General features: G+C 37.8%; 1 protein-coding gene and 1 pseudogene across 1 annotated transcript; one reads left to right on the forward strand and one right to left on the reverse strand.

The window, feature by feature from the left end:
- Positions 1 to 9,636: 9,636 nt before the first annotated feature.
- On the reverse strand, positions 9,637 to 78,135 carry LOC136884163 (histone lysine acetyltransferase CREBBP-like; annotated as a pseudogene).
- A 60,734-nt stretch (positions 78,136 to 138,869) lies between these two features.
- Positions 138,870 to 139,889, forward strand: LOC137502810 (putative nuclease HARBI1). The gene is made up of 2 exons (XM_068229822.1): positions 138,870 to 138,881; positions 139,149 to 139,889. The coding sequence occupies exons 1-2, from the start codon at positions 138,870 to 138,872 to the stop codon at positions 139,887 to 139,889; spliced, it is 753 nt and encodes a 250-aa protein (XP_068085923.1).
- Positions 139,890 to 144,179: the final 4,290 nt, after the last annotated feature.

A 144,179-nucleotide genomic window follows, 5' to 3' on the forward strand; every position in this document is an offset into this window, starting at 1 on the left:
CTTAATTTTTCATCTATATGGACACCTAAAAACGTTGTGGTCAACGTATTTTGAATTTCATTTGCATTTAATATAAGGTTGTGTTTTTTTTTTTGCAGTTTTGTCATGGTAGTTAGATGCCTTGAATTCCATGTATTGGGTCTTTTTTAAGTTAAATATTACTTTGTTTTTCCTGAGCCATGATTCTAACCTAGACAGAACTGTATTTGCTGTAGTTTCTATAGACATAGGGTCAGAATTATTAATAATTATGTTTGTATCATCAGCATACAGAACTGCTGTTTCTACTTGATTATTGTGAGGAAGATCATTCACATATATCAAGAAAAGAACAGGCCCCAAAATACTACCCTGCGGAATACCTAAGTCTATGCTTTTTACCTGAGAGTGATATGTCTCATTATGCCCTTTACTGTTACAATGTGTAATTTCCAGGTATGATCTAAACCAGTCATTAACAATTCCATGATATAATTTGTGCAACAATACTTCATGATCAACAGTACCAAATGCCTTTGAAAGGTCAAGAAATAGTCCTATCACAGTTTCATCATTATCAAGAGCATTTACGACCAACAGTGTAAAATGTGATAAAGCAGACAAAGTACTTCTGCCAGCTCTGAACCCGTGTTGTGCATTATTTAACAAGTTATATTTGATTAAAAATTTAGTAAGCCGATCTTTCATAGCACATTCAAATATTTTTGAAATAACAGTAAATATTGATATTGGTCTGTAGTTATGTAAATCATGTAAGTTTCCACTTTTAAAGACTAGGATAACTTTAGCTATTTTTAGGAGATTAGGAAACTGACCACTAGGAAATGATTCACTGATGAGATAAGTTAAAGGCTGTACCAGATAAGGATCACATTTTTTAATGAATTTTGTGCGAACTTCATCTACACCTGTGGAAGTTTTGTTCTTCAAAGACTGTATGATTTTAAGAACTTCCAGTTCTGTTACTGGAGTTAACTGCATAGAGTTTTGCACAAAGGTTGGTAATACATCTGATTTATTTGCATTTTCAAGTTTGTATAGTAGGGATAGAAAGAAATCATTTATATAATTAGCCAAATGATGAGGGTCATTCATTTGTATTCCCTCATCATTTTTTATGGCAGCAACTTTATTTCCAACTACGTGTCTGTTGGTTTCTCCCTTGATTACTTTCCATATGGCTCGTGATTTATTGCACGACTCTTTAACTTTCTTGTTATTGTGCACTATCTTAGCTGCCCTAAGAACTCTTCGATAGACTGATTTGTACTTTTTAACATATTTACAAAAAACCCGGTCACAACTCTGCTGTGCTAATCTACTTAGTATTTTACATTTTTGACTTGAAATCCGTATCCCTTTGTGATCCATAGCTTTTTTGAAGATTCATTAATTACTGCAAGCTTTTTTGGAAAATGTAATTCAAATTGCATTAAAAAATGTTAATAAATGTTCTATACTTTTGGTCAATGCTATGACCAAATGTTATTGGAGTCCAGGTCTGAAGTTTAAGGCTTTCAATGAAACTGCCACATGCAGCTGCAGAGAAAAAATAAGTTAATTGTGCTTGCTTCATTTTGGTTGAATGCTTGCTAGCATTCTCAAATTCTAGTTGTAAAGTTTGAGCATGATGATCTGATAATCCAACATTTATATTGGACGCTTGCATTTTAGAACAATGGAAATTAATACAAATGTTGTCTATCGTTGTAGCTGAGGTGGCAGTTACCCGGGTGGGTGTAAAATTGAAGTGTTTTAGATTACAGCTTTGAAGAACATGCAGTAGTTGTGATGTTGACAGAAGGTTTTCTTCAGCAAAATCTATGTAAAAATCACCACAAAGTAATACTTCTGTCCTGCTATTCCTACCGAAAATGTTATGAAGGACTTGATTTAATTTTCCTAAGAAAATCTCCACATCAGCGTCCGGTGAACGGTACACGGATAACAGAATTACCCTTTTAACATAGGGAAGCTTAAATTCCACTGAAGTTAGTTCAAATTCTAATTCAGAATTATGCACTTCAAGATCCTTCCTTTACATTCAATTCCTGACTTAGCAAAAATACAAACTCTCCCATGCTCTTTATTAACCCGACTGTAATTACTTGCCAGATAATAACCTTCAATATTAATGAGTTCAAGTTCATCATTATTACACCAATGTTCATCCAAAAAGATAAACATAACATCCTGTATTAAATTTAAAATAACTTGTAATTCTAAAATTTTATTTTTAAGACACTGAATGTTCTGTTGAAATATTTTGAAACGCCTATTCCCACCTTCCAAGTCATTACCGGTATTTAATTCTGGACCCACATTTTCGATTGAAATGTTATTGGGTCCAGAATCTAACACATGTTTCCCAGACTAGGTAGTTCTAGGACAGTCTTTTCCTCATCTTTACTTGTAATGATGTTACTTACCTATTAACTTGCTTACATATTGCTTCCCAAGTCTATTCAAGTGCATGCCATGCCTCGTATGAGAAGTTCGGTTTCATTTACTAATGTCTAACAGTGTAACATTTATGAAATGACTACATATTTGCCTGAATTTTTCATTTGTGTCCTTGACAGCTTTATTCACGATTGACCAGTCAGTTAAATCATGTCTATGGGGTACGTTTTTCACTATCAAATTTGTATGGGTCAGCTTACCTAGAGTCCTTTTCAGAATACTTGCAGCCTGATGGCCTTCATTTCTCGCTACGTCGTTGGTTCCGCCGACATTAACTATGACGTCGTTTGACAAGAGTTTATCAGCATTTCTCAAGAGGGGTTTCACTACTTCTGAAAAGGGGGCACCTGGTTGAATAACACCTGTCACTTCACTGTCGGCTCGCAACTCTGCTATATTTGCTGAAAGGCCTCGACCGTGACTACCACCAAACAGTTTCACTTTCTTTTCCTTCCTTACTTACTAGCAATGGACATAACAGAAGCAAAAACACAGATATCAGAACTTCAAAACATTGCAAATAAAATTGGCCTCAAAATATCATTTGGAAAAGCAGAAACTATGCCCAAAAACCAACACAACTAAAAGAAGTTACCATAAATGGTAATAAAATCAAAATAGTAACTCAATTTAAATATCTTGAAGAAGTAAACACATAACCTAAATGAAAAAATCTCAATCCAAACAAGAAAAAATAGATTAGCTGAAGCACAAAAATTAACATGGGATATCTAAAAAAACAAATGTCTATCAATAAATGCAAAAATAAAACACTACAACAAAGTTATAAAACTGGAAGCTACATATGCAGCAGAAACACTTTTTCACCTGAATAAACAATCAGACTGACAGACTTCAGAAAACTGAAAGGAGGATTGGAAGAACCTGCAACAACAAAAAATACCAGAAAGATGGACAGTGGCGGATAATACCTAACAAGGTCGTGTACAAAGAGCTAGAACCCATTACAGACACTATGCATAAGAGGAGACTGGGATTCTTGGACATATCATGAGGATGGAGGATTCGAGACTTCTGAAACAACTAGTACAACACAATCTCATCTCAAAAATACCACAACAGGATGTAAATGGATCAGAGAAGAAAGAGAGGATCTGAAGGAAATAGGCCTTACAACAGAAGACACCACAAATAAGATAAAATTGAATACAAACCTCCGCTTTACCCTTACACCAAACAAACCAACAACATGCATATTTTCAACTGAGGAAAGGGCACGAAGTTCGGACCGTCTGAAGATGTACTGGGAGGACCGCAAATCCCGAACAATCCCTTCAAAGAGACCTGAACGATGGACTGACCAAAGTGATCCTATGTGGTCATAAAAGAAGAACGAGAAGAAGAAAATCCCTGAATCTTACACACCACTTTGTGACGTCATACAAAATGTAATTTCTCTAAAGTAATGATTTAAAAAAAGGCCATCTGTACATAAAAGTGGTAGCAGCAACTAGACTGCTAAAATTTTCACTTGTTACTCAAGATGGAAATACATCCCTGAGTTGGTTCTATCTCTGTACAATTTTACTGTGACCTCCAAGTAGCGAGAATGTAGGAAATTTTGTGTAATACTTGCCAAGTTCTTTGCAACAGGTGTCCAGACAGATGGCATGTAAAACAAAATGGGAGAGAGGTCTTTAGGTGTTTGTTCTGGATCTTGTATGTTGACAAATCCTACAGAAATTGAAGCTACAAGAATAAAATTAAAACGTTAAATGGCAATAATCTCTCTGTTGTTGTTGTTGTTGTTGTTGTTTGAGTTGTCAGTCCATAGACTGGTTTGATGCAGCTCACCATGCCATCATATTCCTATGAAACCATATTCACTAGTCAAAAGAAACAATGTTGAATATCAGGGAAAGAAAAGTATGGTAATTTTACTTTAGAGATTTTACTTGTGTTAGGTATAACTGACATATTTTATTTTAAAAGTAGTATCAAACAAAAATAACAATAGCAATTCTACTGAAATAGGAGACATGCTGAGCATCCACAAAGTGGCAACATCGTCAAAGTCCATTTACATGTCTTATCGGGGCAGGGGGAGGGCATTAAGGAACTTTTGTTTTAAGTTTTACAAGTAATGCAAGGTATAATAGTTGGATAAATTAAGCAACACTTTTTTGAACACTGCGTACAGGACTGCTCCAGGTTTTACTTTTATATCTATCTGCAAACTTCGGTCACACTCAGCGCACAGAAATACGACCCTTCCTTTTGATCTATGTCTAGGCTACTAGTGTCAAAGTATAACATTCAAAATGTATTCAATTTGAGATCTTTTCATTGCTTTAATCTTAGAATAATTTTATAAATTTGTCCATACCTTCCATTCTTTTAAAGTGAGAAATAAAATCAACAAATGAAGAAACTAGGAGAGAGAGAGAGAGAGAGAGAGAAACAGGAACGCAGAAGAAATAGTTGCACCTTCTGTAACAATGACTTGAAACTAGCACCAGCAACACAACCCAAGTTCATTCATTCAGTCAGACACTTTTAAACAACAATAAAATAAGCGGCAGTATCAAACAGCAGCAATCAGGAATGCTGGTGTTGATTTCAAGTATTCTATCATTGGCTTTTCTGCTGTTTTCTTATTTGTACAAGAGCCTGCTACTGAATTAGTAGAACAAAAAGAATAAATCAAATGCAGTCTGTACTCAGTAAGGACCACATTGTCTTCTGTTCAGCCACTTGTCCAAACTTTTAAAAATATTGCTCTTCACCTCCCACTTGTTTTAAAAACTCAACCAGCAAACACTAAATAAAAAAGTTTTGATCATTAACAAAACTTGCAGCTAATGATGAGAAATGTACTTCATTTATATTTATATATAACCAATGAGTATGGTATTTTAGAGAGCCATAACAAATTAAATTATAATTAGCTAGATTTAATATCTTGGACAAAGTAGGGAAGAAGAGAGCTCGAGGAAAGGGGAAGAGGGAGGGCTCTAGTCTACAATACAATTTCATATCTCCTCAACCATTAACCTAACTATACAAATTGTTTCTTAATCAGTAAACAATATCAATGCAGAATACTTCACGCAACGCTGTTATGATTACAACAAGTACTTACCTGTAAATGTACTTGGAATACCCTTTTAATGCTTAGAAAGTTTTTCTTCTTTATTTTCTTCATTCTTCATATTTGACAGTTCTTGTATTTTTTATGTAGTTTCTTCATTTTGTAAAATAATATTAACAAACAGCTAGTCACATTATGCACCACTAAGTATTGCTTTTCCTTACAATTACAGTTGTTTCATTGATCTGTGAGAGTGAAATGTACGGGTGTAATAATTCATTCATATAATCCACTGGTGGTCCATAACCTGTTAGAGGAGAGATCCTCACTTGGACTATGTGTAAGTAGGGTAGCATCCTGCTTCATGAATTTACCAAGCTCAGAACATTTTAAGAAAGCCTCGGACATATGGGAGTAACGGAGTCCCACTCCCATTTGACAGGCGAGGGACTCCTTGGAAACAACTTGTCGAACAAAATGGAATTCGATGGGGAGCTATTAATATTAACGGGGATTATGGAAGAAAGAAAGTAGAACTGCCTGAGTCACCAAAGAGGATGAATTTGGATGTGCTAGGAGTAAGTGACATTCGGGTAAGGGGAGATAATGAGGAATATGTAGGAGATTATAAAGTGTACTTGACGGGTGTTAGAAAGGGCAGGGCAGAATATGGGATAGGGCTGTTTATCAGGAATACCATTGCACACAACATAGTTTCTGTTAGGCACGTAAGTGAGCGAATGATGTTGGTAGATTTGGCAGTTGGAGGAATTAGGACGAGAATTGTCTCAGTGTATTCACCACGTGAGGGTGCAGATGAGGGTGAAGTTGACAAGTTTTATGAAGCATTGAGTGACATTGTGGTCAGGGTCAACAGCAAGGATAGAATTGTGCTAATGGGCGATTTTAATGCGAGAGTTGGAAATAGAACTGAAGGATATGATAGGGTGATTGGTAAATGTGGGGAAGATATGGAAGCTAATAGGAATGGGAAGCATTTGCTGGACTTCTGTGCTAGTATGGGTTTAGCAGTTACGAATACATTCTTCAAGCATAAGGCTATTCACTGCTATACATGGGAGGCTAGGGGTACCAGCTCCATAATAGACTATATCTTAACCAACTTTGAATTCAGGAAATCTGTTAGGAATGTATGAGTTTTCCAGGGATTTTTCGTTGATACAGACCACTATCTGATCTGTAGTGAACTAAGTATCTCAAGGCGTAGGGTAGAGAAAGTGAAATCTGTCTGCAAACTAATAAGAGTAGAAAATCTTCAGGACGAGGAAATTAGACATAAGTACATGGATATGATTAGTGAAAAGTTTCGAACAGTAGACAGTAAACAGGTTCTGGATATAGAAAGAGAATGGGTGGCATACAGGGATGCTTGGTAGAAACAGCAAGGGAATGCTTGGGAACAACTGTGTGTAAAGATGGCAAAAGGCAAACATCTTGGTGGAATGATGAAGTGAGAACAGCTTGTAAACGTAAAAAGAAGGCTTATCAGAAATGGCTCCAAACAAGGGCCGAGGCAGACAGAGATTTGTACGTAGATGAAAAAAACAGAGCGAAACAAATAGTTGTTGAATCCAAAAAGAAGTCTTGGGAAGATTTTGGTAATAACCTGGAAAGGCTAGGTCAAGCAGCAGGAAAACCTTTTTGGACAGTAATAAAGAATCTTAGGAAAGGAGGAAAAAAGGAAATGAACAGTGTTTTGAGTAATTCAGGTGAACTCATGATAGATCCCAGGGAATCATTGGAGAGGTGGAGGGAATATTTTGAACATCTTCTCAACGTAAAAGGAAATCTTCCTTGTGGTGTTGCGAACAGCCAAGCTCATGGGGAGGAGGAAAATGATGTTGGTGAAATTACGCTTGAGGAAGTGGAAAGGATGGTAAATAAACTCCATTGTCATAAAGCAGCAGGAATAGACGAAATTAGACATGAAATGGTGAAGTATAGTGGGAAGGCAGAGATGAAATGGCTTCACAGAGTAGTAAGATTAGCATGGAGTATTGGTAAGGTACCTTCAGATTGGACAAAAGCAGTAATTGCACCTATCTATAAGCAAGGGAACAGGAAGGATAGCAAAAACTATCGAGGTAACTCATTGATTAGTATACCTGGCAAAGTATTCACTGGCATCTTGAAAGGGAGGGTGCGATCAATAGTTGAGAGGAAGTTGGATGAAAACCAGTGTGGTTACAGACCACAGAGGGGCTGTCAGAATCAGATTTTCAGTATGCGCCAGGTAATTGAACAATGCTCTGAGAGGAATAGGCAGTTGTGTTTATGTTTCTTAGATCTAGAGAAAGCATACGACAGGATACCAAGGGAAAAGATGTTCGCCATACTGGGGGACTATGGAATTAAAGGTAGATTATTAAATCAATCAAAGGCATTTATATTGACAATTGGGCTGCAGTGAGAATTGATGGTAGAGTGAGTTCTTGGTTCAGGGTACTTAATAGGGTTAGACAAGGCTGTAATCTTTCACCTTTGCTGTTCGTAGTATACATGGATCATCTGCTGAAAGGTATAAAATGGCAGGGAGGGATTTAGTTAGGTAGAAATGTAGTAAGCAGTCTGGGCTATGCTGACGACTTGGTCTTAATGGCAGATTGTGCCCAAAGCCTGCAGTCTAATATCTTGGAACTTGAAAATAGGTGCAATGAGTATCGTATGAAAATTAGCCATTCAAAGACTAAATTGATGTCAGTAGGTAAGAAATTCACCAGAATTGAATGTCAGATTGGAGGTACAAAGCTGGAACTGGTGGATAATTTCAAGTATTTAGGGTATGTGTTCTCCCAGGATGGTAATATAGCAAGTGAGATTGAATCAAGGTGTAGTAAAACTAATGCAGTGAGCTCGCAGTTGCAATCAACAGTATTCTGTAAGAAGGAAGGCAGCTCCCAGACGAAACTATCTTTACATCGGTCTGTTTTCAGGCAAACTTTGCTTTACGGGAGTAAAAGCTGGGTGGACTCAGGATATCTTATTCATAAGTTAGAAGTAACAGACATGAAAGTAGCGAGAATTATTGCTGGTACAAACAGGTGGGAACAATGGCAGGAGGGTACTCGGAATAAGGAGATAAAGGCTAATTTAGGAATGAGCTCGATGGATGAAGCTGTACGCATAAACCGGCTTCAGTGGTGGGGTCATATGAGGCGAATGGAGGAGGATAGGTTACCTAGGAGAATAATGGACTCTGTTATGGAGGGTAAGAGAAGTAGAGGGAGACCAAGATGACGATGGTTAGACTCGATTTCTAACGATTTAAAGATAAGAGGTATAGAAATAAATGAGGCCACAGCACTAGTTGCAAGTAGAGGATTGTGGCGACATTTGGTAAATTCACAGAGGCTAGCAGACTGAACGCTGAAAGGCATAACAGTCTATAATGATAATGTTTGTATATATGTATGTATGTATTAATTAATTGCTCGTTGTGCAACGTTAAGTTTGCATCTATAGAATGTCCTGTTAACACAGACTTTTCTAGCCCCCCATTCCCCTACTCCTACTTCACTATTGCATTCACAGAGAAAGAAATCTCATTATGTATAACCATTAGTCACGGCACAAAACACAGTGTCCGCAAGAAGAAGAGACTCAGAAACATAAGAGTGAATTCGGCAGTGTATTTTATTTTCACACAGTTACGGATTCTTAACCTATCCAAAGAGATACCCTCAGGGGACGAAACTGGTGGCGGCATAGGCTTCAGGCCCGGCTGCTGCTGCAGGACCTGTGTGCCGTGTTGTCCTCCAACTACGTACTGCGTCTGGTCGGGGAGGATGCCACCTCCAGTATAGCTAACCAGGTGCTGCAGGCGGCCGGCTCCTGGAAGCCTCTGGGGCTGTCCGTACGGAGGAGCTGGGGGAGGCTGATGGAATGCGGCCTGCTGTTGTTTCTGGTGTTGCTGCATGGCCATTATTTGTTGTTGTTTGTACCACTGTTGTTGTTGCTCCTGAGGAGACATACCCAGCCCAGCATTGCCTGCTGGTTAAATACTCCCTGCATTTTCATCCTTCCTTGCTGCTGCTGAGACATGATGTGCTACAGCTGTTGATCCTGAAGCATTCCCCCGCCTCCTTGATTCTGAGCTTGAGCCACCTGCGCCTCTTTGTACACTTGCGGCTGATGTGTAATATTTGTTGTTGCTGTTCGGGAGTGTTGGGGGACTTGAGAGTTACTGGTTACTGCCAGCAGCTCCTACTAAACCTGGTGATGCCCATTCCAATGTGAGAAGGCACGATGCCTAACGGTTGCTGCACCTGCTGTGGAGGGACTTGGAGGGGTTGCAGTTGTTGAATCATGTTTGGTGATGGTTGCCGTAAGCCTGGATTCGTTTGTAGAGCGGGATTCGATGGATACCTGCAACCAAACAATGAGTCTTTTTTAACCTATCATTCTCCATAGTTGGTCCCATCTGAATTTATCTTAAAAGTCATTACTGATATTTTTGTGCACAAATTCAGACAAGTAAGTTTTGAAATGTTTTCGGCCATTTATTGGGTGACAAGGCATTGCTGTCAAGTAGGACGTTATGGTTGATTTAACTCTAAAACATGTCTATACTCCGCACTGCTTTACTTCTAAATTGATTTTTGGCCGATTTTGGCTCTGTCTGGTGGTTATGCGCTGAAACATAGACATACAACGAACCCCAAGCCGCCATTCATATCGACTGATATCGGCAGACTGCGATCTCAAAACCTAGTTGCCAACTCTAATATTTACATTCACCACGTGGTTAACCTATCTCGCTCAATGTGTATGGTATTCGGCACGGTTCACAATATTTTGCATTTTTCATCAATAATTAGTGTTTTCATTATTAGTGTCTCTAGTAGCTTGGTGGAAAGCAGTGCAGGTACTCGTTGAACTGTGTGCATTATGCCATCATTTACAGTTTAGCATAAGTTAGTACAATACTGGTTTAGTAGTTCAGTGCACAAAAATAGCTGTAGTTTTATTTACATCCATGTATTTTTGTAGTGTACTCAGTTGTGCATGTTTAGCATGTCTCAGTGTAGTTCGGGACAGACAAGTGGCAAGAAAGTGACTCTGAAATCAGTGAAGTGTTCCCTTTGTAGGCCATAACCTTCTTTCTGTGCCAGCCATTAGTGGCAAATGATGTGTTATTTCCTCATTCTTTTTAATTCTTAATGATATATTCTCTTTTTGTGTCTGATGTTGTTAGTAAGTATAGTGTTTGGGAATTTATTTTCAATCCCGATTCATTAGCTATTCTGAGTGCGGTATTACATTTTACGAGGGCTGATTACCTCAGTCGTATTGCATCAGCTGTTCTCGCATAAGTAGCGTGCTGGCAACAGAGGTAAGACGATGCTCATTTGTTTTGCAAAATGTCAATTTAGAAGTAAAGCCGTGCAGAGTATAATTTCTATTCATCAGTTCTACACCTTCCACGTGATTCTTCATCTTTGCTCTTTGATTTTATATCAACTGTTCAGTAAAAATTCTAAATTATTTCTGTATTAATTGAGAGGATATTAGATACTTCCTCAGTTGGTATCACAAGGGTAAGTGAATCCCGTTCCAGCCTCGGACTGGACAGGAATCGAACACGGGGCCTGGCGGTAAGAGGCTAGCATGTTACCCCTAACCCATTAACGCCAGAAAGTCCTAAAAATACACGTACTAACGGTTGGAGATTTATTTCTCTAAACGTTCACATTCCAATAGCACAATATATACCTTGGAGTCCACTGGTTCATGGGAATAAGATGTGGTCCCTCTGCACTAGGCCCCATCTGGATGGTTCTTTGCTTCACCTGCGGCTGGCCAACAACAATCCCAGGAGGATTTACTTTGCCATAGCCTCCTTGACCATGTGGAGCCTGTTGTCGTGCTGCCTCTTCCTGCACCTGTCACGTACAACATAAAACAATTCATACACTACAGTATTTCAATAAACAATGTGTCTGTAAGAAGATATGAAACATTTAAACAAAATTATCAATATCCCTTGATTTACTTCACGGTGATTTTCACTCCTTAGCAATAAGCTATTTTTCAGATGCATTGTTGCATTTAACATGGTTTGTTTCATTTTGTAATAACTTAGTTCCCTACTTTTTTCCATATGTTTGACCTAGGTCATTATCATAGGCTTTTTTAAAGTGACAAAATCCCTAGCGCATACTTCCCATGGTGCCAAATCTTTTGTGATTGCAGTGCTTCTCGTGAAATGTTACAACTAAATAATGGGAAATTGCATAATCCCATGATATTCTGGGTTACGTATTCAAGGCAAGTCAGGGGTGAGCTGCTCTGTTTATGCGGCATAATAACCTGTCAATAATCTATTAAAGAAACTAGGCATTTAAAATAGTTTATGTTGGGTCCCTTCAACAGTATATGAAAGAATAAATAATTTTCAGTCATTAAAAGTGTATTGACAAGGTGGACCCAACATAAACTATTTTAAATAGTTTTTTTAATAGATTTAGACAAGTCAATACAGGATCAAATAAAATAAGTTTATCAACATTAACCTGTCATAACGACTGCTCCGATAATGTTTCACAGGTTAAAGCAGCCCTAAAGCTTATTATCATGTCTACAATTACGGGCCGTGAAAGCATCAGTTTTTGATTATGTCAAAGACAATTTTATTAAAGGACAACTTAGTAGATAAGGCAGGTAGCAAACCACTTTTTCTTCCTCATAATTGGAATGTCTTCAAAACCTTCACAGACCACTAACACATGTGAGGTGTGGCATAGAAGATTGAATACATTAGTATGAAATAACCCGGGAGATAAGGTAAACACCAGAAACACGTGATAAATGCGGTGGTACTGTCTATCTTGGGTAAGGCATAAAAAATACTCTACATGTGTTAAGTAATGTTATTTCAAAGTAAAAGTTATGTACGTCATCTAAATCCATTTATCTTCATTTTTCACTTTTAAAAAGCTGTTTAGTTACGATTTATAATTGATACTCGTGCATTAAAGTGCCTTTTGAGAGGGGAACAGCCATTGCAGTACTGAGTAGCGGTTCATTTAGCTAACGTACAACCCATGTGCTTTCTGTTTACTGCTGTGTTCCGAGTGTTATTGGCACGCTAGTGACTTCGCATATTATTAAGTGTTTCTTTCGTGCTATTATTTAGTAATATATAATTATTAATTAAGTTGGTAGTCAGTCTTTGTCTTGGTGTTTAGGATTTAGTTAATAGTTTTAATTTATGTTTACATAACCTTTTGGTAAAGTTCCGTGCGCAGTGAAGATGGGTGAACCCAGCTATTCTAACATAAAACATAAGAAGGGAAGTCGAGAAAAACAGTGTGTTCTCAACGTTTTTAAGAAGTTTAGTGACGCAAATGCTGGTAGTCCCCTCCAAAATGTGACGAGGTTCTTAATGTCATCCCACAGCATGTTAAGGACTCGTGTGGCGAGTATCGCGTAGATGATATCACATTGCAATCGGGAGGTTACCTAATTACCAAATTCTTCTTTAAATCCAATTGAAAATATGTGGAGTCAAGTTAAAGGCCATGTTGCATGGGACAACAAAACTTTCACTCTTGCGGAAGTAAGAAAAACTGCTGCTGGAAGGGATTGAACTAGCGACCCCTCAACAGTGGGAAATGTGTGTAAAACACGTCATCGAGGGGGAACAAAAACGAATGTGGGATATAGAACAGTTAGTAGATGATGCGATTGAACAGATAGTGATAAATGTGAACGACTCTGGCAGTGATGACGACCACGACATGGAGGGAGTTGAGTAACCTTCCTTTCTTCTGCAGGAGACATTAGTGAGTAAATTAACCTTCAGAATTGTATTGAATATCATCTTGATTCATTCTGGTGATTGTATAAATCTTGTATTCTTCTTATAACATGTTATTACAGATTATTTGAACTAGTTATCGGAATCACGATTTCTTGACTGATGTCTTTTTGCGACTAGTACTACAGTGCACATGTGGCCAGACTTGTAATTCTTATCTCCCAGGTAATTTGAGATAGAGTATAGTAGGAACATCCCACCCCTCTTTTTACCATCTCCTAGAATACAAACACACTCGGCACAATAAAATTAGTATAACAATGGGTTAACCAGCCTACAAATTAAAATAATGTGCCACATTTTGGTTTTCCTGATGCAATTAAGCCATTGCTCTACAACATACAATGTCACTTACATTCCTCAATTTCCTAGACAGCTAATGTGGTGCCGAATACTTCTTCCACTGAAACCAAGTTATAATTAGGGCGCAAACTTTTATATACAGTCAAGGTGCGAAATATTTATATAAAATGTAGTAAATATCAGTGAAATATGTAGCAGTACTAATGTTCATATTATGATATGGATAATAATACTGTTTTAAATAACTCCATATTTTATGATCGTTGTTGCTTTAGTTTATTTTCATAGTTTACTGCTTTTTAACTTTTGACAGGGAATATAGTTACTTATTGAACTATCAAATTAAAGATCTGTTCAAAATACTTCAAGTATTTAAAAAAATTTATGCAGTGTAAACTGCAGAGTGTATTACACAATTTATGGTTACAGCTAATTTCCTGCTGCCCTTGTGCCCTGAAAATAAATAATAAACGTTACAAAATAAAGTTTATATAGAATCTGTCTTTAAACCACACTGTTAAGTAACAAATAGTATAGTAACTTTTATATCATGATGCGCAGTGTGTCACCGAGTACCTCTCCATGTTTTGGTGCTAATCCAATAAATCTTCTTGTAGGCTGAGAAGGACCATTCAACAATGCAGGAAGTAGTAGCCTGCTTTCAGTTTGTTAAAAGGTTAAATGATCAATGCAACGCACCTGGCCATCCCACATTCATAGATAGGATTAGTGCTATTATACAGAGTTGAGGCACTCTGACCTACTGTATTTCACAGAGTAGGAAATTCTGATAGTAATTGTAATATTTTCTTTACAAACGGAAATTCACCAATAATTTAATTATTCTGAAAAATAAAAAAATAAACTCCTGCCTGGGAGACTGATTACCTCAGATCGAGTAGAGGTATTTTAGTCTCCTTTACAAAGAATACTGCAATGTATTTGAAACGTCGGCAAACTGTATTGCACGTAATGTGCAGAAAACAACACGGTTCAACCCGTAAAAAGAACTAACTAATTCTACACACCGTGGAAGCTTCACTTCTAAGATAGAACTGAAACAATCTTTTAATTACTAGTAATATGTAAAATTAAACCCAACTATAACAATTTGAGAACCACAATTTACTGACATTTTTTGTTAAAGGAGTGGATTATGTAATTACATAAGAATCCGGGCCCTAGTTATAATCAGAGAATGGATTTTTTAACCCTTTCAGACCGAGTACGCACAATTGTGCGGGTTCGTATTTTGTTTATCCCTGACCGTATTTGATGTTTTTTCGGCGCTAGACTGGACTGCAGTGATTGTGCGGGACACGTGGCGTCTATTTCAATTGTTTTTAGTATGCGCTTGACCGCCAGGGCGAAGGAAGAAGAGTTTGAAAAGCACAGTTGATCGGCGAGATGGCGAGAAGCAGTAGTGCCAAAAGTAAGTATTTATTTATTGCGTTTATATTAATCTAGAAGCTTTACTGAATACCGGAATATATTCAATGAAGTGTGTACATTGGTTAGTGAACGTAAATTTTGAAGATACATCATGTATGTGATACAACGAGGTTTTGAATTTTGATACGCACAATTGTGTGGGTCATTTTTTTTCGGATGTTAGTTTTTATTTTGTAAAATAAACTATCAATATGTGTATTGAGGAGCATTTTAGTCAGTTTTTGACATACAAACAAATATTCACGCCTCCAGTTTTTTTTAGGTCTGAAAGGGTTAAGGTGCAACACCCTTCCGAAAATACAGTGCTTACAAATTAATTATTGAAACGTGTATGAAATGAAGCAAAATTAACACATATTTTCATGCATCTTTTCGTGAGATTAGCACATTTATCCCCTCTCTCCCTACCTCCTTGATACTTCTGCACCTTTTCCGTACCACTTATTTCATGGTTTGTTCAAGAATTGGACAGCTACATAATGTCCATGACGTTGAGCACAATTTGACCACCTGTGACTCATATTCAGAGTGATGAAAGAGTCCGTTTAATGGGTGTTTAGAATACGTATGAGTGAGGGAAGAAGATGTGTAAATGGATGGCTTCTGTGTGTGTAAATGGTGGTTGCCAAGTTTTACTTTCTCTTAAACAACAATCACCAGCACCTTTATTTTATAAATACTGGTTACTTAAAGATATTTCATATTTTCAATAGTGTTGATTAAAAGAATGTCAATGAAACTTTCTTAACCTGAATAAAGGTATTTTACCAGTATTTCTCTTTTTGGCACCTTTTAGCACAACTTTTGAAAATATTTCTTTCCCTTTTCCATTCACAATTTTGCACCTTACAATCCATTTTCACTTAACATAAAAGCTTCTGCAAATTTGACAGACCACAGCTCACACAAGCCACCCATCTGCACATTAGCTTCCATTTTCAATTCCTCACTCTTACGTATTCTCACTATTCCATCGCAGCCCTTAGCAATACACCCTACACTGGACTCCTCCATTGATTTGATTAACATTTTTTGCATTTTTGGAATACCCCCCTTCCCCCCCACCAATCTACCAGTTGTAAGGTTCTCGTGAAAGTGAGCTAGGTGAATAGATTATGGTATTTTTTGTCATTCAAATTTAATTGACCCGTTAACTGGGAAGCGCGCAATATGGTAACACCGTTCTGGTGGGGAATAATTTTCATAACTCAAAAATTAATCAAATAAATTCAAGAAACCTTCCAAATTTTGAAATCCTTGATAATAAAATGCTACGTATATCCTAATTCTGATACAGAAAATGATTTTTCGCCTATTTGTTAATATTTGCGGGTGTTTTAGTTTTGGAGCAAACACAATCTTAACTTCCGTATTGTACCAGAAAGGCCTAAGTCCTGGCACATATCAATTGAAAACAAACTTTATTCCAGCATAAAATTTCATCTGACGTACGAACAGCTGAGCGAATGAATGTTCCAGCATGTGCCAGACTCCACGAGTGGACTAGGTGAGGTCAAGTGACGTCACCTGCCGCTTGAAGCTCACCTACCCTAGAGATATTTCTCGAAAAGATTTTTCTTTTCGCTAGCTTTTTAATGCCTTAACTAATTTCAACGGGACAAACGCTGAATTGTAGCGGACGTCATAAAAGTTAATTCCTGTGAATTTCGAATTAATCTATCCCATGGTTGTTGAGTTATAATAATTTAAAGTCTAAGAAGACTGTGCACTCATGGTCACATGACCAAGAGAGCCACCCCTCCCAGCGCCGATATATATGTCAAGGCTAACAAGCAGCACAGAACAGTACAAAGACGAGTACACAGATGTGTGTGAGTGAGAGAGAAGGAAGACCGACCCGCGTACAGTATGTCCGCGCAGTCACGGTGAAAGTACGTGCCGTCGTGTTTCCGGAAGACGAAGTTGTATCGCCGATAAGATTATAAAAGATGTCTATCGTGTCGCGATTACGGTCTAATTCTAAAGTCATTTCAGAACATAATACGAGTGAACTTATTGAAGAGCAAATACCAAATATTTGATGTTCACAGATTATAACATTACGTGTGAACTTAACTTATTTCACATAATATTGAACTACCACAATGAACTGAAACTAACATGTAGAATTACCAGGACTCATTTCTTTTAGAGTATTGAACTGTGTATTTTTATTCACGTAATGTTCATGCCATATTAGTACACGACTTACAGTAGTAAACGGGGTGAATACTAGGAACTCTTTTCGAGGTAAAGTGATATTATAATAATCAGAAAATCATCCTTAGTGGCTCAAAACCCGTGTTCAAAGACTGTGATTAGAGACTGTGATTTGCCTTTCCAAGTGTTTGAACTGTGTAGTTTTGGACGTTCTAAGTGACGACTTTAAATAGTATTTCATACAGCCAGGACTGTGATTATTCATTTAATGTCTTTAAATTAAATTTCGCCATAAACTGTGTTCGACAGTAAATGACAATGTCAGTGATAACTACTCGCACTAAGTGAATTTTCCGTGTGCGAAAAATCACCTCAACAAGCTGTAATTCTACGAGATCCAGTTCCAGCAATCATCACCTCATCGATGGTACCCATCGCAGGACAGCAACGTGGTGTGTTAATGGAACATCGCTCAACCTGATTCTCCACGGAACATTCCAGAATTCCATTCTTCAACATTTGTAAGCAACATTTTCTTACATTAAGTGACTAGTAACAAACTGACTGAATTTTTTTTCTCATTACTTTTGAACAGTGGAAACCTCAGTGCTGCATGTGAACAAATATTTCAGAGTTCTCATAATTTCTCAGAAGTTCATTTTTTTGTGGTTAATTCATTTTTCAAATTTAATTTCAAATTTCATAGAAGAACTTTAGGCTTTTCAAGTGTTCTATACATCAAGGTTTACAAACTGAAAAACTCTCAACAGAAATTTAAATTCTTATGTCAATTTACAATTATCAGTATGTGCTCATTTCATAAAATGATTTAGAAAGACTGTAGGTGGAAATCCAATACCTAGTAATTTCGTATATGAAAGACTTTGATATCAGTGATATTTATTTAATTTTCATGAACTACATTCAAGAAGATTACGTTCAAACGTTTAATTTCAATGCAAGATTTGAATCCAATAATCATATTGCAGGGTGAAAAATCAATAAATTGTTTTTAAAAATATATAACCATCTATTATTTGCTCTGCGAGTCTATCCTACTCTGTACTGGCTCCAAAACCAAGTTCCACTCCCTGAGGTCCTACTCATGCCAATTACCCACGAACTTTTCCTGGTACAGTATATTGCAAATATAAATTTCTTTTCGGAATATCTATATTTTCATATTAATTTGAGGAAAATTAAAAACACATACACTGCAAATACACTTGATCATTAACTAATCTACAATATCTGAAATAAATACCGCAGTTGAGAAAAATACATTTCATGCAGGGTTTGCAATCGCAGTAATAAGTTGAGAGTAAGTACTTACAATGGTAGCGTGGTTCTAATCATCTTCACACAAATATTACTTTTTTATTGCAATGAATTTAGACATCAGGACTGATTTCACTAATTATATTATTTACACTATTCACACAGTTTACATCTCACGCACTGTTTTTACACATCTTGCATGTGATAAGCACAGAAACATGGAGCTGCACAGAGAGCGACATCGCAGTCCCTGCACCTGTAGATTGTTTCACGTATCTCCCTTTTCGCCAGACACACCACGCACCTCTTCACACCATGGTGAATTCACATCAGGAAAATGCCTACCGTTGAATCTTTCTGTGGGAGCAGCTGGAGGTGGTCTAACTGAAAGGACAGGCATTGCTTCAGCGGGGGTTGAACCTGTGTACTTTTTGAGGATTTTATCAATGAGGTGAATTCTGAACTGCAGATAAGTGAATTTTCCTCCATGTTGTCAGAAAATGATGAATGAATTGAATACCACGAGGTCCAGAAGATGCCGAAAAATTTTCTGGTAATATTTCTTCATTCGCTTCCTTGCTGTGGAGTACGTAATGACGTACTGATCAGAAAGATCAACTCCGCCCATTGAATCATTTTAGTCAATGCAAACTGCAGGTTTCTCTTTGGTTTAGTCCTTTCCTCTGATAGGAACATACTACTGAGCATGCAAACGTCTCTCTTGTCCTTCCACGAGTTTCTTTCGATAAGCAGCTGTTACCTCTCCTTTCTTCAGCTTTTTACTCATAAGTTCCTTAGGGAGATTTTACTGGTTGGTTCTAACTGTACCCACTACGTCAGTATTAAGGTCATTTAGCAGGTCGTATAATTCAGGGTTACAGGTAATAAATCTCATTGTGGACCGTATTGGACATCAGAACATGAACATTAAAATAGAATAATAGTTAACACCACCTTTCCAATACTTTCCTTATCTTTCCTTATATTTAGGAAATAAACATTACAACAGGCGTTTTAAGATGGGACATGTTTCGCTTAACAGTCGTAAGCATCATCAGCCGAGAATAAATCTTAGCCTAAAGTTAGGTCAGAGCCTCGAACCTAGTGTCCTTAACATATATGGCACCCTAAGTATCAACATTTATTTTTAGAAGATCAAAATATGCTTAAAACTAGTGAGACAAAAACATAGAATGTTAGAACATGGCTAAGAGAAAAAAAAAACCACAATCGAGTTGAGTCAGAGGATGGAATAGAAAGTACAATACAGAGCTGGTAGTGAAATAATTAAAATCATTGGATATCATTGCTACCAGTCAGTCAATTAGAATGTTCAAACATAAAACAAGTGTGAAAATATATAGTGTTCATCATGGCTGAGTGAGAAAAAATATACGTAATCGTGTTGCCAGAGATTAAAAATAAATAAAAAACAAGAAGTTTTAGACAAAAAATTGACTTTTCTTAAGGAATCAAAAACTAAATTCGTCAAATCTTTCAAAACCACAGGAACACCCTTTCCCCAAATCAAAGTTGTTCCAAACACTGTAAATTTGTCCAACACTAACTTTTCAAACAGTGAAATGGATCTTTTGAACAAAGGTTTCAAATTCAATTGGCCCAACCCCAATAAAATTGACGATCTGGTGACCAATATTGCCGAAATCGAATCAAATATTTCAAAACTTCCTATTGAACACCGTAATGATGTTAAATACGAAATTAAAAAGAAGCTCCCGTTACTAACCAGTGAAATAAATTCCAAGCCTTCTTAAAATCTTAACAAGCAAATGATTGAAGTAAAGAACAAAATCAGAAATAATAATATAACAGTCACAAAAGCTGACAAAGGCTCTACAACTGTATTATTGAACAAAAATGAATATATTAGTAGAACTGAAGATTTCTTTTCTGCCAATAACTACAAACTAATTGACAAGGATCCTACTTTAAAGATCCAGCGTGGTTTAAAGAACTTGCTGAAAAATTCATCTTTTCTCTTTCAAGAGCATGAACAACAAAAACTCACCATTATGAACCCCAGGTTACCTACTGCTAAAGCCTTACCAAAAATACATAAGAAAGATGTGCCAATGCGCCCTATTATAAACTGTCGAAATAGTCCCACCTACAAGGTTTCTAAATTTTTACACCATTTTTAAATAGCCATTTTAAGTTCAATAATGAAGCCTATATCAAAAATCCAGTTGATTTTTGAAATAAACTTTCTAAATTCAAGTTACATGACAATCACATCATGGTTTCGTATGATGTCACCAATATGTATACTAGTATACTAGTAAATGAGACCATTAGTTTAATAGAAACTAACCTTTTGAAACATAACACTATAAGCAAATGTGAAATAGATGAACTGATCAACTTGCTAAAATTTGTAGTAAACAATAACTTCTTTACATTCAATAACAAAATTTACCAACAGGAGGGACTAGCGATGGGCGACCCGATATCTGGAATCCTTGCTAACATTTTTATGGACCACCTCTAGGCTACCAAGATAATCAATAAAATCAATGGTCTACAGCTTTGGCTAAGATACATCGATGACACATTTGCCATCATCGACACACATCACAATAATAGTGATAACATTTTAAAGACCCTTAATGACCTTGACCACAATATAAGGTTTACTAAGGAAGACGAAATCAACAGATCATTAAATTTCCTGGACTTAACCTTGACCAGAGCCAGTGATAATTTCATTTTCCAAATTTACAGAAAGCCCTCCGCTGCTCCTTTGACAATAAAGAATGAGTCTTTACACCCTCAATCTCATAAACAAGCAACTTTCTACAGTTTAGTTCATCGAGCATTAAATATTCCACTATCCCCTTCTAACCGAAAAAAAGAGTTTGACTATATAAAAGAACTTGCAAAACTTAACGGCTATAAACCTAACCTGATCGATAAGATTATCGGTAAAATAAAATCAAAAAATACTACAAATTTAATTCCAGATAAGCCCAAAAGAATAAACACACCTTCACTAACCCCGCCATATACAGCATTACTAACCAATTTAAGATGCATAACATCAGAACTGCCTACCGAACTCGCAACACTGATCGGAATATATTCTTTAATTCCAACTTGGTAAATACTTCTCAGGACAAATTTTCAAACTCTGATATTTACAGACTCAAATGCCCCCAGTGTGAACTTTCTTACATCGGACAAACTGGCCGCAGTTTCAGAACTAGATACTTGGAACATTATAATGCCTTAAAGCATAAAAAGTACTCTGCCATGAGCAACCACATGAGGGATTCTGGCCACAATTATTCTACAATTGATCAGGACATCCACATTATAAAATATGTGAATAAAAGCAGCTTAATGACTGGATTGGAAAACACATACATTTTCTTGGATCAACATTTTAATAATAATAATAATTTGAATGATGTCCCTGAGAACAACAGCCCAATAATTGAACAAGTCCCCAAGTTACTCACTAATTTTAATATAAATCATAACAATTTCACAAAAATCTTCAATTATAAACCTTTAAATACCCCTCCGGTCGCCATAACAGATTCCACCTTACCCCCTCCCCATAATACAACTCTGCCGCCAGCTTCCAGCACTCTCATTGTTGCACCTACCCCTCCCGTCCCAACTTACTCTCCGCCTAGGCAAGCACACAGATACAACACACGCAGCAACGGACATACGTTTAACAGACCCCTTCGAACGGCTAATGTCTCCGGTCAACGCTCATCCAACATAAGAAGTAAGCGATATTAGACTCCCATTTTGAACACCCTATTTTCAAGGCACAAGTACATCTTTTTCTTTTTTCCATTTTTCTGATTTCAGTTCACGCACTTGGCTTCCTATTTTTTCCATTTTGAACTTGAACTCCCAGCAAAAATGAAGCGGCTTCAGGCGTGATCCTTCCTGTTTGAAGTGTTACTACTCCATGTCTGCTACAATATATGATTTCTCTTGCCCGTCTCATGTATCTACACAAGAGTGGGATTTAATTATTTTTTCTTCATTCAAAAGAATATAATCACCATGTTTTGTTATGTATGAACATTCTTATTAACTGACTGGCAGCCATGAGTTTGATTATTATACTGCCAGCACTGTGTTGCACTCTTAATCTCTTAATCTTTGGCAACACGATTACGTATATTTTTTCTCACTCAGCCATGATGAACACTATATATTGTCACACTTGTTTTATGTTTGAACATTCTAATTGACTGACTGGTAGCAATGATATCCAATGATTTTAATTATTTCACTACCAGCTCTGTATTGTACTTTCTATTCCATCCTCTGACTCAACTCGATTGTGTTCTCTTTTTTCTCTTAGCCATGTTGTAACATTCTATGTTTTTGTCACACTAGTTTCAAGCTTATTTTGATCTTCTAAAAATAAATGTTGATACTTAGGGTGCCATATATGTTAAGGACACTAGGTTCGGGGCCCTGACCTAACTTTAGGCTAAGATTTATTCTCGGCTGATGATGCTTACGACTGTTAAGCGAAACATGTCCCATCTTACAACGCCTGTTGTAATGTTTATTTCCTAAATATAAGGAAAGATAAGTATTGGAAAGGTGGTGTTAACTATTATTCTATTTTAATGTTCATAATTCAGGGTTCCCAAAATAGTTGTCCGTTCCTATCAGGTATCCTTGTTTCAGTAGATTATCTGCCGGAGTACACACAATTCTCGTCAGCTTGGAAGACTGTGATAGATCAATGCCATGGACTTCATTGTTGAGTTCTGTTGATTTTCCAGTGTACCACAACATATTCCACATGTAACCCGTTTTTGCTTTGCAAATTTTGTAAGATTCCATTCCGAACTGGGACCTTTTCTGTGGAATGTATACCTTCCAGCCAAGGCGAACTTTCCATAGAAGAAGGCTTTCGTCTGTGGATAGCTGGTCATCCGGAATGTAAGCCTGTTGAAACATTTTCTCAAAGTGATCGAAGACTGGCTTTACATTGTATAGTTGATGATACATCTGCCCATCGTATGCCTCACTGTCAGAAAAATGGAGAAATTTCAAGAGAAGGAAAAACATCTTTTCCGTCATGATCTCATAAAATATGGGCGTGGCCAGTTACTTGTTATGAGAGTAATAATGCCCCATTGTAGATTTGTGGATAATCTCTTGAAGAACCAAAAGTCCGAATAAAAGTTTTATTTCATCCTTATTTGTAGGAATCCGGTCTTTTTCCCTACTCCTCCGTTTCATCTTGTTTGCCAGTGTTTTCCCACAAATTTTCTGTTGAGCATAAATATAAGTTTGCTCAGCAATATACTGACAGATAGTATTGTCCACAAACAGTTCGTAAATATCCTCTGGAGTCTTTACATCCAAGAACCGTCCTTTTACTCCAAGAATGAATTTTGCTGGAAATCTACTCTTTTTCTGTCCATCTTCTACCCACATAATAGGCCCTGACATATCACTGCAGTTTGAGTCTGCCTGTATCTCTCCATCATCACTGTCATCACCCGAGGTGTCACTTTCGAATCTGCGACCATTCACTATGATAGCACCAGAATGCTCTCCTGTACCACTTGTGCCTCCTTCTCCAGAGAACGAATTATCTTCACTATCTGAATGGAATCACTGAAGTCATGGTCCTCGTCGCTAAACTCCAACATTTCATATACAAGTGAACGCAAGCTGTCATCACGTAATTCTTCAACTCGATGACCTTTAGAAGACATAATTATGACTGAAAAGTACTTTCATGAAACAACAAAAGTGCAACGCATCTATAAGTTCAAATTCACTCCTCCCCGTAATTACTCCTTTTCACACTGATATACTATACACTTCCCAGTCTCATAAAACACTAAAGCATTTGAGTAAGCACATAGCAAGAACGCAGCTGATTAGCCTAGTTCCCGCACGAGGCGAACACATAGCGCGCTTTTGCACGGAAGCAAATTTTGTTGGATGATATACAGCTCTGTCTGCTCTGTTTCTTTAAACGTAAGGAACTTCATCTTTTTGTCCGTATTGAACTGAGATCACAATTAAATTAGAATCTAGTGGGTTCCAACTTTTCAATACAAAATACAATGTTGTTGGATGATATTTACAACATTATTTATTACAGAACATGTTTCGGTGTTCAATTTTTGACACCATCATCAGCTGCTTAGAAAGTGTGAAAAAACTTGGCGATCTAAACATTAAACAACATATTGTCATAATTAACTCATTAATATACATATATACAGACAATAGAATATTGCACTAGTTAAATCCTAAACATCTATATTATGCTATATTAAAAACTCTAATATGTAACAAGAGGATTCTTGTAAGTCATAAATATAAAATTTCTCATCTGGTTGATGAGTTGTCTTCACATTCCTTAATCTCTGTGATTCTATACTCTCATAGTTGAATTCAAATGTGAACTTAAGATTGAGGAATTAAAGTTGCATGCAGTCCATTTGATGTTAAAATGTTCATTTCATGTATATTAGCCACTTTGTTGGATTAAAAGTTCGTTATATACAATATGATTGTTAAAACTGAGCTGTCTTCTTAAATTTATTAAGTACAAAAACTTCATATTTTTAATGCTGTATGCGTAGTTGGAACTGTAATTTAATTTGTCCTACAGTTGTTAGGCGGACATATCTTCTCAGTTCAATGGAACCCTGTAATGATGAAACCCAATGTTAAAAGAAAAGCGAGAATATTGATAAAGAAAACTGATTGAATCTAACTGTTGATACGGCTGACTCACCTCTACAGCTGTGTACTTCACGTGACGGCTGCAGCGTGACGAGTGTGTCTGCTAGTATCTTGTGCTGTGTGATGAAGTGTTAGGGAAGGGGAAGTAGAGGTGGCAAAGGGGATGTTTCTAGAACATTGAACTTTTAGGAGAGGATCGGGGGGGCGTTGTGGAAAAAGACAGTAGTACGCAAAGTTGTAACGTAGAGTTCGGAATATGTTCGAATTTTCTGTAATTTTTAGCTTGTTAAGTAATAGAATCAAACAATCAAATAATACCTTGGGTTTTGCCGAGATTTCGTTCATATTAAGGTTAGCGTTACAGTATAGGTCTAGATGTATTAGACATGCTTCCGTAATGTCAAGCTTCTGTCCCTTAGACAGTGTTTCCATGATTTCGAGGTCTTTATCTATGTCTGTGAATTTATGTTTGTACTCATGGATATGCTGGCCTACCGCTGAGAATCTGTGATGTTTTACAGCGTTAAGGTGTTCCTGATACCTGATATTAAAGCTACGCCCAGTTTGTCCTATGTATCTGCTTCCACAGTCTCTACATTCAAATCTATATACCCCTGATTTAGAATATGGATTTACTTTGTTGACAACAGAAGCATTATGTAAAGTTGTTGTACTTCTATTATCTGTCTTGAATGCGATCCTTGAAAATATTTGTAATTCTGTACACATCTTTATTAAACGTGAAGGTTGCGATTTCCTTTGCTTCTGTTTTATTTTTCATCAGACTCGTGTGAGGGTGATATTTGAATTTGCTTATTATTCGTTCTATAAAATTCTCTTTAAAACCGTTAGCTTTAGCCATAGCTCGAATGATGCTCAGTTCCTTGTCCAAGTTTCGTTTGGACATTGGTATGCTAAAAGCACGATTCACCAAGCTGTTATAGGTCGTGCATTTGTGAGCTAAGGGGTGTACCGAATCATTTCGTATTGTAACTACAGTTTGTGTGGGTTTTCTGTAAATACTAAAAGAAAATGAAGAGGCGTGCCTATTGACCTTTAGGTCCAGATAATTAATGGATTTTTCTATTTTGGATTCTAAAGTAAATTTTATATCCATATCTATTGTGTTAAGATTATTAAGAGTCGTAGAGGCGTTGGTTATGCGTTCATCCAGGATAACGAACGCATCATCTACATACCTAGACCAAAAGAGAACATTCTTTAATTTTTCATTATTAATTATTTGTGTGTCCTCTAAAAAATCTAAATAAATTTCTGCCAAAATTCCTGAGGCCGGAGACCCCATTGCAAGGCTATTCTGTTTATAAATGATCTGGTCGAAAGTAAAATAGTTGTTATTGATCAGCAATTTTAAAACCGCCATGAATTCATCAATTTCAAGCTTGCTTAAGCGACTCTATTTTTTCAAATTCTTGGCAATAATGGGAAGCAATTTATTAGTTTTAATATTAGGAAACATATTTACTATATCAAAAGAATGTATTGTGTGGTGATCCTGTAGTCGAAATTTAATTAATTCTTTAGTGAATTCTACGGAATTCTTTATGGATTCATTTGCAGTGAATCTGTAATGTTGTTTTAAGAATTTTTTAATATACTGAGCTAATTTCTAAAGGGGGCTAGGTCTGTAATTGATAATTGGCCTAATGGGGACTCCGGCCTTGTGGATTTTGGGCAGCGCTTTAGCGGTAGGAAGGCCGGGGTCCTTGCTAGTTAATTTCTGCTTCTCTTATTCGTTAAAGAGGAAAGAAGATGTCTTCATTGTTTGTTTCAATTGCTACTGCAAAGACTGAGTCGGGTCCTTCTTAATAATAGAAAAAAGTCATCGTTAAAAAAGCTTTTTGTTTTTTGGATGTAATCAGCTTTATGCATAATAACGGTCATGTTGCCTTTATCAGCTTTAGTGACTATAAGCTTTTCATTTTTTATTTTAAGTTCAAGTATTTGTTTCCTATTCTTGAAGGAATCTTTAGGGATGACAAACTTATTTTTTTTTTAATTTTTTTTTATACATCGAGTTGAGCCTCTATGGACTGCGTGGTAACAACCAACTTCATTTCAGTGTCTAGGTCTTGTTCTTGTTCCAGCTTTGACTTCCTGCCAGTATCTTCTGAGCCCAGCGACGAGTGCCTGTTTATGCTCATTAGACAAAGGTCCTTTCCGTCTTCTGGAAGTTGATGCCATTTGGAAACCTTGATAGTTGTTCACCAATCTTCTAAATGTGCTCCTGTCATGAATTTCTTGGTCTGAAATAGCAATCTGCATCAGATCTTTTTCACATTCCTGGAACCATCTCGGCCTTGTTGCCTTAGATTGAATAAAATTACATATTCTTTTTGTTAGCCGACCATCAGTCATCCTCAAGAGATGACCGTAAAATAATAGCCGTCTCTTCTTAATTGACGCTGTGAGAGGTTCTGTCTTGCTGTACAAATCCTCATTTGGTCTCATTCGCCACTGTCCATCAACCCACCTATTACCTAGGATTTTTCTTAGTATCCTGCGCTCTCTCTTTTCCAGCCGATCAGCTTGACCTTTACTAATTAAGGTCAAAGTGTCAGACGCATATAATCCCTCAGGTTTTACAACTGTGTTATAGTGTCGGAACTTGGCCCCTATACTCATAGACTTTTATTATAGATATTTTTTGTCATTTGGTATGCCTGGTCTAACTTCCTCATCCTGACATTGATTGCTTCCTCTTCTAATCCATTCTGATGGATGACTTCACCAAGATATCTGAAATTCTTGACTCGACCGATTTTTCCAAGATTAGTGATCATCCATTCTGGTCCATCACAGATGTTTGTCATATATTTTGTCTTTGGAATAGAAATCTGGAGTCCTACCTTTTCAGCAACTTCTGACAGCCTATTGATCTTGTTGACTGCTGAATCTATGTTGTTAGCAAAAATGGCCAGATCATCCGCAAAGGCCAGGCAGTCAACGTACACCCCTTTGTGCTTAGGACCAAGTCTGAACTGATCTTCCTTTGTTTCTTCTTGGTCTAACAACTTCCTCCACTCTCGAATGACTTTTTCCAAAACACAGTTGAAGAGGAGTGGGGATAGTCCATCTGCCTGTCTGACACCTGTTCTGATTGTAAACGGTTCTGAGATCTCACCCATAAATTTTACTTTCGACACTGTGTTGGTTAGAGTTTGTTTGATCAAATTTCTTGACGTATCGTCCACTCCAAACTCTTCCAAAATATTCATTAATGACTCGCGGTCAATGGAGTCATATGCTTACTGAAAGTCAACAAACACAACCACTTAACTGTGTCCTCCTGTCTTCTTGTACCTTATGATGCTTTTCAGGTTAAATATCTGTTCTGGGCACGAACGGCTTTTTCTGAAGCCAACCTGATATTCCCCAATCTGTTGGTCAATGTGAGCTTCAATTCGGTTCTGAACTGCTTTGGAGAAAATCTTATAGGGAACAGATACTAATGAGATGCCCCTATAGTTGTTGACATTCTTTTTATCACCTTTCTTGTGCAAAGGGTGGATTAGTGCTGACAGCCATTCAGTTGGTATCACCCCAGTTCTCCAGATATCTTCAAAAAGCTTGACTAGTACATCTAGAGTTTCATCATTTGCCAGCTTCAGTAGTTCTGCCACTATCGAATCTTCACCAGTTGCCTTATTATTCTTTAAGCTGTTTATAATCTGTTTGATCTCCTCTTTACAAGGAGGGGTTGAGTTGGGTAATTTGTGGATCGGGTCGCACACAGGGAATCTTTCTTTTGGTTCATCACAATTAAGAAGGTTTTCAAAGTACCGAGATATGATCGTACAGTTTTCTTTGTTGGTCAAGCCTAGCTTTCCATTTTCATCTCTAAAACAAAGGCTGGGGGCTTGGTACCCTCTCAAATTAGTCTTGAAACTTATTATCATTATTATTATTATTATTATTATTATTATTATTAACCGTTTTGTTCATCTGTTTCTTTACTTCTATTCTGACTTCATCCTGCAAGTCGAGTGGCAATTTTCCGAGCGCGATTTCTGTTTCTATGATCAGATCTTTAGTTACTTTAGCTTGATTGAAGGTCGGCCAATTATGTTTAGGGCCTTTCTCAAGGATAAGTCTTTCCTCTTTGTTCAAGTTGACATTGGAAAGGTTAATGACTGGAGCATGAAACTGTTTCAATGGATCTTCGTAAGGTGTAAAATTGGACCTTTGAATCGGGGATGAAGTTTGGGTTCGACCTTTTTCTGCTTCCTTCCTTAGCATTTCTAGCTTTTTCTCCAATGTTAATTGTTTACTTGCAAGTACTTTAGATAATTTGAATTGAACTTTATTTTGAAAAAGGTTCCATTGTGATGTCTTCGTCCACAATGCCCCCCGGACCCTCTCCTAAAAGTTCAATGTTCTAGAAACATCCCCTTTGCCGCCCCTACTTCCCCTTCCCTAAAACTTCATCACATAGCACAATATACTAGCAGACACACTCGTCATGCTGCAGCCGTCACGCGAAGTACACAGCTGTGGAGAGGTGAGTCAGCCGTATCAACAGTTAGATTCAATCAGTTTTCTTTATCAATATTCTCGCTTTTCTTTTAACATTGGGTTTCATCATTACAGGGTTCCATTGAACTGAGAAGATATGTCCGCCTAACAACTGTAGGACAAATTAAATTACAGTTCCAACTACGCATACAGCATTAAAAATATGAAGTTTTTGTACTTAATAAATTTAAGAAGACAGCTCAGTTTTAACAATCATATTGTATATAACGAACTTTTAATCCAACAAAGTGGCTAATATATACATGAAATGAACATTTTAACATCAAATGGACTGCATGCATCTTTAATTCCTCAATCTTAAGTTCACATTTGAATTCGACAGTACAAGAGTATAGAATCACAGACATTAAGGAATGTGAAGACAACTCATCAACCAGATGAGAAATTTTATATTTATGACTTACAAGAATCCTCTTGTTACATATTAGAGTTTTTAATATAGCATTATATAGATGTTTAGGATTTAACTAGTGCAATATTCTATTGTCTGTATATATGTATATTAATGAGTTAAGTATGACAATATGTTGTTTAATGTTTAGATCGCCAAGTTTTTTCACACTTTCTAAGCAGCTGATGATGGTGTCAAAAACTGAACACCGAAACATGTTCTGTAATAAATAATGTTGTAAATATCATCCAACAACATTGTATTTTGTATTGAAAAGGTGGAACCCGCTAGATTCTGATTTAATTGTGCTCTGTTTCTGTCAAGCGGAAGTACTTACTAAAAATACCACTTGATGACAGGGGCATGCAGATAACGAGGACTGAATTCCATAACTCTGGCTAGGCTGAGAGTCGAGGAAAAAATAAAACAGCAGCGTATGACTGAAGTCGCTCTCCCCACCTGGCTGGTTATTTCCTCGACCGACTTAAGTCGCACTCCCCAGTATACGGGTTTTAACATGATGTCAGTGTTATAAACAATACAGTTTCAACAATATATCAGACTACTTACTTTCAATTTACATCAGTTGGTAACTGTATTTAAGGGGTAAAATTATGAAATAACTTACCTGACAATGTTTTGCATGGTAACAGCACAAGGCAATGGGACAGCCGCCATTGGTTTTCCGTTTGCAGAGCTTTGTGTGCTGAACCACTCTCTTCATCTTTTGACAGCTGGGCAGACGACACTTTGCATCTCGGCACTGACAAGTGTGCACCAAGGACTGGATACACCTCTGGATCGACAGTTTTCTTGCTTCCTGAAGTGTACAATATCATCATTTGATACGACTCATTTACAAACAACATAATATCAACTTGCTTGTGAAGGGCTACTGCTCAAATGACTGGCAATAAGTTTTTCTTTGGTCTTTTGTATTAATAACCTGTTATACAATAAATGCAGCCAACTGATTATACAGATAGGCCTAAAAGTCATATAATCACATTTTATAGCTCTTTTTTTAAATTTAGAAACACTGCCTCCTAACAAATGTAACTGTTTGTATATACAAATACTCATAAATAAAATTACTCAAAAACTGAATAAAATACTTGAAATAAATGAAATTAATAAAAATAATTAATCAAAATGTCCATAGTATGAGTGCCTGAGTTCACCAGAATGGATCCCTCAAATTTAGATAGAGCGTGATAATTTTTTATCTCCCAGGGCGTGTACATAATGCTGCGTATTGGTACATCTGCTTCAGGCCTTACCTAACCTTCTGAAAATGACTAAATAGGTAGGAACTGCAACAACTCCACTGATTCTAAAATATCTAACTATATTCTCAATAAAATCCAATCATGAGCACCTCATCAACACACCAAAATATAATACACTCACAAAAGATTGCTGGAAAACTCCATATTTACAACAACAACAACAACAACAATGGAAACAGTGTGAAAACAAAAGCGAGAACTAATCCACCATTTGTAGTTAGTCCGTTGAACAATGCACATATATGTTCAACGACTCTAACACTTGTTTAAAGATATATTCAATTGAGCAACACACACTTGTCGTTCCTGAACATAAATTATGGAAAGTCTGAGATATAGCACCTCCCAGCTTTCAGCAACATGTAATACCAGACCACCACAAGTGCTACAATACTTCGTGCCTAAGCACTCCACAATTGTAGGTCAGCCATGTTCCACAAACATTTGAAGTCCAGTCCAGTATAGTGCAGCAGTGCCACTCCAGTACCGTATATCCAGTTTCACTCTCGTATCGTGTGTCAGCACTACTTCATTCCTGTACAGTGTGTGTTAGCACTACTTCCTTTCCGTACAGTATGTGTTTCACTTGCCGTATCGTCTGCATATATCTCTCAGCCTTCCCCTTCCTCTCATATGATCTGTCTGGATTCATCCTGACCAGCCAATCATGAGTAGATCCTCTAGTCAAGACCATGTCCTGAACTTCTTCTTGATCCCAAGACAATAACAAATTCTGGAGTGTTTTACATGAGCCATAGAACTTTCCGATTACAACAATAAGTCCATCCCATCACACACTGGGATATACACATTATTCATGCAAATTTTCCAAGTTCAATATAGCAATGTTTTCCCAGCCATTGTACAAAACAAATTACTCATACCACATATGGAGACCTCCCAGCTTACAAATATTAATGACAAAATATACCACTGAAATACAGATAATAATAATAATAATAATAATAATAATAATAATAATAATAATAATAATAATAATCTATATAAATAAAAATGAATTGCTAAATGTGTTGCTAAGCGCAAAACTCAGGAACGGCTGGACCAATTCGACTAATTCTTTTTTCAAATATTCGTCGAAGTCCGAGTAAGGTTTTTATGAAGAGAGAAATTGGAAAAAGTGCCAGGAAAAACCGTAAAAGCCCCATTTATCTTTTTCCATTCAAACTGTTCGTCTCTCTTTCCTTCTCCCACGTTTGCGCTTAGCGCTGTCCTCCTCTAATCCAGCGCGTTTACCAAATGTCCGTAAATCTCAGTGTTATCGGTTAAAATGGGTGAATATCGAATTATGTACAAAATTTCAAGCCGCATTTGATGCCGTTAACAAAAAAAAAGTTTACAAAATAATTGAGTGTGAAAATGTTAATATAATGGAATGTTACCTCAAATGCAAAATCTTCTTTGCATAGAACTTATCATGTCGTAACTCCTATTTTATATTCACTATATTAGTAATTTTTTCACTGCTGGTAAAGGAACATTTCAGCTCGACATATATAAGTTTGTTTTTAAATTTAAATGATAAGAACATACACTATGTGTAGGCACGAAAAATTCAGTCGCTGGCCAACTTCTTTGCCATTGAATTTACATTGGGGGTCAAAGTGAGACAAATGGTCTTCAGATATGGAAGTTATTTTTAAAACAAACCCCAAGTTCTTATCTCACTTAGTTCTTAGTTTGTGACAGGAAGAATGTCTCCTTGGGTTTTGGTTTTGAGCGTACGCTCTCCAGACAGTCGCACCCAGTGTCGTAGTTAGAGACCTTTGTCTACCCTGATTGTTTTTAAATCTTTGCTTCTCAACAAACAAGTTCATCGATTTCTTTGGTTGATTGATTTATTTTGTGTATGCTTCCATATACAGTATACTCATTTCAAGACTCATGCCGCCTATATGACGTGGGCGGAACAACTTCGGTCGAAGAACTGGAAATGCTGCAAGCCAAGCCAATTTTCAGTCTAATCGGACTGCACAAATTTACAAATCAGTGAAGAAATGTACAATGAGGCGTTGATATCAATTGAGAACATGTGCTTGATGATGTCAAACAAAGTATTATCTCAATTAGGCATGGCCGCGCCCAATTGTCCGATGCACAACGCTTTTAAACAAGAGTTGCAACGTGAAAAACTGTACGATCTCGGTGCTTTAAGAGAATCAGTTCGAATAAATCTTCCGCTGTTGAACCAACAACAAAAGTATGTATTTGATACTCTAATGAAAGTTGTAAATGATGGAACTGGAGGGATTTGCTTCTTGGACGCTGCCGGGGGCACAGGAAAAACTTTCTTAATTTCATTGATTTTAGCAACAATTTGCTCACACAATTAAATTGCACTCGCACTTGCTTCATCAGGCATTGCAGCTACATTGTTGGAAGGTGGTCGAACAGCCCATTCAGCGCTAAAATTGCCGTTGAATATGCAAAGCAACGAAACTCCGACCTGCAACATATCGAAGAACTCTGCAATAGCAAAGGTTTTTCAGCAATATAAATTGAGAGTGTGGGATGAATGCACCATGGCACACAAAACGTCATTGGAGGCATTAGACCGAACCATGCAAGATCTGCGGAACAATCAAAACCAATTTGGTGGAGCGATGATTTTGTTAGCAGGAGATTTTCGTCAAACCTTGTCAGTGATTCCACGGTCAACGCCAGCTGATGAACTTAATGCATGTTTAAAGTCATCAGTTTTGTGGCAAAACATCAAGATACTAAATTTAAGCCAGAATATGCGTGTCGAGTTGCAAAATGATCCATCTGGAGAGATATTTTCAAAACAACTAATTGACATTGGTGTCCGGCTCCATGGCTAAGTGGTTAGCGTGCTGGCCTTTGGTCACAGGGGTTCGATAATCGGCAGGGTCGGGAATTTTAACCATCATTGGTTAATTTCGCAGACACAGGGACTGGGTGTATATGCTGTCTTCATCATAACTTCATCCTCATCACGATGCGCAGGTTGCCTACGGGGGTCAAATCTAAAAACCTGCACCTGGCGAGCCAAACATGTCCTCGGACACTCTCGGCACTAAAAGCCATACGCCATTTCATTTTTTTTTCTTTGACATTGGTAATGGTAAATTCCCTTCAGACGTTCTGACTGGCTGCGTTACTTTTCCTGACAATTTTTGTCAGTTTACTGAATCCAAAACTGAACTCACTCAAGTGGTGTTCCCAAACATTGCCCAAAATTACACAGATCAAATTTGGTTGAGCGAACGAGCTATATTGGCTGCCAAAAACATGGATGTAAATTAAATTTCAAAATTCAAAATGAAATTGCCGGTGAATTGAGGATATACAAATCAGTTGATTCCGCTGCTAACCAAGATGATGTCGTCAACTATCCACCCGAATGTTTGAACTCGCTGGATTTGCCAGGATTGCCACCTTGCATTCTTCAATTAAATGTTGCGAAATATCAACCAACCGCATCTTTTTAATGGCACACGGCTAGCGGTAAAAACATTACTGAACAACGTTATCGAAGAATAAAGGAGAAGACGTTTTGATACCAAGCATCCCTATGATTCTGACTAACATACCATTTGAATTTAAACGACTGCAGTTTCCAGTGCGGCTCACTTTTGCTATGAACATAAATAAATCCCAGGCGCAGCCATTGAGTGTTTGCAGCATTAATCTTGAAAACCCATATTTCTCGCATGGCCAATTGTATGTTGCCTGTTCCCGTGTTGGAAAACCATCAACTTTGTTTGTTTACGCGTCAGGCAATCAAACAAAACATATCGTGTACCTTAAAGCTTTACAATGAAAAATATCTTCATAGTGTTGATTGGAATCAGTGTTTTCTATGATAGTTATTTCCTATGAAGAAAGAGGAGTAAGCCACATTATCTTCACGCCATCAACTTATCAAATTACTTGATTTGCAACGGGGCGCTGTGAGGCTGAACAGTTCCCATCTACGTTACAGTCAATCATTGTTATTTCTGGGTAGTGATATGCTGTGACCCATTTGAGCATTTCCTTATTCACTATCAAGATATTAATATTGCAGGTAATGAAAACACATTTTTCCAGAAGTTTGTTACTAACTTTTGGTAGCAGTAGAAAATTAACTCATTTCATGTTGATGATTCATCATTTGCATTATTCAGATTTTTGCGTGCAGTACAGATTGAATTTGAGTTCGTTCCATTGTCATTTATTTTTGACAGAACGACGTTTGTCGGGTCAGCTAGTAGTAATAATAATAATAATAATAATAATAATAATAATAATAATAATAATAATAATAATAAATCGAATACTGACAATATCTCTCACTTCTACATATAGTGTGAGGGTGTGATATACAGTAGAACCTCGATAATTCGAAATCGGTTAATTCAAAATCCCACGTAATTCGAAGAAGCTCTCGTTCCCGGAAACATGAGATACAGTTTTGCATGTTATTTAAATTGTTTAATTCGAAATACGGATAATTCGTAATTCGAACTACAATGTCGGCCCCATTACCGAAATTCAAACTTTTAATTCGAAACTGCCTTTACATTTTAAAACAACAGTATGTTACAGAGTAATTTCAACTCGAAATTTATCCGCGTCATAATAGAACGCGTGTTCCGGAACTGGAGGGGTAGCCTTCCGCACTTACACTCACTTCGGTGGGTCTACAGTGCGCTTCATGATTGCGAAGTTAAATGAAATCGGAATTATTTTGTATTCAACCTTTGCAGGAACGCCGTAATATCACGCAACAGGCAGTGTGCGGGAAAACAGAATGCGCGAACACTGGCGATGCCGACAGTTGACGAAAAAGCGTGGCTCATATAATAAATTCGTAGGCACCGAACAATACTCTCATTGCCGATGAAACTGTATTGCTTTATTTTAATGCGAGCCCAAACGGACTTATGGTTTTAAAGGAGATAGTGCCAGCCGGGGAATCGTACAAGGGTCGGGGATGGGGGTCATTGTAGTGCGTCGCAATTGCATTGCACATGGAAGCGAGAAACTTCATCCTCTCGTCATAGAAAAGTTCGATAAGCTACGTTTTAAGGGCGTCGGGCACTTTCCATGCCAGTACAAAGCATCTAAAAATGCAAACAGTACAGGTATCCAAAAAATAATGCATTTCTACAGGGGAACCAGCATAATTTATCCTCGTCTATGAATTGTGTGATTTTTTTTCTTTCGTTGCGTGAGGTTATGTTCGTCAGTGATTTATCCAAGTGCATTATTTGAACATTGTAAATGCACCTTGTTGGATACATTTCGGAAATAGTTTTTCTATGGCATTGGAAAGGTTTAAACTGTGAATCGAGTTGATTGCATGTATTAATGGGTCTTAGAATACTTTGTGACGCGGCAAGTGTTTACATTTCTGAAGTACGAGAAAAGTGCCATGGCGGGAAATCATACAAGGATAGAGTCATAGTAAAGTTTGATTTTAAGGGCATCGGGTACTTTCTGTGTAAATACAAGGCATCTAAAATGCATACAGTATAGTACTCCAATGAATAAAGCACTTGCACATGGGAGCCAGCATAGATTTCTACTCGTCTTTGAATCGTGCTTTTTTTTCTTTCTTTCGTTGCGTGAGGTTATATTTGCCAGTGAGATATGGAAGTGCATTATATGAATACTGTAAATGCACCTTTTTGGATACATTTTGGAAATAGTTCTTTTTTCATGGCATTTGAAAGGTATAAACTGTGAATCAAGGTTAACTGCATGCAGTAACGGGCTTAGAATATTTCGTAACGCAGCAAAAATGCGAATTGGCGGTTAATTCGAAATCACGTAATTCGAAGTCCGATTTTTGAGTCCCAACGATTTCGAATTAACGAGGTTTTACTGTATGTACTATCACACAAAGATAGACAGTAAGACTCAGAATACACTTGTTAAGTTTGTTAAAGAATAGTGTAGAATATGTACATGTACAATTTATAGCTCTTTATAGCCTAGAAGTCATGCATTCACTGCTAGAAGTGGGAGGTCACAACAAACTGAACACCCCTTACTAGGTGAGAAAGAGATCTAATATACTGTAATTAGGTGTGGAGAATGAGTGAGAGATGTTAAAGTTATTCGTAGTGAATATCTATAGAAACCATAAGCTTCTGGTGGCCAAAGTGCAGGAGGTAATGACCATGAAGAGCATACCAAGAATTAAAGGGTGGAACTAAAGGAAGACGACTGTACACAGAAGTTCCAAGAAATGATCAAAAGCAAGTTACCAATGTCAGAGTCCAGCTGTAGTGGTGTGGAATGGCATAATTTTAAAACTTGTTTCATCAGTAGTGCAGAAGAAATGTGCAGAAGAACAAGCAGGAAAGTAATGAATAAAAGAACGTCCTGGTCGTCCTGGTGGAAAGACAGATTGAAAGAGGTGATAGAAAATCTAAATAAGGCCAAGAAACTGAGGGATGTTGAAAGATCCACAAACAGTGGCAACAATCAACTGAGAGACGGAAAAATACAAAAGCTAGACCAAGAATACTGAAATAGGAATTAGAGGATTGTGGGAGTAGAGAAGTACTGGGGTGAATTTACACAAAAACTACAGGAAGATAGTAAAGGAAACATGAAGATGATGTACAGTATGGTTAAGAGCAAGAGATATGACAAAAAGGATATCAAAGCACTCTAAACAGTAAATTGAACTATAGTCAGCAGCAAACAAGAGATTAGAAACAAAATGTAGACCTATTTTGATACACTCCTGAATGAGGGAGAAACTAATGAAGAGGTGGAAAATGCACTAAAAGAGGCAAAAAGTAGTAAATCAACTGGGAATGACAAAGTTACTGCCGCCATGTTCAAAGCAGCAATGTAGTGTGAAAATAGGGTTCCAGAGGACAGGGCAAAAAGCATTATTATCCCTTTATTTAAGAAAGTGTGCTTATTATAGAGGTATCAAACGTCTCTCCCATGGTCTGAAAATAATGGAAAAAAATTATAGAAACCAGACTGTGAGCAGTCCTGGAAGACAACAAGAGCAGACCTGATCTTCACCCTCAGGATATTAATGGAACAGCAATGGGAGAGAGGGAAAGACCTAACTTTAGTGTTCTTACCGTCTTACTAATAAATGGTGTATAACTTTTATACAAGGTTTATACACCGTTTATGTGAAATTCGTTACTAATAAACTGTGTATAAGCCTCCTGTGTATACATCTGTTATAGTTTTTCACTGAATTGCTTATACACACCAGGACCCTTGTATAAGCGTTGTATAGCAGTGAGTAGCAGAAAAAGAAACGAGTGAGCAGTTAATTTTCGTGGTGCAGTAATATGATCGTGGTGAAATATTCGACTTATCCATTTAATATGATGATCTTCACGATATTTTAAACATACAGTAGAAGACATAAACCAGTTTGAGGTTATGGAGGCTAGACATCTTCATAAAGTAAAACACTTTAAAGAGACGGAATGACAATGAAAAACTATAAAAGAAATTATGGTTGGGCGTATTTTTGTGTAATAATGTGTTACTGCTTAATAGAATTTTGAAATTGCGGGTTTATTATACATTATCTGCCTCTACAAATATTTTTCTCAAATTTGAGTATAAAAGGGACATATTCCTTGACATAAAAAGATGGTATAACTTGAAAACCATACATAATATGATTTCCATACTTTGTAGTTGAATATCGTCGTTGCCGGGACAAAACCACCTACGTGAAATATTTTAGCTTAAAACTTTGGCCGGTAAGGTTCTGTCATCTAAGGTGCAATATTGTGTGACAATGGTGAAGGCATTCTCGCTCTTCATAATGTATGTGCTGCGGGTCAGTATATCTCCAAAATATTATCACATAGGAGGTTTCGTCCCGGCAACGATGATATGCAGATAACTTATATGCTGTATAAATGTCTAATAGAAACTTTTTTGATCAAACCTTTCTTTTAGCTACAAAACAGTTTTTCCTTTCTCCTGAAAAGTAAGGATTTTCTGAATGTGTACCCTTTTCAATTCACCGATTCAATTACAATTGCTTACATTTTCCGTATTATCCCAGTTGGGAGCTCTTGATCTTTTCTTAAGCTTTTCCATTTATTTCATGGCTTTCATTACACAGGCAAGCTGGAATTCAAGAGGACAAATTGGGGCAAATATTCATTTATAGGTAGGGGAGTTACGGATTGAAATAACTTACCAAAGGAGATGTTCAATAAATATCCAATTTCTTTGCAATCATTTAAGAAAAGGCTAGGAAAACAACAGATAAGGAATCTGCCACCTGGGCAACTGCCCTAAATGCAGATCAGTAGTGATTGATTGATTGATTGATTGAAATGTTGATATTAATATAAGCCAATTTCCAGCTGTCTCACTTTGTGTTGCCACTGTCTTTTCGATATGCTGTGCTACTGCGCGACTTTCCGGAAAGTTCTGCTCGTAGATAACCAGCAGAAGCGATCATAAAGGCGGCGAGCGTGCAAAATACGCACAGACATATAGTAAATAGACTGGCAGCACTGTATCTCGTAGCATTGGTGCTACTGAAGCCGGAAACCTTGCAGCCGCCGCCATGTTATGTCACTACAGATCCACTGTAAACATATGTGCAGTTTTGGTTTATGTTGTTTTTATGTACATTTCACATTAATTTTTCGGCAAACTACGGTGTGGCAGAATGGTGAATACCCGCGTTTGGGTGTAGTTTTTCCTATTCACGATGAAAGAAGAAAGGAATAAGAGTTTCAGTACACTGGTAAGTGGCTTATATGTGCAATTAAATTCACTATTAAAGATGCCGAATTATGTAGGAGACAGAGAGCACTTCCTTCCGATATATATTTGTTGGCGTTATACCCCTTGTGAGGGAGTGTGGCATAGGGAATAATAATAATTGCACCGGGAGGTACACCCCAACACCGCGCATTTAAATCTAGCACCTAAAAGAACTCCTCTACTGGAGAATCCATGAAACTAGACTTACCTAAAACTTTACTCACAAGATGTAACAACTAATATCAATGGAATTTTGTTATTTTGAAGTTTCCTGTACTGTGTGAATTTCTACTTGTTTTGTTTGTCCTTCATCAAGAAGTTTGGACATTTCTCCATAGATGACACCACTAAAAAAACTATGATCATGCACCCTGGTGCAAAGTGAAAGAACTTTGAGTTAAAGAAATTTTGTATTCATTAGTTTTTTTTACTAATTGATGTTCATTTATTTTTGGGTTGGCAATATTTATATTTTCTTTCTGCCAATTTTGAATCTAGCCAATCCCTAATTTCTGTAATTAATTTTCTGCCTATCACAGGTTTCTTTCTCGATTCTGAGTGTCACTTTTGAATTTAACCAATAAAATTCTGTGGGTGTGCCTTGATTATTCATGAATGATCTCGAACTTTCCCCGAGGGTTTATAAACTGCGGCTTTTCTTGTCTCTTGGCCAATTGATCGTCGTCTTAGTGTGTGTGTGTGTGTGTGTGTGTGTGTCAAGCAGGAGGCGGATGGTGCCTCTTTCATCAGGCAGCAGTTCTTCAGCAAGGTAATGGCCACATAACATCTTACTTTCTTGCTAGCTTCGCAGTTTAACCTGAGGGAAAGGTCCGAAACATTAACTATGTAACCTAGTTTTCCTAAAAATGTAACTTTCTGCTGGCTTATTGTAATAACTTCATAAAATCTTTAAATGTAAATCGGGGATAGAGAGTGATGTACCCTCTCGAGCTCCCCTTCATTTTGGTTTGAGGTGACTATGTTTAGTAACTGGTTTTCTTCCTTTCCGTAATGTCTTAATTTATTCTTCTACGAGTCACCTCCATAGTTTGGGAATAGCCCCTGTTTCACCTTAGGTTTGAAGTGCTCATATCTAGGAGTGCAAGCATCCGCCTCCTTTCATTTTGTGTTTGGGCCATTTATTTAACCGTTTTTCCTTTTACATGAAGGCCCTGTAGGTTGGGTATTAAAAACCCCTGTATAATAATTTTCTTATTGTAAGTTGTGCCTTCAGAGGCCAGATTTTGTAAGTTGGCGTTGCCTTGAATAGGCTTGAAAACTGAGAGCCTGTTAGCTCTTTTTCAAAGTAAGATTGCTGTATGCCTCTTGGAGGCTAGATGTTGAATTTTGGGAGCAAGTGCTCCATGAATTTAGGGGATTTCTGCCCTTTGAACAAATTTGTGCTCATTTATAAATTTGAGCTGGGAGCTCAAAAATTGAAAAGTGAGGTGCTTGAAGCCCGGGACCTGTAGAATTCACTAAAATTGTGTTTCCTTAACTTGGTTCTAAATTGCTCATTGTACCTGTTACATTGTTATTTGTTAATTTTGAAATTCTAAAAAAATATAACCTTTGTTAAAGTTTTAAATTCAATTCTTGACGTTGTAGTTAGACCCATTCCAGCCCGCACCTTCTTTAACCTCTTTCTGCTCCATGGGTAACCCCGTAAGAATAATAATAATAATAATAATAATAATAATAATAATAATAATAATAATAATAATAATAATAATAATACCGAGCTCAATAGCTGCAGTCGCTTAAGTGCGGCCAATATCCAGTATTCGGGAGATAGTGGGTTCGAACCCCACTGTCCGCAGCCCTGAAGATGGTTTTCCGTGCTTTCCCATTTTCACACCAAGCAAATGCTGGGGCTGTACCTTAATTAAGGCTATGGATGCTTCCTTCCCACTCCCAGCCCTTTCCTGTCCCATAGTCGCTGTAAGGCCTATCTGTGTTGGTGCGACGTAAAGCAACTTGCAAAAAAAATAATAATAATTGAATAATAGTGGCCTCGGTTCCTTCTAATTTTTAAAGACATATTATAAGGATGACAAACGCACTGATAAAATTAGAGTGGAAGGATTATTACAGATTATTATTAAATATGTCTCAGAATATGTGGTATAATAATTTCATGTGGCTATTTCTTTTTTTTTTTTTTTTTTTTTTGCTATTTGCTTTACGTCGCACCGACACAGATATGTCTTATGGCGATGATGGGATAGGAAAGGCCTAGGAATTGGAAGGAAGCGGCCATGGCCTTAATTAAGGTACAGCCCCGGCATTTGCCTGGTGTGAAAATGGGAAACCACGGAAAACCATCTTCAGGGCTGCCGACAGTGGGACTCGAACCCACTATCTCCCAATTACTGGATACTGGCCGCACTTAAGCGACTGCAGCTATCGAGCTCGGTGTGGCTATTTCTAGCTAGGTGCAACCCTTGTAAGGCAGGCCCTCCGATGAGGGTGTGACGGCATCTGCCATGTGTATGTAACTGCGTGTTATTGTGGTGGAGGATAGTGTTATGTGCATTGCAGGGATGTTGGGGACAGCACACTCAGCCCCCGAGCCACTGGAATTAACCAATGAAGGTTAAAATCCCCAATCCGGCCGGGAATCGAACCCGGGACCCTCTGAACTGAAGGCCAGTATGCTGACCAATCAGCCAACGAGTTGGACAGGATTTGTGGTGAAGATGTTAGTCAATTCTCTACAATGTGACACTTGTAGGAAAGTAGTTGTGCGTAAAAAAGAAATCCTTATTGATTCATTTCTTTCAAGAATAGAGGTAATTTGGATGTTCCTATGAAAGATGTTGTTCATGTGTGCAAGCTTACTGAGATGTATTTCCGAGAGAATAAATGTAATGGTTTAAGCTGAGTCGTGAAAGGGAACATCCCTAATGAACTCACAGCTGTTGTATGAAACATTTTAGGCTCACATACTTTAGATCTGAACCCAAGGACACGCACGTTTATCGCCTTATTAGTGTAATTTCATCACAGGGCTTGAAAATACGTGTGAATCATGCTATAAGAGACTTGAATGGAAACAGATTTGATCATACATTGGTCTGAAACAGGTGGCTATTTTTAAGCATTTATACCAGTGTTTCTCTTTCTTAACAATAAAATAAAGGACCTAATAGGTCTAATTAATCAAAATTATTGCTATTATTTCTGAGTGCTTTTAATTATTTGAATTACCTCCTGTCCAATATTCCCGTTTCAGCTACTATTTTACATTAATGCGTCGAGGAAGTGTAGTGACGTAAGATGACGGCGGCCGCACGCTTCTGGCTTCAGAATCCTGCTGCTCATTGCCAGTCTATATCTATATGTCTGTGGAAATATGTCAGTGAACTCACGGCCAACTGGATCTCTCGCTGCGCTCCCTATACCGGCCTTGAAAATCGCTTGTGAAGCCCAGCATAAAGCTGTAATTGGAAAGTTTAACCATAATGCCGCTGGAGCGCTGGCCTCCTACTCACTGACAGGAAGCTGTATACTGCAAATTGCCGCATTTCCAGTTTTATTTATATTGTTTCACTGTCGTAAATGTTTGCAATGTGTTCGCAATGAGGTGCTTGTTGGCTTGATATTGAGAGCTGATAGTTATGCGCTAGTGAGTTTAATTTTTTATTGTATATTGTGATTATATTTTTAAATTGTGTTTACAAATCTTGGAATCTGTGACATTATTCTGCGCCCTTTTGTACTTTGAGCAGAAATTTTCTGTAAACAAGAACAAATGTAATGAGTGGCTCAAAGAGATTTCTCGCTGTAACGTCGTCCTAAACAAGAATTTTAATTTATGCGCTAATTCGTTTTTTTAATGGTGTAGTGATTTGCTTTTCTTTAACTGGGTTTGGAAATATTCAAATATGTATTGCTGTGTGCCTTTTTGTATTTCGAACAGAAAAAAAAAGAGCAAAGGGACAATATCATTTCACGAATTCTCTGTAGACCAGGACAAAACTACGAAGTGGCTCAAAGCAGTTAGCACTTTCATCTTAGTTTTCTATTTCTTCTTCTTTCTTTCTTTCTTTCTTAAGTGGTTTACCCCTCCAGGGTTCGCTTTTCCCTCAGACTCAGCGAGGGATCCCACCTCAACCACCTCAGGGGTAGCGAGACTTCGGGTGGCCGCAACTGCTATGCTGAACAGGAGCCTTGTTTTGGGGATGGGAAGATAAGAAGGGACAGACAAAGAGGAGGGAAGGAAGCGGCTGTGGCACCATCCCTGCAGTTGCCTGGATGAGAAGTGGGAAACTATGCAAAAACACTTTGAGGATGGCTGAGGTGGGAATCGATCCCCCCTCTACTCACCTGACCTCCAAAGGCTGAGTGGACCCCGGTCCAGCCTTCGTACCACTTTTGAAATTTTGTGGCAGGGCCAGAAATCGAACCCGGGCCTCCCAGGGGTGGCAGCTAATCACGTTAATCAGGTATGTTTTACCCATAAATTTTCTTTCATTGAATAATCCTTTAGGTGGAGTCAAATTTGCCATATGACAACAACAAAACACATTTTTATCCAAGTTAATCTGAACTTTAACATTTAAACACTGACAAGTAGGGACCATTACTGTTATGACGGTAAGGGCATCGTATGAAGTGTTGTTACCTGAGCAATGAACATTTTACAATGTATTTATGGAAAATACTATTCTCTCACTGAGTTTTTATTTAAAATTCTTCTTCTCTTTCACTATTTGTTTTACGTCGCACCAACACAGATAGGTCTTATGGCGACGGTGGGATAGGAAAAGGCTAGGAGTGGGAAGGAATCGGCCATGGCCTTAACTGAGGTACAGCCTGATGTGAAAATGGGAAACCACGGAAAACCATCTTCAGGGCTGCTGACAGTGGGGTTGGAACCCACTATTTCCCGGGTGCAAGCTCACAGCTGCGCGCCCCTAACCACAAGGACAACTCGCCCGGTATTTAAATTTCTAGTGCAAGGTATGAATGAAATGTAATCTGAAACTATTATATTGAAATTAAAATTTAAACATGTTTGAGTCAAAATATTTATGTTATCCATACAACGAATATAGAAAAAAGTAAGAATTTTATGTTTTGTCCAGCCCCTTTCCTGAGAGCAGCACTTGAAGAATTTAAAAATTCTAATTGAACATCGACTCTTAATCTCAAGATTAACATCAGAAGACAAAAGTATTGTGGTCAGTTCTGCTATGAATCTAAATGCCATGATAATAAAAACAATTACTATTATTACTCACAGTTAAAGAACGCAGTTTCATTTCACGACGTTATTTTGGCACATATCAATGAAAGTAGCCTTTAGGAGTAATCATTTTAATGGTATTAGTCAATGTAACGTACTCCTTTATTCCCTAAATTAAGATAAATTGGCAATCAGAATCAATATCAGAACGTGAGCTGGACTACTACTCCATCTCTCCGCGGTTTCATTTCACTATATAGAAATAATATGAATCACCACCTTATCAATACACTATTTTATTTACTACCAAACTGGTAAATAGGGTCAATACCGGTTTCGACCCCTAAGGGGTCATCCTCAATTGACACATATAAATATCTATAAAAACATCACATATAATAGTTAAAGTTTAAAATTGATGTGTCGTTAGTATACTGGTAAGTACATATGCATGTATTATGGAATTTATAAGTTTGTTCTATTAGAGCTATTATGTAGATTTTCTGTTTCTTTGTAAACAGTATCAAAAGTATTGTATTGGATGTGGTTCATCCATTTGACAAAATGCTAGTGGATTGAATATGTACATTTGCTGAGAGGTACATGCTATTCTATTTTACAATTTTTGTTTTACATAATATGGGGTAAAATTATTACATTTGCACATATATGGTGATATTAGGTACAATGTAGGGTGTTAAAGATGTACTATTTGAATTTTTAGTATCCTGATTACATTTCATGTAGTGGTTGTAAGGTTTACTGATTCACTTGTTTAGTTCAGTTAAATACATAATGACCTTGTTGGTTTGAATTCTTATGATTAAAATATTGGTATGTAATACCTAGTTAACATGAATCCTTAATATTAATATATAAGTTTGTAGCACCTCTTATTCCCGTTTTCAGTCTTTAAATAGAATTGTGTCTTGACACTTTATTTTGTTAGACATATAAAAGTCTTGTTAAAATAAAACTTTGGGGCTAAAACCGGTATGAAATACCTATTTAAAATACATTAGATAATGGTATTGATATGTGGTGCTATGTGCATATTCAAAAAGTCTAAATGAAATATAAATATAAATTTGTGACAGTACTGTAGGTTGTAGTGTTGTAGTTAACGGCTGGTCCATTAAAAATATATATGTTTACTTGAATAGGATCGATCACATGCTGTACACGTTACGAGTGAAATTGCATAATATATTATAGTAATAACTGGTAATTTTGTAGGATACTGCTGTTGTAGTTGGAAATCTTGAATATCATTGAGAAAATGTTCTCATCTTGTCGCGTGTCGAATACAGGTTGAGTAGGTCACCATTAAGAGATGAAGTGCATATTGGATGTCGTATATCTAAATTAGGTTGTACGTTGGTTGTATCGTGGAGACGTGTTGTAAATTAATATATCTGTAAGTAGAAATAATAAGTGTGTGAGATAATGTATCGAAAGAATGTAGTGGCAAGTATATATCGTATTACTTACGTTGGCTGTTGGGATCGTGTGCTCTGTATGGCTGTCTGTTGAGATCTGTAGCGTGTTGCTCTGAGGTTATAGTTTACGGCGGTAGAGGGGAGGCTTGAAGGGATGGGTGGAGCGCTTGTAACGGGAGTGGGATTAAAGGAGGGGAGGTCTTGGAGCGGTAGATTTGTATTTATGGATTTTTGTTTATCTATTCTTTTTAAATAATAATCTTTCAGGAGGGGAATAACTGTATGAAAAAGAATATTATTTCTGTCTATGTTATCGTTCAAGTTGGAATTTGGATTAACGTATTTGTCTAAGTTTATATAGAATTCTTCTAGTATACTGAGCAAGGGGCTTTTTGGGTTTATTTTGAGGATTTGCATATCATTACTGATGTCTGTAAACTTATGTTTCTGATCGTTGATGTGTTGTCCCATGGCTGAGAAGTGTCTATGTCTAACGGCATTTACGTGTTCGTTGTATCTTATTGAAAAACTTCTACCAGTAAGCCCTACATAACTGGCTTGGCATGTACCTCTCAGCAAATGTACATATTCAATCCACTAGCATTTTGTCAAATGGATGAACCACATCCAATACAATACTTTTGATACTGTTTACAAAGAAACAGAAAATCTACATAATAGCTCTAATAGAACAAACTTATAAATTCCATAATACATGCATATGTACTTACCAGTATACTAACGACACATCAATTTTAAACTTTAACTATTATATGTGATGTTTTTATAGATATTTATATGTGTCAACTGAGGATGACCCCTTAGGGGTCGAAACCCGGTATTGACCCTATTTACCAGTTTGGTAGTAAATAAAATAGTGTATTGATAAGGTGGTGATTCATATTATTTCTATATAGTGATACCAATCAATACGGACATGAAGCTTATAAATAATAATAGTTTCATTTCACGACATTATTTTGCAAATATCAATGAAAGTAACCTTTAAGATTAATAATTTTAACAGTATTAACTGTACCATTTCATTGCCCTGATTACATCAAAACGAGATGTTACAACACCAATTTTTGCCATGCATTGCTATAAAATGACAAGGATTACATAATAGAATTAAAGAAGCCGTGAATATGTCGAGAGAAATACAGACATAATGAGTCAAGTAAGCCATGATCAGGAAGTAAGACGTTCAGACCTATAGAATCCATGCGGCCGTGATTAAGAAAAATACAGAATCTTTTAAATTGTTAAACCAGCAAAGTGAACAATCACATTATATGTTGAGCATCTGAACGAAGTAACACGTGAGATTCAACACGTAAAGAAGGAAGAAACTGGTTATGGGAGAAGATTTAATGATTGTTTGTAGGAACAATTAATAATATAAAGATATTACGCCAATTCTCGAATAAATATCAAGATTATCGAGCGTTTTAAAAAAAATAAACAGAGAAGAAGAAGTAAAGTGACGGAAACCATAGATCGAATTGGAAATTAACAAGGATTACTTAGAGAGGAAATTAGATCTCACCAATTTGAAGTACATTTATGTCAAACTAGAGATTATTTAAAGTACTTTACAAATCTTATAACTGAAGATATAATTGTTTACGGAGGAATAATCTACTTGAGAGTAGAAATTAGATGCAAGGTAGTTCATTATATAATTGAACCGGAACAAATGACGTTGTCAAGTATGTTTTTATCGCATGTATATGACGGCATCATGATGAGCAACTAAGCCGAAAATGGGATTGACAACTGGCGGAGACCACCCTGCTGATTCCGCAAACCTGAGACTGGTGACTACTGCCCGGAGATGACGCAGACATGACCTGGAGCCGATGAACCAAAGAAGATCGAGATGAAATCCAACCCAGTCCAGTAACGTGGGCAGAAATAAGCTAAGTTCCATGTAGTTTAATATTTTTTTAAATTAACCATATTTTACGTGAAATGTAATGTGTTGATGTTTGGAATGTGATTACAGTAAGATCAACATTTATATCTTAGAGAAATGATTTCAATGTGCAGTGTGTTCGCAAAAGAATTCATATAATTGTTTTGAATGATGGGTTTAGGTAGTCTTTGATTACGTAAACTAACATTCATATGTAGGGATGCTAATATTCATTTGTGGAGAGTTTTGAAAGTGATTCTTCGACGTATTGCTAAAGAAATGTGTTATTCATAATACGATCCAATTCAATTGCAATGCGAAATGGAAATAGATCATCTTACAGGACAGTAAAACTTCATTCAACGTCAAATCATCACCAAATGTAAGTAGATATGAGTCTAATGCACTAATGCCTGTATTTCTTTCACAGGAAAAGAGTAATTGCTTGTATTTCAATAATAATCAAACCCATAAAGCATCAATGTGATATGATAGCGGGATATTGAAATATTATGCTACTAAGAGAGGAATAATTGATATTTATATGTGTAATTGAAAGTATATACGATGGAATAATGAGATTAGAGTTGTGAATATTATGATGGATATATTTGCTGATATGGTTAATGTGAAGTTATGATGTTGATGATAAGAATATGATGATAGATAAGTATTTATGGTTAATTGATGGTAATTACACAACATAATACTAACTATAGGTTGTAGTTGTCATAATTGCGTCTTGAATTACGTAGTGGCGTATGATGTTGGGTTGATATGATATACATATGGTTATATATAGTTATTGGATTCGCAGGCTATTAACGGTGTACGGTCGTCAAAATATTATTTCCAAATAAGTGATACTAAGGTATAAACTTGGTATTTTCTAGGAGAATTTTGCATGTTTGTGTTAAGTTTTATTTGATTAATGTCGAAGCTATAATTTATTGGAGGAAGCATCTTCATAATTTGAATTACTGCCATTAACAAGTAAATAGTTGTCAACTACGACATTTCTTGGAAACTTCGCAATTAGGTGATTGAATTTAAAGGAGAATTTAACCCTGGTAGATGTATGACCTTTTTATGAAAGTGATTATGTTATGTTAGGCGATTCCCACACATTTTTCAGGAAATATTGCAGATATATTTATTCAATGACAGATAAAACTTATTTGATTATTTTTTTATTATTATTGGTATATTATAAGAATAGCCATTGGAAACTATAATAAATGGAAATTACTTATTATGCTTACATTATGAATGAAGTTTAAGAAAATAAGAGAAGATTAATGACTTGTGGAAGTCATAAATAAGCATTCTTGATATTTCGACAACATTGCTAGACAATATAATTGATAAATATTTTAACTGATTTTTCCTCATTTTAACATTTCTATTTAATAAGTACAACATATTTTTTTATGAGATAATGGTTTTATTTCTTTTGAATGAGAATACTATGTATGTAATTGAACATTTTGATAATTTAATAATTCATCCTAAGAAACGAAATGATCATGAATAAAACTAGAAGTTAAGAATTTAAATAATTATTATTGCTATTTTATTTCATTATTATAGAAGATTAGTTTAAGTCGAATTATTGCAAGATTATGATTGGATGAACTTGAGAGTTGATTTTTTTAAAAATACATTTAAGAAGAAATGGATATGCTGGTAAACAAGAGAAGAGAATATGTGGTTCCTCAGTCGCTCACACGTTAAAAATAATTTTTTTTAATATACATAATATTTATCCCTGAGAGATGTCGTGCAGCGAATCAGAAACTTATTTGACGCCAATAGTGAAATGTGGGAAGGAGATTGTCGTCCTAATCAAAAATATGTCGGCGAAAGAAAATTTATTTTTGTCGGGTCAATAAAGAGGGGTAGAGCTGCAAGTACACATTGTACAATATAAATGCGTGGTTGTATGTTAATCAGTGATGGCATGTTGAAATGGCCTTCAACTGTGAAATAAGGAAAGGGGAAGATGCCGTGGGACAAAGTGTAGGCTCATTTATTTGGCTCCTACATGTGCGGCAGTTTGAGGAGAGAGGCAACCGGTGCATAACTTATGTAACATTCTCCATAACTTTAAAGTATGATAAATTGGCCATTAAAGTCAATATCTTTTCCATAAAGAAGTATGCATTTCTACCGCAAATAGATAGGCCGCCAGCGCCACGTGTTGGGCTGTGTAACTACTCCGATTACAGTGCGTTGACCCGATTGTCAAGGTCGGTAAGGAGCTAGCTAGAGTGACGCATCAAGTTGGCCGTGGTGAACTGCGGGAAGAGATTCCTATGACTTGGAACGAGTGTATATGTGCTGTATTGTAATGTAATGTGTATACCACGTTTATTAGTAAGAAAAATATACAACGCTTATACGGGGTTTATTCACTGTATAACTAGGCCTATACTAGTGTTAAGCAACTGTATGAGGAATTTTTATTAGTAAGACGGTTTGACTAAGAAAAGGCATAAAACAGGGCACCTACACCAGTCATATGGAAGTGCCTCAGAGAATTGGGAGTGCCTGAATATCTGATGGGTAAAGTTCAAATGGTGTGCGTGTTGAGCATGACCACTGAGAATGTTTAATACCACACAGGGTGTCCAACAAGAGAGTGCATTCTCACCATTGCTACACAGATTGGTGTTTGCTGACAATGTAGCCATCTGGGGAGAGACAGACTAGGCTGGATAAACGGGTAGCTAAGTTCAAACAGTATCAGATGAAACTAAGCACAAGAAAAACAGCTGCTGTGAAAGATACTGGCTGCCCCATAAAGCTTGCAGGGTAAAACATTCAACGTGTACTGCAGAGTGGCAAGCAGTTCCAATTTCTACAGTCTTGTAAGACAAGGTGCTCATGAGAACCATTCTCGCACATAGACTAGAAACATGTACAGTGAAAGAGAGAGAAGTTAGTAAATTGCAGGCATGTAAAACATGCAAGAACCATGTAAGGAATAATGAAATCACAATGGAACTGGAAATGTACTCTATAGAAGAGAAGCTAAGGATTTGAGCACACCATGTGCATGCTTAGGAAAAAAAGGTTGAAGGGAGAAGACATAGGGATGGCTACACCAGCTGAGGGAAGAGGAGGGAACTGGAAGTCAGTGGCAAGAGGGAGGCATTTCTGGACAGACAACAATAGCAAAGACTTGTTCAACATCATCTCAATTTCTACTCCATCCTATCACTCAGTTTTTCTACCCCTATTTCTTTTCTGACCTTAATTTCTCATACTTTTCTCTTCTTGTCTTCCCTATCATACTAAGAAGTTCAACACCACCCTACCCAGCACACTGGAGGGATTCTATTATAATAATGATGATGATGATGATGAGTGTGAGACAGATTTGAAAGCTTGCCTGAGGATTTGCTTGCTTTTGATCGGAAGATGAGGACCCATCGTCGAGGTCCAAACACAATTTCTCTATTTTGTGAGGATAGCCATCCTTCTCGTAGCACTGTATACAGAGGTCGAAGTCCTAGAAACACAAAACCGAACGTTCTCAAGCTCTGAAGGTTCTACACAATACACAACATGAATACAGTCTTACCTCCCTTTTTCCAAATACAAAAAGAACATACATATTTAAAGGAAACATTGTTTTGTGTAGATTTGTTTATCAATCTACACAACATCCTTTATCAGCCATTTATATTCATTTACAACTCTTGTGTGAATCTCTAACAATATTTTTTCTTTTCCTTATTTACCACATTTTTTTACAATTACTGTTAATTTTCTGATACTGAATCTTATTTCCATCTTTCCTACCTCTATTCCATTCTTTTCATGATGATTTTCATTTGTTTAACAACCTCCTTCACCTTTCCATTCCACCAACGGGTCTCCTTTGCCTTCACTCTTACCGAAGTTCTGCCACAAATCTTCTCTGCACAGCTTACAAATATGTTTTTAAATTTGGTCTATTCTTCTTCTCCACTTTCCATTTATGATATAGGGATGTGTTGTTTTAATTCCTCCTGAGTTCCATACCTTTATTTTCTGTTTACTCTATGCAGTTAAGATCCTCAGCCCGACCATTCAGCCAAGGAACCTGATTACACAATATAATCTAGCTGTTTGAAGCTACCTTAGTTATGTTAATAACAGATGCCATGCCAATTAACTAACATATGCATTTAAAAATAAGAAACATTTAATTTTTTATCAGTACAATTGTTCTACTGACTTTCCTGAGCTCACTATGGAAAGGATGGAGGTTTAAACTTTATATACTACCACCATTGTCATACAATGGCAATGAAAATAAACAACAACAAGTGCCTTGGATACGTATCTGTGACAGGCATGCAGTGGAACTCTTAGTCTGAAAACAATTTACGAGCAACTAAGAAGAAGAAATGTACTCACATCTCAGACAGTACAGCGGTAGCGAGTCTTGACGTGACCTTTACAATTGTTACATGTGTACACGAAGCGATCCTGGCGCTGGTTATGCAACTCGTACAACATGGACGTAGATGAGAACTTGGCTGGACACAGTGACAAGAACTCGTAATGTCGTCACAAGCCATCGTCAAGAATGCATCGTGACCATCCACCAGGTCACAGTTGATAAATGGATCAGGGTCTTGGATGGGCTGTAATAGAACAAAGAATGAAAATAGGACAATTTCCATGAACACACAATGAAAAACAGGTAAAAATGGAAGTGATCATTAACCTCTAAAACAGTAAAGATATCTCACAACAATACGCAGGTTGTTTCTCGACAAGTTAGCTCATTTCATTTTCTTCTGTCACCTGTAGATAATGATTGCCTGTAGTGAAGTTTTACCGTATTTACTAGTGTATTAGGCGCCCGTTTTTCCCACTTTTACAGTCAAAAATGCAAGGGGGAGGGGTCCAGTATGCTCAAATTATGTGCAGTGAACACATGGCTTCTAGCCTATAAAGAGCTATAAATAATACATATAAACATTTACGCTATTCTTTAACAAACTTCAAAATCAAAATCTCTTTATTTGCAAATGAGGTGTCTATCTCGGTGGCAAATGGTACACTAAAATACATTATTGTCAAGCACTAAATATTAAATTGACAAGAGAAAAAAAAATTCCTATAATACAATATTATACAATTTATGCTAACAATGTTTTCTATTAAACACACAGCTCATCCTTAATAAATTTATATTGTTTACAAAATTCTACTTATAATATCTCCTGTACTACTTACAAATATAGTCAACTGATACACAGTATGTGGAATTACTTCAAATGATACTATACAACTGGTATAAGATTAATATTTACATTGCATTTATTTACTTGTTTACTATTATTATGTTTTGTTTTTTTTACCGTTCTGGAACCTAAGTAGCATAACGACCTGCTGCGTCTTAACCAGAGCCCCTTTTGCCACCACTTTTCAGAGTTCCTGAAGGGCCTTCACAGCTACCGTAGCGGTCCCAGGGCCCTCGAAGTCCCCACTGTACTTCACCCCTACAGGCAGTCCCCTACTTTGGCTGTCCAAACTCCTTAGACCAGGGGATGGAATTAATTTAATCACACACATTTTTTTATTTACAATAACCTGCACTGGTCGAATGCCCTCTAACACTTCATTTATTTTCTCTGTTGCTGTTTATTCTCTTCTTGAATATCTGTACAGACTTTGGAAAAGGATCAAACACTACCCCTGGTAAACTGTTCCACTCCTTCACACCCTTCCCAATGGATTAAAATTTACCCCAATCGCTTCTGCTAAAATTCCTTCTAATTTTATATTTGTGGTCAGTCCTGCCGATATAATTATTTTCCAACTGAAGCCTCTCACCAATATCTCCCCATGCTTCTTCCCTTGTATAGGCTCTATATAATCCTATAAGTCTAGTTTTCTCCCTTCTCTTACTTAAAGTTTCCCACCCAAGTTCCTTTAACATTTCTGATACACTACTCTTTCTCCTGAAATCCTCTGTTACAAATCTTGCTGCTTTCCTCTGCACACTATCTATTTCTTTTATTAGGTATTCTTGGTGAGGATATCAAACACTGTTTGCATATTCCAATAATGGACGAACCATACTCAAGTAACTTTTTTCTTTTAATTCTTTGTTGCATCCTTTAAGTAGCCTCATTATGACATGTAACGATCTGTATGCTTTCCCAACAATGTCATCAACATGATCCTTCCAGTGCAAATTACTTTCAAATCTCACACCTAAGTACCTAAGTATTTACACTTGCCATCTTTTGGGATAACTACCTCATCCAAAGTATATTCAAATTCAGTTTTAACTTATGAATGTATTTGAGTTAAACTGGCTATTTTCATTGGAAGGCAGTATTTCTAAATGTAAAAAGACAATAAATGTCGAACACGACTTTTAGGCTTACATAAAGTAAAATTAGTCGGCTTTAGTTACTCATTAAAGTCATTCATTTCATCTCATTAATTCCTCTGATGAGGTTGATGTCAGGAAGGGCATACAGTTGTAAGGTGCTACAAATATTTGTCTCGCTTCATTCTCGACCCCATAGAGAAAAAGGGTACAGGTTTCGTATTATATTATGCAATATTGATACAAAAGAATTTAATAGCCAATCATTTGTCTCCGTCAGTCAGTTGAGCAGCAGCCCTACCAGGTCTTGTGCTGCCAACTTCCCTGCTACCGGCGTGTCGTCATCTTCCCGGCCATTTCATCAGCCATGCACTGCCATCGAGAGCATTCGAGGTCCCGTCTTTTGAAGCTTTTAAAAATAGTTTTGTTCCCGACTATACGGTCCAAACTGTGAGAATCTATTCCCAGATGGTTTCTGGAGATGGTATCTTATATTCTCAGTTGGTCTATGTGTAGTAGAAGCCACTCCTTCCAAATAAAGCTGTGCTGTAGAAAACGTGCCAAACCCAGATGACAACTAGCGTACGTTACAAGTTGTATTGCCGAATGTAATCCATTGTGACTGGAAGCATTCTATGGACAACTGCGGCTGTTGAAAGCCAGACCCTTATTTTTAAGTATATTTCATGATTCAGTACATTTATCACTTCAGGATTTACCTAAACAGCTGTAAATGAGATAAGAGAGAGACCGCATTGTTAAGGTTATATACGCTATCAAGTGCCCGGATAGTGCCAGAAGTTTCACGATGGAAAGGATAAAAATAAATAACAAGAACGTTTGTCGCATTTATGGATATTTACAGGTGTGGCGGTAATGTGTTTTATTATCATAATGTTTAATTTTGTACATCCATTGTCTCCATTTTTTTATAACACATAGTATGTTTTGTTTGGCATTTCCAAAAATCATTAAAATTGGGGGCATAAAATCATCATTATTATTATTTGCTAGGCACGTTGGCGAGTAAAACAATCGTTTATGATTGGATTGTTTTAATCACGTTGTAAACCTACTTCTCTCAACAAAAAAAACCAACCTGCACCGAGCTCGATAGCTGCAGTCGCTTAAGTGCGGCCAGTATCCAGTATTCGGGAGATAGTAGGTTCGAACCCCACTGTCGGCAGCCCTGAAAATAGTTTTCCATGGTTTCCCATTTGCACACCAGGCAAATGCTGAGGCTGAGGCCACGGTCGCTTCGTTTCCACTCCTAGCCCTTCCCTGTCCCATCGTCTCCATAAGACCTATCTGTGTCAGTGCAAAAAAATCCCTACATTGGCCCAAGTTGCGAGATACTAAACTTCACTTTGTTCATGATCTCGCCTCCAACTTGTAAGGGATCAAGGGACACATTAGCAAGCTTAGGCATGATTGCGGACCGCACTTTAATGAGAGGCCAATTTTTGTAAAATTCCGCATGGTTCAATTGAAACAAAGGTTTAATAAGTTAAATTACTTAAAATGCTATTTTATTATTATTAAATGGAAAGTGCACAATTTGCAAAAACAGTTTTTGTACAGATGGTCAACTATGCTAATGCCATTCTTATTATTGAGGTTGTCCTCATTTTGCAGTTTTGTGCATGGTATCTTTCACAATGATCGTTGCACAGGTTACATACACAGTCTTCGTTCGGCTGGTGGAAGTTTTTGGTTTGGCAGAATCTGTGGTGAAATCCACGAATGGCGTAACGTGTAATTACGTGCCATAGCTCATAATTTTCTTGCTTCCACTCTTCCATCATTATGGTGTCCGTAGAATAGAAGTCGGACCAAATAGCATTCTTTTCTCGTTTAAAGTTTGGCGTGCCTTCTCGTAGAGCTTGGTGTTTGGTAGACAAAAGTGTGTTTTGATATCGTCAATGAAGTAGTCCTCTTTGGTTAGAACACATGTTAACCTTGAATGGGCTGACTTTCCAATGCCTAGAATTCTCTTGAGATATCGGGCCTTGACTTTTTCTATTGTCATCAAGTCGCGGAGTGTGAGTTTTTCCCAGGTGATACTAATCCCATAAATTGCTATTGGTGATATGGCTGTCCTGAACAGTAGCATTGCTGTACCCAATGATATTTGTTGAGGTTGTTGAACGTTGTAGATGGCTTTTATTGCTGCGGCTGCTCTTTCTTTGACGTGGATATTGTAGGATGTTAGAGTAGTTTGGAGGGTGACTCCAAGGTACTTGAATTTTGGCACTACTTCTAGAGCTTTGTTGTGCATGGTTATTGTATTTTTAGGTGCATGTTTTCCTCCTTTCCTAAAGGTCATTTGTTTAGTTTTGTTGTGGTTTATTTGCAAACCGTTTCTTTCTGCTCATGATGTGAGCCTATTGAGGACCTCTTGGAGCTCTTCTATGTTTTCTGAGCCTATTGTCATATCATCTGCGTAAAGTATGAGCAATGCTGAGGTATCTGTGATTATTTCTGTGATGTCTGCTGTCATGATGTTGAGTAAAATTGGGCTGATTGGGTCACCTTGTAGGACTCCGTTTGTTTGGGTTACGTTTTTGGATAGGGTTTTGTTGTCTGATATTTGGACATAGTTATATTTGAGGATATTCGAGATTATGATTGCTATCAGATGTGTAGCCCCTATTAAGTAATTGAGTTTCTGGACGAGTGTTGCTCTATCAACAAGGTCAAAAGCCTTACGATAGTCTACGAAGACTACAAAATATTTCTTTCCTGGATGCCTCAATGTATCTTGGACTTGTTCTATTAGGTATTTTACGGCATGTAGCGTGCTTCTTCCCTTTTGGAAGCCGAATTGATTTTCTGGTATCTGGGAGTCTATTTCTTCTGCAAGCCTGATTGTTAAGATTTTCATGAAGATTTTGAATGATGTATTTTCAACGGCTATACCTTGATATGAATCAGGATTGTCAGTTTCTCCTTTCTTAAACATCATTTTGATTGTTGACAATCTATTTTACAAGTGCATAAAAGAGTGAAATTAAAAATAAACACCAATATACCCAAGATAACTTAATTTTGAAGAATGTCAGTTCATTTGAAGTAATATTTGATGAATGACAAAAAGGAAAAAAGACCTAAAGACAAACTGAAATGAATAACATAGTTAAAACAAAACTCGAGGAACTGGTGAGAAGGGAACATTGGTATACAGTTGTGCAGCCAGTACTACCAATGAGTAGGGACATGAAAAATTAGCATCTATTTGTTTCAAAATTAGCATCTATTTTTTTCCAAAATTAGCATCTATTTACAAAGTTAAAATAATCGCATGTCAGTGCGACGTAAAGCAAATAGCAAAAAAAAAAAAAAAAAAAAAAAAAATTAATAAATAATCGCACGGTATTATTAATTTTAACAATTTCAAGTACATGAAGTGCAATTATTGTCCTTTGTTCACACACAATACAAATTCATTGTTCAAACGAAAGCATTGTCAGTATTTCGGCATTGCTTTTTTCAAATTGCACCGTCTGTCTGTGTTGTAATGAGACAACACGTGCTCGCTATCTGCATTGTTCGTTGGGGTCCACAACAACTCAAGACAGTTGCTGAACTCTGTCTGAACTGCAGTTAATGCAAGCATGACATCATATTTTTCACTTTCTTTCATCTGGGTTTGAATTGCATGTTTCAAAGAACAGTAACCAGACCAGATATCGTTTTGAGAGAGATCTGTTACTCCAAACAATTTCTCAAGCTCATCTAATTTATCATTGTTATTCAAAATTATATTTTTTTGGTTTCAAAGCTGAGAAATTGACACAAAATGCTTATGGTTGGGGTCTTTAGTTTTCAGTGTGGCTAGCTTGCACTGTGAAGAATGAGCAGCTTTGACAAATGTGCCTCTACATGCAGCCTACTGTAGAGGAGTGAGCTTAATTAAAGCATCATTATTTTTTTTTTGCTAGTTGTTTTACGTCGTACCGACACAGATAGGTCTTACGGCGACGATGGGACAGGAAAGGGCTAGGAGTGGGAAGGAAGCGGCCGTGGCCTTAATTAAGGTACAGCCCCAGCATTTGCCTGGTATGAAAATGGGAAACCGCGGAAAACCATTTTCGGGGCTGCCGGCAGTGGGGTTCGAACCTACTATCTCCTGAATACTGGATACTGGCCGCACTTAAGAGACTGCAGCTATCGAGCTTGGTAAAGCATCATTTGTTGCCGCAGAAAAATTCCCCTCACGAATTAAGGTAAACCTGGAGACAAGGTTATGTAGTTTGGGGTAAAGGAGATGAGAGGTAGGATACAGAGGCTCTTCAAGTTCAGTAAGAAGGTCAACCAATCCAGCTGCATGATCTGTGACGAAAGCCATGTGGGAATGAAGCCTATTCACTTCTCGGTCACTCAGATCAGTCAGGTACTTAATACCACAGTTGTTGTTGTCTTTCATGTCAGACATCTTGAAAAATGTAACAACATCAGTAAAGTAAGCACTCAAATAGAAGACAGCCTGAAACCAGCTATTTCTTCGGGTTATGACAGGTGTTAAGAATTGTAAATAATTATATTTTCGCTTTCTTATGTTCCCGGTCTAGAAAGCCAAGAATAACGGCCGAGAGGATTCGTCGTGCTGACCACACGACACCTCGTAATCTGCAGGCCTTAGGGCTGAGCAGCGGTCGCTTGGTAGGCCAAGGCCCTTCAAGGGCTGTAGTGCCATGGGGTTTGGTTTGGTTTGGTTTTTTTTCTTATGTTCAAAAATGCAGACTTTACCATCACAACCACATGATTTAAATCTGTCATCACTGCGACCCAAGTATTGCCAACCAAGCTGATCTTATGTGCCCAGTACTGTACATGCATTAAATGATCCCCTATGACCACACTTAATGTTTCATAACACCGGGTCATGTACGGGGCACTGTCACTAACAAACACTGTAACTGCACAGAGCTTCTAAAACAGCATGAGAGCAGTTTTTAGCTTTTCCTGCATCAAGATAGGTTTTTTTTTTTTTTTTTTTGCTTTACGTCGCACCGACACAGATAAATCTTATGGCGACAATGATAGATAGTTCACAGAAACAATGTGCAGCTCTCTTTTTGGTCCGGCTGGGACTTGGAATATGATGATGAAAACACAATGGCCCATTCTATCTGAAGTATCATCACAGAGTATGTTGATGTTCTTCCCCACTAGAGCCTCTGCTGTTCTTTTCTGGTGGTCAGATGCAACTTCTAGAAAGGAAGAATGACCTCAAATTATAACAAAATAATTTAAAATTACTGGATCAATTGGGTACGGGTAGGATAGTTCGATATGGAAATAGCACTCAAATTCGGTATCCTTCAATTTTGCGCGTGATTTCGATGTCGTAATACCTAAACCGTACCCGATCAATGAAATCGAAACTTACCCGGTAAATATACTTCACGTAGAGTTCTCACACATGGCAGCTCTTCATTTGGAAACTCAGTAATCTAGGCTCTTAGCTCTTTGTTTTCCAGCTTTTCCAGAGGTATATTTGCCTTGGCAAATACTTCAACTGTGCGTTTCGAGAAGTTATCTCTGGAAATTTGTTGTTGTGTACAACTATCTAACTGTAAGCACAGAAGATTGCTTTTTTTGAGACGTACTAGCAGCATTGGTTGAACTTTCGTTATCGCGTCGCTTACCCACGTGTTTTTTAGAATTAACATGTTTCACAATGCTATCTTTTTTTTTTTCCCACCCAACTCGGCAATTACAATACTTGCAAAACACTGTCACTGAATCTGTGGCATATAAACCACCCTTTGCATATTGCTGAGCCCTTTCGTTCACAGTTTTTGTCGTGCGCCCCATAACCTAAACGATCGCTGGACTTTCTACTCTTCACTGGTTTGTTTGGAACAACAGGAAAACAACGCTGCATCTATCTCGTTACGTGGCACTCAATTTACATTTCGATAATAATCGATACATATTTTATTCCTCTTGCTATTCCCATTGTAAATATCGATTAAAGTCAGCAAGCAGCAATCGATCGGCTACTTTCCTTCATCGATCGGAACTGTCGAAAGATTTATGCATCATATTTTGAGTATTTCTGACGATTTTGCCTAAATATGTTGTTTTCGCCAGTAATATAGCACATTTTCACAGAATTCGCATCAAAATCACATATTCACACTAATTTCGCATTTTGGGTCACAATTCACATTTTGTCGCACTTCTATTTATGTGTAAAAATGTTTTTATTCCACATTACAATTACCGTAGGCTTCGATTCAGTACAAAATTAAAAAATTTGCATTTATCGCAAATGCGATTTTTTCAGGTCCCTACCAATGAGAGAAGAACCGCTTCTTCCACCAATTTCAATATAAGTATTGCACGCTATGTTGGTTGGCATGGATCCCAGTCATTTTTATAATGGTTAAGATCTAGCACTGGCATTTGTGAGGGCTTATTTTCTGCCAAAATTTGGATTTTATAATTTATTAAATCAAAAATAATCTACTCAGATCAAGTTAATACTTAAAACATGAAATATTAAAGAATTAATTAGTTCTAACTTGGGTGTATAAAGGGTATAAAAATGAACATTTAGACTTTCATGGCCCATGTAATGAACTATATAAACACACTCGATGCGTTTCAAAAGGAACCTTGCCTTTCTTCATCAGGAGACAGCAGAGAAATGAAATATGATGCATGAAAGGTTGCTAGGAGAAAGCAACAAGGAACTTCGAATGGTGTCCTGAGATGTAAAACGGATGCCATTTTAGCCCCATGCTAGAGACAACGAATGGCAACAGCAAAGAATCATTCTCTAATGGTTCTGATAATAGGTAGCCATGATTTACTGAGGTTGTAGCCTGTATTGCGGTTGAAATTATCTTGGCATTTAGGTATTTCAACTGCCTCCCTGATGATTCTTTGGCGATATTGTCTTTTATGGGCAAGAACATCCACTTCTTGGAACATCACAGCATGACCAGGTGTTAAGGCATGATCAGCAACAGCTGATTTATCAGGTTGGTTGAGTCTGATACACCTGGTTATGTTCTTTGATGCGGGTGCATACCGTTCTCAAAGTCTACCCATCATAAACCCCGTCACAAATATAGGGAACTCTGTAGACACCACATAGTTGCAATTTAGGCAAACTGTCCTTAACTGGTCGCAGCAGTTGCCTAATCTTAATTGATGTTAAAAAAACCCAGTTCGTCCGTGGTACGTAATGTAAGATTTTAGCAATACGATCCATCATGTTATGTATGTAAGGTAGGTAAGCAATTCCTTTTACATCTCTTTCCTTAACAGATGTCTGATTATGTGTTGATTTCAGAACCGTAGTGATCAAAGCCTCGCTGTAATCGTTGCTCTCAAAGGTGGTTCTCAAGGTATTAATTTTCTCTTGTAGAGCTCATACTTCACAAATACTCCTGGCCCTGATAGTTCGAGTTGTAAGGATACCACACAGATTCTCACCATCACCCTGCCCAGAAACATGGTATCCTTACAACTCCTAGAGCCAGGAGTATTTGTGAAGTGTAAGACATCTCTTCAGTTTTGACTCAGTTAATTTATAACTGCTACGTTCTTCAGTCTGCCAAAACTAATTTTGAGTAATACGTTTGTAAACTACCTGAAAAAGAATACATAATATAACAGTATTGTATCTGGGAGAGAAGAAAAGAGACGGAGACAAAAGAAACAACTGAATTAAAATAGAATAAAAGAATTAAGTTTTCCTTTTAATCTATTTTAATTAAATCTTAATGGCAGATGTGCTGAAAGCCTGCAATATAACATCTCAGAACATGAAAATAGGTGCGGCAAGTACGATATGAGTACTGTATTATCATTTCCAAGACTGAAGTGATGTCAGCGGGAAAGAAATATAAGGGAACTGAATGTCAGATTGGAAACTCAAGCTGGAACAGGTACATCACAGAAGTATTTAAGATGTGTATTCTCCCAGAATGGTACTGCAATGACTTGAAATGAATGTGCTAATGCAGGGGGAATGCGGTACTTGGAATAACGAGAAAAGTCTAAGTCAGGAAATAAATCTTTGGATGCCGTGGTACACATAAACATTCGGTCTTGGGGTTATGTGAGCAAATGGAGGAGTATTGGGTTATCTAGTAGAATAATTGACTAAGACATGGAGGATAACAGAAGAATAAGGAGTCTAAGATGACGAAGGTTACTCCGCTTCTAATGATTTAAAGATACGAGATATGGAATAAATTTACAGAGGTTTGCAGACTGAATAGTAAAACGCGTAACAGTCTATAATGAAGAATTATGCATTAAAATAAAATTAATGCTGAAAATGAGAACAGAACTTCTAGCCACATAGTGACCAATAAGAGAAGTACCTTCTTCATAAACTGGCAATGACCAATAAGACAATGACTTTCTGCATTCAGAGTGTCCAATAAGAGAACCTTCAGCCACTGCAGCAACATGCAGAAACAGGAGGAGGTTCAAAACATATTTTAGGGTCTGCAACCACATGCTTAAAATCGACAGAAACCATTAACCGAATCGGACGGTTGTGAAAGAATGAAAACATGGAAAGCTTCCCATCAAAATTGGAACAGTTTGTAGAATCTTTAGAAAGACCAAGAGAATTGCATCATAATACTTCAATTCTGGATCACTACTTACCGCACTTGCAGCTGCAGCGTCGGCAGCCTCAGCTTGCTTTCACTTTTCTTCCTCTTCCTCATCCAACTATTTGATACTTTCTTCAAGAACGTTAGGTAGAGATCTCTCTCAAAATATGGCAACTCAGTTGCTGAGGTAAGTTTGTCCTCGACAGCCTGTTTCAAGATGTCCTTGTAGTCAAATACTATCCTCTCGATAATGCCCTTCTCAAGCATTTCCTTATACCACTCCAGGAGATGCTTGGGTTTGGGAAACTTCTGCTCTGCTGGGTGACAGTGAAATATGTAGTCATCTCCTTTGGACATGCCCATTTGTGAGCCACTATGTACCTAAAATTAAAGACAAAATATTTGAAAAAAGTTTAGAATTTCCCGGGTTTCCTATGACATTCAAAATGTTAATCTCCCCAGTAAAATATGTAAATACTTCTTATCTGACATATTTGAACTTGCTTCAACACAACACTCTGATAAGCCCAAAAATGTCAATGCCGAACAGTTTGTGCTACTGCACAGAGTCTCGAACTCCTCGACATTGAATAATTCAGAAGAACACAATTGGACTTCAGCTTTGGACAGTGAGGTTAAATAATGAATAACTATTCAGACTGGAATGTTGAAGAGACACAGAAACCATGAATCAGACCTTCAACACTATATTAAATTTGCTTTTTAAAGTCTTTTGACAATTTTAATTTGGAACATTTTATTAGTGTCAAAATGTTTGAGTTGTATCAGTGTTTATGATGTGTTACTGTCAACTATTATTACAATGTTGCACATAGCATGGGCTGACTGATTAACTGTTAACTTCACTAAAAATTGGCCAATACAATGCAATTAGACCGTTTTCTTCTTTTATTATACTAAATCTAACATAATGTGAAGGTGGATTAAGAAACAAAATGGTTGTAATCCTTATGACTTGAACTAGAAGCTATGCAAAACATGGGCACAACACACCACTCTGCAGAAAACTGCAAAGTTAAATTCAAAGGTACCAATAAAACTAACATTATTAAGTTAATTTACTCACCCTAGCTGTTTAAACTTAGTCCAAGTACCCCAAAAGCATCTCATGATACACAGCCGTACGGAATTGGCGAGGCATGAAGAATTGAACCGAGTCCAGGTACGTAATGTATACTCGCCTCGTGTTCGGGCAAGGGCATTCCGAGCCATACTCCTCCACATGCATACCAAAAAGGCATACATCTGTACAATCAACCTCCTCGGATGCAACAGGCAACTCACTCTATAAGGCAACTGTTCTGGTAAAACTCCAGCATCCACAAACCTGAAGCAACAAACTATCAAATTAACTCTGTTTGACGTCTAGCCCTTAATATACTGCACAATCCATCAACAGTCTTGTATAGGATAAAAAAATAAAGAACTCAAATTAGCTATCTTCCCAGAAATATTGCCAGAAAGTTAGTTTCTATTCTGATCTTTGACAAGAAATTTTGGGACACATCATTCTTTATTTTATACCCATCATAATTACTGGCTCTGTATATTGTTTTCTTTGGGATCTAAACCTTTCTTTGTAGGCCATTAAAACTATGGCCAGTAAAATAAATACTGTATATTCGCAAATATTCTTCACATATATTTTCCAGGGTTTAGCGAATAAAAACTTGGCTGCACGCATTATTTGAAATAAGGTTGGTACTGCTTCGCCTCAAACAATGAATCCTGTTGTACTATAGCATTGCCTGGCCTTGGCCTGTGCGGCATAAATAGCATGTTAGAAGTGAAGTACGAGCATCATATGAAGTATGAATACAAGTTCTCATAATTGCTTGTTCCCGGATTAAGATATACTTAGGGTTCTCGAAGATACCGAGAACATTGGAAACCATGCAGCATGACGCAAGTACACATAATTGGCTTTATGCTCACCAACACAGATAGGTCTTATGGCGACAGTGAGAGAGGAAAGCAGCCATAGCCTTAATTAAGGCACAGTACCAGCATTTGCTTGGAGTGAAAATGGGAAAAAACGGAAAGTGATATTCAGGACAGTCGACAGTGGGGTTTGAACCCACTATCTACTGGATGCAAGCTCATAGCTGTGCTCCCCTAACCACACGGCTTGTATGAAGACAGTACGATGTCAGAGAAAGTTGAACTCGTGACTAACAAAAATCAAACACTACTTAAAAAAACACAATAATTGTTGGGCATTTCGCACAACACAATCGTATACATCTATTAGCAGTCATTACAACAACAGGCAGGTGAAACTAGCCAATTATAAAAATCAGCTGCAGGTAAGCAAATCATATGAAAATTCTGATCAACGGCGTTGTCTACCTGTGTGAAGCGTTTGATGAGTTTCTTAGAAACAATTTTATGTTTTTTCTGTATTCGGTTTTGGAGTCCATCATTATGTAAAAATAATTTGTTATAAAGAAATTACAAATTAAATACAATTTTCTATTTTTTTAAAAATTCTCTCCTAAAAAATTAGGATGCCTAATTGTATCAATAGGATTCAATGGCGTGGATTATTTGTGGCATACAGTATGAAATGTGCGATTCCCTGGTATTTGTTTGGTGCAGTAAAAAGAGATGGAAATTACGTGTTTTCCAATCAAGAAAATACATATCTGCTATCGGTGATTCACAATACAGTTTGGTAATATTCATTATAAGTTTATTTCGGTAGACTAATAGTATCAGGTACCAACTACAGGAGAACAAATTGATTAAAGGATTAATGTTATCAGTTTTGCATCCCGCTAATGACTTTTAAAACTTTTGGAGACACCAAGGTGCTGGAAGTTTTTTCCACGGGAGTTCTTTTACATGAGAAATACATTTCAGGTTCCCTATAGGAATCAATGCCGGCCCTGTGGTGTAGGAGTAGAGTGCCTGCCCCTTACCTGAAGGCCCCGGCCAGGTCAGGGATTTTTACCTGGACCTGAGGGCTGGTTCGAGGTCCATTCAGCCTACATGATTAGAATTGAGGAGCTATCTAATGGTGAGATGGCGGCCCCAGTCTAGAAAGCCAAGAATAACGGCCGAGAGGATTCATAATGCTGACCACACGACACCTCATAATCTGCAGGCCTTCGGGCTGAGCAGCGGTCACTTGGTATTCAAAGGCCCTTCAAGGGCTGTAGTGCCATGGGTTTCTTTTTTTTATAGGAATCAATATCTTTATCAACTAATGGCCAGGCAGGCATCACGTTTTGAAAATGAGACGAAGTGTAACATAGTGCATTTTTACAGCCGGTGGCTCCAGTAACCTACGCAGTGATCTCCAAGGTATGCACTAGCAATGCATCTTGGTAGGTGTGCTATTTACCAACTGATGAGCCCAACTTAGCACACTGGGGCGAAACTCTGGCAACCAGGAATGAATTAGGTGAAAAATTTGTAATGTTCATTAACGGACCAACTAAATTGGTGTTGGGAATGCACTTCGAAAACGATAAAACAAGGGTACAATTCCACAATAATCGAACACATTTATTTTAACACACACATATACATGGAAGCCATCTTGCGAACTACAAAAATGATACCAAACTAAAACTTGAAGTGTCTTTCTTTGCTTATTTCAAAGCTCTTGTAAACAAATCTCAGGAGTAACAAGAATCAAAGAGGTTACACTAACTGATCTCACACAACATCCTCCCACCTAAGTCAAATGAATGTTAACATGAATTGACTTACACCCTTTATGCACAAATTGCCACTTTCATAAAATAGTCCTGAAACAATTACAAAATGATAAAATTCAATAATATAAACACAAATAAATATGTTAATTGACACATATCACAAATTTAACTTTTCTGGCCTGTGAATCAATCATCCTAGACGAGTTATTTTCACTGTCTGCTTTGAAACTTGAGGACCATCTTCAGCAGGAGTAGAAGAGTCACATGTTCCGGCCTCGTGATTATCCTTTATATTTTCCTCACTTGGAACAAAGTCTTTCCTTAGGTGGTTTCGGATTTCCTGGGTATCCTCAGGTGGTTGAAACTCGAGTTCTAGTGGGTATATTCTTTGAACTGGCCTTATAAGCTCGCCTGAAGCAGTGACGACACGAACTACTCTAACATTGCCATCCTTTCCCTTAACAAGCTCGACAACTCGTCCCAATGGCCAATCCATTCTTCTAGTGTCATCATTGCCAACCAAAACAATTTCTCCCAGTTTGAGATCATGTGGCTTATCCTTACTGGCGAATAACTTCAACTGACCTAAATACTCAGTACGAAATCTTTCTCTAAGATTCTTTTTCAACTGAAGGCGATACTGCAGTCTTTTCCGAAGATCAGCTGCTTCGAACAGGTCATACTCAGGTACTCCTACTTCTTCTATGTCGTGTAGAAACATGTTTGGAGTTAGAGCAGCCAAATCTGATGGGTTGTCAGACAAATAGGTTAATGGCCGAGAATTTATGACGGTTTCGCAGTCACAGAGGATTGTCTGCATCTCTTCATAGTTGACAGATGATTGACTAAGCACTCGACGGAGAAGAGTTTTGAGCATTCCTACTAGTCGTTCCCACCAACCTCCCCACCATGGCGAAGCTGGAGGATTAAAACGCCAATCTATCTTCTGCGCTGAACTGTATTGTGAGATTGCATTCCAGTCCAGTTTGTGACAGGAGTTCTTAAACCCAACAAAATTTGTTCCCTGGTCACTGTAGACAATGACAGGTCTTCCTTGTTTGCTGCAGAAACGTCTGAAAGCTTGTAGAAAGCTATCTGTTGATAACGAAGATACCAGTTCCAATCGAACTGCACGGTAAACTCCACAAGTGAATAAGCAAACCCATGCCTTCTTCGAGGTTCCATCATCGGCTTTGATGTAGAGAGGACCAGCAAAATCAACTCCAGTAACTTCAAAAATTCTTGCGTCACGCACTCTACTCTCAGGTAAAGGTGAAGGATGAGCTGCCAACTTCTTTGAACTATGACGTTTACAAATCATGCAGGAGTTAATAACAGCTCTAATTGTTTGTCTACCTCCTAGAATCCAATACTGTTGCCTCAGAATTGACAAAAGCATCTGCGTACCAGCATGACAGTTGCTAAGATGGGCGTCCATAATCAGTCGCTGAACGACTGGGTGATCCGCCTTTGGGAGCACAATGGGATGACAAAAGTCCCTGACATCATCCCGGTTTGATATCTTGGTCATCAACCGAATCAATCCCTGTTCGTCAACAAACGGAAGTAAGCTCTTTAGTTTGGAATTGAAAACATCTATGAACACTTCCTCCTGCACCCACCGTAAAATCTTCCTTTCTGCCGTGACAAATTCCTCACTTGTCAGGTCACAATGTATGCGTTGAGCTTTGCTGATGCGACAGTTGGTCAGAAAGCGGAACATCCAGCCTACCATCCTTACAATTTTCTTGTACTGAGAAAAGTGTTGGTAATACCAATCTTTACCGATGTCTTCTGAATTACTTGATATCAATAAAACGACATTCTTCCTTCTCTCCGAATTTATCTCTTCCTCATTATAAGAAAAGTCAGTTTATGGCCAGCAGTCTGGATTTTCTCTCAACCAACCAGGGCCTTCCCACCAACGGCATTGTATCAACTTCTTCACAGAACATCCGCGTGATGGAAGATCTGATGGGTTTTCTTTTCCAGGAACATGTCGCCATTCGCAACCAACTGACAGTTCTCGTATCTCTTTAATCCGGTTCATGACAAAAGCATCCCATGCTTCACTTCGCTGAATCCAAGCGAGAACAGTTGAAGCATCTGTCCAAAAAACTGCCTTAATATCGGGAATACAATAATCCTTTACAATCGATGCATATAATCTCGTTGCTATTGAAGCTGCTAAAAGTTCTAACCTGGGAATGGTCAATCCCTTGCCTGATTTTCCAGTTGGTGCAACTCTTGACTTGGCAGCCACCAAGTGAACACTCACTTCACCCCCTTGCTCAACACGCAGGAATACAACTGCTGCATATGATGTCTGACAGGCATCTGAAAAAATGTGAAGTGTCCAGGAGTCGTCTGGGCTGTTGCAGTTAGACAACCAACGAGGAATCTTGACTTGAGCTAAAAGAGGAACTTCTTCAAGCCAACTCAAGAATTTCATTTTGATCTCTTCATTGACTTCTTCATCCCATGTCAAACCTTCTCTCCAAGTCTGTTGAAGCAACAATTTTGGTATTAATGCTACACTACATGTGACACCCACCGGATCAAAAATTCTATGGGCAGCACTCAAAATAACTTTCTTTGTTATTTTCTCGAAGCTAATCGAAAGAAGGTTATCTATGTTGATTGCTAGGGAATTGTCAGACTTGTTCCATAGGAGTCCTAACACATTGGTAGGTCCGGAAACATCATTACTTCCGGTCAACTCCCACCCTCGAAGACAAAATTGCCGTTCCCTCATGACACCTGAAGCTACATCAATAAACTGTTTAGCTTGTTCTTCATCGTCCAAACTGGCAAGGCAATTATCAACATAGAAGCTATGGGTAAGAAGTTCCACAAATGACTTGGGCCATGGTGACTTCCCTTCCTCACACAGTACTAATGTATTTTCAAGGTGAAGTTTGATGCATGATTCTAATAGAAAAGGACTTGGAGAGACTCCAAATACAACACGACAATGTCTGCATGTCTTGAGACTTCCATTTCTGTCTAACCACAAGAATCTTAAAAAATTTCTGTCTCTCTCACGAATGCTGATCTGGAGAAAAGCTCTTCTTATGTCTCCAACAACTCCCACCTTCTTCAGTCGGAAACGAGCCAACACGGAAGGTATTTTCTCAATTAAATTAGGGCCTTTCTCAAGACATTGATTGAGGCTGGGCTGTTTATCTTCTTTAGACGAGGCATCGAACACGGGGCGCACTGGTGTTGTTGATCCAGGTTTCACAACGTGACGATGAGGTAAATAGTGGCAATGAACATCCATTTCCTGAGGAGGCACTTCTTCTATCACCCCTTCCCTCAGCCAATCATCTAGTACTTCCTGATAAGCATCATAGTAACCTTCAGTCTTCAATCTCTTAACAGTAGACATCAGTCTCTTCAGTGATAATTGGTAATTATCAGGCAGTGGAGGATGGTTCTCAACCCATGGGAGGTGAACTTCAAACCACTCTTCTTCATTGACTGATACTGTATCAAGGAAATGTTGCTGTGTAGTAGACTCAATCTCAGATCTGCTGCGTTTCTCAGATGGATCGCTAATCCCTAAAGTATCTAGAGTCCACAAATCTGTGATGGTGGCTTCTCTTGTTAGCATAGCAGTCACCACCATAGCCATACTTTCCTCATTCCTATGTTCTGAAGGTACTTTGCCCATTAAAATCCATCCCAAACGAGTTTCCATGGCCACTAGTCCAGTACTTAGTATCTTGTGGCCTCCTGTAAACAATTTGTCTGCAACATCAGCTCCAATTAATATTTCTATTGGTCCATAAGATTCGATGTCACTCAAAACAATGTTCTGACTACTTAGTTCTTCAATCCAAGGACCTTGCTGTACTGAAGGTATGGCACCACAAATTCTTGTTTGGTCTAATGCTTCAAAGTGACAGTTGTAGCTACCATCCAGACTAGAGAGATAAATAGTGTACACACAATGATGGTATACTCCAGTGGTTGTACCTCCAAATAGCGAGTGTTGGATATTTTCCTGTCTGCCAGTTTGATATCCCATTTCCGTGGCTGTACTCTTCAAAATGTAGGAACGTTGTGATGCTGAATCAATTAATGCTCTTACAGTCCGCTCAACTCCTTGGCCCCGAACCTTGACAACTAGTGTTTGCATCAGCACCCCACAATGGTTCGACAAACTAGCTAAAGCTTCATCTTTCTGGACTTGCGCACTAGAAGCCATCTTGTCTCCTGTTGAGTTCGGTCTCTCTTCGGCTGAGTCTACCTGGGTTTGTGGCAACTTATCACACATAACCACAAAGTGTCCTCGACTACAAATGATGCACCTAGGCCTATTTCTACATTTCTTCGCTGGATGTCCGACCTTGAGACAAGAAAAACAGCATCTTTTAGTCTCAAGTGCAAGACGACGTTCTTGCAAAGTCATCTTCTGGGCCTTAATACAGTCTTGAGACTTGTGATTAGACGAACAAAAGACACACCCTGCTGTTTCTCTACCAGATGCAGTAAGGAGACCTGCTGCTGTGGGAATGTTCTCATTCGGATTAGTGGTGTAATTCAAGCTCTTTTCCTTCTTCTTTGGACCTCCCTTGACAGCTACCGAAGACAAAACACCAAACCCTGACATAGCCAAAGTAATCTTCTGTTCCTGTTCTACTTCACATCTAAGAAATTGCATCAAACTGTCTAAACGATTCTTGGAATTCACACTCTGGTCACCGACACTAGCCCCCCCTGGTTCAACAGCTGAATTTGAAGAAGACTGGCCAATGAGCGCGATTGAAGAAGTTCTCTCCCAAGTTCTTAGAATGTCCTCAGGCAAACATGACTCTACTAGTGGTAAAAGCATGGAATTACACTTGTCCGTTGTGACACCTAAGGTTCCTAGGGCTCCTATATGGCTCTGAAGCTTATCATAGAGGGATGATAAACACACCTTATTAGGGCTCACAGCATTCTGTAAGATTAAACTTAACAACTCCCTAATGTACACTTCTACCAGCAAATCATCCTTCCCATAGCGTGCTTTGAGACTTGATATTGCTTTACAGTAATTTTCTCCGGTAGCAGGAAAGCTCTCAACTAAATCTCTTGCTCTGGATCCAGAAGTGGTGGCCTGTATGAGGTATTGGAATTTATCACTAGGGTCTAAAAGAGGGTCCTCATCAATTTTCTTAAATTGTGACCAGAAAGGAAGCCAATCTTTTAGTTCACCTCCGAACTTTTTCAATTCCAACAAAGGCAGTTTGTATGAATGCTTAACTTGGAGTGACGAGTTAGAATTAACTGATACTGCAGTAGCTTCTGAGTTCCGGTCTTCATTTAATAATTTCGTAACAACAGTCTTAACCTTATAAAATTTGAACTTATACTCGTCAGCCATACTGATTTCTTTGTCTAACTCGTCATCCCTAACCTCCACGTTCTCAATCATATTAGTGAAGATAAGAGTATCCATACCTGTTAATTCATGAAATTTTGTTTCTAATGGATCCATATGTGCACTAATACTTTCCGTATCTTTCTCCGGCATCTGTAGTAACGCGTCGAGCTCATTGTAGATCTTGGTTATTGATCGCCGTAATACCGCTCTTGATTTCTTTGTCACAGCTATATTCACTTCCATGCTAGAAATACTACGTATGAAACTGTTTATATGATTATATAACTGTCTAATGTCTTGTCACGGTCGCCAAATGTTGGGAATGCACTTCGAAAACGATAAAACAAGGGTACAATTCCACAATAATCGAACATATTTATTTTAACACACACATATACATGGAAGCCATCTTGCGAACTACAAAAATGATACCAAACCAAAACTTGAAATGTCTTTCTTTGCTTATTTCAAAGCTCTTGTAAACAAATCTCAGGAGTAACAAGAATCAAAGAGGTTACACTAACTGATCTCACACAACAATTGGTATTAGATCTTGTACATAGTGGTGGGCAAAACTCTCGTTCGAGATACTCGAGACTGACGTCACCACTCTCGATGCATCTTCGAGGTCTACGTAGGGATGGGCATAACTCTCGTATGAGTTACTCGAGCCTGACGTCATTATCTCGATGCATCTCGAGGCACGCTCCAATTGGACCTCAGCCAGGACGAATATGGTAGAAACAGAAATGATTAGCAAACATTGAACTCGAGCTATTAGTATGGCTCAGTTGGCTAAATAGCATCGTTGGTTGTTATTCTCTGCTACGTTTTGTGGTGGTTCGAATCTTCTCTTCAAAGAATTTTTTATTTTGCAATCGGAGTTTCGGCTACCAAACACACGCCTGTTCGTGCAGAAACAACCAAATCGCTAATAGAAGTAATTGTAACGTTACTGAACATACAACAAAATAACCAATATATAATAAAATCTCTTCCAGTTGAGCACATGCAATATACACCAATCATAATGTAAACAAACCTGATTACCTCGTGGCCATGTCATCAGATCAGTTAGCTTTGTATCTGTATTGCACTGAAAAATAGTACTCATAATAATGTTATTTGTTTTACGTCCGTCCTAAATGCTAGTTCTTGACAGATGCCGGGGTGTGGGAATTATGTCCCGCAGGAGTTCTTTAACGTGCCGGAAGCCAACGACATGGAATTGTTACCTTTAAAACAGTACACTGACAGAAAATACTGAACACACTGTGATAAAAGTGTACGTGTCTCTATAGAGGGTTATCCCATTACTGTGTTTTGTGTTGTGCGTTTTGGTTATTACATATTACAGGCTTTGTTACTCTGGGTTTTGTGTTGTACGTTTTGGTTATTGAATATTGCAGGCCTTTTCTCTGTTGTGAAGATATTTCCACAGAAATAAGGTTGTTTGTGGTAATAAATCCGAAAAAATCATAATTTAATTACCGGTTCTACTCTATAACGAGCCACCGGAGACTACGGGTACCTTCTACCAATATACACAGAAGGTTTCCCTCAACAGTTTCCGAAAGTTTGTCGACGGAATTCGGCTTCATCCTGTGTATGTGCCTTCAGGTTGGATAATATTGTGGCTGGTCTTGAATGATCCTTTTCATGGAAACGATCAATTTGTTACCATACTTATATAAAAATATCGATAGTCCAGAATGAGACTTAACCCGAGAACGAGTCCCTTTTCAGATACATGCACACATACACCAGTATCTTTATGCCATTACCGGTATATTTTCCGTTCTGTTAAAATTATTACACAACTCGATGCGTCGTAAAAGAAATGGTTTCAATAAAATGTTTAAAATATGTCACACTCTTCATTACTATTTATTTCACATACCCAGTTCCCGAACCATAGGAACTAATCAATGAAGAATAAAATGTTTTACCTAGCCGAGAATTGAACCAGGAAGTACTTGGACCAAGCGCCAGCACGCTAACCATTTCGCCGTGGAAACGGACAGTGCGTAAGTAAAATACAGGAAGTACAGGTATTAATTTGACTGCGAGTAGATTAAAAAGAACTGGGCGTATCGTCATTAATTGTTATAATGATGTTATTTACTTTACGTCCCACTAACTACTTATTAAGATTTTCGGAGACGTCGTTAGTTGATCAGCAGGCGTAGTATAGCGAGGAATAACATGCGCATGATGTCCCGATTCAAACTTCGAGATAGGATTACCGGTACGAGTCATGGACTGCATCACTTGCTCGAAATGCATCGAGAGCTCTCGATACGTTTCCCAGCACTGCCTCGAGACAAAGAGCTCATGCGCCTGACGTCACTATACGGCATCGAGACAGCATCATGAGGCACGTACTGTATCGCTTGCTCAGAATGCATCGGGAGCTTTGCATCACGCGACCCATCACTACTTGTACATGGCAGCAGATTTACCAACACATGGCTGACATATTTGACTTTCTACAAATATCACTGGACTGAGAAAGGATTGAATCTACGAACTTGGGCTCAGAAAGCTGCCCATTAATAGTCAGAGCCAATCAGCCTGGCAACTACAGAACAAAAGTCAGGGAAATGTAAATTGGATGGGGGGGACCTTGAAATTGCAGAAACCTTGAAGTACTTGGGAAGCAAACTGACAAGATGAAGGAATGAACATGGAGACCAGTACTGTAGGACGATACAACAGGATATTGCATTTTACCAGAAGATAAGGAACTTGATCTGGAAGCAGGGATTAGCAATGAAGCGTAAAGAGGTGATGTATAACATGTATTATCACCCCCTATTGACAAATGCACCAGAGCTCTATACACCGAAAAGACAGACCAGTGAGATGTATGGTATAAACGGGTGTCACTGTTAAATTTATAAATGAACTGAAGAAATCCAACATTATGATAACAAGATAGGCGTGAACTTGTCAAATCTGAAAAAAGTAAAGGTTAAACTCACAGCTAAACTAGCAGCCAATTGAGCCGAATGCAGCCTGGTCACAAATAAAGAAAAACCTTCTTTGTGTTTCTCCATTTTGGCAAAGAACTTGGCTGACAAACCATTCCAGTTTGAGGTGTATTCAACTTCTTACTGTCCTTCCTTTCATTTGCTTTGGACTTGATGATTTCTTGACATTCTCTTGTCCCCCCTTCTTGCCTTTGGGACCAGTTTCACATCTCTCTCGCAGCAACAAGAAGATCTGACACACATGCAAGTGCGCTACATGAACAATACATACAAATTTGTCTCTACTCCTGCCTTCAAATTAAAGTGAGTCATTGAGCAAATCCCTACTGAGTTTGGTTTACAAATAATTAATGAATTAATAAAATTAAAGAACAAATAAACAAACCCCCCAACCAACCAACCAACCAACCAACCAACCAACCAACCAATAAAACAGGGAAGTCTACATATCTACAATCATGAATACCATGAGTTTCCAAAAAATTTGTAATATCTGAAGCCATCTCTTCAGTTCTGACTCAGTTAATTTAATAACTGATAGGTTCTTCAGAGTGCCAAATCTAATTTTGAGTAATACATTTGCAAACTACCTGAAAAAAGGGTATATAATATAACATTATTGTACTTGGGCAAGAAAAAAGAGAGAGAGAAAAGAAGCTGAATTAAAATAGAATAAAAGAACTAAGTTCTTCTTCTTCTTTTATGACCACATAGGATCACTTTGGTCACTCCAACGTTCAGATCTATTTGAAGACATTGTTCGGGTTTTGTGGTCCTCCCTGTACTTCTTCAGACGGTCCGATCTTCGTGCCCTTTCCTCAGTTGAAAATATGCTTGTTGTTGGTTTGTTTCATGTAAGGGTAAAGTAGAAGATTTTATTCTTGAGTTTTGTATTCAATTTTATCTTGTTTGTGGTGTCTTCTTTTGTAAGGCCTATTTCCATCAGATCCTCTCTTACTTCTCTGAGCCATTTACATCTTGTTGTGGTATTTTTTGAGACGAGATTGTGTTGTACTAGTTCTTTCAGAAGTCACGAATCCTGCGTCCTCATGATATGTCCAAAGAATCCCAGTCTCCTCTTACGCACAGTATCTGTAATTGGTTCTAGCACTTTGTACACGACTTTGTTAGGTATTATCTGCCACTGTCCATCTTTCTGATATTTTTTGTTGATGCAGGTTCTTCCAATCCTCCCTTCAATTTTCTGAAGTCTGTCAGTCTTTGATTGTTTATTCAGGTGCTTCATATGTAGCTTCCGGTTTTATAACAGTGTTGTAGTGTTTTATATTTTGCATTTATTGATAGATATTTCATTTATTTTATTTTAATTAAATCTTAATGGCAGATGCGCTGAAGCCTGCAACATAACATCTTGGAACATGGAAGTAGGTGCAGCAAGTACGATATGAGTACAGTATTAGCATTTCCAAGACTGAAGTGTTGCTGAATGTCAGATTACGAACACAAAGCTGGAACAGGTACATCATAGAAGTATTTAGGATGTGTATTCTCCCAGAATGGTACTGTGATGACATCAAATTGAGATGCTAATGCAGTGGGAAGGCAGTACTTGGAATAAGGAGAAAAGTCTGTTAGGAATTAACCCTTTGGATGCCATGGTACATATATGGATTTGGTCGTGGGGTTATGTGAGGCGAATGTCGGAGTATCTGGTTATCTAGAAGAAAAGGGAGTCTAAGATGACGAAGGTACCTGGGCTTCTACTGACTTAAATATAAGAGATATGGAGTAAATGTTCGTAGGTATGCAGACTGAATACTAAAAGGCGTAACAGTCTATCACGAAAATGTATGCATTAAAATTAAATTAAAGCTGCAAATGAGAACAGGACTTCTTCCTAAACTGGCAATGAACATTAAGACAAGGACTTTCTAAATTTGCAGCGCCCAATAAGAGAAGAACCTTCAGCCATTGAAGCAACATCCAGAAACAGCGGGAGGTTAAAAACATATTTTAAGTTCAGCAATCACATGCTTAAAATTGACGGAAACCCTTACCAATTCGGGCGGTTGGGAAGGAATGTAAACACGGAAAGCCTCCCATCAAAACTGGAACAGTTCGTAGAATCTTTAGAAAGACCAAGAGAATTGCATCATAATATTTCAACTCTGGATCACTACTTACCGCATTAGCAGCTGCAGCTTCGGCAGCCTCGGCTTGCTTTCGCTTCTCTTCCTCTCTCCGATCCAAATTCTTGATACTTTCTTCAAGAAAGTTAGGTAGAGATCTCTCTCAAAATATGGCAACTCAGTTGCTGAGCTAAGTTTGTCCTCGAGAGTCTGTTTCAACGTGTCCTTGTAGTCTAATACTATCTTCTTGATAATGCCCTTATCAAGCATTTCATTATACCACTCCAGGAGATGCTTGGGTTTAGAGATCTTTTGCTCTGCAGGGTGACAGTGAAATAGTATGTAGTCATTTCCTTCAGAGGGTGGACATGCCCATAAGTGAACCGCTGTGTACCTAAAATTAAAGACAAATTATTTGAAAAAAGTCAGAATTTCCCAGGTTTCCTATCAATTCAAAATGTTAATCTCCCCAGAAAAACATGTAATAAATAAAATTAACAGTCAATACCTTTTATTTGATCAATTTGAATTTGCTTAAACAGAACACTCTGATAAGCCAAAAAATGTCAATGAAAAACAGTTTGTGCTACAGCGCAGAGTCTCAAACACCTTGACATTTAATTATTCGGAAGAACATAACTGGACTTCAACTTTGGACAGTGAGGTTAAATAATAAATAACTATTGAGGCTAGGATGTTGAAGAGGTACAGAAACCATGAATCAGTCCTTCAACACTACTGTATATTAAATTAGCTTTTGAAAGTCTTTTGTTCATTTTAATTTGGAACATTTTATTAGTGTCAAATTAAATGTTTGATATGACAGTGTTGAAGGTGTGTTACTGTCAACTATTATCACGATGTTATACATAGCATGGGCTGACAGATAAACTGTATCTTTATTAAAAATTCGCCAATACAATGCAATTAGACCGTTTTCTTCTTTTATTATATCAAATCTAATATTATCTGAAGGGGTATTAACAAACAAATGGGGGCAATACTTATGACCTGAAATAGAAGCTATGCAAAACATGGGCATAACACACCACTCAGCAGAAAATTGTAAAGATATGTTCTAAAGTACCAATAAAATGAACATTATTAAGTAATTTTACACACCCTAGCTGTTTAAACTTAGTGCAGTTACCCCAACAGAAACTCATGATACACGGCGGTACAGAATTGACGAGGCGTGAAAAAATGAACCGAGTCCCGGTACGCAATGTATACTCGCCTCGTGTTCGGGCAAGAGCGTTCCGAGCTATACTCCTCCACGTGCATACCAAGAAAGCATACATCTGTACCATCGACCTCCTCGAATGCAAATAGGGCATTCACTCGATAAGGCAACTGCTCCGGTAAATCTCCAGCATCCACAAACCTGAAGCAAGAAACTGGCAAATTAACTCTGTTTGATGTCTAGCACTTAATATACTGCACAATCCATCAACAGTCTTGTATACAATAAAAAAATAAAGAACTTCAAATTAGCTATCTTCCCAGAAATATTGCCAGAAAGATAGTTTCGATTCTGATCTTTGCACAAGAACTTTTGGGGCACATCATTCTTTTTCTTATACCCAACATAATTACTATAAAGAGCTCTGTTTGTTGGCCATTAATACTACAAGATGTAAAATAAATAATGTATATTCGCAAATATTCTTCGCATATATTTTCCAGAATTTAACAAAGAAAAACTTGGTTGCACGCATTATTTGAAATAAGGTTGGTACTACTTCGCCTCAAACAATGAATCCTGTTGTATTATAGCATTGTGTGGCCATGATCTGTACGGCATAAATAGCATGTTAGAAGTGAAGTACGAGCATCGTATGAAGTAGGAATACAAGTTCTCATAATTGCTTGTTCACAGATTAAATATGCTTAGGTTTATTGAAGATACCGGGAACATTGGAAACCATGTAACATAAAGCAAATAAAATACACATAATTGGCTTTATGCTTCACAGTCGCAAATAGGTCTTATGGCGAAGGTGGGAGAAGAAAGGGCCAGGAGAGGGAAGAAAGCGGCCATGGACTTAATTAAGGCACAGCCCAAAAATTTGCCTTGTGTGAAAATGGGAAACCACAGAAAGGGATCTTCAGGACTGTCGACAGTCGGGTTTGAAATAACTATCCCCCGGATACCTGCTCACAGCTGTGCTCCCTTAAACACACGGCCGGTACGAAGAAAGTATGTTGTCAGAGAAAGTTGTACTCATGACTAACAAAAATCAAACTCTACACAAAGAAACGCACAAGAATTCCTGGGCATTATGCACAACACAAACCTATAAAACTATTACCAGTCATTACAACAACAGGCAGGTGAAACTAGCTGATTATAAAAATAAGGTGAAGGTACGAAAACCATACAAAAATTTTGATCAACGGGGTTGTCTACCTGCGTGAAGATTATGATGAGTTTCTTCGAAAAAAATTTATGTTCATTTTGCTTTCAGTTTTGGGGTACTCCATTATGTGGAAATAATTTGTTGTAAGTAAAACACAAATTAAAGCCATAACTCTCACTTTTTTTAAATTCTCTCCTAAAATTAGGATGCACAATGGCATTCAACAGGATTCATTGGTGTGGATTAATTGTGGCATACGGTATGTAATGTGTGATTCCCCGGTATTCATTCGGTGCAGTAAGAGGAGACAAAAATTAAGGTGTTTTGCAACAAGAAAATATCACCTATCGGTGATTCCCAATACAGTTTGGTAATATAGATTATAAGATTTTTCAATGGACTAACAGTATCAAGTGCCGACTACAGGAGATTAAATTGTTTAAAGAATTAATGTTATCGGTTTTCATCCCACTAATGACATTTACAACTTTTTTAGACATCAAGGAGCTGGAATTTTTTTCTGTGGGAGTTCTTTTATATGAGAAATATATATCAGGTTCCCTATAGGAATCAATATCTTTATCATCTGATGGCCAGGCAGCCATCAGTTTTTGAAAAAGAGAATAAGGTTCTCATAGTGCATTTTTACAGCTGGTGGATCCAAGAGCCTACGCAGTGGTCTACATGGTTTCCACCAGCCATGCATCTTGGTAGGTGTACTATTTACCAACTGATGACCCCAACTTAGCACATTGGGTCCAATCTCTGGCAACCAGGAGTGAATAGGTGAAAAATTTGTAAAGTCCATTAATGGACCAACTATATTGCTACTAGATCTTGTATATGGTAGCAGATTTAACAACACATGGCAGACATATTTGACCCTCTTCAAAATATCACTGGACTGAGAAATGACCGAACCTATGACTCAGGCTCAGAAACCTACCCCTTAACATTCAGAGCCAATCAGCCTGGCAACTACAGAAGAAAAGTCAGGGAAAGGCAAATTGGATCGGGGGACCTTGAAAATGTGGAAACTTTGAAGTACTTGGGAAGCAAACTGACAAGATGCAGGGAAATGCATTTTACCAGAAGATAAGGAACTTGATCTGGAAGCAGGGATTAGCAACGAAGCGTAAAGTGTTGATGTATAACATGTATTATCACCCCATATTGACAAATGCACCAGATATCCAAACACTGGTAAGACAGGCCAGTGAGATGTGTGGTATATATGGGTGTCACTGTTAAATTTATAAATTAACTATAGAAATCCAACATTAAGATAACAAGGTAGGCATGAACTTGTCAAATATGACAAAAGTAAAGGTTAAACTCACAGCTAAAGTAGCAGCCAATTGAGCCGAATGCAGCCTGGTCACAGATAAAGAAAAACCTTCTTTGTGTTTCTCCATTTTGGCAAACAACTTGGCCGACAAACCATTCAAGCTTGAGGTGTATTCGACTTCTTACTGTTCTTCCTTTGATATGCTTTGGACTTGATGACTTCTTGGCATTCACTCATCCCCTCTTCGAATGCTAATAGGGCATTCACTCTATAAGGCAACTGCTCCGGTAAATCTCCAGTATCCACAAACCTGAAGCAAGAAACTGGCAAATTAACTCTGTTTGATGTCTAGCCCTTAATTTACTGCACAATCCATCAACAGTCTTGTATACAATAAAAAAATAAAGAACTTCAAATTAGCTATCATCCCAGAAATATTTCCAGAAAATTAGTTTTTAATTTGATATTTGCACAAGAACTTTTGGGGCACATTATTCTTTTTTTTTACACCCAACATAATTACTATAAAGAGCTCTGTTTATTGCTTCCTGTGGTACAAGAGTTCTCTTTGTAAGCCATTAATACCACAGGTAGTGAAGTAAATAAGGAATATTCGCAAATATTCTTCGCATATACTTTCCAGATTTTGGCAAAGAAAAACTTGGTTGCACGCATTATTTCAAATAAGGTTGGTACAGCTTCGCCTCAAACAATGAATGGTGGTGGTGGTGGTGATTATTGTTTTAAGAGGAAGTACAACTGGGCAACCATCCTCTGTATAACACTAATCAGAGGGAAAAAAGGAAGGGATCCGACACTTCAAAAAATGAAGGTATCGGCCAAAGGAAGACAAGGGCCATGAAGGGCGCGATTATGAAAGACTCCCTAGCCCTCGCAAACCTAATAGCGTCGGGGTCGGAAAAGAACAAGAGTTGACCAAGGGAGGTCGGATAGGATAGATTAAAGTGAGGAGCCTGGCACAAGTAATTAGAAGCAATGCCGGAACTCAGCTGAGGGCCCATTGGTCGCCAACCGACGCTCCAAATTTGAGAGCCCCTGGGGCCCCTTTTAGTCGCCTCTTACGACAGGCAGGGGATACTTTGGGTGTTATTCTACCGCACCCACCCACAGGGGGATCAAACAATGAATCCTTTTGTATTACACCATTGTGTGGCCTTGGTCTGTACGGCATAAATAGCATGTTAGAAGTGAAGTACGAGCATCATACGAAGTATGAATACAAGTTCTCATAATCGCTTGTTCACAGATTAAGATATGCTTAGGTTTATCGAAGATACCGGGAACATTGAAAACCATGCAACATGAAGAAAATAAAATACACATAATTGGATTTATGCCTCACAGACGCAAATAGGTTTTATGGTGACGGTGGGAGAGGACGGTGCTAGGAGAGGGAAGAAAGCAGCCATGGCCTCAATTAAGGCACAGCCCAAGCATTTGCCTTGTGTAAAAATGGGAAACCACGGAAAGGGATCTTCAGGACTGTCGACAGTGGGGTTTGAAATAACTATCTCCCGGACACCAGCTCACGGCTGTGCTCCCCTAACCGCACGGCCAGTACGAAGAAAGTATAATGTCAGAGAAAGTTGTACTCATGACTAACAAAAAACAAACTCTACTTAAAATATGCACAAGAGTTCCTAGGCATTATGCATTGTACAATCCTATACAACTATTACCAGTCATTACAACAACAGGCAGGTGAAACTGGCTGATTATAAAAATCAGCTGAAGGTAAGCAAACCATACAAAAATTTTGATCAACAGGGTTGTCTACCTGCGTGAAGATTATGATGAGTTTCTTAGAAACAAATTTGTGTTCCTTCTGTATACAATTTTGGGGTACTTCATTATGTAGAAATAATTTGTTGTAAATAAAACACAAAGTGAAACCTATTCTCTCTCTTTTTTAAAATTCTCTCCTAAAATTAGGATGCACAATGGCATTCAACAGGATTCATTGGTGTGGATTATTTGTGGCATACGGTATATAATATGCGATTCCCTGGTATTTTTCATTGCAGTATGAGGAGAAAAAAATTAGGTGTTTTGCAACAAGAAATTACATCACTATCGGTGATTCCCAATACAGTTTGGTAATATTGATTATAAGTTTTTCGATGGACTAACAGTATCAGGTGCCGACTACAGGAGATTAAATTGATTAAAGAATTAATGTTATCGGTTTGCATCCCACTAATGACATTTACAACACTTGGAGACACCAAAGTGCTGATTTTATTTTTTGTGGGTGTTCTTTTATTTGAGAAATATATTTCAGGTTCCCTATAGGAATCGATATCTTTATTATCGGATTGCCAGGAAGGCATCCATTCTTGAAAAAGGGACAAAGGTTCTGATAGAGCATTTTTACAGCCGGTGGCTCCAGTAGCCTACGCAGTGGTCTGCACGCAATGCACCAGGCATGCGTCTTGGTAGGTATACTATTTAGCAACTGATGAGCCCAACTTAGCACATTGGATCAAAACTCTGGCAACCAGGAGTGAATAGGTTAAAAATTTGTAATGTCCATTAACGGACCAACTATATTGCTAATTAGATCTTGTACATGGCAGCAGATTTACCAACACGTGGTTGATATATTTCATCTCTCCAAATATCACTGGACTGAGAAAGGATTGAACCTATGAACTCGGGCTCAGAAAGCCACCTCTTAACAGTCAGATCCGATCAGCCTGGCAACTACAGAAGAAAAGTCAGGGAGAGGTAAATTGGATGGGAGGAACCTTGAAAATGTGGAAACCTTGAAGTACATGGAAAGTAAAATGACATGATGCAGGAATGAACATGTAGATCAGTACTGTAGAAGGATACAACAGGGAAATGCATATTACCAGAAGATTGCACAATCCATCAACAGTCTTGTATACAATAAAAAAATAAAGAACTTCAAAGTAGCTATCTTCCCAGAAATATTGCCAGAAAGTTAGTTTCTATCCTGATCTTTGCACAAGAACATAATTAATAAAAAGAGCTCTGTTTATTGTTTTCTGTGGGACAAAAGCTTTCTTTGTAGGCCATTAATACTACAGGTAGTAAAATAAATAATGTATATTCGCAAATACTCTTCGCATATATTTTCCAGAATTTAGCAAAGAAAAAGTTGGTTGCACGCATTTTGTGAAATAAGGTTGGTACTGCTTCGCCTCAAACAATGAATCATGTTGTATTATAGCATTGTGTGGTCTTGGTCTGTAAGGCATAAATAGCATGTTAGGAGTGAATTACGAGCATCGTATGAAGTAGGAATACAAGTTCTCATAATTGCTTGTTCACAGATTAAATATGCTTAGGTTTATTGAAGATACCGGGAAAATTGGAAACCATGCAACATGAAGCAAATAAAACACACATAATTGGCTTTATGCTTCACAGACGCAAATAGGTCTTATGGCGAAGGTGGGAGAGGAAAGGGCTAGGAGAGGGAAGAAAGCGGCCATGATCTTAATTAAGGCATAGCCCAAGCATTTGCCTTGTGTGAAAATGGGAAACCACTGAATGGGATCTTCAGGACTGTCGACAGTGGGGTTTGAAATAACTACCTCCCGGATACCAGCTCACAGCTGTGGTCCCCTAACCGCACGGCCCGTACGAAGAAAGTATAATGTCAGGGAAAGTTGTACTCATGACTAACAAAAATCAAACTCTCCTTAAAATATGCACAACAATTACTAGGCATTATGCATAGTACAATCCTATTCAACTATTACCAGTCATTACAACAACAGGCAGGTGAAACTAGCTGATTATAAAAATCAGCTGAAGGTAAGCAAACCATACAAAAATTTTGATCAACGGGGTTGTCTACCTGCGTGAAGGTTATGATGAGTTTCTTAGAAACAAATTTATGTTCCTTCTGTATTCAGTTTTGGGGTACTTCATTATGTAGAAATAATTTGTTGTAATAAAACACAGACTGAAACCAATTCTCTCTCATTTTTAAAATTCTCTCCTAAAATTAGGATGCACAATGGTATTCAACAGGATTCATTGGTTTGGATTATTTGTGGCATACGGTATGTAATATGCGATTCCCTGATATTTTTCGGTACAGTGCGAGGAGAAAAAATTAGGTGTTTTGCAACAAGAAATTTCATCACTATCGGTGATTCCCAATACAGTTTGGTAATATTGATTATAAGTTTTTTCGATGGACTAACAGTATCAGGTGCCGACTACACGGGATTAAATTGATTAAAGAATTAATGTTATCGGTTTGATCCAAATAATGACTTTTACAACCCTTGGAGACTCTAAAGTGATGAAATTTTTTTCTGAAGGAGTTCTTTTATATGAGAAATATATTTCAGGTTCCCTATAGGAATGATTATCTTTATCATCAAATGGCCAGGAAGGCATCAATTTTTGAAAAAGAGTCAAAGGTTCTGATAGAGCATTTTTACAGCCAGTGGCTCCAGTAGTCTACGCAGTGGTCTACACGGTTTGCACCAGGCATGCGTCTTGGTAGGTATACCATTTACCAACTGATGACCCCAACTTAGCACATTGGGTCGAAACTCTGGCAACCAGGAGTGAATAGGTGAAAAATTTGTAATGTCCATTAACGGACCAACTATATTGCTATTTGATCTTGTACATGGCAGCAGATTTACCAACACGTGGCTGACATATTTGACCCTCTTCAAATATTACTGGACTGAGAAACAATTGAAACTATGAACTCAGGCTCAAAAAGCCACCCCTTAATAGTCAGAACCAATCAGCCTGGCAACTACAGAAGAAAAGTCAGGGAAAGGTAAATTGGATCGGGGGACCTTGAAATTGTGGAAACCTTTAAGTACTTGGGAAGCAAACTGACATGATGCAGGAATGAACATGGAGATCAGTACTGTAGAAGGATACAACAGGGAAATGCATTTTACCAGAAGATAAGGAACTTGATCTGGAAGCAGGGATTAGCAACGAAGCGTAAAGAGGTGATGTATAACATGTATTATCATCCCATATTGACAAATGCACGAGATATCTAAACACTGGTAAGGCAGACCAGTGAGATGTGTGGTATATACACGTGTCACTGTTAAATTTATAAAATAACTAAAGAAATCCAACATTGAGATAACAAGATAGGCATGAACTTGTCAAATATGACAAAAGTAAAGGTTAAACTCACAGCTAATCTAGCAGCCAGTTGAGCAGAATGCAGCCTGGTCACAGATAAAGAAAATCCTTCTTTGTGTTTCTCCATTTTGGCAAACAACTTGGCCAACAAACAATTCCAGTTTGAGGTGTATTTGACTTCTTACTGTTCCTCCTTTGATCTGCTTGGACTTGATTACTTCTTGGCATTCTCTCGTCCCCTCTTCGAATGCAAATAGGGCATTCACTCTATAAGCCAACTGCTCTGGTAAATCTCCAGCATCCACAAACCTGAAGCAAGAAACTGGAAAATTAACTCTGTTTGACGTCTGGCCGTTAATATACTGCACAAACCATCAACAGTCTTGTATACAATAAAAAAATAAAGAACTTCAAAGTAGCTATCTTCCCAGAAATATTGCCAGAAAGTTAGTTTCTATTCTGATCTTTGCACAAGAACTTTTGGGACACATCATTCATTATCTTATACCCAACATAATTAATATAAAGAGCTCTGTTTATTGTTTTCTGTGGGACAAAAGCTTTCTTTGTAGGCCAGTAATACTACAGGTAGTAAAATAAATAAAGAATATATGCAAATATTCTTCGCATACTTTCCAGAATTTAAAAAGGAAAACTTGGTGGCCCACATTATTTGAAATAAGCTTGGTACTGCTTCGCCTCAAACAATGAATCCTTTTGTATTAAAGCATTGTGTGGCCTTGCTCTGTGCGGCATAAATAGCATGTTAGAAGTGAAGTACGAGCAACGTATGAAATATGAACACAAGTTCTCATAATTGCTTGTCACAGATTAAGATATGCTTAGGTTTATTTAAGATACCAGGAACACTGGAAACCATGCAACATGAAGCAAATAAAAAACACATAATTGGCTTTATGCCTCAAGGACACAAATAGGTCTTAAGGCAACGGTGAGAGAGGAAAGGGTTAGGAGAGGGAAGAAAGTGGCCATGGCCTTATTTAAGGCACAGCCCAAGCATTTGCCTTGTGAGAAAATGGGAAACCACGGAATGGGATCTTCAGGACTGTCAACAGTGGGCTTTGAAATAACTATCTCCCGGACACCAGCTCACAGCTGTGCTCCCCCAACCGCACGGCCGGTACGAAGAAAGTATGATGTCAGAGAAAGTTGTTCTCATGACAAACAAAAATCAAACTCTACTTAAAAAACGCAGAAGAATTACTGGGCATTATGCACAACACAGCCCTATACAACTATTAAAAGTCATTACAACAACAGGCAGGTGAAACTAGCTGATTATAAAAATCAGCTGAAGGTAAGCAAACAATACCAAAATTTTTATCAACGGGCTTGTCTACCTGCGTGAAAGTTACGATGAGTTTCTTAGAAACACATTTATGTTCTTTCTGTATTCAGTTGTGGGGTACTTCAATATGTAGAAATAATTTGTCTTAAATAAAACAAAAACTAAAACCAATTCACTCTCTTTGTTAAAATTCTCTCCTAAAATTAGCATGCACATTGGCATTCAACAGCATTCAATGGTGTGGATTATTTGTGGCATACGATATGTAATATGCGATTCCCTGGTATTTTTCGGTGCAGTATGAGGAGACAAAAATTAGGAGTTTTGCAACAAGAAATTACATTACTATCGGTGATTCCCAATACAGTTTGGTAATATTTATTATAAGTTTTTTTATGGACCAACAGTATCAGGTGCCGACTACAGGGGATTAAATTGATTAAAGAATTAATGTTATTGGTTTGCATCCCACTAATGACTTCTACAACCCTTGGAGACACCAAGGAGCTGGAATGTTTTTCCGTGGGAGTTCCTTTATATGAGAAATATATTTCAGGTTCCCTATAGGAATCAATATCTTTACCATCGGATGGCCAGGAAGGCATCAATTTTTGTAAAAGGGACAAAGGTTCTGATAGAGCATTTTGCAGCCGGTGGCTCCAGTAGCCTATGCAGTGGTCTACACGTTATGCATCAGGCATGCGTCTTGGTAGGTGTAATATTTACCAACTCATGAGCCCAACATAGCACTTAGGGTCGAAACCCTGGCAACGAGGAGTGAAGAGGTGAAAAATTTGTAAAGACTATTAACGAAACAACAATTTTGGTATTAGAAAGGATTGAACCTATGAACTCAGGCTCAGAAAGCCACCCCTTAACTGTCAGAGCCAATCAGCCTGGCAACTACAGAAGAAAAGACAGGGAAAGGTAAATTGGATCGGGGGATCTTGAAATTGTGGAAACCTTGAAGTACTTGGGAAGCAAACTGACAAGATGCAAGAATGAACATGTAGATCAGTACTGCAGAAGGATACAACAGGGAAATGCATTTTACCAGAAGATAAGGAACTTGATCTGGAAGCAGGGATTAGCAACGAAACATAAAGAGGTGATGTATAACATGTATTATCACCCTATATTGACAAATGCACCAGATATCCAAACACTGGTAAGACAGACCAGTGAAATGTGTGGTATATACGCGTGTCACTGTTAAATTTGTAAAAGAACTAAAGAAATCCAACATTGAGATAACAAGATAGGCATGAACGTGTCAAATATGACAAAAGTAAAGGTTAAACTCACAGCTAAACTAGCAGCCGATTGAGCAGAATGCAGCCTGGTCACAAACAAAGAAAAACCTTCTTTGTGTTTCTCCATTTTGTCAAACAACTTGGCCGACAAACCATTCAAGTTTGAGGTGTATTCGACTTCTTACTGTTCTTCCATTGATATGCTTTGGACTTGATGACTTCCTGGCATTCTCTCATCCCCTCTTGAATGCTAATAGGGCATTCACTCTATAAGGCAACTGCTCCACTATATCTCCAGCATCCACAGACCTGAAGCAAGAAACTGGCAAATTAACTCTGTTTGACGTCTAGCCCTTAATACAATCCATCAACAGTCTTGTATACAATAAAAAAATAAAGATCTTCAAATTAGTTATTTCCCAGAAATATTGCCAGAAATTTAGTTTCTATTCTGATCTTTGCACAAGAACTTTTGGGACACATTATTCTTTTTTGTGTACCCAACATAATTACTATAAAGAGCTCTCTTTATTGTTTTCTCTGGTACAAAAATTTTCTTTGTAGGCTATTAATATCACAGGTAGTAAAATAAATAATGAATATTCGCAAATATTCTTCGCATATATTTTCCAGAATTTAGCAAAGAAAAACTTGGTTGCACACTTTATTTGAAATAAGCTTGGTACTGCTTCGCCTCAAACAATGAATCTTGTTGTATTACAGCATTGTGTAGCCTTGGTCTGTACGGCATAAATAGCATGTTAGAAGTGAAGTACGAGCATCGTATGAAGTATAAATACAAGTTCTCATAATTGCTTGTTCACAGACTACGATACGCTTAGGTTTATTGAAGATACGGAAAACATTGGAAACCACGCAACATGAAGCAAATAAAATACACTTAATATACTTTATGCCTCACAGACACAAATAGGTTTTATTGCGACGGTGGGAGAGGAAGGGGCTATGAGAGGGAAGAAAGCGGCCATGGCCTTAATTAAGGTGCGGCCCAAGCATTTGCCTTGTGTGAAAATGGGAAAACATGGAAAGGGATCTTCAGGACTGTCGACAGTGGGCTTTGAAATAACTATCTCCCGGACACCAGCTCACAGCTGTGCTCCCCTAACCGCACGGCCGGTACGAAGAAAGTATGATGTCAGCGAAAGTTGTACTCATGACTAACAAAAATACAAACTCTACTTAAAAAACACACAAGAATTAATGGGCATTAGGCGCAACACAATCCTATACAACTATTATCAGTCATTACAACAACATGCAGGTGAAACTAGCTGATTATAAAAATCAACTGAAGGTAAGCATACGATTCTAAAATTTTGAACAACGGGGTTGTCTACCTGCGTGAAAGTTCTGATGAGTTTCTTAGAAACAAATTTATGTTCTTTCTGTATTCAGTTTTGGGGCACTTCATTAGGTAGTTATAATTCGTCTTAAATAAAACAAAAAACAAAACCAGTTCTCTCTCTTATTTAAAATTCTCTCCTAAATTTTGGATGCACAATAGCATTCAACAGGATCCATTGGCGTGGATTATTTGTGGCATACAGTATGTAATATGCAATTCCCTGGTATTTTTCGGTGCAATACGAGGAAACAAAAATTAGGTGTTTTGCAACCAGAAATTTAATCACCTTTCGGTGATTCCCAATACAGTGTGGTGATATTGATTATAAGATATCCAAACACTGATAAGACAGACCAGTGAATTGTGTGGTAAGGCCTATTTCCTTCAGATCCTCTCTTACTTCTCTGATCCATTTACATCCTGTTGTGGTATTTTTTGAGACGAGATTGTGTTGTACTAGTTCTATCAGATGTCATGAATCCTGCGTCCTCATGATATGTCCAAAGAATCCCAGTCTCCTCTTACACACAGTATCTGTAATGGGTTCTAGCTCTTTGTACACGACTTTGTTAGGTATTATCTGCCACTGTCCATCTTTCTGATATTTTTTGTTGATGCAGGTTCTTCCAATCCTCCCTTCAATTTTCTGAAGTCTGTCAGTCTTTGATTGTTTATTCAGGTGCTTCATATGTAGCTTCCGGTTTTATAACAGTGTTGTAGTGTTTTATATTTTGCATTTATTGATAGATATTTCATTTATTTTATTTTAATTAAATCTTAATGGCAGATGCGCTGAAGCCTGCAACATAACATCTTGGAACATGGAAGTAGGTGCAGCAAGTACGATATGAGTACAGTATTAGCATTTCCAAGACTGAAGTGTTGCTGAATGTCAGATTACGAACACAAAGCTGGAACAGGTACATCATAGAAGTATTTAGGATGTGTATTCTCCCAGAATGGTACTGTGATGACATCAAATTGAGATGCTAATGCAGTGGGAAGGCAGTACTTGGAATAAGGAGAAAAGTCTATTAGGAATTAACCCTTTGGATGCCATGGTACATATATGGATTTGGTCGTGGGGTTATGTGAGGCGAATGTCGGAGTATCTGGTTATCTAGAAGAAAAGGGAGTCTAAGATGACGAAGGTACCTGGGCTTCTACTGACTTAAATATAAGAGATATGGAGTAAATGTTCGTAGGTATGCAGACTGAATACTAAAAGGCGTAACAGTCTATCACGAAAATGTATGCATTAAAATTAAATTAAAGCTGCAAATGAGAACAGGACTTCTTCCTAAACTGGCAATGAACATTAAGACAAGGACTTTCTAAATTTGCAGCGCCCAATAAGAGAAGAACCTTCAGCCATTGAAGCAACATCCAGAAACAGCGGGAGGTTAAAAACATATTTTAAGTTCAGCAATCACATGCTTAAAATTGACGGAAACCCTTACCAATTCGGGCGGTTGGGAAGGAATGTAAACACGGAAAGCCTCCCATCAAAACTGGAACAGTTCGTAGAATCTTTAGAAAGACCAAGAGAATTGCATCATAATATTTCAACTCTGGATCACTACTTACCGCATTAGCAGCTGCAGCTTCGGCAGCCTCGGCTTGATTTCGCTTCTCTTCCTCTCTCCGATCCAAATTCTCGATACTTTATTCAAGAAAGTTAAGTAGAGATCTCTCTCAAAATATGGCAACTCAGTTGCTGAGCTAAGTTTGTCCTCGAGAGTCTGTTTCAACGTGTCCTTGTAGTCTAATACTATCTTCTCAATAATGCCCTTATCAAGCATTTCATTATACCACTCCAGGAGATGCTTGGGTTTAGAGATCTTCTGCTCTGCAGGGTGACAGTGAAATAGTATGTAGTCATTTCCTTCAGAGGGTGGACATGCCCATAAGTGAACCGCTGTGTACCTAAAATTAAAGACAAATTATTTGAAAAAAGTCAGAATTTCCCAGGTTTCCTATCACATTCAAAATGTTAATCTCCTCAGATAAACATGTAATAAATAACATTAACAGTCAATACCTTTTATTTGATCAATTTGAATTTGCTTAAACACAACACTCTGATAAGCCAAAAAATGTCAATGAAAAACAGTTTGTGCTACAGCGCAGAGTCTCAAACACCTTGACATTGAATTATTCAGAAGATCATAATTGGACTTCAACTTTGGACAGTGAGGTTAAATAGTAAATAACTATTGAGGCTAGGATGTTGAAGAGGTACAGAAACCATGAATCAGTCCTTCAACACTACTGTATATTAAATTAGCTTTTGAAAGTCTTTTGTTCATTTTAATTTGGAACATTTTATTAGTGTCAAATTAAATGTTTGATATGTCAGTGTTTAAGGTGTGTTACTGTCAACTATTATCACAATGTTATACATAGCATGGGCTGACAGATAAACTGTAATCTTTATAAAAAATTCGCCAATACAACGCAATTAGACTGTTTTCTTCTTTTATTATATCAAATCTAATATTATCTGAAGGTGCATTAACAAACAAATGGGGGCAATACTTATGACCTGAAATAGAAGCAATGCAAAACATGGGCATAACACACCACTCAGCAGAAAATTGCAAAGATCTATTCCAAAGTACCAATAAAATGAACATTATTAAGTAATTTTACACACCCTAGCTGTTTAAACTTAGTGCAGTTACCCCAACAGAAACTCATGATACACGGCGGTACAGAATTGACGAGGCGTGAAAAAATGAACCGAGTCCCAGTACGCAATGTATACTCGCCTCGTGTTCGGGCAAGAGCATTCCGAGCTATACTCCTCCACGTGCATACCAAGAAAGCATACATCTATACCATCAACCTCCTCGAATGCAAATATGGCATTCACTCGATAAGGCAACTGCTCCGGTAAATCTCCAGCATCCACAAACCTGAAGCAAGAAATTGGTAAATTAACTCTGTTTGACGTCTAGCACTTAATATACTGCACAATCCATCTACAGTCTTGTATACAATAAAAAAATAAAGAACTTCAAATTAGCTATCTTCCCAGAAATATTGCCAGAAAGATAGTTTCGATTCTGATCTTTGCACAAGAAATTTTGGGGCACATCATTCTTTTTTTTATACCCAACATAATTACTATAAAGAGCTCTGTTATTGTTATCTGTAGGATAAAAGCATTCTTTGTTGGCCATTAATACTACAAGAAGTAAAATAAATAATGTATATTCGCAAATATTCTTCGCATATATTTTCCAGAATTTGCCAAAGAAAAACTTGGTTGCACGCATTATTTAAAACAAGGTTGGTACTGCTTCGCCTCATACAATGAATCCTGTTGTATTACGGCATTGTTTGGCCTTGGTATGTGCGGCATAAATGGCATGTTAGAAGTGAAGTACGAGCAACGTATGAAGTATGAATACAATTTCTCATAATTGCTTGTTCACAGATTAAGATACCCTTAGGTTTATTGAAGATACCGGGAACATTGGACACCATGCAACATGAAGAAAATAAAAAACACATAATTGGCTTTATGCCTCACAGACACAAATACCGGTAAGTCTTATGGTGACGGTGCGAGAGGAAAGGGCTAGGAGAGGGTAGAAAGCGGCCATGGCCTTAATTAAGGCACAGCCCAAGCATTTGCCTTGTGTGAAAATGGGAAAACATGGAAAGGGATCTTCAGGACTGTCGACAGTGGGGTTTGAAATAACTATCTCCCGGATACCAGCTCACAGCTGTGCTCCCCTAACCGAACGACCGGAACAAAGAAAGAATGATGTCAGAGAAAGTTGTATTGATGACTAACAAAAATCAAACTCTACTGAAAAAATGCACAAAAATTACTGGGCATTATGCACAACACAATCCTATACAACTATTATCAGTCATTACAAAAACAGGCAGGCTGATTATATAATTCAGCTGAAGGTAAGCAAACCATACAAAAATTTTGATCAACAGGGTATTCTACCTGCATGACGATTATGATGAGATTCCTAAAAACTAATTTATATTCTTTCTGTATTCAGTTTTGGGATACTTCATTATGTAGAAATAATTTCTTGTAAATAAAACGCAAACTAAAACCAATTCTTTCTCTTTTTTTAAATTCTCTACTAAAATTAGGATGCACAATGGCATTCAACAGAATTCATTGTTGTGGATTATTTTTGGCATACGGTATGTAATATGCGATTCCCTGGTATTCATTCGGTGCAGTAAGAGGAGACAAAAATTAGGTGGTTTGCAACAAGAAATCTAATCACCTATCGGTGATTCCCAATACAGTGTGGTGATATTGATTATAAGTTTTTTCGATGGACTAACAGTATCAGGTGCCGACTACGGGAGATTAAATTGATTAAAGAATTAATGTTATCGGTTTGCATCCCACCAATGACTTTTACAAGTTTTTGAGACACCAAGGTGCTGGAATTATTTTCTGTGGGAGTTCTATTATATGAAAAATATATATCTGGTTCCCTATAGGAATCAATATCTTTATCATCTGATGGCCAGGCAGGCATCAGTTTATGAAAAAGGGACTAAGGTTCTGATAGTGCATTTTTACAGCTGGTGGCTCCAGGAGTCTACGCAGTGGTCTACATGGTATGCACCAGCCATGCATCTTGGTAGGTGTACTATTTACCAACTGATGACCCCAACTTAGCACATTGGGTCCAATCTCTGGCAACCAGGAGTGAATAGGTGAAAAATTTGTAATGTATATTAATGAACCAACTATATTGCTATTAGATCTTGTACATAGTAGCAGATTTAACAACACGTGGCTGACATATAATACCCTCTTCAAATATCAATGGACTGAAAAAGGACTGAAGCTATGAACTCGGGCTCAGAAGGACACCCCTTAACAGTCAGAGCCAATCAGCCTGGCAATTACAGAAGAAAAGTCAGGGAAAGGTAAATTGGATGGGGGGACCTTGAAAATGTGGAAACCTTGAAGTACTTGGGAAGCAAACTGACATGATGCAGGAATGAACATGGAGATCAGTACTGTAGAAGGATACAACAGGGAAATGCATTTTACCAGAAGATAAGGAACTTAATCTGGAAGCAGGGACTAGCAACTAAGCGTAAAGGGGTGATGTATAACATGTATTATCACCCCATATTGACAAATGCACCAGATATCCAAACACTGGTAAGACAGAGCAGTGAGATGTGTGGTATATACGGGTGTCACTGTTAAATTTATAAACCAACTAAAGAAATCCAACATTAAGATAACAGGAAAGGCATGAACATGTCAAATATAATGAAAGTAAAGGTTAAACTCACTGCTAATCTAGCAGCGAACTGAGCCGAATGCACCCTGGTCACAAATAAAGAAAAGCCTTCTTTGTCTTTCTCCATTTTGGCAAAGAACTTGGCCAACAAACCATTCAAGTTTGAGGTGTATTCGACTTCTTACTGTTCTTCCTTTGATTTGCTTTGGTCTTGATGACTTCTTGGCATTCTCTCATCCCCTCTTCGAATGCAAATAGGGCATTCACTCTATAAGGCAACTGCTCCGGTAAATTTCCAGCATCCACATACCTGAAGGAAGAAACTGGCAGATTAACTCTGTTTGACGTCTAGCCCTTAATATATTGCACAATCCATCAACAGTCTTGTATACAATAAAAATATAAAGAACTTCAAATTAGCTATCTTCCCAGAAATATTGCCAGAAATTCAATTTCTATTCTGATCTTTGCAAAAGAACTTTTGGGACACATTATTCATTTTTTATACCCAACATAATTACTATAAAAAGCTCTGTTTATTGTTCTCTGTGCTACAAAATTTTTCTTTTAGGCCATTATTATTACAGGTATTAAAATAAATAATAAATATTCGCAAACATTCTTCGCAAATATTTTCCTGAATATGGCAAAGGAAAACTTGGTTGCAAGCATTAATTGAAATTAGGTTGGTACTGCTTCGCCAAAACAATTAATCTTGTTGTATTAAAGCATTGTGTGGCCTTGGTCTGTACGGCAAAAATAGCATGTTAGAAGTGAAGTACGAGCATCGTATGAAGTATGAATACAAGTTCTTATAATTGCTTGTTCACAGATTAAGATATGCTTAGGTTTATTGAAGATACCGGGAACATTGGAAATCACGCAACATGAGGTAAATAAAATACACATAATTGGCTTTATGCCTCACAGACACAAATAGGTCTTACGGCTATGTTGGAAGAGGAAGGTGCTAGGAGAGGGAAGAAAGCGGCCATGGCATTAATTAAGGCACAGACCAAGCATTTGCCTCTTGTAAAAATGGGAAACCAGTGAAAGGAATCTTCAGGACTGTCGACAGTGGTGTTTGAAATAACTATCTCCCGGATACCAGCTCACAGCTGTGCTCCCCTAACCGCACGGCCAGTACGAAGTATGTATGATGTCAGGGAAAGTTGTTCTCATGACTAACAAAAATCAAACTCTACTTAAAAAACGCACAAGAATTACTGGGCATTATGCACAACACAATCCTATACAACTATTACCAGGCATTACAACAACAGGCAGGTGAAACTAGCTGATTATAAAAATCAGCTGAAGCTAAGCAAACGATACGAAAATTTTGATCAACGGCGTTTTCTACCTGAGTGATGATTATGATGAGTTTCTTAAAAACAAATATTTGTTCTTTCTGTATTCAGTTTTGGGATACTTCATTATGTAGAAATAATTTGTTGTAAATAAAACACAAACATTGTGGATTATTTGTGGCATACGGTATGTAATATGTGATTCCCTGGTATTCATTTGGTGCAGTTAGAGGAGACAAAAATTAGGTGTTTTGAAACAAGAAATTATATCACATATCGGTGATTCCCGATACAGTGTGGTGATATTGATTATAAGTTTTTTCGATGGACTTACAGTATCAGGTGCCAACTACAGGAGATTAAATAGATTAAAGAATTAATGTTATAGGTTTGCATCCCAATAATGACTCTTATAAGTCTTGGAGACACCAAGGTGACGGAATTTTTTTCTGTGGGATTTCTTTTATATGCAAAATATATTTCAGCTTAACTATAGGAATCAATATCGTTATCATCTGATGGGTAGGCAGGCATCACTTTCTGAAAATGAGACAAAGTGACTCATAGTGCATTTTAACAGCCGGTGGCTCGAGTAGCCTACGCAGTGGTCTACACGGTATACATCAGCCATGCGTCTTGGTAGGTGTACTATTTACCGACTGATGAGCCCATCTTAGCACTTTGGATCAAAACTCTTGCAACCAGGAGTGAATAGGTGAAAAATTTGTAATGTCCATTAGCGGACCAACTATACTGGTATTAGATCTTGTACATGGCAGCAGAATTTCCAACACGTGGCTGACATATTTAACTCTCTTCAAAAATCACTGGACTGAGTAAGGATTGAACCTATGAACTCGGGCTCAGAGAGCCACCCCTTAACAGTCAGAGCCAATCAGCCTGGCAACTAGAGTAGAAAAGTCAGGAAAGGTAAATTGAATCGGGGGACCTTGAAAATGTGGAAACCTTGAAATACTTGTGAAGCAAACTGACAAGATGAAGGAATGAACATGGAGATCAGTACTGTTGGACGATACTAAAGGGAAATGCATTTTACCAGAAGATAAGGAACTTGATCGTGAAGGAGGGATTAGCAACGAAGCGCAAAGTGGTGATGTATAACATGTGTTATCACCCCATATTGACAAATTCACCAGAAATCCAAACACTGATAAGACAGACCAGTGAGTTGTGTGGTATATATGGGTGTCACTGTTAAATTTATAAATGAACTAAAGAAATCCAACATTAAGATAACAAGATAGGCATGAACTTGCCAATTGGGACAAAAGTAAAGGTTAAACTCACAGCTAAACTAGCAGCCGATTGAGCAGAATGCAGCCTGGTCACAAATAAAGAAAAACTTTCTTTGTGTTTCTCCATTTTGGCAAAGAACTTGGCAGACAAACCATTCCAGTTCGAGGTGTATTCGACTTCTTATTGTTCTTCCTTTGATCTGCTTGGACTTGATTAATTCTTGGCATTCTCTCGTCCCCTCTTCGAATGCAAATAGGGCATTCGCTCTATAAGGCAACTGCTCCGGTAAATCTCCAGCATCCACTAACCTGAAGCAAGAAACTGGCAAATTATCTCTGTTTGATGTCTAAACCTTAATATACTGCACAATCCACCAACAGTCTTGTATACAATAAAAAAATAAAGAACCAATTTAGCTATCTTCCCAGAAATATTGCCAGAAAGTTAGCTTCTATTCTGATCTTTGCACAAGAACATAATTAATATAAAGAACTCTGTTTAGTGTTTTCTGTGGTACAAAAGCTTTCCTTGTAGCGCATTAATACTACAGGTAGTAAAGTAAATAATGTATATTCGCAAATATTCTTCGCATATATTTTCCAGAATTTAACAAAGAAAAACTTGGTTGCACGCATTATTTGAAATAAGGTTGGTACTAATTCGCCTCAAACAATGAATCCTGTTGTATTATAGCATTGTGTGGCCTTGGTCTGTACGGCATAAATAGCATGTTAGAAGTGAATTACGAACATTGTATGAAGAATGAATACAAGTTCTCATAATTGCTTGTTCACAGATTAAATATGCTTAGGTTTATTGAAGATACCGGGAACATTGGAAACCATGTAACATAAAGGAAATAAAATACACATAATTGGCTTTATGTTTCACAGTCGCAAATAGGTCTTATGGTGAAGGGTGGAGAAGAAAGGGCTAGGAGAGGGAAGAAAGCGGCCATGGCCTTAATTAGGGCACAGCCCAAGCATTTGCCTTGTGTGAAAATGGGAAACCACTGAAAGGGATGTTCAGGACTGTCGACAGTCTGGTTTGAAATAACTATCTCCCGGATACCAGCTCACAGCTGTGCTCCCTTAAACACACGGCCGGTACGAAGAAAGTATGATGTCAGAGAAAGTTGTACTCATGACTAACAAAAATCAAACTCTACATAAAAAAACGCACAAGCATTCCTGGGCATTATGCACAACACAAAACTATAAAACTATTACCAGTCATTACAACAACAGGCAGGTGAAACTAGCTGATTATAAAAATAAGGTAAAGGTAAGCAAACCATACAAAAACTTTGATCAACAGGGTATTCTACCTGCGTGAAGATTATGATGAGTTTCTTAGAAACAAATTTCTGTTCATTCTGTTTTCAGTTTTGGGGTACTCCATTATGTGGAAATAATTTGTTTTAAATAAAACACAAAAAAAAACCATATCTAACACTTTTTTTAAATTCTCTCCTAAAATTAGGATGCACAATGGCATTCAACAGGATTCATTGGTGTGGATTATTTGTGGCATACGGTATGTAATGTGTGATTCCCCGGTATTCATTCGGTGCAGTAAGAGGAGACAAAAATTAAGGTGTTTTGCAACAAGAAATTATATCACCTATCGGGGATTCCCAATACAGTTTGTTAATATTGATTATAAGATTTTTCGAAGGACTAACAGTATCAGGTGCCGACTACGGGAGATTAAATTGATTAAAGAATTAATGTTATCGGTTTGCATCCCACTAATGATATTTTCAACTTTTTGAGACATCAAGGAGCTGGAATTTTTTTCTGTGGGAGTTCTTTTATATGAGAAATATATATCAGGTTCCCTACAGGAATCAATATCTATATCATCTGATGGCCAGGCAGCCATCAGTTTTTGAAAAAGAGAATAAGGTTCTCATAGTGCATATTTACAGCTGGTGGCTCCAAGAGCCTACGCAGTGGTCTACATGGTTTGCACCAGCCATGCGTCTTGGTATTGTACTATTTACCAACTAATGACCCCAACTTAGCACATTGGGTCCAATCTCTGGCAACCAGGAGTGAATAGGTGAAAAATTTGTAAAGTCCATTAACGGACCCACTATATTGCTATTAGATCTTGTACATGGTAGCAGATTTACCAACACATGGCAGATATATTTGACCCTCTTCAAATATCACTGGACTGAGAAAGGACTGAACCTATGAACTCGGGCTCAGAAAGCCACCCCTTAACATTCAGAGCCAATCAGCCTGGCAACTACAGAAGAAAAGTCAGGGAAAGGCAAATTGGATCGGGGGACCTTGAAAATGTGGAAAACTTGACGTACTTGGGAAGCAAACCGACAAGATGCAAGAATGAACATGGAGGTCAGTACTGTAGGACGGTACAACAGGGAAATGCATTTTACCAGAAGATAAGGAACTTGATCTGGAATCAGGGATTAGCAACGAAGCATAAAGAGGTGATGTACAACATGTATTATCACCCCATATTGACAAATTCACCAGATATCCAAACACTGGTAAGACAGACCAGTGAGATGTGTGGTATATACGGGTGTCACTGTTAAATTTATAAATTAACTATAGAAATCCAACATTAAGATAACAAGATAGGCATGAACTTGTCAAATATGACAAAAGTAAAGGTTAAACTCACAGCTAAAGTAGCAGCCAATTGAGCCGAATGCAGCCTGGTCACAGATAAAGAAAAACCTTCTTTGTTTTTCTCCATTTTGGCAAACAACTTGGCCGACAAAGCATTCAGGCTTGAGGTGTATTCGACTTCTTACTGTTCTTCCTTTGATATGCTTTGGACTTGATGACTTCTTGGCATTCTCTCATCCCCTCTTCGAATGCTAATAGGGCATTCACTCTATAAGGCAACTGCTCCAGTATATCTCCATCATCCACAAACCTGAAGCAGGAAACTGGCAAATTAACTCTGTTTGATGTCTAGCTCTTAATTTACTGCACAATCCATCAACAGTCTTGTATACAATAAAAAAATAAAGAACTTCAAATTAGCTATCTTCCCAGAAATATTTCCAGAAAGTTAGTTTTTATTCTGAAATTTGCACAAGAACTTTTGGGACATATTATTCTCTTTTTATACCCAACATAATTACTATAAAGACCTCTGTTTATTGCTTCCTGTGCTACAAAAGTTCTCTTTGTAGGCCATTAATTCCACAGGTAGTAAAGTAAATAAGGAATATTCGCAAATATTCTTCGCATATACTTTCCAGAATTTGGCAAAGAAAAACTTGGTTGCACGCATTATTTCAAACAATGAATGGTGGTGGTGGTGGTGATTATTGTTTTAAGAGGAAGTACAACTGGGCAACCATCCTCTATATAACACTAATCAGAGGGAAAAAAGGAAGGGATCCGACACTTCGAAAAATGAAGGTATCGGCCAAAGGAACACAAGGGCCACGAAGGGCGCGATTATGAAAGACTCCCTAGCCCTCGCAAACCTAATAGCGTCGGGGTCGGAAAAGAACAAGAGTTGACCAAGGGAGGTCGGATAGGATAGATTAAAGTGAGGAGCCTTCCACAAGTAATTGGAAGCAATGCCGGAACTCAGCTGAGGGCCCATTGGTCGCCAACCGACGCTCCAAATTTGAGAGCTCCTGCGGCCCCTTTTAGTCGCCTCTTACGACAGGCAGGGGATACCGTGGGTGTTATTCTACCGCACCCACCACCAGGGGGATCAAACAATGAATCCTTTTGTATTACACCATTGTGTGGCCTTGGTCTGTACGGCATAAATAGCATGTTAGAAGTTAAGTACGAGCATCGTACGAAGTATGAATACAAGTTCTCATAATCGCTTGTTCACAGATTAAGATATGCTTAGGTTTATCGAAGATACCGGGAACATTGAAAACCATGCAACATGAAGAAAATAAAATACAAATAATTGGCTTTGTGCCTCACAGACGCAAATAGGTTTTATGGCGACGGTGGGAGAGGAAGGGGCTAGGAGAGGGAAGAAAGCAGCCATGGCCTCAATTAAGGCACAGCCCAAGCATTTGCCTTGTGTAAAAATGGGAAACCACGGAAAGGGATCTTCAGGACTGTCGACAGTGGGGTTTGAAATAACTATCTCCCGCACACCAGCTCACGGCTGTGCTCCCCTAACCGCACGGCCGGTACAAAGAAAGTATGATGTCAGAGAAAGTTGTACTCATGACTAACAAAAATCAAACTCTACTTAAAATATGCACAAGAGTTACTAGGCATTATGCATAGTACAATTCTATACAACTATTACCGGTCATTACAACAACAGGCAGGTGAAACTAGCTGATTATAAAAATCAGCTGAAGGTAAGCAAACCTTACAAAAATTTTTATCAACAGGGTTGTCTACCTGCGTGAAGATTATGATGAGTTTCTTAGATACAAATTTATGTTCCTTCTGTATACAATTTTGGGGTACTTCATTATGTAGAAATAATTTGTTTTAAATAAAACACAAAGTGAAACCAATTCTCTCTCTTTTTTAAAATTCTCTCCTAAAATTAGGATGCACAATGGCATTCAACAGGATTCATAGGTGTGGATTATTTGTGGCATACGGTATATAATATGCAATTCCCTGGTATTTTTCGTTGCAGTATGAGGAGAAAAAAATTAGGTGTTTTGCAACAAGAAATTACATCACTCTTGGTGATTCCCTATACAGTTTGGTAATATTGATTATAAGTTTTTTCGATGGACTAACAGTATCAGGTGCCGACTACAGGAGATTAAATTGATAAAAGAATTAATGTTATCAGTTTGCATCCCACTAATGACTTTACCAACACTTGGAGACACCAAAGTGCTGATTTTTTTTTTTTTGTGGGAGTTCTTATTTGATAAATATATTTCAGGTTTCCTATAGGAATCGATATCTTTATCATCTTATTGCCAGGAAGGCATCAATTTTTGAAAAAGGGACAAAGGTTCTGATAGAGCATTTTTACAGCCGGTGGCTCCAGTAGCCTACGCAGTGGTCTACACGCTATGCACCAGGCATGCGTGTTGGTAGGTATACTATTTAGCAACTGATGAGCCCAACTTAGCACATTGGATCAAAACTCTGGCAACCAGGAGTGAATAGGTGAAAAATTTGTAATGTCCATTAACGGACCAACTATATTGCTATTAGATCTTGTACATGGCAGCAGATTTACCAAAACGTGGTTGATATATTTCATCTCTCCACATATCACTGGTCTGAGAAAGGATTGAACCTATGAACTCGGGCTCAGAAAGCCACCTCTTAACAGTCAGATCCAATCAGCCTGGCAACTACAGAAGAAAAGTCAGGGAGAAGTAAATTGGATGGGAGGAACCTTGAAAATGTGGAAACCTTGAAGTACATGGAAAGTAAAATGACATGATGCAGGAATGAACATGTAGATCAGTACTGTAGAAGGATACAACAGGGAAATGCATATTACCAGAAGATTGCACAAACCATCAACAGTCTTGTATACAATAAAAAAATAAAGAACATCAAAGTAGCTACCTTCCCAGAAATATTGCCAGAAAGTTAGTTTCTATTCTGATCTTTGGACAAGAACTTTTGGGACACATCATTCTTTATCTTATACCCAACATAATTACTATAAAGAGCTCTGTTTATTGTTTTCTGTGGGACAAAATCTTTCTTTGTAGGCCATTAATACTACAGGTAGTAAAATAAAAAAAGAATATATGCAAATATTCTTTGCATATTTTCCAGAATTTAAAAAGGAAAACTTGGTTGCACACATTATTTGAAATAAGCTTGGTACTGCTTCGCCTCAAACAATGTATCCTTTTGTATTAAAGCATTGTGTGGCCTTGGTCTGTGCGGCATAAATAGCATGTTAGAAGTGAAGTACGAGCATCATATGAAATATGAACACAAGTTCTCATAATTGCTTGTTCACAGATTAAGATATGCTTAGGTTTATTGAAGATACCGGGAACATTGGAAATCACGCAACATGAGGCAAATAAAATACACATAATTGGCTTTATGCCTCACAGACACAAATAGGTCTTATGGCTACGTTGGGAGAGGAAGGTGCTAGGAGAGGGAAGAAAGCGGCCATTTCGTTAATTAAGGCACAGCCCAAGCATTTGCCTCTTGTAAAAATGGGAAACGACTGAAAGGGATCTTCAGGATTGTCGACAGTGGGGTTTGAAATAACTATCTCCCGGATACCAGCTCACAGCTGTTCTCTCCTAACCGCACGGCCACGACGAAGAAAGTATGATGTCAGGGAAAGTTGTTCTCATGACTAACAAAAATAAAACTCTACTTAAAAAACGCACAAGAATTACTGGGCATTATGTACAACACAATCCTATACAACTATTACCAGTCATTACAACAAAAGGCAGGTGAAACTAGCTGATTATAAAAATCAGCTGAAGCTAAGCAAACGATACGAAAATTTTGATCAACGGGGTTTTCTATCTGAGTGATGATTATGATGAGTTTCTTAAAAACAAATTTATGTTCTTTCTGTATTCAGTTCTGGGATACTTCATTATGTAGAAATAATTTGTTGTAAATAAAACACAAACGTTGTTCTGGATTATTTGTGGCATACGGTGTGTAATATGCGATTCCCCGGTATTCATTCGGTGCAGTAAGAGGAGACAAAAATTAGGTGTTTTGCAACAAGAAATTATATCACCTATCGGTGATTCCCAATACAGTGTGGTGATATTGATTATAAGTTTTTTCAATGGACTAACAGTATCAGGTGCCAACTACAGGAGATTAAATTGATTAAAGAATTAATGTTATCAGTTTGCTTCCCAATAATGACTTTTATAGTCTTGGAGACACCAAGGTGATGGAATTTTTTTCTGTGGGATTTCTTTTATATGGGAAATATATTTCAGCTTGACTATAGGAATCAATATCGTTATCATCTGATGGGTAGGCAGGCATCACTTTCTGAAAATGAGACAAAGTGTCTCATAGTGCATTTTAACAGCCGGTGGCTCGAGTAGCCTACGCAGTGGTCTACACGGTATGCATCAGCCATGCGTCTTGGTAGGTGTACTATTTACCGACTGATGAGCCCATCTTAGCACTTTGGGTCAAAACTCTTGCAACCAGGAGTGAATAGGTGAAAAATTTGTAATGTCAATTAGCGGACCAACTATACTGGCATTGGATCTTGTATATGGCAGCAGAATTTCCAACACGTGGCTGACATATTTAACTCTCTTCAAATATCACTGTACTGAGAAAGGATTGAACCTATGAACTCGGGCTCAGAGAGCCACCCCTTAACAGTCAGAGCCAATCAGAATGGTAACTAGAGTAGAAAAGTCAGGGAAAGGTAAATTGAAACGGGGGACCTTGAAATTGTGGAAACCTTGAAATACTTGGGCAGCAAACTGACAAGATGAAGGAATGAACATGGAGATCAGTACTGTAGAACGATACTACAGGGAAATGCATTTTACCAGAAGATAAGGAACTTGATCGTGAAGGAGGGATTAGCAAAGCAGCGTAAAGTGGTGATGTATAACATGTGTTATCACCCCATATTGACAAATGCACCAGATATCCAAACACTGATAAGACAGACCAGTGAGTTGGGTGGTATATATGGGTGTCACTTAAATTTATAAATGAACTAAAGAAATCCAACATTAAGATAACAAGATACGCATTAACTCGTCAAATATGACAAATGTAAATGTTAAACTCACAGCTAAACTAGCAGCCGATTGAGCAGAATGCAGCCTGGTCACAAGTAAAGAAAAACCTTCTTTGTGTTTCTCCATTTTGGCAAAAAACTTGGCCGACAAACCATTCCAGTTTGAGGTGTATTCGACTTCTTACTGTTCTTCCTTTGATCTGCTTGGACTTGAGGACTTCTTGGCATTCTCTCGTCCCCTCTGCGAATGCAAATAAGGCATTCACTCCATAAGGCAACTGCTCCGGTAAATCTCCAGCATCCACAGACCTGAAGCAAGAAACTGGCAAATTAACTCTGTTTGATGTCTAAACCTTAATATACTGCACAATCCATCAACAGTCTTGTATACAATAAAAAAATAAAGAACTTCAATTTAGCTATCTTCCCAGAAATATTGCCAGAAAGTTAGTTGCTATTCTGATCTCTGCACAAGAACATAATTAATATAAAATGCTCTGTTTATTGTTTTCTCTGGTACAAAAGCTTTCCTTGTAGGCCATTAATACTACAGGTAGTAAAATAAATAATGTATTTTTGCGAATATTCTTTGCATATATTTTCCAGAATTTAACAAAGAAAAACTTGGTTGCACGCACTATTTGAAATAAGGTTGGTACTACTTCGCCTCAAACAATGAATCCTGTTGTATTATAACATTGTGTGGCCATGGTCTGTACGGCATAAATAGCATGTTAGACGTGAATTACGAGCATCGTATGAAGTATGAATATAAGTTCTCATAATCGCTTGTTCACAGATTAAATATGCTTAGGTTTATTGAAGATACCGGGAACATTGGAAGCCATGTAACATAAAGCAAATAAAATACACACAATTGGCTTTATGCTTCACAGATGCAAATAGGTCTTATGGCGAAGGTGGGAGAAGAAAGGGCTATTAGAGGGAAGAAAGCGGCCATGGCCTTAATTAAGGGAAATCCCAAGCATTTGCCTTGTGTGAAAATGGGAAACCACTGAAAGGGATCTTCAGGACTGTCGACAGTGGGGTTTGAAATAGCTATCTCCCGGATACCAGCTCATAGCTGTGCTCCCTTAAACACACGGCCGGTACGAAGTAAGTATGATGTCAGAGAAAGTTGTACTCATGCTCACGACTAACAAAAATCAAACTCTACATAAAAAAACGCACAAGAATTCCTGGGCATTATGCACAACACAAACCTATAAAATTATTACCAGTCATTACAACAACAGGCAGGTGAAACTAGCTGATTATAAAAATAAGTTGAAGGTAAGCAAACCATACAAAAATTTTGATCAACGGTGTTGTCAACCTGCGTGAAGATTATGATGAGTTTCTTAGAAACAAATTTATGTTCATTCTGTTTTCAGTTTTGGAGTACTCCATTTTGTGGAAATAATTTGTTGTAAATAAAACACAAATTAAAACCATTTCTCTCACTTTTTTAAAATTCTCTCCTAAAATTAGGATGCACAATGGCATTCAACAGGATTCATTGGTGTGGATTAATTGTGGCATACGGTATGTAATGTGTGATTCCCCGGTTTTCAAAGTATAGATAAGAAATGTGTTTTTCCACCAATCAATACACAATTTATTTTAATAGATTAAACTAGTACCGGTTTCAGCTCTTTAACGGCCATCATCAGTTAGTACATAATTTGTTTTAGCCATTAGACAATTCACAAGTTGTTGTTGTATTAGGCTTCCGGATGTCTAATGGGGGATGGAAATGTATACAATAGCATATAATTAAAATATCAGTAGTCAGGGTAAAAAGTTACAAATTAGAACATGAGTATGTAAAACATATTAAAACACAACAGGCCACAATATATAACACTTAAAAAGTTTCAACACATTAAAATGGTGCGTATAGGTAGACACTTGTTAAAATTTTTAATTCATGTTACATAGATTCCATTCTTCTGTCCTCTGTGCAGTTCCTTTGTTTCTAAATTATGTTGATTTTAGTTGCGTAAGGTAATCCTCAAGAACATTCTGAAACTGGTGTACGTCATATTGATATGATCCTCTGTCATGAGGAAATTTTGTTGTATTATATATTCCAACTTGTGATAAACTCTGGCAAGTTTCAATATAGCAAACAGCAGGTCTCGAGCTTGTGTTTAGAAGTAGTTGGTGGCAACACCTCTCTCGTCTACGTTTGTTGTTGTAGTCTGTAAAGATAAGGTGATATAAGTATGCCGGTAGTGTGTGTATGAAGGAATGCCTGGTGTGTGTATGGAAAGAGTACTTACTATAGTTGTTGTGGAAGTCTTGTGCCGATGTGTCTGAGGGCTTGTTGTGTTCTACTGCGGGTGCGTCTGGGGCTCATATTAGCTGTGGAGGGGGATGTAGGTGGAGGGGAAGAAGGAGTGGCCGTTGGAGAAGTAGGGGCGGGGTCAGGCTTGTGATTCTTTGGTTTGTTAGAGCGTGTGTTTACTATTTTGAGGTAATCATTCTTTAATGTCGGAATGGCTTTGTCAAAAATGATGCTGGTTTTTTCAGTAATATCATTAATGTTATGATTGGGGTTGGCGTATTGGTCTAAAGAAATGTAGAAATCTTCGATGCCTAATACAACTACAACTTGTGAATGGTCTAATGGCTAAAACAAATTATGTACTAGCTGATGACGGCCGTTAAAGAGCCGAAACCGGTACTAGTTTAATCTATTAAAATAAATTGTGTATTGATTGGTGGAAGAACACATTTCTTATCTATACTTTGAATCTGTCAATACGGAAAATGAAATTTATAAATAATAATACGGAAGCCAACCAGGCAAAACGTAAGGCATTTAAATATCAGAACTTGAAAATTAAACTAATGAACACAACCAAAAGCATTGCATTTTTGAAGGAATGCCTTTAAAACAACTTAACACCGAAATTTCTCCAGAAATACAATAATAAACACAGACGAACTGCTCAGACACGCAAAACAGAAAACAGGACTAATGAAATTTGGTTGAAAGAAGAAATAAAATTCCTATATCGTAAGAAACAACACCTTAATAATGAACTTTACTCAACACACCTGAAAGCATCCCATGAACTCTCACACAGCTATTGGAATTACTTTCAACAAATTTCCAGAGAAAAAATAGAAGACTTAGCCATAAAGAAACAAAACACACTAAAAAATAAACTGGAAACACTGAATCAACAACAAAGTAAACCAAAGCCACTAACCATAATCCAAAACAAATATCCCTCTCTTCCTAACAAGGATTCCCAACATAAATTCCATCCGCCTATAAAAAATCTTATGCAAACCGTATTTGACGACGTAGAAACGGATATATTGAACAGGGGACCCAAACACAACTGGGGTAATGCATCATCCTACCAGAATATTATAACTACCATTACCGAAACAGAACTTGCTTTACAAATGATCCCATATGACATACGAGACGAAGTAAGACACGAAATCAGTAGAAAGATCCCGCAATACATCAATAGCATTCACAATAATAACCCATACATGAATACCACCAATAGATCGAACTTAAACAAACTTAAAAATAAAATAAAACAGAACAATCTACTAGTAACAAAGGCTGACAAAGGCAACACTACGGTCATTATGGATAAAAATGAATACATAACAAAGACTAAAAAATGTTTCCAAGACAATACTTTTTCTATTAAACGCCGAGATCCAACCAACAACATACAAAGGAATTTAAAAATTTTACTTAAAAACACACACTTTCTTCTCACCGAAACTGAATCTGCTAAACTCATAACAATGAACCCCCAATTACCGACTGCGAAAGCCTACCCAAAAATACATAAAGAAGACGTACCTATGAGACCAATTATAAACTATAGAGCCAGTCCAACCTACAAATTAATGCAATTCATCCAAAAAAATTTAAAAAAGCACTATACATTTTTAGCAAACAAAACAATACTAAACTCAATAGATTTCTGCAACAGAACCAAAGAGCTAAAGATCGAACAACACCATACCCTTGCTTCATTTGACATAATAAATATGTACCCTAACATTCCTGTTAAACAAACAATCAAAATAATAGAATCTAACCTAAAAAACAATAGCAACTTGAGCACCTTAGAAATAAACGAATTCATAAACTTTCGCCATAAACAATAACTATTTCAGATTTCACGGGTATCAGCAACAAGGCCTACCTATGGGGTCTCCTGCCTCCGGAATATTAGCAGAAATATATATAGATAACTTAGAACACACGTCAATCAAAGAAATAGATAATATACATTTTTGGTGCAGATTTGTTGACGATGTCTTCGTAGTTTTAGATAAAAGATCCACTGACGCACAAACTATACTAGACAAGCTTAACACTCTAGATCCCCAAATTAAATTCACCAAAGAAACTGAAAATAACCGTACACTAAATTACCTAGACTTAACAATAACCAGACACGACAACCACTTATCTTACAAGATCTACAGGAAACCCACACACACCTCAAATACCATAAAAAATGACTCCATTATATCCCAATACACAAAAAAGAGCAGCTTATTATAGTATGATTTATAGAGCTTTTAACATCCCAATGACAACAGAAGACCAAAAGAATGAATTGAAGTTAATCCACGACATAGCTAAACATAACGGATACAGCAAAGAAATGGTCAACAAAATCATTCACAAAATAAAATCACAACCTAAAACTAAATTAGCAAAAACAGCCAAACCCAAAAAAGACTATGCCCTATTTACCTTTAACAACACCCACATATATACTATAACTAATATTTTCAAGAAGCACAACATAAAATCAGCATTCAAAACCACACACAATAGTACCAACATTATACATAACACTAAAACAGTCAATAATAACAACAGAAACTTCACCATCTGCTACAATGAGCATATAAATGCAGTAAAACATAACCATTTCTCATCAATAGGCCAACATGTAGAAGAATCCAAGCATAGTTTCACAAACATCAATAACGACATGACGATACTAAATATAAACTCCAAGGGCTCCCTGCTCAACATAACTGAAGATTTCTACATTTCTTTAGACCAATACGCCAACCCCAATCATAACATTAATGATATTAATGAAAAAACCAGCATCATTTTTGACAAAGCCATTCCGACATTAAAGAATGATTACCTCAAAATAGTAAACACACGCTCTAACAAACCAACGAATCACAAGCCTGACCCTGCCCCTACTTCTCCAATGGCCACTCCTTCTTCCCCTCCACCTACATCCCCCTCCACAGCTAATATGAGCCCCAGACGCACTCGCAGTAGAACACAACAAGCCCTCAAACACATCGGCACAAGACTTCCACAACAACTATAGTAAGTACTCTTTCCATACACACACCAGGCATTCCTTCATACACACACTACTGGCATACTTATATCACCTTATCTTTACAGACTACAACAACAAACGTAGACGAGAGAGGTGTTGCCACCAACTACTTCTAAACACAAGCTCGAGACCTGCTGTTTCCAATATTTAAACTTGACAGAGTTTATCACAATTTGGGATATATAATACAACAAAATTTCCTCATGACAAAGGCCCATATCAATATGACGTACACCACTTTCAGAATGTTCTCGAGGATTACCTTACGCAGCTAAAATCAACACAATTTAGAAACAAAGGAACTGCACAGAGGACAGAAGAATGGAATCTATGTAGCATGAATTAAAAATTTTAACAAGTGTCTACCTATACGCACCATTTTAATGTGTTGAAACTTTTTAAGTGTTATATATTGTGGCCTGTTGTGCTTTAATATGTTTTACATACTCATGTTCTAATTTGTAACTTTTTACCCTGACTACTGATATTTTAATTATATGCTATAGTATACATTTCCATCCCCCATTAGACATCCGGATGCCTAATACAACAACAACTTGTGAATTGTCTAATGGCTAAAACAAATTATGTACTAGCTGATGATGGCCGTTAAAGAGCCGAAACCGGTACTAGTTTAATCTATTAAAATAAATTGTGTATTGATTGGTGGAAAAACACATTTCTTATCTATACTTTGAATCTGTCAATACGGAAAATGAAATTTATAAGAGAGTAAGAGGAGGCAAAAATTAAGGTGTTTTGCAACAAGAAATTATATCACCTATCGCTGATTCCCAATACAGTTTGGTAATATTGATTATAAGATTTTTCGATGGACTAACAGTATCAGATGCCCACTATAGGAGATTAAATTGATTAAAGAATTAATGTTATCAGTTTGCTTCCCACTAATGACATTTAAAACTTTTTGAGACATCAAGGAGCTGGAATTTTTTTCTGTGGGAGTTCTTTTATATGAGAAATATATATCAGGTTCCCTATAGGAATCAATATCTTTATCATCTGATGGCCAGGCAGCCATCAGTTTTTGAAAAAGAGAATAAGGTTCTCATAGTGCATTTTTACAGCTGGTGGCTCCAAGAGCCTATGCAGTGGTCTACATGGTTTGCACCAGCCATGCGTCTTGGTAGGTGTACTATTTACCAACTGATGACCCCAACTTAGCACACTGGGTCCAATCTCTGGCAACCAGGAGTGAATAGGTGAAAAATTTGTAAAGTCCATTAACGGACCCACTATATTGCTATTAGATCTTGTACATGGTAGCAGATTTACCAACACATGGCAGACATATTTGACCCTCTTCAAATATCACTGGACTGAGAAACGACTGAACCTATGAACTCGGGCTCAGAAAGCCACCCCTTAACATTCAGAGCTAATCAGCCTGGCAAGTACAGAAGAAAAGTCAGGGAAAGGCAAATTTCATCGGGGGACCTTGAAAATGTGGAAACCTTGAAGTACTTGGGAAGCACACCGACAAGATGCAGGAATGTACATGGAGATCAGTACTGTAGGAAGATACAACAGGGAAATGCATTTTACCAGAAGATAAGGAACTTGATCTGGAAGCAGGGATTAGCAACGAAGCATAAAGAGGTGATGTACAACATGTATTATCACCCCATATTGACAAATGCACCAGATATCCAAACACTGGTAAGACAGACCAGCGAGATGTGTGGTATATACGGGTGTCACGGTTAAATTTATAAATTAACTATAGAAATCCAACATTAAGATAACAAGATAGGCATTAACTCGTCAAATATGACAAAAGTAAAGGTTAAACTCACAGCTAAACTAGCAGCCAACTGAGCTGAATGCAGCCTGGTCACAAATAAAGTAAAACCTTCTTTGTGTTTCTCCATTTTGGCCAACAACTTGGCCGACAAACCATTCAAGCTTGAGGTGTATTTGACTTCTTACTGTTCTTCCTTTGATATGCTTTGGACTTGATGGCTTCTTGGCATTCACTCGTCCCCTCCTCGAATGCTAATAGGGCATTCACTCTATAAGGCAACTGCTCCAGTATATCTCCAGCATCCACAAACCTGAAGCAAGAAACTGGCAAATTAACTCTGATGTCTAGCCCTTAATTTACTGCACAATCCATCAACAGTCTTGTATACAATAAAAAAATAAAGAACTTCAAATTAGCTATCTTCCCAGAAATATTTCCAGAAAGTTAGTTTCTATTCTGATCTTTGCACAAGAACTTTTGGGACACATTATTCTTTTTTTTATACCCAACATAATTACTATAAAGTGCTCTGTTTATTGCTTCCTGTGGTACAAAAGTTCTCTTTGTAGGCCATTAATTCCACAGGTAGTAAAGTAAATAAGGAATATTCGCAAATATTCTTCGCATATACTTTCCAGAATTTGGCAAAGAAAAACTTGGTTGCACGCATTATTTCAAACAATGAATGGTGGTGGTGGTGGTGATTATTGTTTTAAGAGGAAGTACAACTGGGCAACCATCCTCTATATAACACTAATCAGAGGGAAAAAAGGAAGGGATCCGACAGTTCGAAAAATGAAGGTATCGGCCAAAGGAAGACAAGGGCCACGAAGGGCGCGATTATGAAAGACTCCCTAGCCCTCGCAAACCTAATAGCGTCAGGGTCTGAAAAGAACAAGAGTTGACCAAGGGAGGTCGGATAGGATAGATTAAAGTGGGGAGCCTGGCACAAGTAATTGGAAGCACTGCCGGAACTCAGCTGAGGGTCCATTGGTCGCCAACCGACGCTCCAAATTTGAGAGCCCCTGGGGCCCCTTTTAGTCGCCTCTTACGACAGGCAGGGGATACCGTGGGTGTTATTCTACAGCACCCACCCACAGGGGGATCAAACAATGAATCCTTTTGTATTACACCATTGTGTGGCCTTGGTCTGTATGGCAAAATTAGCATGTTAGAAGATAAGTACGAGCATCGTATGAAGTATGAATACAAGTTCTCATAATCGCTTGTTCACAGATTAAGATATGCTTAGTTTTATCGAAGATACCGGGAACATTGAAAACCATGCAACATGAAGAAAATAAAATACACATAATTGGCTTTATGCCTCACAGACGCAAGTAGGTTTTATGGCGACGGAGGGAGGGGAAGGGGCTAGGAGAGGGAAGAAAGCAGCCATGGCCTCAATTAAGGCACAGCCCAAGCATTTGCCTTGTGTAAAAATGGGAAACCACGGAAAGGGATCTTCAGGACTGTTGACCGTGGGGTTTGAAATAACTATATCCCGGTCACCAGCTCACGGCTAGGCTCCGCTAACCGCACGGCCAGTACGAAGAAAGTATGATGTCAGACAAAGTTGTACTCATGACTAACAAAAATCGAACTCTACTTAAAATATGCATAAGAGTTACTAGGAATTATGTATAGTACAATCCTATACAACTATTACCAGTCATTACAACAACAGGCAGGTGAAACTAGCTGATTATAAAAATCAGCTGAAGGTAAGCAAACCATACAAAAGTTTTGATCAACAGGGTTGTCTACCTGCGTGAAGATTATGATGAGTTTCTTAGAAACAAATTTATGTTCCTTCTGTATACAATTTTGGGGTACTTCATTATGTAGAAATAATTTGTTGTAAATAAAACACAAAGTGAAACCAATTCTCTCTCTTTTTTAAAATTCTCTCCTAAAATTAGGATGCACAATGGCATTCAACAGGATTCATTGGTGTGGATTATTTGTGGCATACGTTATATAATATGCGATTCCCTGGTATTTTTCGTTGCAGTATGAGGAGAAAAAAATTAGGTGTTTTGCAACAAGAAATTACATCACTATCGGTGATTCCCAATATAGTTTGGTAATATTGAATATAAGATTTTTCGATGGACTAACAGTATCAGGTGCCGACTACAGGAGATTAAATTGATTAAAGAATTAATGTTATCGGTTTGCATCCCACTAATGACCTTTACAACACTTGTAAACACCGAAGTGCTGATTTTTTTTTTTTTTTTTTTTTTTTTTTTTTTGTGGGAGTTCTTTTATTTGAGAAATATATTTCAGGTTCCCTGTAGGAATCGATATCTTAATCATCGGATTGCCAGGAAGGGATCAATTTTTGAAAAAGGGACAAAGGTTCTGATAGAGCATTTTTACAGCCGGTGGCTCCAGTAGCCTACGCAGTGGTCTACACGCTATGCACCAGGCATGCGTCTATGTAGGTATACTATTTAGCAACTGATGAGCCCAACTTAGCACATTGGATCAAAACTCTGGCAACCAGGAGTGAATAGGTGAAAAATTTGTAATGTCCATTAACGGACCAACTATATTGCTATTAGATCTTGTACATGGCAGCAGATTTACCAACACGTGGTTGATATATTTCATCTCTCCAAATATCACTGGACTGAGAAAGGATTAAACCTATGAACTCGGGCTCAGAAAGCCACCTCTTAACAGTCAGATCCAATCAGCCTGGCAACTACAGAAGAAAAGTCAGGGAGAGGTAAATTGGATGGGAGGAACCTTGAAAATGTGGAAACCTTGAAGTACATGGAAAGTAAAATGACATGATGCAGGAAAGAACATGGAAATCAGTACTGTAGAAGGATACAACAGGGAAATGCATATTACCAGAAGATTGCACAATCCATCAACAGTTTTCTATACAATAAAAAAAATAAAGACTTCGAAGTAGCTATCTTCCCAGAAATATTGCCAGAAAGTTAGTTTCTATTCTGATCTTTGCACAAGAACTTTTGGGACACATCATTCTTTATCTTATACCCAACATAATTACAATAAAGAGCTCTGTTTATTGTTTCGGGACAAAAGCTTTCTCTGTAGGCCATTAATGCTACAGGTAGTAAAATAAATAAAGAATATATGCAAATATTCTTTGCATATTTTCCAGAATTTAAAAAGGAAAACTTGGTTGCACACATTATTTGAAATAAGCTTGGTACTGTTTGGCTTCAAACAATGAATCCTTTTGTATTAAAGCATTGTGTGGCCTTGGTCTGTGCGGCATAAATAGCATGTTAGAAGTGAAGTACGAGCATCGTATGAAATATGAACACAAGTTCTCATAATTGCTTGTTCACAGATTAAGATATGCTTAGGTTTATTGAAGATACCGGGAACATTGGAAATCACGCAACATGAGGCAAATAAAATACACATAATTGGCTTTATGCCTCACAGACACAAATAGGACTTAAGGCGACAGTGAGAGAGGAAAGGGCTAGGAGAGGGCAAAAAGCGGCCATGATTTTATTTAAGGCACAGCCCAAGCATTTGCCTTGTGAGAAAATGGGAAACTACGGAAGGGGATCTTCAGGACTGTCGACAGTGGGCTTTGAAATAACTATCTCCCGGATACCAGCTCACAGCTGTTCTCCCCTAACCGTGAGGCCGGTACGAAGAAAGTATGATGTCAGAGAAAGTTGTACTCATGACTAACAAAAATTTAAAATCTACTTAAAAAACGCACAAGAATTACTGGGCATTATGCTCAACACAATCCTATACAACTATTACCAGTCATTACAATAACAGGCAGCTGAAACTAGCTGATTATGAAAATCAGCTGAAGGTAAGCAAACCATACGAAAATTAGGATCAACGGGGTTTTCTACCTGCGTGATGATCATGAGGAGTTTCTTAATAACAAATTTATGTTCTTCCTGTATTCAGTTTTGGGATACTTCATTATCTAGAAATAATTTGTTGTAAATAAAACAAAAACATTGTTATGGATTATTTGTAGCGTACGGTATGTAATATGCGATTCCCCGGTATTAATTCGGTGCAGTAAGAGGAGACAAAAATTAGGTGTTTTGCAACAAGAAATTATATCACCTATCGGTGATTCCTAATACAGTGTGGTGATATTGATTATAAGTTTTTTCGATGGACTAACAGTATCAGGTGCCAAGTACAGGAGATTAAATTGATTAAAGAATTAATGTTATCGGTTTGCTTCCCAATAATGACTTTTATAAGTCTTGGAGACACCAAGGTGATGGAATATTTTTCTGTGGGATTTCTTTTATATGCTAAATATATTTCAGCTTAACTATAGGAATCAATATCGTTATCATCTGATGGGTAGGCAGGCATCACTTTCTGAAAATGAGACAAAGTTTCTCATAGTGCATTTTAAAAGCCGGTGGCTCGAGTAGCCTACGCAGTGGTCTACACGGTATGCATCAGCCATGCGTCTTGGTAGGTGTACTATTTACCGACTGATGAGCCCAACTTTGCACTTGGGGTCAAATCTCTTGCAACCAGGAGTGAATAGGTGAAAAATTTGTAATGTCCATTAGCGGACCAACTATACTGGTATTAGATCTTGTACATGGCAGCAGAATTTCCAACACGTGGCTGACATATTTAACTCTCTTCAAAAATCACTGGACTGAGTAAGGATTGAACCTATGAACTCGGGCTCAGAGAGCCACCCCTTAACAGTCAGAGCCAATCAGCCTGGCAACTAGAGTAGAAAAGTCAGGGAAAGGTAAATTGAATCGGGGGACCTTGAAAATGTGGAAACCTTGATTACTTGGGAAGCAAACTGACAAGATGAAGGAATGAACATGGAGATCAGTACTGTAGGACGATACTAAAGGGATATGCATTTTACCAGAAGATAAGGAACTTGATCGTGAAGGAGGGATTAGCAACGAAGCGCAAAGTGGTGATGTATAACGTGTTATCACCCCATATTGACAAATGCACCAGAAATCCAAACACTGATAAAACAGACCAGTGAGTTGTGTGGTATATACGGGTGTCACTGTTAAATTTATAAATGAACTAAAGAAATCCAACATTAAGATAACAAGATAAGCATTAACTCGTCATATATGACAAAAGTAAAGGTAAAACTCACAGCTAAACTAGCAGCCGATTGAGCAGAATGCAGCCTGGTCACAAATAAAGAAAAACCTTCTTTGTGTTTCTCCATTTTGGCAAACAACTTGGCCGACAAACCATTCCAGTTTGAGGTGTATTCGACTTCTTACTGTTCTTCCTTTGATCTGCTTGGACTTGATTAATTCTTGGCATTCTCTCGTCCCCTCTGTGAATGCAAATAGGGCATTCGCTCTATAAGGCAACTGCTCCGGTAAATCTCCAGCATCCACAGACCTGAAACAAGAAACTGCAAATTAACTCTGTTTGATGTCTAAACCTTAATATACTGCACAATCCATCAACAGTCTTGTATACAATAAAAAAATAAAGAACTTCAATTTAGCTATCTTCCCAGAAATATTGCCAGAAAGTTAGTTTCTATTCTGATCTCTGCACAAGAACATAATTAATATAAAGAGCTCCGATTATTGTTTTTGTGGTAGAAAAGCTTTCCTTGTAGGCCAGTGGGGTTTGAAATAACTATCTCCCAGATACCAGCTCACGGCTGTGCTCCCCTAACCGCATGGCCGGTACGAAGAATGTATGATGTCAGGGAAAGTTGTACTCATGACTAACAAGAATCAAACTCAGCTTAAAATATGCACAACAATTACTAGGCATTATGCATAGTACAATTCTATGCAACTATTACCAGTCATTACAACAACAGGCAGGTGGAACTAACTGATTATAAAAATCAGCTGAAGGTAAGCAAATGATACAAATTTTTGATCAACGGTGTTGTCTACCTGCGTGAAGGTTATGATGAGTTTCTTAGAAACAAATTTATGTTCCTTCTGTATTCAGTTTTGGGGTACTTCATTATGTAGAAATAATTTGTTGTAATAAAACACAAACTGAAACCAATTCTCTCTCTTTTTTAAAATTCTCTCCTAAAATTAGGATGCACAATGGCATTCAACAGGATTCATTGGTTTGGATTATTTGTGGCATACGGTATGTAATATGCGATTCCCTGGTATTTTTCGGTACAGTGCGAGGAGAAAAAAATTAGGTGTTTTGCAACAAGAAATTTCATCACTATCGGTGATCCCCAATACAGTTTGGTAATATTGATTATAAGTTTTTTCGGTGGACTAACAGTATCAGGTGCCGACTACATGGGATTATATTGATTAACGAATTAATGTTATCGGTTTGATCCAAATAATGACTTTTACAATCTTGGAGACTCTAAAGTGATGAAATTTTTTTCTGTGGGAGTTCTTTTATATGAGAAATATATTTCAGGTTCCCTATAGGATCAATATCTTTATCATCAGATGGCCAGGAAGGCATCAATTTTTGAAAAAGAGTCAAAGGTTTTGATAGAGCATATTTACAGCCGGTGGCTCCAGTAGCCTACGCAGTGGTCTACACGGTTTGCACCAGGCATGCGTCTTGGTAGGTATACCATTTACCAACTGATGACCCCAACTTAGCACATTGGGTCGAAACTCTGGCAACCAGGAGTGAATAGGTGAAAAATTTGTAATGTGCATTAACGGACCAACTATATTGCTATTAGATCTTGTACATGGCAGCAGATTTACCAACACGTGGCTGACATATTTGACCCTCTTAAATATCACTGGACTGAGAAAGAATTGGACCTATGAACTCAGGCTCAAAAAGCCACCCCTTAACAGTCAGAACCAATCAGCCTGGCGACTACAGAAGAAAAGTCAGGGAAAGGTAAATTGGCACGGGGGACCTTGAAATTGTGGAAACCTTGAAGTACTTGGGAAGCAAACTGACAAGATGCAGGAATGTACATGGAGATCAGTACTGTAGAAGGATACAACAGGGAAATGCATTTTACCAGAAGATAAGGAACTTGATCTGGAAGCAGGGATTAGCAACGAAGCGTAAAGAGGTGATGTATAACATGAATTATCATCACATATTGACAAATGCACCAGATATCCAAAGACTGGTAAGGCAAACCAGTGAGATGTGTGGTATATACGCGTGTCACTGTTAAATTTATAAAAGAACTAAAGAAATCCAACATTGAGATAACAAGATAGGCATGAACGTGTAAAATATGACAAAAGTAAAGGTTAAACTCACAGCTAAACTAGCAGCCAGTTGAGCAGAATGCAGCCTGGTCACAGATAAAGAAAATCCTTCTTTGTGTTTCTCCATTTTGGCAAACAAATTGGCCGACAAACCATTCCAGTTTGAGGTGTATTTGACTTCTTACTGTTCCTCCTTTGATCTGCTTGGACTTGATTACTTCTTGGCATTCTCTCGTCCCCTCTTCGAATGCAAATAGGGCATTCACTCTATAAGGCAACTGCTCCGGTAAAACTCGAGCATCCACAAACCTGAAGCATGAAACTGGAAAATAAACTCTGTTTGACGTCTAGCGCTTAATATACTGCACAATCCATCAACAGTCTTGTATACAATAAAAAAATAAAGAACTTCAAAGTAGCTATCTTCCCAGAAATATTGCCAGAAAGTTAGTTTCTATTCTGATTTTTGCACAAGAACTTTTGGGACACATCATTCTTTATCTTATACCCAACATAATTACTATAAAGTGCTCTGTTTATTGTTTTCTGTGGGACAAATGCTTTCTTTGTAGGCCATTAATACTACAGGTAGTAAAATAAATAAAGAATATATGCAAATATTCTTCGCATATTTTCCAGAATTTAAAAAGGAAAACTTGGTTGCACACATTATTTGAAATAAGCTTGGTACTGCTTCGCCTCAAACAATGAATCCTTTTGTATTAAAGCATTGTGCGGCCTTGCCCTGTGCGGCATAAATAGCATGTTAGAAGTGAAGTACGTGCAACGTATGAAATATGAACACAAGGTCTCATAATTGCTTGTCACAGATTAAGATATGCTTAGGTTTATTGAAGATACCAGGAACATTGGAAACCATGCAACATGAAGCAAATAAAAAAACACATAATTGGCTTTATGCCTCAAGGACACAAATAGGTCTTAAGGCAACGGTGAGAGAGGAAAGGGTTAGGAGAGGGCAGAAAGTGGCCATGGCCTTATTTAGGGCACAGCCCAAGCATTTGCCTTGTGAGAAAATGGGAAACCACGGAAAGGGATCTTCAGGACTGTCGACAGTGGGCTTTGAAATAACTATCTCCCGGATACCAGCTCACAGCTGTGCTCCCCTAACCGCACGGCCGGTACGAAGAAAGTATGATGTCAGAGAATGTTGTACTCATGATGAACAAAACCAAACTCTACTTAAAAAGCGGACAAGAATTACTGGGCATTATGCAACTATTACCAGTCATTACAACAACAGGCAGGCGAAGTTAGCTGATTATAAGAAATCAGCTGAAGGTAAGCAAATCATTCGAAAACTTTGATCAACGGGGTTTCTACCTGTGTGAAAATTATGACAAGTTTCTTGGAAACAAATTTATGCTCTTTCTGTATTCTGATTTGAGGTACTTCATTATGCAGAAATAATTTGTTTTAAATAAAACAAAAACTATAACCAATTCTCTCTCTTTTTTAAAATTCTCCCCTAAAATTAGGATGCACAGTAGTATTCAACAGGATTCATTGGTTTGGATTATTTGTGGCATACGGTATGTAATATGCGATTCGCTGGTATTCATTCGGTGCAGTAAGAGGAGACAAAACTTAGTTGTTTTGCAACCAGAAATTATATCACCTATCGGTGATTCCCAATACAGTTTGTTAATATTGATCATAAGTTTTTTCTATGGACTAACAGTATCAGGTGCCGACTACGGGAGATTACATTGATTAAAGATTTAATGTTATCGGTTTGCATCCCACTAAGGACTTCTACAACTCTTGGAGACACCATAGTGCTGGAATTTTTTTCTGTGGGGTTCTTTTATATGAGAAATATATTTCAGGTTCCCTATAGGAATAAATATCTTTGTCATCTGATGGGTAGGCTGGCATCACTTTCTGAAAATGAGACAAAGGTTCTGATAGAGGATTTTTACAGCCAGTGGCTCCAGTAGCCTACGCAGTGGTGTACACGGTATGCACCAGGCATGCGTCTTGGTAGGTGTACTATTTACCAACTGATGAATTAGCAACGAAGTGTAAAGGTGTGATGTATAACATGTATTATCACCCCATATTGACAAATGCACCAGATATCGAAACACTGGTAAGACAGTGCAGTGAGATATGTGGTATATACGGGTGTCATTGTTAAATTTATAAGCCAACTAAAGAAATCCAACGTTAAGATAACAGGAAAGGCATGAACATGTCAAATATAATGAAAGTAAAGGTTAAACTCACAGCTAAATTAACAGCTGATTGAGCAGAATGCAGCCTGGTCACAAATAAAGAAAAACCTTCTATGTGTTTCTCCATTTTGGCAAAGAACTTGGCCGACAAACCATTCAAGTTTGAGGTGTATTCCACTTCTTACTGTTCTTCCTTTGATTTGCTTTGGTCTTGATGACTTCTTGGCATTCTCTCATCCCCTCTTCGAATGCAAATAGGGCATTCACTCTATAAGGCAACTGCTCCGGTAAATCTCCAGCATCCACAAACCTGAAGCAAGAAACTGGCAAATTAACTCTGTTTGATGTCTAGCCCTTAATATACTGCACAATCCATCAACAGTCTTGTATACAATAAAAAAATAAAGAACTTCAAATTAGCTATCTTCCCAGAAATATTGCCAGAGATTTAATTTCTATTCTGATCTTTTCAAAAGAACTTTTGGGACACATCATTCATTTTTTATACCCAACGTAATTACTATAAAGAGCTCTGTTGAGTGTTTTCTGTGGTACAAAAGTTTTCTTTTAGGCCATTATTACTACAGGTATTAAAATAAATAATAAATATTCGCAAATATTCTTCGCAAATATTTTCCTGAATTTGGCAAAGAAAAACTTGGTTGCAAGCATTAATTGACATAAGCTTGGTACTGCTTCGCCTCAAACAATGAATCTTGTTGTATTAAAGCATTGTGTGGCCTTGGTCTGTACGGCATAAATAGCATGTTAGAAGTGAAGTACGAGAATCGTATGAAGTATGAATACAAGTTCTCATAATTGCTTGTTCACAGATTAAGATATGCTTAGGTTTATTGAAGATACCGGGAACATTGGAAATCACGCAACATGAGGCAAATAAAATACATATAATTGGCTTTATGCCTCACAGACACAAGTAGGTCTTATGGCGACATTGGGAGAGGGAAGGGGCTAGGAGAGGGAAGAAAGCGGCCATGGCCTTAATTAAGGCCCAGCCCAAGAATTTGTCTTTTGTAAAAATGGGAAACCACTGAAAGGGATCTTCAGGACTGTCGACAGTGGGGTTTGAAATAACTACTGGTATTAGATCTTGTACATGGCGGCAGAATTTCCAGAACGTGGCTGACATATTTAACTCTCTTCAAATATAACTGGTCTGAGAAGGGATTGAACCTATGAACTCGGGCTTAACAGTCTGAGCCAATCAGCCTGGCAACTAGGGTAGCAAAGTCAGGGAAAGGTAAATTGAATCGGGGAACCTTGAAATTGTGGAAACCTTGAAATACTTGGGAAGCAAACTGACAAGATGAAGGAATGAACATGGAGATCAGTACTGTAGAAGGATACAACAGGGAAATGCATTTTACCAGAAGATAAAGAACTTGATCTGGAAGCAGGGATTAGCAACGAAGCGTAAAGTGGTGATGTATAACATGTATTATCACCCCATATTGACAAATGCACCAGATATCCAACACTGATAAGACAGACCAGGGAGATGTGTGGTATATACGGGTGTCACTGTTAAATTTGTAAATGAACTAAAGAAATCCAACATTAAGATAACAAGATAAGCATCAACTCGTCAAATATGACAAAAGTAAAGGTAAAACTCACAGCTAAACTAGCAGCCGATTGAGCTGAATGCAGCCTGGTCACAAATAAAGAAAAACCTTCTTTGTGTTTCTCCATTTTGGCAAAGAACTTGGCCGACAAGCCATTCCAGTTTGAGGTGTATTTGACTTCTTACTGTTCTACCTTTGATCTTCTTGGACTTGATTAATTCTTGGCATTCTCTCGTCCCCTCTGCGAATGTAAATAGGGCATTCACACTATAAGGCAACTGCTCCGGTAAATCTCCAGCATCCACAAACCTGAAGCAAGAAACTGGCAAATTAACTCTGTTTGACGTCTAAACCTTAATATACTGCACAATCTATCAACAGTCTTGTATACAATAAAAAAATAAAGGACTTCAAATTAGCTATCTTCCCAGAAATATTGCCAGAGAGTTAGTTTCTTTTTTGATCTTTGCCAAGTACTTTTGGGACATATTATTCTTTTTTTACATCCAACATAAATACTATAAATAGCTCTGTTTATTGTTTTCTGTGGTACAAAAGCTTTCTTTGTAGGCCATTAATACCACAGGTAGTAGAATAAATAATGAATATTCGCAAATAATCTTCGCATGTATTTTCCAGATTTTAGCAAAGAAAAACTTGGTTCCACGCATTATTTGATATAAGCTTGGTACTGCTTCACCTCAAACAATGAATCCTGTTGTATTAAAGCATTGTGTGGCCTTGGTCTGTGTGGCATAAATAGCATGTTAGAAGTGAAGTATGAGCATCGTATGAAGTATGAATACAAATTCTCATAATTGCTTGTTCACAGATTACGATACGCTTAGGTTTATTGAAGATTCCGGGAACATTGGAAACCACAGAACATGGAGCAAATAAAATACACGTAATTCGCTTTATGCCTCACAGACACAAATAGGTCTTATGGAGATTGTGGGAGAGGAAGGGGCTAGGGGATGGAAGAAAGAGGCCATGGCCTTAATTAAGGCACAGCCCAAGCATTTGCCTTGTGTAAAAATGGGAAACCACGGAAAGGGATCTTCAGGACTGTCGGCAGTGGGCTTTGAGATAAATATCTCCCGGACACCAGCTCACAGCTGTGCTCCCCCAACCTCACAGCCGGTACGAAGAAAGTATGATGTCAGAGAAATTTGTACTCATGACTAACAAAAATAAAACTCTACTTAAAAAACGCAGAAGAATTACTGGGCATTATGCACAACACAATCCTGTACAACTATTACCAGTCATTACAACAACAGGCAGGTGAAACTAGCTGATTATAAAAATCAACTGAAGGTAAGCAAACAATACCAAAATTTTGAACATCGTGGTTGTCTACCTGCGTGAAAGTTATGATGAGTTTCCTAGAAAGAAATTTATGTTCTTTCTGTATTCACTTGTGGGGTACTTCAATATGTAGAAATAATTTGTCTTAAATAAAACAAAAACTAAAACCAATTCACTCACTTTGTTAAAATCCTCTCCTAAAGTTAGGATGCACAATGGCATTCAACAGAATTCAATGGTGTGGATTATTTGTGGCATACAGTATGTAATATGCGATTCCCTGGTATTTTTCTGTGCAGTATGTGGAGACAAAAATTAGGTGTTTTGCAACAAGAAATTACATCACTATCGGTGATTCCCAATACAGTTTGGTAATATTGATTGTAAGTTTTTTTATGGACCAACAGTATCAGGTGCCGACTACAGGGGATTAAATTGATTAAAGAATTAATGTTATTGGTTTGCATCACACTAATGACTTCTACAACCCTTGGAGACACCAAGGAGCTGGAATTTTTTTCCATCGGAGTTCCTTTATATGAGAAATATATATCAGGTTCCCTATAGGAATCAGTAACTTTATCATCGGATGGCCAGGAAGGCATCAATTTTTGAAAAAGTGACAAAAGTTCTGATAGAGCATTTTGCAGCCAGTGGCTCCAGTAGCCTACGCAGTGTTCTACATGGTATGCACCAGACATGCGTCTTGGTAGGTGTAATATTTACCAACTGATGAGCCCAACATAGCACTTTGGGTCGAAAATCCGGCAACGAGGAGTGAAGAGGTGAAAAATTTGTAAAGTCTATTAACGAACCAACAATTTTGGTATTAGATCTTGTACATGGCAGCAGATTTACCAACACGTGGCTGACATATTTGATCCTCTTGAAATATCACTGGACTGAGAGATGATTGAACCTATGAACTCGGGCTCAGAAAGCGACCCCTTAACTGTCAGAGCCAATCACCCTGGCAACTACAGAAGAAAAGTCAGGGAAAGGTAAATAGGATCGGGGGACCTTGAAATTGTGTAAACCTTGAAGTACTTGGGAAGCAAACTGACAAGATACAGGAATGAACATGTAGATCAGTACTGTAGAAGGATACAACAGGGAAATGCATTTTACCAGAAGATAAGGAACTTGATCTGGAAGCAGGGATTAGCAGCAAAGCATAAAGAGGTGATGTATAACATGTATTATCACCCTATATTGAAAAATGCACCAGATATCCAAACACTGGTAAGACAGACCAGCGAGATGTGTGGTATATACGGGTGTCACTGTTAAATTTATTAATGAACTAAAGATATCCAACATTAAGATAACAAGATAAGCATTAACTCGTTGAATATGACAAAAGTAAAGGTTAAACTCACAGCTAAACTAGCAGCCAGCTGAGCCGAATGCAGGCTGGTCACAAATAAAGAAAAACCTTCTTTGTGTTTCTCCATTTTGGCAAACAACTTGGCCGACAAACCATTCAAGCTTGAGGTGTATTCGACTTCTTACTGTTCTTCCTTTGATATGCTTTGGACTTGATGACTTCCTGGCATTCTCTCGTCCCCTCTTCGAATGCTAATAGGGCATTCACTCTATAAGGCAACTGCTCCGGTATATCTCCAGCATCCACAGACCTGAAGCAAGAAACTGGCAAATTAACTCTGTTTGATGTCTAGCCCTTAATATACTGCACAATCCATCAACAGTCTTGTATACAATAAAAAATAAAGATCTTCAAAGTAGCTATTTCCCAGAAATATTGCCAGAAATTTAGTTTCTATTCTGATCTTTGCACAAGAACTTTTGGGACACATTATTCTTTTTTTTGTACCCAACATAATTACTATAAATAGCTCTGTTTAATGTTTTCTCTGGTACAAAAATTTTCTTTGTAGGCTATTAATATCACAGGTAGTAGAATAAATAATGAATATTCACAAATATTCTTCGCATATATTTTCCAGAATTTACCAATGAAAAACTTGGATGCACGCATTATTTGAAATAATCTTGGTACTGCTTCGCCGCAAACAATGAATCTTGTTGTAAAACAGCATTGTGTAGCCTTGGTCTGTACGGCATAAATAGAAGTGAAGTACGAGCATCGTATGAAGTATAAATACAAGTTCTCCTAATTGCTTGTTCACAGACTACGATACGCTTAGTTTTATTGAAGATACGGGGAACATTGGAAACCACGCACCATGAAGCAAATAAAATGCACATAATTTACTTTATGCCTCACAGACACAAATAGGTCTTATGGCGACGGTGGGAGAGGAAGGGGCTATGAGAGGGAAGAAAGCGGCCATGGCCTTAATTAAGGCGCAGCCAAAGCATTTGCTTTTGTAAAAATGGGAAACCACGGAAAGGAATCTTCAGGACTGTCGACAGTGGGCTTTGAAATAACTATCTCCCGGATACCAGCTCACAGCTGTGCTCCCCTAACCGCACGGCCGGTACGATGAAAGTATGATGTCAGCGAAAGTTGTACTCATGACTAACAAAAATCAAACTCTACTTAAAAAACACACAAGAATTATTGGGCATTAGGCACAACACAATCCTATACAACTATTACCAGTCATTACAACAACATGCAGGTGAAACTAGCTGATTATAAAAATCAGCTGAAGGTAAGCAAACGATTCGAAAATTTTGAACAACGGGGTTGTCTACCTGCGTGAAAGTTATGATGAGTTTCTTAGAAACAAATTTATGTTCTTTCTGTATTCAGTTTTGGGGCACTTCATTAGGTAGTTGTAATTTGTCTTAAATAAAACAAACAAAAAAACCAATCTCTCTCTTTGTTAAAATTCTCTCCTAAAATTTGGATGCACAATAGCATTCAACAGGATTCATTGGCGTGGATTATTTGTGGCATACGGTATGTAATATGCGATTCCCTGGTATTTTTCGGTGCAGTACGATGAAACAAAAATTAGGTGTTTTGCAACAAGTAATTTAATCACCTATCGGTGATTCCCAATACAGTGTGGTGATATTGATTATAAGATATCCAAACACTGATAAGGCAGACCAGTGAATTGTGTGGTAAGGCCTATTTCCTTCAGATCCTCTCTTACTTCTCTGATCCATTTACATCCTGTTGTGGTATTTTTTGAGACGAGATTGTGTTGTACTAGTTCTATCAGAAGTCATGAATCCTGCGTCCTCATGATATGTCCAAAGAATCCCAGTCTCCTCTTACGCACAGTATCTGTAATGGGTTCTAGCTCTTTGTACACGACTTTTTTAGGTATTATCTGCCACTGTCCATCTTTCTGATATTTTTTGTTGATGCAGGTCCTTCCAGTCCTCCCTTCAATTTTCTGAAGTCTGTCAGTCTTTGATTGTTTATTCAGGTGCTTCATATGTAGCTTCCGGTTTTATAACAGTGTTGTAGTGTTTTATATTTTGCATTTATTGATAGATATTTCATTTATTTTATTTTAATTAAATCTTAATGGCAGATGCGCTGAAGCCTGCAACATAACATCTTGGAACATGGAAGTAGGTGCAGCAAGTACGATATGAGTACAGTATTAGCATTTCCAAGACTGAAGTGATGTCAGCGGGAAAGAAATGTAAGGGAACTGAATGTCAGATTGGGAACACAAAGTTGGAACAGGTACATCATAGAAGTATTTAGGATGTGTATTCTCCCAGAATGGTACTGTGATGACATCAAATTGAGATGCTAATGCAGTGGGAAGGCAGTACTTGGAATAAGGAGAAAAGTCTAAGTTAGGAATTAACCCTTTGGATGCCATGGTACACATATGGATTCGGTCGCAGGGTTATGTGAGGCGAATGTCGGAGTATCTGGTTATCTAGAAGAAAAGGGAGTCTAAGATGACGAAGGTACCTGGGCTTCTACTGACTTAAAGATAAGCGATATGGAGTAAATGTTTGTAGGTATGCAGACTGAATACTAAAAGGCGTAACAGTCTATCACGAAAATGTATGCATAAAAATTAAATTGAAGCTGCAAATGAGAACAGGTCTTCTTCCTAAACTGGCAATGAACATTAAGACAAGGAGTTTCTAAATTTGCAGCGCCCAATAAGAGAAGAACCTTCAGCCATTGAAGCAACATCCAGAAACAGCGGGAGGTTCAAAACATATTTTAAGTTCAGCAATCACATGCTTAAAATTGACGGAAACCCTTACCAATTCGGGCGGTTGGGAAGGAATGTAAACACGGAAAGCCTCCCATCAAAACTGGAACAGTTCGTAGAATCTTTAGAAAGACCAAGAGAATTGCATCATAATATTTCAACTCTGGATCACTACTTACTGCATTAGCAGCTGCAGCTTCGGCAGCCTCGGCTTGCTTTCGCTTCTCTTCCTCTCTCCGATCCAAATTCTTGATACTTTCTTCAAGAAAGTTAAGTAGAGATCTCTCTCAAAATATGGCAACTCAGTTGCTGAGCTAAGTTTGTCCTCGACAGTCTGCTTCAACTTGTCCTTGTAGTCTAATACTATCTTCTCAATAATGCCCTTATCAAGCATTTCATTATACCACTCCAGGAGATGCTTGGGTTTAGAGATCTTCTGCTCTGCAGGGTGACAGTGAAATAATATGTAGTCATTTCCTCCAGAGGGTGGACATGCCCATAAGTGAACCGCTGTGTACCTAAAATTAAAGACAAATTATTTGAAAAAAGTCAGAATTTCCCAGGTTTCCTATCACATTCAAAATGTTAATCTCCCCAGATAAACATGTAATAAATAAAATTAACAGTCAATACCTTTTATTTGATCAATTTGAATTTGCTTAAACACAACACTCTGATAAGCCAAAAAATGTCAATGAAAAACATTTTGTGCTACAGCGCAGAGTCTCAAACACCTTGACATTGAATTATTCAGAAGAACATAATTGGACTTCAACTTTGGACAGTGAGATTAAATAGTAAATAACTACTGAGGCTAGGATGTTGAAGAGGTACAGAAATCATGAATCAGTCCTTCTACACTACTGTATATTAAATTAGCTTTTGAAAGTCTTTTGTTCATTTTAATTTGGAACATTTTATTAGTGTCAAATTAAATGTTTGATATGTCAGTGTTTAAGGTGTGTTACTGTCAACTTTTATCACAATGTTATACATAGCATGGGCTGACAGATAAACTGTAATCTTTATAAAAAATTCGCCAATACAACGCAATTAGACTGTTTTCTTCTTTTATTATATCAAATCTAATATTATCTGAAAGTGCATTAACAAACAAATGGGGGCAATACTTATGACCTGAAATAGAAGCTATGCAAAACATGGGCATAACACACCACTCAGCAGAAAATAGCAAAGATATATTCCAAAGTACCAATAAAATGAACATTATTAAGTAATTTTACACACCCTAGCTGTTTAAACTTAGTGCAGTTACCCCAAAAGAAACTCATAATACACGGCGGTACAGAATTGACGAGGCGTGAAAAAATGAACCGAGTCCAGGTACGCAATGTATACTCGCCTCGTGTTCGGGCAAGAGCATTCTGAGCTATACTCCTCCACGTGCATACCAAGAAAGCATACATCTGTACCATCAACCTCCTCGAATGCAAACAGGGCTTTCACTCTATAAGGCAACTGCTCCGGTAAATCTCCAGCATCCACAAACCTGAAGCAAGAAACTGGCAAATTAACTCTGTTTGACGTCTAGCCCTTAATATACTGCACAATCCATCAACAGTCTTGTATACAATATAAAAAGAAAGAACTTCAAATTAGCTATCTTCCCAGAAATATTGCCAGAAAGATAGTTTCGATTCTGATATTTGCACAAGAAATTATGGGGCACATCATTCTTTTTTTTAATACCCAACATAATTACTATAAAGAGCTCTGTTTATTGTTTTCTGTAGGAGTCATTAATACTACAAGAAGTAAAACAAATAATGTATATTCGCAAATATTCTTTGCATATATTTTCCAGAATTTGGCAAAGAAAAAGTAGGTTGCAAACATTATTTAAAATAAGGTTGGTACTGCTTCGCCTCATACAATGAATCCTGATGTATTACAGCATTGTTTGGCCTTGGTCTGTGCGGCATAAATAGCATGCTAGAAGTGAAGTATGGGCAACGTATGAAGTATGAATACAATTTCTCATAATTGCTTGTTCACAGATTAAGATACCCTTAGGTTTATTGAAGATACCGGGAACATTGGAAACCATGCAACATGAAGAAAATAAAAAACACATGATTGGCTTTATGCCTCACAGACACAAATAGGTCTTATGGCGACGGTGGGAGAGGAAAGGGCTAGGAGAGGGAAGAAAGTGGCCATGGCCTTAATTAAGGCACAGCCCAAGCATTTGCCTTGTGTGAAAATGGGAAACCATGGAAAGGGATCTTCAGGACTGTCGACAGTGGGGTTTGAAATAACTATCTCCCGGATACCAGCTCACAGCTGTGCTCCCCTAACCGCACGACCGGTACAAAGAAAGAATGATGTCAGAGAAAGTTGTATTGATGACTAACAAAAATAAAACTCTACTGAAAAAACGCACAAAAATTACTGGGCATTATGCACAACACAATCCTATACAACTATTATCAGTCATTACAAAAACAGGCAGGCTGATTATATAATTCAGCTGAGGGTAAGCAAACCATATGAAAATTTTGATCAACAGGGTATTCTACCTGCATGATGATTATGATGAGATTCCTAAAAACAAATTTATATTCTTTCTGTATTCAGTTTTGGGATACTTCATTATGTAGAAATAATTTGTTGTAAATAAAACGCAAACTAAAACCAATTCTATCTCTTTTTTTAAATTCTCTACTAAAATTAGGATGCACAATTGCATTCAACAGAATTCATAGTTGTGGATTATTTTCGGCATACGGTATGTAATATATGCGATTCCCTGGTATTCATTCGGTGCAGTAAGATGAGACAAAAATTAGGTGTTTTGCAACAAGAAATTTAATCACCTATCAGTGATTCCCAATACAGTGTGGTGATATTGATTACAAGTTTTTTCGATGGACTAACAGTATCAGGTGCTGACTACAGGAGATTAAATTGATTAAAGAATTAATGTTATCGGTTTGCATCTCACTAATGACTTTTGCAACTTTTTGGCACATCAAGGAGCTGGAATCTTTTTCTGTGGGAGTTCTTTTATATGAAAAATATATATAAGGTTCCCTATAGGAATCAATATCTTTATCATCTGATGGCCAGGCAGGCATCAGTTTTTGAAAAAGAGAATAAGGTTCTCATAGTGCATTTTTACAGCTGGTGGCTCCAAGAGCCTACTCAGTGGTCTACATGGTTTGCACCAGCCATGCGTCTTGGTAGGTGTACTATTTACCAACTGATGACCCCAACTTAGCACATTGGGTCCAATCTCTGGCAACCAGGGGTGAATAGGTGAAAAATTTGTAATGTCCATTAACGAACCAACTATATTGCTATTAGATCTTGTACATAGCAGCAGATTTAACAACACGTGGCTGACATATAATACCCTCTTCAAATATCACTGGACTGAAAAAGGACTGAAGTTATGAACTCAGGCTCAGAAAGCCACCCCTTAACAGTCGGAGCCAATCAGCCTGGCAACTAGGGTAGAAAAGTCAGGGAAAGGTAAATTGAATCGGGGGACCTTGAAATTGTGGAAACCTTGAAATACTTGGGAAGCAAACTGACAAGATGAAGGAATGAACATGGAGATCAGTACTGTAGGACGATACAACAGGGAAATGCATTTTACCAGAAGATAAGGAACTTGATCTGGAAGGAGGGATTAGCAATGAAGCGTAAAGAGGTGATGTATAACGTGAATTATCATCCCATATTGACAAATGCACCAGATATCCAAACACTGGTAAGACAGACCATTGAGTTGGTGGTATATATGGGTGTCACTGTTAAATTTTTAAATGAACTAAAGAAATCCAACATTAAGATAACAAGATAGGCATGAACTTGTTAAATATGACAAAAGTAAAGGTAAAACTCACAGCTAAACTAGCAGCCGATTGAGCAGAATGCAGCCTGGTCACAAATAAAGAAACACCTTCTTTGTGTTTCTCCACTTTCGCAAAGAACTTGGCCGAGAAGCCATTCCAGTTTGAGGTGTATTTGACTTCTTACTGTTCTTCCTTTGATCTTCTTGGGCTTGATTAATTCTTGGCATTCTCTCGTCCCCTCTTCGAATGCAAATATGGCATTCACTCTATAAGGCAAGTGCTCCGGTAAATCTCCAGCATCCACAAATCTGAAGGAAGAAACTGGCAAATTAACTCTGTTTGATGTCTAAACCTTAATATACTGCACAATCCATCAACAGTCTTGTATACAATAAAAAAATAAAGAACTTCAAATTAGCTATCTTCCCAGAAATATTGCCAGAACGTTAGTTTCTATTCTGATATTTGCACAAGAATATAATTAATATAAAGAGCTCTGTTTATTGTTTTCTGTGGTACAAAAGCTTTCTTTGTAGGCCATTAATACTACAGGTAGTAAAATAAATAATGTATATTCGCAAATATTCTTCGCATATATTTTCCAGAATTTAGCAAAGAAAAACTTGGTTGCACGCATTATGTGAAATAAGGTTGGTACTACTTCACCTCAAACAATGAATCCTGTTGTATTATAGCATTGTGTGGCCTTGGTCTGTACGGCATAAATAGCATGTTAGAAGTGAATTATGAGCATCGTATGAGGTATGAATACAAGTTCTCATAATTGCTTGTTCACAGATTAAATATGCTTAGGTTTATTGAAGATACCAGGAAAATTGGAAACCATGCAACATGAAGCAAATAAAATACACATAATTGGCTTTATGCTTCACAGACACAAATAGGTCTTATGGCGAAGGTGGGAGAGGGAAGGGCTAGGAGAGTGAAGAAAGTGGCCATGGCCTTAATTAAGGCATAGCCCAAGCATTTGCCTTGTGTGAAAATGGGAAACCACTGAAAGGGATCTTCAGGACTTTGCAAGTGATAAAAATCATTGTTATCCGTATTGAAGATACTGAATGTAGGATGCTAAAAGGTTTGTTTTTTCCACCTATTCAATACATATAAATTTTATAAATTAGGAATTTATTATTGATTGCACTTGAGACATGTTTCGCCCTTCATTGAGGGCATCATCAGTCAAAATATCACCTCAAGGTAAAAAATCAGGTAACTGGTTAGTAGTTGACATGTACAAATTAATACATATTATTAATACAACTACAAAAATTAAATATGGGAAATAGTTGTACAAAAGTGATGGTTGAACATATAGGTTTATAGATGAAAAGTCTGCACCAATGCTTAAAATGAACATAGTAGAGTTCGGCAGTGGTGCTCTGGAGAAACAGTTGACGCAATCTTAGGAAAATAAAAAGTTTAAAAATATTTACATTATAACAATTAAGGGAGAAAATGTGTAGTTTTCGGCGTCAATGTTTGTAACCAAAAATTAATGTCAAAGGTTGGTAACTATACAGTATTTACATTGTTCAATTGAACAGTTGAGATAAAGTTTTAAAAATATCTACATTATAACATTCAGCGTAAATGTTTGTAATAAAAACTAATGTCAATGGTTGGTAACTATAATAATTACATTATCTAATTGAATAGTTGAGAATTTACAATTATATACATACACAAGAGCAGCTGGTGCGCAAGAATAAAAATTTTCAGTACCAAGTGCGTCCTGATGTTTTAGAGGTTGGAAGAAGGAATTAGCATTGACATTTCAGAAATATGTAGAGCAGTTTATTTTAGTTAAAATCACCGGGGGTAGGGAAATATTTCATAGCCAAATGAGGTTTTTTAGGCATCAAGCTGAAAGTTTCCACCTATAGAGCATATCGAAAATCAGATCAAACATTAGACGTATGGCTTTTCCGGCATTTGCTCTATTAACCAGCGTTTCGTCTTAGGTCTGACACTAGACTCTTCAGAGTGGAATGTGTCAGACCCTACCCACTGACGCTGGGGTGTATGCAGGTGAACTTATCAGAAGGTTATTCATGGGAACTGAGAATTTCCATATTGCATCAATTTTGTAATTTGTCGAGCCTTCCCAAATTATTCCTCTTCATCTTGGAGTATTCACCTTTAGGATGGACAGCCTTTCTCAGAAGTGCACCAAGATTATATTTTACATGTTGTTCTCTTTCTTACATTTACATCTTCATAATCTTTTTCTTGGTATTAGGTGCCTAGAGGGAAAATTATGTCTCTTGTTATTGTTAAAATGAATGTTAATTTCGTTGTCGTTATGCTGAGCTGTTAATTTCGGTTAAATTGGTAGTTTGCTTATGGGTTATCAAGATTTTCATTCCTGTTATTTTAAATTCGTCAATAGTGAAATATCTGAAGGTATCACAATTTAGTTCAGTTAGTCAATTTTCCTGCTTGTTTTGTTTTATTTAGTTTTCTTCATGTTAAAAGTTCTTGCATTATGGGTTCGTATCTTAAAAATTTATGTACTCAATGTAAAGAAGAATGCGATTCTGTAGACTGAGTACAGTTCAAAATTTGGTTAGCCATGCTGTATCTGTTCCACCGTTTTGCAAATAACTGTGTGTTTGTCTTGGGTAGGCACATGTGTGTGTGTGCTGAGACTTATGGCAAAAAGGTGCTGAGAGGCTATTCCTCTTCTGGGAGTACGATATTGGTCCTAAAGGGCCCTTTACACGCTCAGACTTGTCTGCGCAGACCACGTTTGCAACGACCGTCTGCACATCTGGTCTGCACTGTCCACGCTGCGTTTACACGTTCCGACCATTTGTACAGCTTTCGCACAGTCCTGTCGAGACGAGCAAGGTAGTATTTCCTGACCATGGCCAGATTAAGTAAATTAAATTACAAAGCGGTACTTCTGTCTAGTGTTGTTATTTCGGAAGTTAAAAAGAGGAAGAAATTACAACGTAGAAGGTGGGCAAAAGACTGGCTTCTACAACGTGTTTCGCTTTCGCACGTTAATCTTTTGAAGGAGTTAAAACTGGAAAAAGATGACTGGTTTAACTACCTGAGAATGGACGAAGAGACATTCTTAGTGCTGTTGCAGTATGTCACACCGTATATAAGGAGAGAAGACAGTGTAATGAGAAAATCGATAAGTGCATTTGAAAGACTTGTAGTAACATTGAGGTTTCTGGCAACGGGAAGAAGCTATGCGGACCTTAAATTTTCTGCTATAGTGTCTCCTTCATCGTTAAGCCACATCATTCCGGAAACATGCCGTGCTATATATGAAGTACTAAGAGAGGAATATTTAAAGGTGAGAATTCTAAGGCATTATTTTGCTTAGCTAAAATAGATTGCGTGTTCCTTCCTCAGCTGCTGGAGTTCCGTAGCTATAAATTGAGTGCATTCATTCATTCATTCATTCATTCATTCATTCATTCATTCATTCATTCATTCATTCATTCATTCATTCATTCATTCATCAATAATAAGGGCTCTCTCTTCAGCCGGTGGTTATCCGTGACAGGGAGAGAAGAGTACCGGTATTTATTGGGTCATGCAAATATACATGAATACAATTCAATCATGCAATCATTTATTCATTCATTCATTCATTCATTCATTCATTCATCTATTCATGCAGTTATTCACAATGTGTGTTGTAATTGTAGTATAACTGTACCAGTACAGAATTGTGACATGAAGCACTAACTGAACTCACTAAGTGTTAAGATAGGCCTACATGTTTTCCTAGATCATATAACACTGTTAACATCTAGGACAAAATTAACTAATTAATTAATTAATTAAAATACAATTTAAAGATTGGGTGTAAATAGTTAGTTGGCTTAATTTTAATGTTTAATGTCGTAATAGATGAAGAAGTTGTGATAAGGAAATGTTGCGTATCAAAACAACATTTGGATTGCAATCTCTCCTAGTTTCAGGTGATCCGAAATTGGTGGATGGAAGTAATGTATTTTATTCTCTACCAGTTTTAGTGTGATTAAGTTAATGTATTCATGTGCAATCAAAAAAATAAGTGGTATTGCTGGATTTATTAATTAATTAATACATGGTAGTAGGAACAACGTGAAACCATAATTGTAAATTGTAAAAAGTATAATATAATGGAAATAATATAAACATAAAGCAAAAGGAAAATCGCATTCTAACTGATTAAAATGTACTGTTTCCATTTGGATCAAATGTTTGCACAAACTGGGCCACGATGTTGCTGTTTTCAGGTCCCCTATTTGATAATTCTTGGAAACGTATTTGATCTCGAAACAGAGTAGTCCCCTGAGGTTGCTGCATATGAGGCCTAAACTGTCCAGAAGTATTGTGATCTTCTAGTGCGGTTAGTCTCGTGTATCTGCTAAGATTTTTAAGCTGTGCCTCGAAGAAAACTTCGCTAATGATCTTTTCTGCATATATTCGTTGAGTTGGATCTAAGCACCTCAACTTCTCAGCATACACTTTACCGACAGCATCGGTGCCGTCTTCTTTTTCTAGTTGATTTAATTTCGCAACTACTACCGATAGTGGATCTTCTTTCATTGGTCTTTTTCTCGACCTTCTGATGGTTACACCCTTAGATGTTGATGGTGTGGTAATGCATGAGGAAGAAGATCCTGGGGTAGAAATTCCTTCCAACGTACTGCATTCTTCTGGGTCCAATTCCGGTTCCTTCCTTTGATCCTCACTTTCTTCTGAATCATCTGGAGGCGGAACCTCTTGCATATCCTGCAGGAAATAGGCACATAATTAATATGTTATTATACGAATGAAAATAATATATAAGTAAAGCAAAGTCATCTCTGCACAGACCATGAAGGCCCTCGGAGAAGTGGAAGGTTGAAGGCTACCACACTATCCGTAACCTCGGCACTTGGTGGGATAGAGTGGTCAGCTCTACACCCGGCCACCTTTGCCACCAGAAATTAACCCCTTAACTTGATCTGACGCTTAAAGGCATCAACAGCTCTCACACGCGTATTGTGTTTGATACCTTTAGGCGTTTTTCTAATTCCAAATGTATTCATTCGTATGCTGTAGGTGTCTGGCTATTTTTAATCACTTCTACCATAGGTATACTAGCGTTAAGGGGTTAACCTGGTACTCATTTTTGTTGTAGGCTAAGCGTACTTCTGGCCGGCCCCGCGGTGTAGGGGTAGCGTGTCTGCCCATTGTCCGGATGCCCCGGGTTCGATTCCCGGCCAGGTATGAAGTTTTTAACCTGCACCTGAGGGCTGGTCCGAGGTCCACTCAGCCTACGTGATTACAACCGAGGAGCTATTTGATGGTGATATGGCGACCCGGTGAAGAAAGCCAACATTAACGGCTGTCGTGCTGACCACACGACACCTCGTAATCTGCAGGCCCACGGGCTGAGCAGCGGTCGGTTGGTAGGCCAAAGGTCTTTCAAGGTTGTAAGGCCACGGTATTTTTCTCAGTGAATCTCAGGGCCATGTGCACCTCCGTAAGTGGAAGTCTCGTTTCTTACATTTTTGGCTTCCTGACGGGGAACCGAACCCGCGTCCCTCCAGTTGGGCCGAGTACACCTTCACCGCCTCAGCTAGACAGTCCCTCAATAAAAATAAAATGAAGTTAAAGCAAATTAAAAGATTGGTTTTTAAGTAGTTAGCATATTACACATTTTCTTACAGAATTAACAGTTACCACTGTATTGTATAGCGAATTTCAAGATAACGTTTGCCTGAAAATGTGTTTGTGTTTTTATTTCTAGTTTCCAAAGTCCGAGGAGGACTGGAGGCTCATTGCAAAGGATTTTGAAGAAAAATGGAATTTTCCACATGCACTGGGAGCCGTAGATGGAAAGCATGTACGGATTATTCCTCCAGCTAATAGCGGTTCATTCTATTTTAACTACAAAGGTTATCACAGCCTCGTTTTATTGGGTATAGTCAATGCTAACTATGAATTCATACTGGTTGATTTTGGTGTCAATGGTCGTATATCGGATGGAGGTGTCCTGGAATATACGGAGTTCTACAGAAGGCTAATAAGTAATAAGCTGAACGTTCCCAAACCTGCGACATGTGAGGATCTACCGTTTGTTTTCATCGGAGATGAAGCGTTTTCCCTGCGAGAGAACTTTATGAAACCATTCAGCCAGAAGAATTTGACAGAGGACAGACGTGTTTACAACTACTTCTTATCACGAGCTCGAAGAGTTGTGGAAAACGCGTTTGGAATTTTAAGTGCTAGATTCAGGATTTTCCATACTGCAATCTCCTTGAAACCAGATAACATAGATGCCGTTGTAATGGCATGTTGTGTGTTGCATAATTTCTTGCGACGAAAGTGTGCTTCATCTTACATTACTGCAGCAGATCTGGAAGGATCTACTACCGAGGATAATCCTCCTGTAGGGTTACGGATAGGGCACAACAGGAATTGTTCATTAGATCCTAAATCCGTTCGAGAAATGTTCGTTTCGTATTTCAGAGTAACAAGTACAACTTAATGGTTAATGGTTTTCAGTTTTCGCTGTGTTTTGAAATGAAAAAGACTTCACAAATATTTTGATGGTTGTGCAGTAGACAACATTGATTACCTTACACTGTACTGATGTGTACAACTGTATATTTGTTCGTAACTACATTGTATTAATTAAAAGAGTATATTGCAACTACACTGGCTGTTTAACTTACCGTTTGTTGTGCTGGTTCGTCCATGTTGGAGATCGATGGCCGAGGCAGTTCTTGATCTTGTAGAAAGGACAACATATCAAAGTACCACAATGTTGGAGTATATACTTCATCACTTCCGGCTCCTGAGCGCTTTGAGTGCTGAACTTTCTTTAACTCCCTTCTGTACGCACTCCGAAGATTGTTAATTTTCTTCACAACCATTTCACGGTCCGCACTGATTTCCACTTCTTTAAGTTTAGAAACTAATACATCATATGCCGCGTTTTTTTTATTCCGGTCACTGTATTCTTTGCACTTGATTTTCCAAACACTTGGCAATGATTTATAGAGTTCTATGAATTCAGTCATAAATGTACGAGTACAATTACGCGAATCTTGAGTAAACTCACTCATAGCTGTTCTTGTATTGAGAGCAAACACTAGGCTACAGTACAAACTACAACACTACACACACGCTCCCAGACGAAGGACTGTGCTATCTGTCTGCAGCGTTGTCTGCGTAAGCTTTACACGCTCAGACTTGTCTGCGCGTGGTCTGTGTTAATTCAAACTCCGCCAGACTTTGCACAGGCCGAACACAGACCGCAGTTCAGACCAAAATTCCGGTCGGTGATTCATTTACACGCAACGACTTGTCTGCACAAACAAGGTCTGTACAGACAGATCTGTGTAAATGTCTGAGCGTGTAAAGGGCCCCTAAGAGTCTCATTGTCGTGTGATAAGTTCAAGTGTACTTGAGGTCATGTTCTGTCCTTTTCTTTTGTGGCTATTACTTGATATGTCATCGCATGGATGTTTATGTGTGGATGTGTGTGTATGTGTACTGTGTTTTGGTGATGTTGTGTGATGGAGTCGGTGTTGAGGTCGTTCGTGCCTTTTACCACAATTTGGTTATGCTGATTCAGGGATCGTCGCACTTGTGTTTTTGGTGGTTTGATGTTGTCTGTGTGTATGTCGGAGGACAGATGAGCTTGGTAGTCTTGTGTGTCGTGTGGTTATCTGGTAATCTCTGGTGTGAAGGTTGTACTTGTACCTTTTTGTTATTTATATCAGTGAGTTGGATTTCTGCATGCACACTCTTGTATAACTTTCGTTTTTCATTTTTGAGTTCCTGTTGGTAAAGTAATGTGACTTTGATTTGGTATTTCTAGCTTAATCATGTTTTAATTTGACTGGTCTGGCATGTAATGCGTAATGTGAGTTATCTGTATTAAAAATTTTATGAGTGCCTACATGACAGGGTAAATAAATAGTGACTTACTAACCTCAATTCATTGAAATGGTTGCAAGCTAACGTGATTAAGTGTATATATTTTTTTTCTCCCTTGTTTTGTGTTCCCTTGCAACATTCTAAATTCATCCTTTTATTTGTTTGGTTCTTTTCTTAATGTTGGGTGATTAAGAATGCACACGGTAATTTGTTTTTGTAGTTATAAGGAATTAGTTGTAAGCAAATTCTAGTTAATGGGCTGGCCAGCTGTTTTTCCGGATTCTACAGTTAATAATTTAGTTAAGTCACCTTAGTTGTAATGGGAAGTGTCATTTATGATCATGTTAGATATAATTTAGTATGTATTTTGGGGTAGAATTAAGATCTTCATAACTAGGGATGGTTGTCAAAATTTGGGAATCAGGGTAAACTCCGGTAGAGTTTTCTGAGTTTCTTTTAACCATTTCCTAAATTTTATCTTGAGGTATCCATAGTGCTGGCCTGAATGGGGGGCTAAGATAGTCCCAAGCCTGTGGAGAAACCTCCCAAATGAAGGTCGTGGAGACACCGGTTGGGTGCCTCCAAGCTCTTGTCCACCAGGGTGGCTTTAGCTTTTGAAATTCCCTGTCTGCTGCGGATAATTTTCTGTTGCAGTGGCCGGAGGGGGATACAATCCCCGTTTCTGCTGTCCTGCCTAGAGGAGAGGTGCGTTATGTCTTGGGCTCCGCCGTTTTGCACTGCAATCCAGTGACCAGATGTCCAGGTGACAACAACTGTTCCTGCCTGACAACCTGACGTCCCTAGTCAAAAGGGGCACTGTCTGCATGGTGGTGACCATCATCCCATGCCAAGATCCTGATTAAATATTTACCAGACATACACTCACTTCGCATTAGTGGCACGTAGTTTCATCTATACTTGGACGTGTCAATTAACAGCGCTGTAACCGGATATTCTAATGACGCCAGTCATGCTAGGCTGTGCGCAGTCACCCAGTTTGAACAGTAATGTGGAGGCTGAAGACAGCGGCCGCGTCGTCAGTCACATGAGCAGCAAGAACTCGTGGTGCTATAGTATAAATAAATAAAAAACCTCAAAATCTCAATCCAAAAGATGTCTTTCTTATTTTGTGTGGCCAGTTTTTTTTTCTCCAGGGAACGTTTGAGTTTTTTTAAAAGAAAATAATTTGAGTGTGGTGTTTTACGAACATGAGAGGAATAGTAAAAAGGAATATTTTTATCTCTTTAGTGTATATTTTATGCACTTTCTCTTTCAATGAACATTATGCTATATGTCCTTTATTTTTCAGTGAAGTTTTTTCCTTTTTTTCAGTGATTTTTTTAAAGAAGTGATTAATTATTTTTAAATTATGCAGAAACTGGACTGCTAAATTAAGTGAATAAAATTTTTATTTTTGGAGCTGTGCTCCAAATTAAAGGGGAGGAGTATGTAGTGATTATTTGGATTTGATTATTTGGACTCGGAAGACGGCGATGAATTGTATATGTAATGTATTTATTAATTTGTTTTTTTTTTTTGTCTCTCCTCGGTATGTTAATTTTGGAATTGGTTGATTTTATTATAGCTTAAAGATTGGTTCTTTATCATGGGAAAAGTAAAGTAAGATGTATTAGGAAACACCACTTCCTGTTGTGTACACGTGCCAGATCGGCATGGATATGTCCGGATATTGCATCAGTTTCGTAATTTCTCGAGCCTTCCTAAATGGTCTTGGTCAGCACTAATTTATGCACTCCTATTGGAGAAAATAAAAGTAAATGTGATTGGTAGGTGAAGGAAAGGGATCGGATGCTCATTGGCCGTTGTAAGATTTCATTATTTCCGGAGAGAAGCGTTGTCGCTAGAGCCTTGATCTGCCAAGGCATCTTTTCTGTTTGGCCAGTGAAGGGAAATGTCGCCTTCAAAGGTACGGGTCTTCTTGCCCCGCCATCAGGTAAGCATGTAATTGTTTTTCACCTTTCAGGTATTTAGTTTCAAATGTAGTTGTTCATTTAATTAATTTTACCGGAGATTACCCGTGTTTCCGTCAGCTTCCAAATTTTATTAAAATGACCTAGCCGTTTTGATAAGTCGCGTCACTTTTGTAAAGAGACAGTTCCCATTTTGTTGATTTTGTAAATTAGATATTCAACGCCTGTCGATGTAATCACAATATGTAAATTACACTTTGGGGCTGTCTCGTTTATTGTGCTTCATCTTGGAGTATTCACTTTTAGGACAGACACACTTTCTCGGAAGTGTTTTTGAGGGGGCTACCGACTGAAGGTGCACTGCACCAAGATTATATTTTAAATGTTGTTCTCTTTCTTACATTTACATCTTCATAATAGTGTAACGTTACCTTCCTTTCCTTTCTTTCCATCTGTTTCATGTGTATTAAAACTGTTGGCACACAAAGCGGGAGCGGAACGTCATATGTGATGTTCGGTCATGTCTCATGTTAGTGTGCAACTATGTGAATGCACAACGGTAGCAAACTTTAATATTCTTTTTATTATTCCTACTTCATTTTTTGGACATCTAAACAGGACACCAGAGAACAGGATCATCGGGAGAAGAATAGAAAAATTATGGAATAGTAAGTGCAACATTAAGTGGGTTACAGAAATCAAGGAAGATATGGATGAACTACAAATTACAGTGGAAGACCTAAGAAACAAATCCGACAAAATCAAGAAACTCACTGCAAATCAGAATCAACAAACAGACAATAGGAAGGGTGATTTCCGATGAAGAAAGAAGGATAAGATCAGAGAGAATGAAGAAGTACTGGGCTGTCAGGAAACTAAAAATTCTTTGTATAAAGTTGGCTAGAGTGGTCCAATGAAGGCCATAAAATGTAAATAATAATAATCATAATAATAACAATAAT

This window comes from Anabrus simplex, chromosome 12 (assembly GCF_040414725.1).
Source record: "Anabrus simplex isolate iqAnaSimp1 chromosome 12, ASM4041472v1, whole genome shotgun sequence".
Classification (NCBI taxonomy): Eukaryota; Metazoa; Arthropoda; class Insecta; order Orthoptera; family Tettigoniidae; genus Anabrus; species Anabrus simplex.